Below are 144,179 nucleotides of genomic sequence, written 5' to 3' on the forward strand. Positions count from 1 at the left end.
ACGGTTTTTGATCAATGTCATCCATTGATATCATCTGGCAAGGGTCTTTAAGACCCCGTGGCACTTAGTCCCAAGGATCTCTACCCCAATGCAAGGAAATCAACTTTTAACTAGCCAAGATTAGGGTACGTGAATAGGGCCTCGTCCATGCACAATTTTCGACTGAAAGCTCTTCTTTTTAGACCAAAATTTCAATTGTGACAAACTATCTCGGAGGGTTTCTGATCTAGTCCATTTACCAGGCAAACAGTGTCCATTTGCCACAAGATCAGATTTGTAGTTTGTATGATGTTTTAACAATATTGTAACCTCACTCACTTTTTCTCTCTCCGCATGCTATTTTTAGCTAAACATGAAAATCAGATGAAACAAGACACCAAGATTAGTTAAAATTTAAACATGTTTGTTTAGAACCAAATTTGACACAGGACTAGCTGGTAACACTATACAAAAGTCAATTTCTTGATTGGCAAATCTGACAAAAGGAGATATTAGCAATCATGGAAACTTGATCTTATGGACTATTTCTGAGTCCGATCTGCTTGTATGCTTCAAGACTCCATTTCAGGTTTTGATTTGACACTAGGGTAACACCACACAAAATTTCACAAGAAACTAATGAATCTATTGGTCTCTAGGTTTGGGTGTAGAAGGCTTCTAAAAGAGGATTAAATTTTAGTTCTTAAGCTTTGAAAAAACCTAGGTTTTTGACTCAAGTACAACAAACTCAAATCAATGGATAGACTATGTTGGAAATGCGGAACATGCATGCAAGTAACTACAAGATTTTCCCAAAAGTCTAACTCAAAGTACATCTACTATACTAGGCCAAGAAGAAACCCAAGAAGCAAAACAAGAAAGTGATTTTCTTAAGAAAAACCACAAAGCTTAACAAGATTTGAACAAGATACTAATACTTAAAAGCTCAAAAGTGACCAGCCACCATCAAGACTAACATACATGAAATTTCTACTTGCAAATCCAAACAATCATGCTCTAGCAGTGATAGGGTTAACAAATAACATATCCATGCACAAACACCTAGGTACTACAAGCAAATAAAGCGAGTTTAAGCTTCCAACAAAGAGTGTTTCGCTCTCTGTCTACGCTATTCACATACAGAGTGATTTTTAAAAAAATTAGTCCTAACTTAAACAAGTTGAATCTTAATCCTAAGTTAAATGTGTAAAATCAAAGCTTATGTAGGCTAGATTACAATGCTTAATATCCTTAATCTTAATTAGAGATTAAACATAAAAAATCTTTTTACATTCCATATATGGTCAATTTGAAGTTATCGGATTGTAGAGCTCAATCTCTTGATTCCAAGGTGGTCTCAAAATTTCAATCCGAGTTAGAACCGGAGTTATGAGCAAAACAAGTTTCCATTGTAAACTGACTAGATAATGACGATTTTAATTAGTACTAAATTAATCAACCTTAATATTAAGGCACACGAACACACTCTCTCTCACTCTCTCACGCACACAAGAAAGGATAAGGCAAGAGATACCGTAGCACACACGAGCTCTAATCTCACACAAGAGAAGTGTCCATTCTCATTAAATAAGTTATCTTTTATACAAGTTACTAATAAGTGCCCCGAGCACCTAGACTCGAGCGATTCTTAGTCTAAAGTATGTACTTGTGTTTCCTATGCTAACTATTGAACATCCATGTGATCCTAAAATTACACTTAGCTTGGTCATCCCTTGTTTACATTGTTTGAGGCTCATTAGAGCGAAAAAATTATAAGATTTACATGAAGTGACAAAAAACCACTCAGGTAGACAAAATTATACTTATCTCACAAGTAAATGCTTTGACTACTCTAAAAAATTATTGGTGGGACTCGTCAAAGTTTTCCACCTAGTTAATGCCATAAATTAATACAACCTTAATATTAAGGCAAACGCACACACACACACACACACACTCTCTCTCTCTCTCTCACTCTCTCACTCACACAAGAAAGGATAAGGCAAGAGATACTGTAGCACACAAGAGGTCTAATCTCACACAAGAGAAGCGTCCATTCTCATTAAAGAAGTTATCTTTTATACAAGTTACTAATAAGTGTCCCGCACACCTAGACTTGGACGATCCTCAGTCTAAAGTATGTACTTGTGTTTCCTATGCTAACTATTGTACATCCATGTCATCCTAAAATTACACGTAGCTTGGTCACCCCTTGTTTACATCGTTTGTGGCTCATTAGAGTAGAAAAATTACAAGACTTACATGAAGTGATAAAAAACCACTCACGTAGACAAAATTACAAAGTGACCCAATTAAATAAACTTATCACAAGTAAATGCTCTGACTACTCTAAAAATTTATTGGTGGGGCTCGTCAAAGTTTTCAACCTAGTTAACACCATAAATGGGATTAACAATCACTCAAGGGGGAGTGTTAGAAAATAAGTGATGAAGGGTACGTAGAAATAAGAGGGAGTATGCACCTTAGAGATAGAAGTTTTACTAAGGTTATGAAAATCACAAAATAAAATTTTAAGAAGCATTGTAAACCTAAAAAAGTATTCACCAAGCATGGTACATTCCCAAGAAGAAGGTGCCTACTACTGTAATGTGCACAAAAGTCTCTAATCAACATTGAATGGACCTCCGGAGGTGGGCCTAGAGTCAAGGGAAATACTTCATGTTTAGGTAAGGCTTAAGCTAAGCCATCGACTAATCATGATGTATTTCAACCTATTTAAAGGCTTCCCATCTAATGAAAATTATGTGTTGGATCAACTCTCTAGCATTGTCATTATCTTGTCACATCAGTGCTTTTCCTCTACTTGGATTATGCAAATATGTTTAACCTAATCCATTACTATCCACCCTAATCACTCCCAACTTGCTAATTTCAAGTACCTCTACTCTAAGGTTTGGAAAGTAAATGAGGGATCTCATAGGAGAAGAAGATGAAACTCAAGTTGCCTACTGAAGTTGCATTAAAAAAAAAGGCTTTCCAAAGGAAATGAAGTTGCATCCAAGATGGGTGCCGGAAGGTACTCAGGAAGGACTCATGAAAAAACTATAGCATTGAAGATGGGTATCCTTTCTATAAAGGAAAATGTGCATACCAAGGAATCATAACCTTAGGCACCAACTTCTTTATGAGGGTCATGATAATCCTAGCATTGGCGGACACCTCGAAATAGAGAAGACTTATACTCTTCTCTGTGCTTTTTCTGGCCAAGTATGAATACATCCAAGACTATGTTTTAAAGTGCTAAAATGTCAAAGTGATGAAGGTATAACGTCTCAATATAGGTGGTCTACTAAATCCTTTGAAAATGCCTAGTGGCAAATGGGAGAGCATTAAGAAATCTCAAGATAGAGTTAAAAATTATGTAAACCTCGATGAAGAAGGATAGAGTTTCCTAAAGATGATAGATACTTGTGAACATGCTCCCAAGATGGCCATATGCCATATGGAACTGCAGTTCACGGCCCAAGAAGGTGACTAGTAGTAGCAACAACACGTAATTGAGGATTTTGCGACGAGAGCAAGCAACCAAAGACAATGCACAACAGTGAGAGAAGCATCATCAGGTCCTCTCCGCACTCGACCGCAAGACGACACCAACTTCTTCAAGTTCAAGGAACCCTTTTCCAAAGAGGGTGACCTTTAGTATGACATTAAACTTATCCTTTTGCCTTGCATTCTTGGTTACATCAATTTGAGGCTTATTTTTATGTTGTTAGTATAATGGATAGGAAAGATGTAGTTTTGGCAATGTCATCTAATAGGCAATGCCATTGTTTGTTGGTGGCATGATTGATCCAAGGCCCACAACAATAACGATGTTGCGGACTACAAATGGGACCAAATCATCACAGATTTGAAACGGCATCTCTCCCACTGCCCTATCTTGACTAACTCGATGATGAGTTCAAGGGTTTGCGTCAGAGTTTGCAATGAGTCCTCAAGTTTACCAACAAGGTCACTCACATGGCCTTACAGTTAGGAAAATTTGGCGGTGACATGTATGGGCTAGACACACAAATCCAGTGGGATGAGCAAATGTTTCAGCTCATGGACTTCAAGGTGATGCTCTCACTTGCATAGAGTGCTGGAGTACAATGCTGGAAAGCAAAAGACTATTAAGCCCCAAGTACCCAAGGCATGGAATGCGGGTGCATAGGCCCAAACCCAGACCCATACCCACATGGTGGAAACCCCAACTGGGCCAAGCTTCCGGAGCCTTGAGCTCTAAGCCAAGGCAAACACACGCAAACTCACCCCAAACCAGAAGCTCCAAGCGAGCACACAATGGAGCATACCATGTGGACTTGCCGCAATTTTAATTTGGCCAAGTGCATTAGGGGTTTGAGAGAAGACGGGGTTTAGGTTGTGCATATGATGGGATTCTCATCATTCCCTTGCATATTGGTTGCATTGCCTCGAGCCTCTACTTTCTCTTTTTATTATTCCCCCACATTTTTCTAATCAGTTTTACTCCACATCGTGACCCAGGTAGTGGTTGCCGAGCCCAAACCAGTAGAGCCTGCCCCACCCGACTCCATGGTTAGTACCATTAGGGTGAGGAGGCAGAACTGCAGGAGGCAATCCCTTAGGAGTTGGAAGCTCAGTAAGAGGGAGTTGGAAGCTCAGTAAGAGGGAACTCCTCAAGTTCTAGAGCCTCCGTAAGAGGGAACCTCCCATTTTTTTCGATCAGATGGAGGGGACTCCAAGTATGGAAAGAAGGGCTAACAAGGGGCACGGTGTCTAGTTACACATGACTTGCACTTTTCCTGTACAATCATGTCCACACCATCCAACTGTAAGATGCACATGACATCCCCTCCTGCTTAGCTTGGTGACAAAGTGGTCGACAATGGTTTACACGTCCTTGGACAAGGGCTCACAAGGGGCAAGGTGTCCAATCACATGACTTGCACTTTTCTTGTACGATCGTGTCCATGCCATCCAAGTGCAAGATGCACGTAACATCCCCTCCTGCTTAGCTTGGTGACAAGGTGGTCGACAATGGTTGACACGTCCTTGGATGGACAAGGGCTCACAAGGTGCGACATGTCCAATCACATGACTTGCACTTTACTTGTACGATTGTGTTCACGCCATCCAAGTGCAAGATGCACGTGACATCCCCTCATGCTTATTAGCTTGGTGACAAGGTTGGCAATGTCGGCGGAGAATCCTTCAACAATGCGGGGTCTTTATGAGAGAATCTTACGTCGGTTTCTTAGGGGTCTTTTGCATTGAATAGCAATGCTGTCATATGGTACCCATCTGGAATGTCGGGAGGTACTGAGGTCTAGGTCTTTGGTATCTACCGGATTGTGGTCTTTGTTTGCTCAAGTGGAAAACGAAATTGCTTGGGGCCATTTGATGTCCTGACATCCCCCAAGGCGCTTCTATTTCTTGGTCGTCTAGCTTTGCGTTTCTCATGTGGTATAGCCTATGCATGATCCCGAAAAAACTCACATCACTAGACCCAACAAAATCAACAACAGTAAAAACCTCCCTGTATAGATAAGAACCTGTACACTAGATACAATAGACTTTAGAGCATTGTCCGGTTTCGTCGTGGACCTTGGTAGCATTTTGTGATCCATAAATAATTATCATTCCATTCAATATGTGGTTTAAATTGTCAAAATCACCTTACTCCAGTGTTGCACTCTAGGCAACTTGATTTGTAGACATTTCGTCACTAAATCCGGTTACTGTCTTGTTTGCTGGTGTGTCAAATCTAAGTGAGCATGTTGAGCAAGCCCCTTAGAAATGAAGTCTTTAGTACTACCGCAATCAAACAAGAATACAACTGGGAGGCCGCTCAAAGTGCCACAACATGTCAACCAGTGTGCCACCAAAGGAGTGTGAAGTTCATGAGTGCATGTCCTGCACATGTTAGTCTTGTTTGTCCCACACATCGATGCAACCCACTTGAATGACGTATTGATGTTCTGAGAACTTATTAGGTTAGCAGCCCAATGAATAAGCATCTGTCAGTGTGATTAGTCTAGGTAGAGGAGCCTGTATGTGTAAACCTATCGGTAGCATGGAAACTAGCAACATTTTATGGTCGCTATTTGGGGGCATGGGCTGTGGACAGCCCATTGGCAAGGGCAAAGGGTGGGCAGAAAGCCATATCGGGCACCCAGCTCTACAGGCACACGTGTGGAAAACATTAATATGATTTTGTGTCCTCTTATGCATGTCGGACAGCATACAGCCCTAGTCGGCCAGGTCCTTCAGCCCAAAGTCCCTATTTAAAGGTGCTCCAGCCATGAATCTCATTGCAAGTCTGCCCACGTTGTGAGCAAGCCACGAGCAGCCCACAAGCACGAACACAAGGGAGGAAGGTCTGAAAACAGGGCAACCAGCAGCGTTTGCAGAAACGCAGCACATAAGAGGAAAAACACAAGCTCCAGGTGCTGCATGGCAGTACAGCAGGAAGGACAGCCCTCTTCCCGGTGCTCTGCACGCGTCTGCGTTAGTGCTTTTGGTGCTGATTTGCAGCCACAGTCAGTCCAATGCACATTCAGTAATTCAAGAAAATACACCTTCATGGTGGGCCCTTCAGAGGGACCCAGGACAGTCTACTCTCTCCTGTGTCTCCTTTTCATTTGTTTGTATGCAAATTGTTACGTTTTGAATGCTCAATTCTGCTCTAATCAAGTTAATGATTGTACTCCAAGCTTCCTCTATAGCGCTTTAACTTAGCAGTGACCAGTACCATCCGGTAGCGACTGAGATTAAACAAGCAGTCCTACAGAAGAAGGCTCACAAATGCAGACAGGATACTCTTTGAAGGGAGGAGCACCCCTCAGATCCGTGGAGTCATGAGAGGCTGACTCTTGCACGCCAGGAGTAACAGCATCTTCTTGATCAGAGATCAGAGCACCATTATCATGCTAGAGAGGCTTTTTGGACTCAGATTGATGGAAGATGCAATAAACACCTTCTCCATCTTGGGAGACTTAGCAGGGAGAGCAGTAAACATCTCCAGGATTCTCACGATGTTCTCTAGTCAGTCCCAACTAGTTAGGTAGATTGCCACTGACTTCTACTCCCAACTAGTTATTTAGTTGCCACTGACTTCTCCTCCTCTCTCTACACAGTTAACCCCTCCTTTTCAACTAGATGTAGAGCTCAGCACAAAGTCTGGAAGTATATGCCTAGCACAGAGATGACGACACACTTGGATGCCCCCTTCACAAAGGAGTTAGGATGATACTTCCTTGCTTTACCACCAAAAGGAAAGTACCCAGGTGCTGATGGCATTTTTTCATTACTCACTAGGATTCCATTTGGGCTACCATCACTTCAACCTTTTTAGGAGATTTGGGACAGCAGTGTCACGCTTCCCTTCCTCTCAGAGGGACTCAGTCATCTCATCCACAAAGAGGGGTACAGGACCCTCTTTACCCAATGGAGGCATATTACCCTTCTTGGCATTGTCTATAAAATAATGGCCACAACAGTAAGATTGAGACTCCAACCCCTTTGAGGTGAGGAACTCAGTCATAAAGAAGGGTACAGATACTCATTACCCAATGGAGGCATATTACCCTTCTTGGCATTGCCTATAAAATAATGGCCACAACAGTAAGATTGAGACTCGAACCCCTTCTCCCTCACCTCATACATGACTCTTGGACAGGATTTGTACAGTGCAAAAGCATATTTGATAACAGCTTCTCATTTTGGCAAGCATTTGAATGTGGCCATTCAGTCATTCTCCTGCTTAACTTTGATAAGGCCTATGACAGGATTGTGGAGAGAAATCCATAGCATATAGGCTTCTCTGAGTAGTGGATCCAAGATGTCCCTTCACTACACCACTCACGCCCAGAACTAGGTTCTCGCTCAGGGTGGTCAAGGGGACAGATTTAAGATTTCCAGATCCATCCACCTAGGCTGCACACTTGCCCTTTTTCCTTCTTTGCAGCTGAGGCGATGAGTCATTTACTTCCCTCGTAGACAATAACCTTGGTGATTTCCCACCTTCGGTAACAATGCTGGAGGCCAAGCCAATCCTCCTAGTCCAGCCAATCCTCCTGGCATGGAACCCCTTTCCATGCTGCTGGGCTGAGTCAATGTCAAGCTTCCAACGTTCAAAGGATCATCCACTGAAGACGTAGATGACCACATTCGGCGGTTCATCTCTACATACAAGAGCCAAGGCCTTGAGCAAGAAGACACCGTCTTGGTACTCTCTGTCCACTCTACAAGGCTCTGCAGACAAGTGGTTTAGACAATTTCCAACCGACCACTTTGCGGACTGGGCCACCTTGAAGAACACCTTCTTCTGCACTTACAGGACATCATCTTTCCATCGGATTTGATGGGAGGAACTTCTTGAGTACGGTTTACAATGCTTCAGAAAAGCTTTGGAAGACTGTTGCCTTGCAGCAGGTACACTCACCAATTGGCACAATTCCATTGGATTTTGGGCTAGTGATGTAGATATGCCATGAGGGTGGCTTCAAATGGATTAAGAGGGGTAAAAAGACAAGTTAGACTGACAGAGCATGAGCCGATCAAGGATGATCTACACCATACGATCAAAGTGGTTGGCTTCAGTGAAAGCCATTGGCACATAGATCCTCTCCCCTCGTCATTGGCAAATCCATGGTGTCTTTGGCTTTATGGTGGATGTCCTCTCGAACACCTACCCTAGGATCCACTAGAATGGTGATAAATTGATGTAGTATCTCCCAACAAAACAATCCCTTCCTGATGTGGATACCCACTTAGACAGCACTTTGGTAGACCTTCTGCATCAAATTACCCACGCACGCTGGAGATGATTGTGGAGTACCAGCTCTTCCAACACAGTGGACTCTCAATCAACAGTTGAGACAGACCTTAGGTGCAGATCCAAGGTGCTTGCAATGCTTCAGAGCTTTAGAGCCAACTCATCATTGCATAAGGGGTTACAGAGAGCCTAGAGGATCTAGCAAAACATCACACACTTGATTGGCAAAATAAGAAGAGGGACTTGCTACATCACTTGAGGATCTATGGCCTAGCTTACAAAATTAGGTCCTCAGCTTCTGTACAAAGGAGCAAAGTCGAATAGGGCCATTTGATCCCCCAACTTCCAAGTCCCTCAACCTTTCACCCTAAATGTAGGACTGGTATCAATTCATAGACCTCATTACCAGTCTTACTGCATGGCAGATCTTGAGATCCAGATGAAGATGTGACTTGGACTTATGCCTCAGTCACACTCATTAATCTGGTACGATACCTTATGGCTAAATGGGGCCGGATTCAGGGCTCCTCAATCACCATAGTGGTCAGGAAGCCATCCTTCATGAGAAAGTAAGATCATGGCCTTTCTGATGAGGCCGAAATGGCATTTCCGCTCTCTGAATTGGTTACAACTGCCTCACTTCTTTTCTGCATGATTTTGTACCAGGCTTTTACAGGACTTTATCCTGGAATGTTTTGTGATTTGGTCATCTTAATGTAAGTCCATTTTCTTGGTCCCCCCCCAAGAAAAAGGTGATTCGTGCAGTCTTATGTCATGCTGCCGAGTGATTGTGCAATCAGAAAGCTTGGTTCCATTGATGCAATATCCATATGAACAACTCCTTCCACCATAAATCTTTCATAAAGAAGCGCTGATTCAAAATAACAAACTAGATCACACAAAAGAAGTGCCCATTGGCCATCTGATTCAAAAATGTACGCTCTTTAACTACATACATGACTACAAAGATAGGTGTGGACTCCATTGAAATTGTCAGGGGGGTGCAAGCTCAGCTCCTGTAAGCCAAATATCCCTCGGGCAGGTGGTGTAGAGAACAACTGAAGCATCTCTGAATCAAGTATGAGAAGGCCTCCAAATTTCACATCAGTCTGTGCCTAGCTTCAGACTGTCATTGCCTCTACACTTCGGCATTGTTTACAGCTCTGCTTGGACTCAGCATACTAATGGGGTCTTCCAAGATTCCAGTATCATAGCTTGATTGTTATGTGTTGAATAGCTTCCTAAATGTTCCCTCCTTCTTTGAAGCCCCTTCCTTCGCAGACTCTGCCAAAGCAAAGATCCTTTTCAAACCTGTACTAGACACAGCTGCTGCAGCAGCAGCAGATTGTGCCATAGCTCCCCTCCCCAGTGCAGCTGCTCGTGCCATCATTGCATCTCTACTTGCAATATTGACAGCAGTGGGGGTGACAGGGGTGGGCGGTGTGGACGAAGTCATGGCAACAATGGGGGCTACAGAAGGTAATGGGCTACTTGGAGCAGCTCCACTTGTGCCACGCCGATTGAAATAATCAAGAAGCGGTTGTTGTTCAGACTTCTTCAAGCCCTGCAGAGAAAAGAAAGATTAATGCTCACCAGTCTTTCTCCCTGTAGTACTCTTCAGGGATACACCTTTGAGACCAAGACTAAAAGAACAGAATTATCCTTTTGAGGCAAGAACCTTCAAGTCAAGTAACCGTTGGAAGTCAGCTGCAGTCCCTTCCAGCAGCAAGGCACGGTACGTGTCTGCAATCGATTCTACTGGTGACAAAATCACCTGCTCAAGACAGCAGCTATATCAGTATAAGTATTACTCCAGTGGGAGAAAAACATGGCTGATTCTAATTATGTCCTTATTAAAATGATAAAATCATGTAGACACTCTAAGACACTGTCAAACAACACTTGCTGCCGTTTAGAACTGCTCTTATATAAGGCCTGAGGTGTTTAGAACTGCTCTTTTATAAGGCCTGAGGTGTATGATCTGTCCCTGGGCATCTTTTCTTTGCCATCCTCTGAGCTGTCCCAGTCTTGACTGATGCTGACAATGAGTAGTCTAAAAATGCAAAAACGTGTGTATATACCTGAGTTATGGATGTCGTGCTAGCAAAATCTCTAGTCTTCCACTTAGTCTTGGTGCTAAGAACCCCAGCCTCTGTGTCATCCTGTTTTCAACCATTTTCGCTCCATTGTGCCAATACTCATGGGTAGGAAAGAAAAGGATGCAGAGACACAATGCAGTCGACCCCTCGTTCTTTACTTCTACATATCATTCATAAACCAAACTCCCGTATAGGTTTCCACTCATACATATCAGCCTCTCAGTCAATAGTAACAAAAGTACTCAAATAGCTGATTATCTCCACATGCTACAAGCTTGGAATACATGTGTTTTTACATAAGGAGAAGAATTCTCACAAGCTTTTTCAAGCATCACTGAACTGTCTCCTTGTATGTAAAAGGGTGTTATTTTGTGATGCGGAGAATATTGTGTTTGGAAAAGCCTGCCACCTTCTCAAACTCCACAAAAATGCGGTGAGGAACTTTGCATCGAAAGCATTGGATCGGTAGCCTACACACCATATTGTTGAGATCTCTTGCTCTTTGTTGCACCATGGCTTCAAACAAAGAGGCATAGTGGCAACGCCTGTTCACGATGCCCATAGGGGTCATACGGTTGCTACTCATATGGTTTTGATCATAAAACTCGCAACTCTCCTATTCCTGGTTCTCTCTCTCTACAGGCAAGGTCACCGAGTATTGTTGTACCGGTGGTGGATATGGAAACTGAGGCCGTCTATACATACCTCGTGGTAAAGGGTTCTGATAGGTGGGCACTAGGTCTTGTGCCTGGAGGAACAGGTTGAGGTGGTAGTACCAGTGGTGGATATGGAAACTGAGGCAGTCTATGCATACCTTGTTTTGATAGGTGGGAAGTCCCGTCTTTAAGGGCAGATCCTATTATACTCCAAGTTTATTCTCGTCACTTGCTTTAATAAGTTCTGCTCTCGAGAATTCTGTTCAAACTTAAAGTAAAGATGAAAATTCTCCTTGTACAAACAGCTCATCTTACCCCTTTTCCGGGGGGTTTTGTTTTGTTGGGAATACTAAGGAAGAGGTATGTGTGAATGGTCCCTAACGGAAATGAGGTAACAATCATGTCAACATCACATGGGATCACATGGGATGACGAAGACGATCAACGGAGATTCTAGAACTGGAGAGAAGTTAGGGAATCACTTTATGAAATACTCTTGTAATTCTTTGACTATTTAAGGCCCCAAGTAATGCAAAAATTTCTTCGTGCTGCTGAGTTAATTCCTCTTGTTTATTTCAGTATTTTCAAGATGTAGCCCCTTACTTCTCTCTTTTGTTGTGTAGATTAGGTCTCCTCTCTACATTTAGACTAGTCCTCCTACCTCTCTTTTGTTCACAGTATCCACAATACAAGCAAAGATGGTGCACTCATCAACCCAGAAGAAGAGGACTATTTTGAGAGAGATCTGGCCGCTTTTAAGACTCAATACGTGTGATGACACAAGGGCCAGTACTCATGATGATGTGTGCATGTAAAAATGAGTGCACATACATGCATGCATCCTCACTCACATGTTCATTTTGCATACAAAAGACACAAACCTTCAAAAGAGCCTCTGCCTTGCCCATCTCACGGCCAACAAATTTGTTGTAGCTTGCAGAGGCAGCATTCTGCATTTACCAAGAAGGCACATAAGAATAATTTAGCAACACGTCCAATAGAGGAAGCCTGGCCTAAAAAACCATACGAGGAAATTGATATGCATACAGACCTGACCACCAAGAGAGGGGACTTCGAGCAACAGTGTTTTCACAGCATGTGTATCCAGCAACATCTAAACAAAAAAAAGCACATAGAAAGAGGTGCCTCTATCAATCAGTTACCTGCAAGTACAAAAACAAACAACATGCACACTCATGAACTAACAGCCACAACTGGTCAACTCTACGAGGGGTTTCTTATTCAAACCTGTTGTGCTCCTGTCTCAGAAATTCGTTTACATTTGTAGATATTGACATGAAAACGTGGGGCAAAAGATGCTGCTAGCTGCACCAAAACCACATGTAAGGAGTATGGGCTGATTATTGTCTCCACACACTTTAGCATATATGATTAGAATGAGTGGCAGCATGTATATCTGCTTATAGGTAAAGCTCCTTCCTTGAAAATAAGCAACAAGTAACAAATTGATTATCACTGCCCAGAAGGGACAAGCTCCTACCTTGTCTAAGAAAAACTGATAGTACAAAGGGGACAGAAGGGCACCAATAGCAGGAACACTGCTTGAAAGTACAGAACTGATACCATTTACGTATCTGTAGATAACCAGGAACAACATTTAGTCAAGTTCCAACTAGTCAAAAATATAATATAATCTTGGCATAACCATTGGAAGAAAAGAGGGGGACCCAACAAGTAATTATCACCTTGCCTTGCACCTTCTGACTCAAAGCAGCAATGAAGAAGCTTGCAACACTTCATAAAGAATGCATACAATACGCAATAAATTGCTGCCTACTAAAATTATTAAGCATATGTTTTCTTCACCACCTCATCGATTGTGAAAATGGATGGCATAGTGACAGCAAGAAAATCATGCAGGCATGGAAAGTGGATACCTTTAGAACAACTTAAGCACCTTCAAAACATGTCCAAAAGCATCCCACGATGATATCTATAGGAATCTTGCAAGATTCGTTCTATGTTCCCAGCAAGTGGCAATCTAGAATTCTATATTCAAAGTAAAAATGAAATATCTTGCCACACTAAATAAATATTGCATAAAAAATGCAATAGATTTGTCACCAGTTCATAGGTTTTGATTTAACTCATACATTTTATAATGGAGTTTCTGCGAGACACAGTTCGGACTCATACTTCTGTCTAACCCAATACAACAGTGCATGATGCATTACACATGTTTGTTTGACATGTGACATGCAAGCGTGAACTTCTTTTCTAGCGTACATGTCCTCCAATCTGACCCTCCGCTAGTGTGCACATGTCTTGGACGTAGCATACTTCCCCCCAATAATGACCATTTATGCCCTCAGCAATGAAGCCAGGGAATCAGGCTTTGAGATTCCTCACAGATTCCTACCTAGCCTCCCTCTCATGTCCTTCCCTCCACTTAATAAAGTACTCATCATAAGCAGAATGTCTTGAATGCTTAGAACATTGATCCCAAACCACTTCGGGGTTCTCGGGGAATATACTCAGTTCACTCTTCCTGAACTAATTCCTGATAGGAACAACCGTGTCGGAATCGCCTAATCGTGCTTTCAATATATTGGCATGAAAGGTAGGATGAACCGAGGAAAAGTTCTGCGCAACATCACTAATCTTCCTTTCGATCCTCAACGGACCTCAAAACTTGGAAGATAGCTTGTAATGTTTCCCCATACGCATAGTACTAGAATCCTTAGGTATTCTCAAGTATACCCAAGTACCTACATCGAAGACCCTGGGAGATCTTTTTCGGTTAGCATAAGTCTCAGCTTGATCCTGAGCCGTCATTACACTCTACCTGGCAAGGTTAAGCATCTCTTGCATATCCAACAAGAAATCTCTTGCCTGCTAATTTTGGATCTTACCCAATGTTGACCAAGGTTGAAAACCGTACATAAGCATAAAAGGACTCAAGCCTATTGCCAAAGCTTATTACTATTGTACACGAATTCAATTTTTGAAAGGTACCTTTCCTGCTCCAACTGCCTTTTTGAAACAAAGGCCCCTTGCATGTCCTCCAAAGTCTAATTAGTACGCTTAGTTTGACCGTCACTCTCCAGATGATCAAAGGAAGACATGCTTAACCTAGTTTCCAATTTAGCGAATACTGCCCACCAAAATCCTGCAGTGAACTCAGGATCGCGATCATTGACTATCTCTTCAAGCAAGCCATAAAGCCTGTATAACTGCTCTGCAAAATAAGCAACCAGTTCATGACTCTTAATCGTAGATCATCTTGGTCAATCTATCCATGCCTACCCAGATAGCATCATGCCTCCTATTCGTTCGTGGTAAACCAACGATAAAATCTATCGAGATACTTTGCCATTGGGCTCTGAAATTTCTAGAGGATAAAGTAAACCGCCCTGCTAAGGCGATCAGCCTTGTTCACTTGGCACTAGTTTTAGTTCTTCATATAATCCTCCACACTTCTTCACATAATCCTCCACATACGACCCCATCTGTGGCCAATAGAAATATCTCCTAACTAACGCAAGAGTTATCTGAATGCATGAATGCCCTACACTTGAAACATCATGACACTCCAAGAGAATCGTGTCATCGACGTCTGGCACACAGATTTTATCTTTTTGCATTAACAATCCATTGTGAATGGAATAGTGTTGAATTACCTTCTCTTCGGCAACGGCTCATCTAGGCATCCCGACTTCCTAGATCTCTTGAGCTGCTGCCGGTTTGAACGAGCTGCCAGATCCTTCGGAAGAAACGATCTCCCTTGAAGAGAAAGATCGAGGTCAGTCCATATCTCAGCTACCAAGAAGGTATTCACCCAAGGAATCCGACTAAGTCTTAGCTTTTAGGGTTAGGGTTGCTCAAGGCTAAGCTAAGGAGGTTGAAAGCTGTCCATGGATGTGATGTAGATATACAGAGGGGGTAGAGAAAGAGAACAAAGCATAAGAGAGATTGTATTGCATGTACAATGTAGTGCTTGGATTAGTTTGTAGAACTTACAAAGCACAATGCTTTTTGTAGGCCAGAAAGTAGCCTTATCTTTTGACACATACATAGGACACATGTCAAACACACACACACACATGTGGACACTTATGTTATCCAAATGTAAGGGGGTGTTTACACCTAAGCACGTGTTTACACCTAAGCACATACACATGAATAAGATTACACACACACAACCCTTTTAGGGGTTGTTCACATAGTCACAAGTGGGTACACAAAGAGGGGAACACAAACACGATGGATACACACGTGAAGCTCCAAATACCCAACAAACCCCCCTTCGGAGCAAAGGTGGAAATGATCTGAGAAGACATTTACCATGTTCTATGATGGCCTCAAGACTATACCAAATCTCCAACCAAAGATGTTCCCTACGCCAACTTAGTGGCTTAAGTCCGAGTATGGGTCAAAGGCTCAACCAAGTATACAACCTTGCGAATAAGCATGGCTCAGACGCTCCAAGTTGGAGCATGGTCGCATAGAGACTCGGAGGTCTAGGAGACTATGGCACCCACATCCTAGAACTCACTTGCCAGGCTTGATTCATGGGAGCTCCATCGATAGCAACAACATACATAAGCCCTCAAATAAACCTCCCTCACTCCAAACGAGGTTAATAGAGAACATGGGGCCTTTCATAAATCAATGCCATACAAACATATAAGGGAAAAAATACACAGGGGGATTATGTACTCACATTTCGGGGGACTCACTGGGCCGAGAACCCATGACTCACACATAAACAGAAAAAGTAAAATTTGGAAGTTTTAATGTCTTCTTGAGTGTTTGTCGATAAAGACCGGTCTCTTCCGGCAGTTCCAGGCTACCGCACCTTCCATGGCACTATGGGGGCTTCAATTCAATGTAGAAAGCTTTAATTTGTAAAAGCCCCAAATTTGTTTTATGCATAGGCTTCACTTTTGATGCAAAGGGCAAAATTCAGGAAAGCCCCAAATTTCTACTGATGGAAGGGCATCAATTTGGCCAATCTGCCCTAGTTTTTTGAAAACCCCCAAATTTTCAAGTGTGCAGATATTCTAATTTGTGATTTTCACCTGATTTCTGGAGAATACTTGATGCTAAGGTCCTTGTACAGTTGGGTTAGTGAGGCACAGAGTAGTGAAGACGACCAGCAAGACGGGAACTTGGGCCACGATAGGCAATAGAGATGTTGTACCTGATGCTCCTGGAGATCACATATGGACTGGAGAGGCCACTCTGGAAGAACACCACAGAAAGAGAAAAGCTTGAAAGCACCTACACAAGAGGCAGGTCAAGCCAACAATCGGAGCAGAGCCAAGGGAGATGCTCGATGGAAGATGGTAAGCTGGACCTGCGAACAGAAGCAGAAAATTGGCACAGAGGGACTCGGGTGGTGGTCTAAGGGCAGTGGTGCTTCAGACTGGGTGAGAAGGCGGTGGTTGCTCTCTCGGCCCTTGAGCCACTATGAGTGGCGGGGCCGGACAGGTGAAGTTGGCGCCAACGCAGCTGAGCAGGCAGAAGATGGCGATTGAAAGAGCTCTCAACACTAGTGCTGCCACATACAGCAAAGCAAGTAAGGGAGAACGACGGTGGAGGCGAGCCGGCTCCAATGGCAGCAGGTGGCGACAAGAAGGCCACACTAGGTGATCAGAGTGAAATGCACTGAGCAAAAGAAAATGGAAGGTGTTGAGAACAGAGGAAGAAAAAAAACGCAGTTATTGAATTTGGCTCTAATACCATTTCTTAGTTTTTAGGATTAGGGTTGTCAAGCCTAAGCTAAGGAGGATGAAAGATGGTTGTGGTGTAGATAGAGAGAGGGGTTGAGAGAGAAGGAGAACAAAGAACAAGAGTGACTATATTGCACATACAATGTATGCTTGGATCAATTTGCATAGATGCCAGTGTCTATGTTTGTTCATGCTTAATTGTTGCAAGGGGCTTAAGCAGCCAAGACGCCAAAAAATATTCACACGAGATGGTGGCCCAGGAGGCCAAATGGTTTAGAGACCACTTAGTTTAGATTTGACACACTACCAAATAGGCTACATGCTAAATTGGACTGTTATCCCATAACTGTCCACACACATGGAGCAGGTAGACTTTAACCTTGGAGACCCTGTCCTCACATTGCAGATCCTAACCAATACCCAAGATGAGCCTAGATGCCGTTGGATGTGGAAAAACGACATAGCAATGTGTAGCAGTTTCTACGTATGGAATCTACACCGTGAATGGTGGTAGCACCAACTATGACTACCGATCTACATGGCCATGTCATGGCCGCCCCGCGTATACAAGCCTATCTAGATACACGGCTAGCCCCCTTCTCTACACAAACCATTAGGCATCATTGAGAGTTTACTCCCTACGAGGTGGGGCTAATGCTATTTATTGTATCACATCAGTAAAATAGTATTGTTCTCTATTTCTATTATTGTGCAATTTTGAGTTTTAAAGTTTTGTGCTGAGAAAGATCCTACTTCTTGTGGCCTTACTTAAGAGACTCAAGGTCATTGCCCATGAGAGGGCTATTAGAAGTAGGTTATCCGTTAGAAGGAGCCAGATCTCTCATTTCTTTTGGTTATTCTTACATGGTGGTCTCCCCACCAATCAGTGGAGATCAGTTTTCGGTGTAGCACCTTCCTGTCCTAGATGTGCGGCAGATTCTGAGTCCGTACAACATTGTCTATGGGGGTGCAGCATTGCACAGCAGATTTGGGGTCCTGTAGCCCAACTTATGGGCAAATTGAGTGGCCGAGCCATGCATGTGACTTGGGGGGCAATTGCTTGGCTCTCCCAGTCCGGTCCGCAACTTTTTTATGAGGGCAGTGGTACAGATTCTGTTTTTTTCATTCGTAGAGGTATTGCCCAGCATGGTTTATTGCAAGATGTTCCTCACTCTGATTATACACCCCCTAGACAGAGGATTGACACCAGTTGGGAGATTATTGCCAGTATTACAGCATGGCAGATCTGGAGAGCTAGATGCACGGAGGCTATTGACCATCCAGATCTGCGCAAGCAAAGCGCACTGTTTTCATGAGAGGGAGTGGGATCAAGGGATCTTTTTCCCATCGACCCCCACAAGACTCTCTCGAGATCACCCTACAGTCTTGGATGAGGATTTTTTGTTCTGGCTTCTAGCTGTGATTTTGTATGGCTTATTCATACTTAATAGAAGTCTCCTTTCTGCACTCAAAAAAAGAAAAAGAAAAAGAAAAACTCCCCAACTGACACACATCAAATCACGTTCCAACTTCTATGCACAACTCAAACCACTCCTTTACCTTGGTCAACATCTACTTAACTCCCACTTCCAACTTACATGCACAACACAAACCACTTGTTTCCCCTAGTCAACACCTAGTTAGCAATGTGTGAAATTTAGGTGCATCCCCTTATGTGCATAGCTCTGCCAACAAGCATGGAAGGAGCCGTGCCAACAAGCATGGCAGTAGCCAGGATGTTGTGTGTTAAAGTTACCTGTGTAAACTGTTAGAACAAAGGAGATCAAAGAATAAGAGATCAATGGAGACAAAAAGCAGGAAAAAAAGAAAAGAAAAAGGAAATCTTTTTGTCATTGGTAGAGAAGCATAATCAGGCTATTCCTCTAAGCAGAAGCGCTTCTGAAAAGAAGTCCCTCAGAAACGAGACCAAGTGTCTTCAGCATAATCAGGATATTCCTCTAAGCAGCTGGACTGCAAGTAGCAAGAACTTTTCACTTTTACAATAATATAGAAACCTCTTCTGCAAGCTCTATGCTTAGCATGTCAGGCATGAGAAAGCTAGCATTTTCCACAAATAAAACTGGTTTGTGCTGCTGAAAGGTGATGAGCAACTCGTACATACCCAGACTTGGCAAAACAATGCAATTATGGAAAAGTGTGTAGAATTGAGAGACTCTGATCAACTTACTCAGATTGATCTCCAACACTTTCCACAGTGGCCCATGCCATGCGTGACATGGCAGCTAGCTCAGCCTCAAGTTTGGTCTCCAAACCTTGAACTAAAGTCGCTAGTGCCCTTGTTATGACAACTGAAAACTCATCCTGCCAGAATGAAAGGTCAAACAAGTCAACAACACAGTTTTTGAAACAAAACTGCAAAGTAGAGCATTGGGATAAATGTTCCCAGATGCTAATGATTACCTGCATCTCTGACATGTCAACCTTTTCTGCAAATTGTATATCAATAATCTTTGATATGTTCTCGGCCAATTGCCCTGCCTTCAAATCACACATAGAAACATCTTGTCACTCAAGTAGTACAAACAAGGTGGCTTGACTTGCACTGCTCCTTATGAACAACTGAAAATGTAAGGTTGATGTACCATGCTTTGTCGAAGCATGCTAATTATGTGCTGCAATTAACACTAAGTAAACACTAATTAAAATGCACGAACTGAAAACATACAGAAAGAAGGAAAGAGATTTTCCTAATTCATAGTAGGTTACTACACGAATGAATATTTACAATGATTGGTCAAAGCTAGACTGCATCTGGACTACAAAATGCTCTGTTAAACTATTGGTGCCTACAACTTGATTGTACTTGCTGCTCCAAAGATGTACAGAGCTGAAACTTGTTGTGCTGGGGCTGGTAACTCCTGATGCTGAGGCTTGCATATCAAATTTTGAATGTTGAGATCTGACCCACTATTTATAGGCTCATAATTACTCCCATCAACCAGCCTTTTGCAAGACCAGAAATTATGTCATCAAATCCATTCGATGTGTTCATATGGGGCTAAAAAATCTCAACACATGCTTAGGCAGCCCAAAAGTAGTCCAAAACTTCCCCTAAATGTAAAAGGAAGGGCAGCTGTACACGGAAAATCTTATCAATCATGAAAACTGAAAATACATATAAGGATGCTAGACAAAAAGAGATGGCACATCTACACAGTACACCACACTAGGGGCTAGAGGATGGGCTGACCCCCCCCTCCCTCTTTATGGTTAGATTAGCAAAAAGGAGTCTGCTTCCAAATACAACTTCACGGGTGCCCAGGGATTATCCACTAGCTAGCACCTGTCTCTTCCAATACAATATGAAACCAAAACAAAAACAAGCAAAATTTGTTGATGATCCTCAGCACAAGAGAGCATTCCCGGCATAAAGCATATGTAGGACAACCATGGACAGCCCATAGCACTCCCACATCATCCCGGGACAGCTCTACATCTTCATCTTCCTCCTATCTAGCTCATCGAACAAGTCGACCAGCCTTATAGGGCTGTTAGCAACAGTTGACCAGCTCTCAGAAGCCACAGAAAGGGTCGACTGGCAGCAGCACACATTCCAGGAAGACTCCGATCAGCAAAAGACGACTCTCCCTCAAGTCGGCCAGCTTTCTCCCCTCTTGTGTGCCCTGACCAGCAGCTTTTTAAGAGCTGTAAACAGGCGGCCAGCAGCCCAGGAGTAGTCGACCAACTTCTACCATACACCTGGATGGTTTCCGTCACAATGGATGGTGAAAAAAGGCTACCCACAGCTGCAAAAACTGGTCGACCAGTTCCCATGCACCCAGAAAAGCAGGCGCATGCTCCAAATCTGAGTTTTCTGCTAGTAATAAAGGCTCCCCACTGGAAATAGCTCAAACGTGTGCTTTTTGGATCCAAAAAGGGGGCGCCTACTAGAAGTGGATATAAATAAAGTCCAGTGCCCACCTTATGGCTGCCACATGTATTAAATAAGTCCCATCCAGTGTGTACATTTTACAAGTTGTCCGGCCACTTATTAAGTGTGTGTGAACCTGCACCCATATTTATTAGTATGTGAAAACGTAAAGCTGTAAATTGGGTTTTGAGTACACTTACCACTGCAAAACACATGTACACCACCTGTCAGTCCCAAATGGGTGTGCACATACATGTCCACAGGGTGCCCAAGCATCCCCGGCCCCATGGACAACGCAAGCAAAAATATCAAGCATTGTCCAGGCAAACAATACAAGTCATCCAAAGATAAAATCAAAGTCATGCACTCACATGACTGTAGCTAGACTGGAAGAAACACCCATCTGCTCAGTTGTATCCAATAAAATGTCCAAGGCTCACAATCCTTCTAGAACCTTCCCTGAACATAAATACAAAAGATCTCTAAGATAGCTAGTCCCAGAGAATTACATCATGTCAAGCTCCATGAGCCATACATGTACACCATGTTAGGCCCCACCAAAGTTGTCACAGTACGAAAATATGATACCGTACGGGAATTTTTGGTACGATATGAAATTTTCGGATTCCATACGATAAAATACAATTTTTTTTTCTTTTTTTGCACTTACAACCTATGGAGCTTCAAGCTTGAATGTGAGGGAAGGTTAGAGGGGGGGGGGGGGGGGGGGGGGGGGGGGGGGAGGAGTCTACAGTGCTTGAGGAACCAAAACATGGATATGGATCTCCCGATTGTCTCCAAAAAAGAATCTGGATGGGTAATGCAATACCAAAGGTCTTCCAGTGTAGCGTTTATGACTTGGGGACTATCCTTGCACAAATACGAGCAGTGCATCTAGGGTGATAGGTTTAGGGACTCCTTTCTAGATCAAAATGGCCATGTCCAAATCTTCTCCCTCGTACATAACTTGAGAATCTGACTGTCTAGCCTACCTATACCAAGGATCTCCAAGTGATGTAGCAAGATTCTCTCATCCTACCAATCAAGTATACACTACCAGTCTACCTTGCCAAATTTTTTAGGTCTCTCAACAACCCCATATGGAATATTGAGTGGACACGAAAGTTACGAAGTATTGCGGGCATTTGGGCTCTTCGTTAAGTAGAGTTTCTATATTTTTTTTAAAGCATTTGGAATTTTTTTTTCAAAGTTGGGGAGGGAAGGAAAGAGAAAAAAAAAAAAGCTCGTATCGTACGATATCATACGGTACCGTACTGTACGAACCGTACCGTACGAATGGGTTCGTACTGGTACGAGAAACAACTATGGACCCCACAAGCCACACATGTACTATCATGTCAGGCTATAGCGGCCATACATGTACTGTCATGTCAGGCTCCATATGCCACACAGATACACCATGTCAGGCTACGCCAGCCATACATGTATGTCATGTCCGGCTCCACATGCCACACATGAACAATAGGAAAATAGAAGCTGTAAAGAATTTTGTGACATTCCCCCCAGCTTCTAAACAGTGGACTGCAACTGAAAAGCTTCCAAGTAGGCCTTCAGAAGCTCCAGATAATCCGCAAAATAATCCTCGTCCATCCATTTTGCATCCATAGCCGAATAGTTTTTAAACTTCACAAGATACCTGCACACTAGCTTGCCACCTGCATGCTTGCGCTCTTTATGAAAAACTATCTGCTCAGGTTGCAATACCTCCTCAAGTTCATCCACTTCTGGTGGATCTTCCAAAATTGGTTCCATACGAGGTGGTCCCCCATAACGCCTCAGCAAACTGACATGAAAGGCATTGTGTATTTTCCAGTGATCGGGCAATACCAATTTATATGCCACTTCAGTTATTTTGTGCAATGGCCCGTAATACCTGTTTGAAAGTTTAGGAAATCGGCCTTCTTTACCTGGCCGCTTCCGAAGACGTGCTTTCTCAAACTTAAGTAATACCCAATCACCTTCCTTGAAAACCACTTCTCGCCTGTGTTTGTCAGCTGCCTTTTTCTGCTTAGCCACACCTAAGGGATGCACCACAGGAATTGCATACACTTTAAGTAAGTGGTGATGTGCGTGAGGAGAGGCGTGTGAAGTTGCAGGTTGTCATAGATGCAAATACACATATTTTAAGTGTTCTTGGTGTTGCGGAGGATGGCACATCAAACCTGGATGCAATTGTAGCTCTTGAGGTTAACACCACAACTTTATCTCATACTTCACCTCAAATTCTCAACATGTTAAGTGATTATGTGGTTAATGGGAACAAAAGCATCTAAGGTGGGCAAACTTCTTGTCCATGTTCCATTTTCAGATTTTGCATACCCCGGGCAAGAAGAACTTGGTGGCGGATGCTTTGTCATGCAGACCTCAAGTGCATGCCGTAACTACCGTCTATCATCAGGACTTATTAGGAATGCGAGATATGTATGCCTTGGACACAGATTTTCAACTTATTTGGGCTGATTTGAATGATGGTACTGATGTCCCATCTTATTCGATTAGAGATGGGTTTTCTGATGATGCAGAATCATATTTGTGTAGTGCGTGAATTACGCCAAAAGGTTATGGAAGAGTGTCATGCTCCGCCATACGCTGGTCATCGTGGTATTCTGGCTACTACACAGGCTTTGGAAAGATATTTCTTTTGGCCAGCTGCTGCAGGGATATTGAAGCTTATGTGCGGGAGTGCATAGTGTGTCAGAAAGTCAAGTTTGATAGACACAAGACACCTGGTTTGCTTCAGCCCTTACCCATTCCACAAGAACCATGGGAAAGCATTGCTATGGATTTCATTATGGATTTGCCGAAATCGACACATGGAAATGATACTATATGGACTATGGCTAACAACTCTTTCTCATAAACCTGCAAATACAATTCCCCATGTTGCAGGCGGCGACTTTCGAAAGCCACTGCATGTCCTTCTTGGTTCAAAACAGCCCCTAACCTATCTCCACATGCATCACACTCGACCACAAAATGTCTATGCAAATCTGGAATAATAAGAACTGGCCTTGATATAATGGCATCCTTCAACTTCTGAAAAGCTGTCTTTTCGGGATCCGAACAATGGAATGCTACTTTCTTCTTCGTTAGATCATATAACGGCGAAGCTAAGAAAGCAAAGTGTCGAATAAATCGACAATAATAAGAGCATAAACCAATAAGCTCCTAACTTGATGCACATTCTGTAGTTCTAACCAATCCTTGATGGCTTGAATTTTTGCGAGATCCATGCGTACTCCATCTTTGGAGACAATATGCCCTAAATAGTGAATTTCTGACAAGAAGAATTCACTCTTCTTCCCATTGATGAAAAGTTTATATTTCCTTAGCTCTTCAAAAACAATGGCAAGATGCTCTTTATGTTCAGCCTCACTCTTTGAAAAAATGATAATATCATCAAAGAAAGTTCTTGTGAAGTTACGGTGAGGTCTAAAAATTCTGTCCATCATTCTATTGAAAGTGGCGGGAGCATTTGTTAGTCCAAACGGCACAACCAAATACTCATATAGTCCAAATGATGTTCGAAAAGCCGTTTTGTGCACATCTTGAGGTACCACTCGAATTTGATGGTAACCACTCTTAAGATCAATGCGACTGAAACAAGCAGCTCCCTGAAGTTTATCAAGAATATCATCTATTCGAGAAATCGGAAACCTATTCTTGATAGTAATCTTGTTAAGGATTCTATAATCAACACACATTCTATATGTCCCATCCTTTTTCTGCACAAGTAAAATTGGAGAACAATAAGGCGAAGAACTTGGCCTTATCAACCCCTTCTCAAGTACATCATTTACTTGAGTCATGATTTCCTCTTGTTGGCGGGAGCATTTGTTAGTCCAAACGGTACAACCAAATACTCATATAGTCCAAATGATGTTCGAAAAGCCGTTTTGTGCACATCTTGAGGTACCACTCGAATTTGATGGTAACCACTCTTAAGATTAATGCGACTGAAACAAGCAGCTCCCTGAAGTTTATCAAGAATATCATCTATTCGAGAAATCGGAAACCTATTCTTGATAGTAATCTTGTTAAGGATCCTATAATCAACACACATTCTGTATGTCCCATCCTTTTTCTGCAAAAGTAAAACTGGAGAACAATAAGGCGAAGAACTTGGCCTTATCAACCCCTTCTCAAGTAAATCATTTACTTGAGTCATGATTTCCTCCTGTTGGGCAGCACTCACCCTATAAGGAGATCGGTTAAGAGGAGAGCTCCCAGGGATTATGTCAATACAATGATCCTCTAGCCTCTCTGGGGGTAACTGTCTTGGTAGTGAATCGGCAAAACAATCAACATATTCACTTAAGAAATTAATCTTATCTTGATCTACGGGAGTTATAGCATTATGCTCAACATTATCACGTACAAAGACCAAGTAAGAACAAGCTGATTTCTTTATTGCCTTTGAAATAGATATATGGCATACAACGGGTAAGGTACTCCCAGTAGTACCCGCATCAATACAGACTTCCATTCCCCTATGAGTAAACATAACTTTCTTTTCTTTGTGCAAAATCTTGGGATCCAAACGATAATGCCAAGGCAACATCTGCATAAAAGTCCATGCCCACTTCCTTGGGCTTTAATCCAAGAGCAGCAGCCATCTGTATGGATATGCAGTTATCTGTTGAGGCATTATAAAAAAGGAATAAAGCTGTTTGGTCCTTTAACTTGCCCTAAGCTTTACATAAGATTCTGCTCTTTGGTTCATGTGCTGTGTTACCCTGAATATCGGGTATAACATTCACACTCGGTTTGGCATCCTGCACATTATTCTTTTTTTGATTCTGGGGGCATTGAGCTTTCATGTGATCTTTGCTCCCACATGTGAAGCACTTCTCCTCTCTCATGCAATAAAAAATATGATGTCTGGACAGCTTAGGATTATCCTTTTTACCCCCCGGCTTCTTTTTTGAGCCCCCTTTTGCATCCTTGGACTCCTTAGGCATAAACTTAGGTGGCTGTCTATCCTTTTTCTGCTCATTTCCAACTCTGAATTTTCCCTTGTATGAGCTGAATTCTTGTCTTTTTGACGCTCCCTTACCATGCAACTCCTCAGAAATAGTGGCGAGTATATGAGCTCCTGTAAGGTGTTGTGGAGATACACTACAAGGCTCTTTTGAATGATTTGTTGCACCCTGACTCAAACTTTCTTTTCTTCTTGTCCTCACTAATTGTCATGAAAGGTGTGACTTTGAGAAGAATCCGCCAAAACATTAAAACATAAGAGGAAACGAATTCGCCTTCATCCTGTGTTAGCCAATCCCATTCCTTTCGTACATCCTTCTTGAAGCGAGGAGGAAGGCACTGATCATAAAATTGCTCTTTGAAAGCACTCCATGTACGGGCAACTGTCCTATCCAAAAGCTTTGCCATCCACCAATCACTTGCAATCTCTTTAAGATGCATACCCACATGCCTGAGCATAGATTTCTTGGTAAATTCCTCAGTGCAAAAGGCTATTTCAAATCGCCTTATGAAAGCAAGAGCCTTGGTAGTATCCAACTTTCCATTATAGCTCTCGAATTTGATGTCCTTGTCCCCTGACTTGAACTCTTTGGCCTTCTTGCTATGACGGGCATCCCGACGCTCTAATACATCCTCCTCCTCGTGATGCCTACGATGGCGACGATGCCTAGATCTAGGGCTGATTTCCCGTGTAACACCTTCCACTCTGGATGGAACTTTAGGAGCAGGAACATACCTAGAAGGTGGAGACACCACTGACAATGCATGAAGATCTTCTGCATCTCTCAAATGGGCTGAAAACCCCTCATCATCCCTGTTGGGTGTTGGACTCACACACTCACACACACAAACCTGCACATTAGGGTTAGGTGCAGGGTAGAGAAGCTCACACACAGAAATGAGAGAGAGGAGAGAGAGAGAGAGAGAGAGAGAGAGAGAGAGAGCCAAAAGTGTGGTATCCACAAAATGCAAGTCAACCCTTGCATGTGTGCCACATCCATATAATATAGAAGTACAAAATATTATATGTTAGAGTGTCCTTTCACACTTGATGTCCAAGGGGAAAAACCATATGGGAAAAAGTGCCCTTGGTTAAGCCCTGTTCACACATAGCACTACCATAAGTGAGCATATGTCTACAATCCCCTCGAGCAGCATGTCGATGTACATCATCTCCTTGGGCTGCATGCCCCCTCATATCTGTTGCATGGGCTGCAAGCCCCCTCAAAACAATTGCTCGGGCTGCATGTCCACTTACATCACTTGCTCGGGCTGCATACCCTCTTACATCACTGGTGCGGGTTGCATACCCTCTCACATCACTGGTGCGGGCTGCATGACCTCTCACATCATCATCGGAGTTCCCTTCACGAGATAGCCTGTGAGGCTGCCGTGTGAAGACCCACTTCCCCTCATCATCGAAAACAACATCACCACATCTTTTTAAATAAGCAACAGCCAGCTCTCGAGGTTTGTCGATTCCCATCTGTTGGGCAATTGCATCAAAAGTGACCACATCAGCCTTGACATGAAACTTTGATTCAATGACCCTCTGTACATCAAGATCTCTTTGCAAAGCACGGAGCTCTTCAAGCTCATTCATCAAGGCATCAATATCCTGTTGATCCTCAGTCCTGGCAGAAAACGGTGGATCGTTATCCACCAAAGCCCCAACATGATCCCTGTCTCTATCTTCTTCCCGCATGTGGGAAGTACGGGTGATAGAGTCCTACATAGAATGATCTGACTGATTGGCCATAATGTATCTTCCAGCTTTTGAGAAAGAAAACAATTTTCCGTGCCCCGAAATCGCTCTCTACCAGTTCCCCAAGTATGATACCAAATAGACTGCAAGGGTGCAACAGTGCCCCTACATAGACAGGAGGGCCACGAAGTCTTTCCACACGCTCACTGCCGCTTAAACCAAAAGTAACCTCTTTCGAGGCGCAACAATAAGACGAGGGCTACCTCAGAATCCCAACCTTCTCTCACGGATAATGACTCCTTACAGCCATATCCAGCCTCATATTAGGCACAACTGTGTAGAAACAAGGCTTTGATACCAATGTAAACGGAAGGGCAACTGTACACGGAAAATCTTATCAATCATGAAAACTGAAAATACATATAAGCATGCCAAACAAAAAGAGATGGCAAATCTGCACAGTACACCACACCAGGGGCCAGAAGATGGGCTGACCTTCCCCCCCCCCGCCCCCCCCCTTGATGGTTAGATTACCAAAAAGGAGTCTGCTTCCAAATACAACTTCACGGGTGCCCATGGATTCTCCATTGGCTAGCACCTGTCTCTTCCAATACAATATGAAACCAAAACAAAAACACAAGCAGAATTTGTTCATGATCCTCAGCACAAGAGAGCATTCCCGACATAAAGCATATGTAGGACAACCATGGACAGCCCATAGCACTCCCACATCAGTCCGGGACAGCTCTGCATCTTCATCTTCCTCCTGTCTGGCTCATAGAACAAGTCGACCAGCCTTATAGGGCTGTTAGCAACAGTTGACCACTCTCAGAAGCCACAGAATGGGTCGACTGGCAGTAGTACACATTCCAGGTAGACTCCGATCAGCAAAAGATGACTCTCCCTCAAGTCGGCTAGCTTTCTCCCCTCTTTTGTGCCCTGACCAGCAGCTTTTTAAGAGCTGTAAACAGGCGACCAGCAGCAAGAAAGGCTCCCAAGAGTAGTCGACCAACTTCTACCATACATCTGAATGGTTTCCGTAGCGATGGATGGTGAGAAAAGGCTGCCCACAGCTGCAAAAACTGGTCGACCAATTCCCATACACCCAAAAAAGCAGGCGCATGCTCCAAATCTGAGTTTTTTGCTAGTAATAAGGGCTCCCCGGCGGAAATAGCTCAAACGTGTGCTTTTTGGGTCCAAAAAGGGGGCGCCTACTAGAAGTGGGTATAAATAAAGTCACGTGCCCACCTTATGGCTGCCACATGTATTAAATAAGTCCCGTCCAGTGTGTACAACTTATAAGTTGTCCGGTCACTTATTAAGTGTGTGTGAACCTGCACCCATATTTATTAGTATGTGAAAACATAAAGCTGTAAATTGGGTTTTTGAGTACACTTACCACCTGCAAAACACATGAACACCACCTGTCGGTCCCAAACGGATGTGCACATATACACGTCCACAGGGTGCCCAAGCGTCCCCGGCCCCATGGACAACGCAAGTAGAAATCTCAAGCATTGTCCAAGCAAACAATACAAGTCATCCAAAGATAAAATCAAAGTCATGCACACACATGAGTGCAGCTAGACTGGAAGAAACACCCATCTGCTCAGTTGTATCCGACAAAATTTCCAAGGCTCACAATCCTTCTGGAACCTTCCCAGAACATAAATACAAAAGATCTCCAAGATAGAATTACATCATGTCAGGCTCCATGAGCCATACACGTACACCATGTCAGGCCCCACAAGCCACACATGTACTATCATGTCAGGCTACACCAACCATACATGTACTATCATGTCAGGCTCCATATGCCACACAGACACACCATGTCAGGCTACACCAGCCATACATGTATGTCATGTCAAGCTCCACATGCCACACATGAACATTAGAAAAATAGAAGCTGTAAGGAATTCTGTGACATTAACTATGCGATTGTCCATGTGTCACCAATTGGTATCCCCTCTTGCCTACTAAACTTGGAGCACTGAGAAACGTAATTTACCTTGCACAGCCAAACTGCCTCTACTGGTTCTGCTTTGAATGTGAAATATATCTATTCATTCCCACCCAAGAGTTTACCTCCAGCTTGTGAAAGGTCTCTAGTGCACCCAATTTCATTTGAAGACATTCCAAAGATGAGGAAATCGGCACATTCATCTACATATAGTAGAAAAGCAATAAAAATATGTCCCAAAACAGAACCAGCCCCTCCTGACCTTTTGATTGATTCAGCAACCATCATCAACATAAAGCTTCTAGTCTGCTCAGATATCCTCCTTGGAGTTTTGGTACCCTATTCAGATAGAGTCATTGCAGCTCATCTTGAAAGTCCAGTCCCCCATGCCAACGGAGAGCTTTTTGCCTGGAACAGTATCATAACCTGATCAAATAGAGTATTGCAGCTCATCTTGAAAGACCAGTCCCCCAAGCCAACAGAATGCTTTTTCCCTGGAACAGTATCAAAGGCCTTCAAAAAAAACAGCCATAGCTTTTCTAGGGCCTAGAATGGCATGGATTCTTCAAAGAGCTAGATGCCCTCAAGCCCCGAGATCCAGACCCTCCTCCTGCCACCTCCAGATCAGGGATATACTCCAGTGCCATAGAGCGGCACCACCCCAAGAGGTCAACATTGATGCTACTTACTCGGTCCTCAATGTGGATGCTAGATGATGGGATGAGTAACTTTCATTGCTCACTGAACATGCAGGGCTCACGTAGTATGTGGGCCCTGTTTTTGGAATACGTGGCTTTTTTACTTTCGTGTGTTGTTGACATTCAGTATATTCATGGATTACATGTACCACCTTTTGATCTCATAGACCCTTTGGGTCTTTAGTGGATGATAATGAATATTTCTTTCTTTCTCTGCAACAGAAAAGCTGAGGCATATAATGTGATCATAGTATGGGTCACTATGATGATTATGTAGTTGCCTGTTTTCATGGAATCCCCAACCTTGTAGATAGGGAATTACGCTCTTTAGAGAGGAAGTCACAGAAAAAACCTTGCAAACAGCCTCATCATAAAACTAAGTTACTTTTCCAGGAGTATTGTGCCAAACTATTACTGTGGGTGTGGAATGTGTCTGTGTTTAAAGAGTTGGTCCAATAGAAGGTGGATCATGCCTAATATTTTGAAAATCACGCAGATTAGCACAATTAGTGTGTTCTTCATTCATATTAATGAAACAAAAAGCAAGCCAAACATGTTTATCAAAACATCAGATGATGTATTACTTCACATAAATAAATTTAAGACCAGTCCAGGAGAATTTCTATGAATAGTCAGCCCTACTTACCGTTTCATGACAGTATTCTGCAGTGTTGACAATATAACAAATGACCCTTTCATCTTTATCGGAAGTCTTCCTTGCACAAAAGATAAGAGGGTGATTCAAAGATTCTATACAATGTCAAAATTTTATAAAGGTAAACAAACAAGAATCCACTCTACCATTTACCCACTTTAATTTGTCCATCCGTTCCAGTTGCTGCAGCAACAATGCCAGTCCCTCCCCTAGGGAGCCTTGCTAGCAGCTTTGCAGCATATGCCTTCAAGATCCTTTGAAACACCTATTAAATTTAACATCACCCCAAGGGCACATCATTAGTAATCAATCTTGCCTGCTCAATCCTAAAAGCATGATTCCACTTACTTAAAACTAGAATCATTTTATTCTCATTTGACAGATTAAGACAAATTGGCAAAAGGTTCGTCGCAGAAACGACATTGAATCATACCAAGAATAGATTGTAGAGAGTTTGATTCCTAGTAAGAGCAGAACAGCGCTTCAAGCTCTTCTTAATGATTAAAAAGACCTACATACAAAAGAATTTCTAATCAGAATTTAAACAAATCAATTGAACCTTTACAAGCTCATCAGTAACAAATTAAGACTTGTAAATTGAAGTAGGCCCAAATCTCTTGATAAGAAGTTAGCTCATTTTACAAAAAAAAAAGGCTGCAAATCATTATTGTTTAAGAACATTGGAAGCAGGGCATATGTCACAGCATGCAAGACCCCATGAACAGAAACATGGTGCATGATGGAACAATGACAACATGACATGCCCTCACCATACGCCCATCTGCCATCAGAAGGCTTATAGAGTCATATTTCAGTTTTCAGTTTTGATGTTCCTTTAGTTTTTTCCATGGCACTGTATACCCATGGTATCATTGTACTATTCATGGTCTCATACTCCTCATCAGCACCATCACCATCATTATCCTCACCAGCATGGTACTCCGAGGTAGTTGTGGTTTGATGCACACGGCCTCCAAATGGATCATTTCCCCGCTTTTTTAGTTCAGACTCTCCATTCTTGGACCTCTCACAATAGGAGATCAACCGATTATCCAGTTGGATTAACTAAGACTTTTCACATACATTGGACACGTGTCCCCCCTTCCTTGAAGCTTGGCACTATAAGGAATTCACATACCACACCCAAGGATCATCTGACCTAGAGCCGAAACCCTAACGAGGTTTCATAGACCTAACATAGTATGCATCACATGACGGCGAGAGATTGTAGCTACTAGCAACTCACTGCCCAACCATAGAGTCCTCTCACGACTCACACCGAGCCTAAGGTCTGATTGCCACGAGCCTGCTTGGTACCAATGGCCCCAACCTACCGTCCCATACCACTAGCAGCTCCATGGCCATGAGATCTTGCAAGCCCTTGGTAGCTCTCATGTCGACCGCGTGAATACCTCAATAACTCATAAGTGCCCCCCAGGTCACTTATATAGTGATAAGGTCTGATTGCCGCGAGCCTGCTTGGTACCGATGGCCCCAACCTACCGTCCCATACCACTAGCAGCTCCATGGCCATGAGATCTTGCAAGCCCTTGGTGGCCCTCATATCGACCACGTGGATACCTCAATAACTCATAAGTTCCCCTATATAGCGATAACCTGGCTATTATTGGCCCTTGCTTTATTTATAAGCTTTTAGCCATTATTACCCGTAGGGTATTAATTATAGGCTCTTAGCCAATCTAGATCTACTAGCACCCTTGGCCCACGTGTGAACCCTCTAGGTCCCCACGCCCCAACTAAGCCCTAACCATAACCTGGGTTAGTCCACGTCCCTAGCCCTAACCCTAGGCCTGTCGAGACATAGCATTCTTACCTCCTCTTGTTCAATAATATTTTGGATTCCATCTCCCAACTTATTCATCTTGCACAGAACCCGTCTCGAACACCGCCCATACAAGTATAAAGAATGCTCACCAAGGTGTCCACCCGTCCATGAGACTTCATCAGCATGCCAGGAACTCTCACTAGGGTATCTACCCTTCCATGAAGCCCTTCCACATGTACTAAGCCATGCCAAGAACTCACACCAGGATATAAATCCTTCAATGGAGTCCTTCCACATGTAACAAATCATGCCTGGAACACACACCAGAGTCTATACCTACCCTTCCATGGTGTTCCTCCACATGTGTATAATCAGAAATATGACATTCTCCCTGACGTCTAATCAGTTGTCCGCAACTGAAAAGCGGCCAAATAAACATGTAGAAGATCCGGGTATTCCTTGAAGTAGTCTTCATCTGCCCATTTCACATCTAGAGCAAGGTAGTTCTTAAACGTCACAAGGAACCTGCAGATAAGCTTGCCACCAACAGCTCTCTATTCCTTATGAAACACAATCTGTTCCGGTTGAAGAACTTCTTCAAGCTCATCAATTTCCGATTGGTCCTCAATAACCAGCTCAAGCGGCTCAGGACCCACATATTTCTTGAGGAGGCTAACATGAAAAGCATTATGTATGCACCAGTGCTCAGGCCAAGCAAGTCTGAAAGCCACCTCATTAATCCATTCCAACAGTTGGAATGGCCCATAGTACCTGGGAGACAATTTTGGGCACTTGCCTTCCTTGCCAGGTTGCTTCCGAAGGCGTGCCTTCTCAAACTTGAGAAGCACCCAATCACCCTCTTTGAAATCTACATGTCTGCGATGTTTATCTGCAGCTTTCTTATGCTTTTCCTGAGTTCTTTGTATGGCTGTCCGATGTCCGCACCTGTGAGAAAGCTATATCCAGATCTCTAACATACTCATCTACAACAGCAAAGATTTCATCCTTCGTGCGAAGGATAGGTGGAAGCACCACCCTGCCATAAACAATCTCAAAGGGTGCTTTCCCATTGGAGGTGTGCACCGTATTGTTATAAGCAAACTCCACAAGAGACAAGTACTTCTCCCAATCTGATTTCCATTCAACCACATAGCATTTGAGCAAATCAAGTTCAGCTGAATTTGCAATTTCACTCTGCCCATCCGTCTGAGAATGATAAGCTAATGAAAAATTCAGCTTTGTGCCCATATTATCAATAAAGCCTACCAAAACAAACTTGGGGTTCTTGGATTCCGATCTCCCACAATAGTCTTAGGCATACCATGATGCTTGAAAATAAAATATGTAAAAATAACACTAAATGCATAGAATACATGGAAACATCAATTTGAAGCCTACAGTCTTTGAATCACAATAACAAAAACCATATAATCATCCATCATCAATGTCAAATGATCATGATTCAAAGACCATGGTCCACTATCCACTATCCATGATCCAATCATCCATCATTTCATGCCAAAAAAAAAACCCATACATGACACTACTTAGGTTAAAACTTATAAGTTTGAAGTGTTCATGTCACGTGAATCATGATGAATCAACAGTCATGGCCCAATGCCCATAAACAATACAAAATAAATCAGCCTTGATGAGGGAAAGTGGCACATGGAAACCAGAAAAAACTTTATCAAAAGAGTGGCACAAATTTCAACGTTAGATTTGGGGCAAAAAAAAAAAGTTCAAAAAATTTGCTTGAAAAAAACGCATTTCCTACAAGGATACGTTTCCACGTTTCCTTTCCTTTCTTGTAGGAAACGCGTTTTCTAACTACTATGTGTGGGCTCCAGGACGTCTAAATATTTGGAAAGTACAAGCTTTGGGAATGGGGGATTATCTTGGAATACAAAGAATCACACTCCTAAAAATCTAGGAGGGTTACTATTTTTGGCTCGACTCCGATGGAAATTCCGTTCGCGTCGTTACGTCTAGAATTAAGCAAATAGGGAGACATGCCAAAGCACATTTGGCAGAAGGTCTACCAGTTGGGATATTTTTAAAGGTAAAGATTATGGAAGAACCCATCTCTTAGATTGGGACATGTGGCAAGAAAGTGGATCAAAGTGAGACAAGTGGCCTCACACTTGTTAGTTCAGCTATTGTGTGGCTCTCCACTTGTCATCATAGCCTTCTCTTGCCATTTTAGCTTATGTGAGGCTCAAATCTATCAATTGGAGCCCTCTCTCTTCATTAAGAGAGGCTCTCTTGCTCAGGGTAACCGCGAAATGAGTTTCGTTGCTGCAGAAACGTGAAACGCGTTTTGCTATTGAAACGTTTCTGTCATGGACGTTTCATCCAACATTTCACGGCAGCTGAAAAGTCGAGAATGAAGAAATAAAAACGTTTAATATTGAACATTATTGCAATTTGTGCTTGCAGCTCCATCAATTATGAGGCATGTTAATTTTTGTTTATGTAACATCTATAAAGTATGACTCAAAATGAGGAAATCACTTAGAATTGTCCATGCATGCAATCAACAATACATTGTAGTTTTAAATTTTGTTTGGTTATTCGCTATTGGATTTTGGTACTTTTGTTTTCTTGATCCTAAGTATTAAAGTAACATTGTAAATAAGTGAGGCTTCAGATTTAGGCCCCTAAATTGGAGAGGGAAATTGAACTTTCGCTCTCTAATTGAGGGCCCAAATTTGAAACTTGAGCTTTGGGCCCCCAAATTGGAGGGAAAAATTACACTTTCCTAGTTGAAGGCCCAAATCTGAAATTTCACATTTAGGCCCCTAAAAAGAAGAAAAAAATTGCACTTTTCCTCTCCAATTGAAGGCCCAAATGTGAAATTTCAGATTTGGGCTGTAAGCCTAGAGAGACATGCCACGATAGACTCGACCACGTATCCAAAAGATAGAGAGAGAGAGAGAGGGAGAGAGAGAGAGAGAGAGAGAGAAGGGGTTAGGGAACTTTGCACAATACACCACACTAAGCGAGGAACAAGCCTTGCCCCCTTTCGAGAATTTATTCAGGAACAATCCACGAGCACGCTGGCCAGGATCAATACAACAATGAATACAAAAGTAAACAAATATTCCGAAGTAGAATCCAAGTCAATGTTGATGTCGAGATACGAGATCTCTGATGCCGAGCACACCACAAGGATGACCCACAAGAATCTCTCACTGGGCTAGTACCAGATCCAATAACCAAATCCAATGGATTCAAGTCCAGTGAATCCAAGTCCAAAATCCAAGTTCAAGTCCAAGTCCAAGTCCAAGTTACAAGTCCAAATCCAAGTCCAAGTCTAAATCGAGATCCAAGTCCAAGTGTCTAAATCCAGATCCAAGTCCAAGTCCAAGTTACATCAACCTTCTTTCCATGATAGATCTCTCCGAAGTAGCCTGTATGTTTGAAAAGGAACTCAAGACCACAAAATTAGTCCTACTTTTTGCGATAGAACTCTCTGAAATAGCTTGAATGGTTGAAAAGCAACCTTGAGCCATAAAAGCAATCTATTTTTCGCGATAGAACTCTCCGAAGTAACATGTGGCGATGCCTTGGTCCACAAAAGCAACCTGCTTTCCACGACCAAACTGTCCAAAACATCTCTGAATCCACTTGTCCAATAGCAGGCAACCCCTATATAAGTTATGGGATGAAAGCGCCATAGAAGAACGCGGTAAACCTCGTTGCTTTTCTTATATACCTGCTGTCCAGCCCTGTATTCCCTGTTTTCAGCACCTGGGCAACCCATAGAATCAACGATGATGTCTGGAAACTTGTACAAACATGCAATCAACCTATGTAGGCGTGCACGCTGCCATAGGCGGCTGTTTTCAGCTCTGTCCAGCCCTGTGGGTCAGTGCTTCGGTCAAAAACAGCATGTAAGAAGGATGCTTTTCAACCCGGGAGCCTCAGATATCAACGATTAGCACGTGTGCTTTCCTTGCACGCGATCAGCCTTGAAAACCCACTAGGAGAAGGCGGAAATTCTGGCGGAGGCAGGCAGTGCACGCAGGTGCAGGCAGCACAAAAAGAGGGCGCTTTTCAAAAGCTTGATGATGGTGATGATAACGATGAAGATGGTCTTCACACACTCCATGATCTCCTTCATGATCCTACAAGAGAGGTTCAAGCCATTTTATACTTGCCAAAAGCTTAACCAAGCTTTTGCTTTTGCCTTTTTCCCTTTGCTTTCCACTTTATAATAAAATATTACTCACTTTTGTCAAAGTTCTTTAACTTTGCTTTTCTAACTTCAGGGCCTTGCTTTTCGGCCTTGGAACTGCTTTTTGAAAAAACGGCTTTTAGCTTTATGGTCCGGCTCAGTCTCCTCTTTGCTAGTGGTGCCCCTAGCTCGCGGTCAACCCAGTTTGACTTTTTGCTTTTTCCTGCTTTTTGACCAAGATTGGTGCTTTTTCTTGAGCAAACCTTATGGTTCCTGACCCCATGCGTTGTTCAACTTGTCGAGTGTCCGGGCATGTGTTCCATCATGTGAAAAAGAGCTAGGAGGGCCAAATAGTTAAGGAAGACCATCAAGGCAGACCACATGACAAGGGTTTTTCTGGCACAGGTGTTCAAACATCAAGTTTGGGAATGATGGTATTTGGACCATTATAGACAGGTTCAATAAGCAAGCTCATTTCATTCCACTAAGGAAGACCATCAAGGCAGACCACATCACAAGGGTTTTTCTAGCACAGGTGTTCAAACATCATGGAATGCCCAACGTGATCAAGATCCCAGGACCACCAGTTTGTTTTGGAGGGCATTGTTTGATAATATGGGGATGAAATTGGGTTTTTCTTTCTCGTATCATCCGCAAACGGATGGCTAGAGTGAGATAGCAAATTCAGCCGTATTGGATTTGTTAAAGTGCTATGTAGCAGAACAGAAAACGGAGTGGGAGAGTATCTTTCACTAGTAGAGTTTGCTTACAACAATACAATGCATAGTTCCACAAGAAAGGCACCATTTGAGGTTGTTTATGGCAAAGTTGTACTACCACCACTTCTAATGACTAAGGATGAGATCTTTGCAGCAAATGAGTATGTCAAAGATTTGGATATGGCTTTTGCACAGGTGCGGACCACCATAGAGAGATCAAGGGCTAAGCAGAAAAAGGTTGCAGATAAGCATAGAAGGGCGGTGGAGTACAAGGAAGGTGATTGGGTATCGTTGAAGCTTGAGAAAGCAAGGCTTCGCAAGAAGAAGGGAAAAGAGAAAGTTTATCTTAAGTTGACTATGGACCTTTCCAAATATTGGAAAAGATCAACGATGTGGCTTTCAGACTAGCATTACCTGATCATTGGAGGATTCACAATGCTTTTCATGTGAGTCTCCTAAGAGCTTATAAGGGTCCCGATCCTTTGGAACCAATGAACAAGGATCCACCAAAAGTTGAAGAGCTACAGGAAGTTCTTCAACCAAAGCAGATTGTCTTTCATAAGGAAAGAAGGGGATCGCATGGCAAGGTTACTAGAAAATACCTTGTCAAGTTCAAGAATTGTTCGGTAATGGATGCCAAGTGGGTGGATGAGAACTTATTTGCAAAGTATTCATAGGTTTTATATGCATATCAAGAAGCTTTTTAGTTGACGACAACTCATTAGAAGCCGAGGGGGATGTCATTGGCCTTTGTATTTTGACATCCAATGAACCAGGAACAAAGAAGAATGCTCAAAGTTTATATTCCGCTGCAAGGAACTGAGTATTCTAGAACTTGAGGGTTGTTGTCCAAGTTGTGTCCAAAAGGAGAAACTTCGAGATTGAACAACACAACCTTTTGTACAAGAGTCATGGGACTAGCCATCTCATGGAGGCACTGTTTATCAGTGAAGGAAATCAAAACTGAGTACATGGATATGAATACTATTAGTCTAACATACTCAAACACTGACATGGGTAGTTGGACTACAATATGAACTAGTGTAAGAACCAAGAAATTGGTGTTAAAACCAAGGAACTGTTTGTGCATTCATTTGTTTATTTGATTTATGCTTCTGAGCATCTTTGTGTATGTGTGCCAAGGGTCAGGGATGCCCAGTTAAACTCAAGGATGAGCATGTGTGCACGTGTTTGTGTCTTCTGACATATAACAGGTGCGTATTGATCTTGACAAGAAAAGAATCGTGCTAGAAAACTCCTCCCTGAGGGGGACTCTAGAGGTGCAAGGGGTGGGAGTATCTGCCGGAGAGGTCAAACCCAAGGTCACTCTATGTAAAGGGGTGAAAACCGCGAGGGCAAGATGCTTCCCAAAGCCAAGCACAAGAGATTCCGCATGAAGAACCATGTCTCAAGAGCCAAAGAGGGAGAGGAGCTAAGCCCACCAAAAAACAAAAAAAAAGCAAAGAGGACAACTGTTTAATAAGTTAGGGCATGTCATCGAGGCATCAAAATATAGGTTGCTGATATGCAAAAACGCAACACGTGTGTAATATGCGGAAGCTTCGGAGAAGAATCTGTAACTTTAATACTCAGAATTCAGCACTCTTTTCGCGACGGAAATTAACGCACAAATTGAAAGGAGAAATGCAGAAAAGAGAGAGAGAGAGGGAGAGGTGGAGAGGACACAGTATTGGGTCCCAATTACCCTCTGTAGGGCCCCACCACGGATGGTGTATTTGCTTTATTAGAATGATGAGAAATCTGAAAGAAAATACAGCAATCTTGGACCTTTTCCTGGTTGGAAAATCCCTGCCCTTGACCTTCAGTTCTCCACCCCTTTGCTTAGCAATTCCCTTGGCTTGTCTAGCCCTTGGTTTGCTTGAGCTCTTGGTGAATAATGAGATAAGTGAACTGAATTATACCTTGGGTATTTATACCCCTTCAGTATGCTAGTCGGCTGGTTGAATTTCCCTCCACGACCTGTTTAAAAGCATTTAATGCTGAAAATTCCCACGTGTTCAAACTGGACTGCTGGACTGTCCTGGCTGCCTCTATGGGCTGCTGTCCAGGCCAGCGCAGGCTGCTGGGCAGCACCTAGGCACTGGCCGCGTGCAGTCCAGGCTGCCCTATGGGCTAGCCAACTGGCTGGGCTGGCCCAAAAGCAAGTCAGCTGCTTGGCCAAGCCCTCTTGGGCTGGCCGACAGCCTGCCCAGCCCCTCCTTGGGCTGGTGGGTAAGTCCTGGGACTGCCTGGCCCCCTTGGGGTGGCCCATAGCCTTCCTCGTGTCCAAACCTGATGCATACCTACATCTACACAGCTGTCTGACATCTGGTGGCAGACCAAACATACAGAACAACTGACATCATTCCAGAGGGAGACTCACAGCGCAGACTGGCACTGTTTCATGTGCAGGACAGTGCACACCTGACCTTGGACGTCTACGTGGCATCCAAGTGCGGGATGCACGTGACATCCCCTTCTGCTTAACTTGACGGAAGCTGCATAGCCTCCAAATAGTCCGTCAATAACGCCGGATAGTCTTCGAAGAACTCTTCGTCAAGCCATACCGCTTCATGAGTTCCTCGGTCCTGAAACTTCGTGAGAGGAACTGTCGTAGTCTTCGGCCGGAGCCATGCTTGAAACGGTGCAGAAGGATCTGTTCTGGAACCATTACTTCTGCTTCATCAACAATGTCTGGTTCCGCTTCGTCTTTGACCTCTCACAAGGGGGTGGACCTGCATATGGCTTTAACCAACTGACATGAAATACATCGTGCATAGTCCAACTCGGAGGTAGCTTTAACTGCATAGACACCTCATTAATCTTTTTCCGGATGGGAAAAGGTCCCAAGCTCATGAAAGACAACCTTGGGCATCGCTTGCCCACCTGCTTCAATCTTTGCTTCATTATCTGAAGATAAACCCAATCTCCTTCCGAAAACTTCATATCCCTTCGGTCTTTATTGGCCTGTCGAGTGTAGGCCTCTTGCGCTTTAGCCAACCTGTCTTTTACTGACTCTAAGATCTCTTGGTAAGACTCCGTCACTCTCTTCGCCTCCGGTAGTGAAGACGAAGTCCTGGTTAACAACAATTGGAAAGGTCTTCCAAACGTTGCCTCATATGGAGTCCTGCCAATAGCTGAAGAAAAAGAGTCATTCAAAACAGCTTGAACTAAAGGCAAATACGATTCCCACTTACCTTGCTCATCGTGGACATAACACTTCAGCACATCAAAGGCCAACTGGTTGTATATCTCTGTCTGGCCGTCTGTCTGTGGACGGAATGCACTGGAAAAATTCAACTTAGTACCAAAATTATCAAACAATGCCCTCCAAAAATGACTGGTAAACTTGGCATCTTGGCCTGACACTATGGTTCTAGGAATCCCGCCAATCGGATACCAATGCCGAATGAACAACTGGGCAACATCCTCGACGGTCACATTGGCCCTGCAAGGAATAAGCATAACAAATTTGCTAAATCTATCAACAATAGTTAAGCACTGAGTATTAGGCTTACTCGGACTGGGAGGCAGATTTGTGACAAAGTCCATCGAAATGTCCTGGAAAGGACCCTCAGGAACTGGCAAGGGCTGTAACAACCCTATCTTCTTTCCACGAGGAGCTTTCACCTTTTGACAAATGTCACAGCGTTGTACATATGTAAACACATCACGCCTCATCTTTGGCCAATAGTATTGCCGTTCCAATTTCTCCAGAGTCGAATTCATGCCCCTATGACCACCTGTAATGGCGTCGTGTGCATCATGGAGAAGAGCTGCCCTGAACGACTTCATGACACACAGTCGACCTTTGTAGAAAAGCCAACCATCGCGTATCAGAAAATGGCATGGTCCTGTGGCATCCAATGCCTGTTCCCACTGTGTACCGAATTCCTCGGAATCCACGTACGTGTGCTTCATGTCCTCTAGTCCTATACCAACAAGATCAAATCTAGTGGTTTGAATCATACACTTGTCCCTTCCTGCTCAAAGCATCGGCCACTAGATTGGCCTTTCCTGGAAGATACTCAATCATACCACCGAATTGCTGGAATATCTGACTCCAACGGTGTTGTCGATCACTCCACTGTGCACTTGGCATCGTCTGAATCCAGCGCAATGCCTGATGGTCAGTACGAACCTCAAAGTCACGGCCATACAGGAAATGTTTCCAATGTTTCAAGGCCTGTATAACTGCTAGGAGTTCACGATCATAAACTGAGTAGTTCTTCTCGGCGGGCAGTAACTTACGAGACATGTAAGCTACTGGATGACCATTCTGTTGCAATACACCTCCAATTGCGATGTTACTCGCATCAGTGATCACCTGAAATGGGTCGTCCCACGAGGCAAGTGCTAAACAAGGTGCTTCTGATAAAGCCACCTTGAGGTTTTGGAATGCCTCCTACGCTCGTGGAGTCATTCGAATCTTTTGCCTTCTTGTTTTCACCCCCTTTAGCAGATCGGTGAGATCTGCCGAGAGATCAGAAAACTTGTCGATGTGGGTGGAATATGCCTAACATATACCCACAAATGATCTAATGTCATAGACTGTCTAAGATACTTCCCAGTTGACAATCTCGGCCACTTAAGCCGGATCAAGTCAAATGCCTTCAGCACTAATTATATATCCCAAGTAATCCACCTGGAACAAATAAAATTCCGACTTCTTTTCATTGACGTAGAGCTCGTTGCTTTCTAGCAACGTAAGGACTTTCTCCACATCAACGTCATGTTGCTCAACCGTAGCTGAAAATATGAGTATGTCGTCCAAAAATATGAACACACACTTTCCAATCAAATCCCGGAAAACACACATCATCATGCGGTTAAATGTGGCTGGGGTGTTCGTCAAGCCAAATGGCATGACCACAAATTCATAGTGGGCCCGTTCCGTACGGAAGGCTGTCTTGGGGATATCCCCCTCCACAATCCGCACCTAGTGGTACCCACTCTTTAAATCCAGTTTCGAGAACACCTTTGCTCCATTCAGCCTCTCGAGAATATAGTCAATTCGAGGCATCGGGAATCTGCTCTTGATAGTCAGCTTGTTGAGTGCATGATAATCGACACACAAACGGGAAGACCCATCCTTTTTCTTGACAAATAAGATTGGTGCTGCAAATGGCGACACACTGGGGCGGATGAAGCCAGATTGCAACAATTCTTGGAGTTGGCGGTCCAACTCCGATTCCATTGCCTTGGAAAGGCGATACGGAAACTTGCTCGGGGGTTCCAAGCCTGGGAGGAGGTCAATCATGTGATCCTCCAGTCTGGATGGGGGGAGCTGGGGAGGGAGGCTGTCCCGAAGAAAAATCTTCTGGAACTTTTCATGGAGAACCGAGTACTTCTCGGAAGCACTGACCACCGTCTGTGTAAATCATCGCACACTCTGCGCCTTTCCTGACTGCTCGCTTAGCCTGCAAGTGGCTTATGAGCAGAAAGTTCGGAATTCCTCGCTCACACTTAATGGTCACCGGGGTGTTTGACACATTCCGATTGATCTGGAACGTGTGCTTGTCCCACTTGACATCCGGGAGAAACTTGTGAAACCACTGAATACCCAAAATTATGGCTGCTCCTACAAGAGGGGCAACCATAAAGTCACACACAAACTCTATGCCCTGAATCACTAACTTAGCACCTAGAGCTTCATACTTGACGCTCGTTGTCATACCTGTGCTAAAACCCTCAACCTATTTGTCCACCGGAGTCAGCTTGAAACGGGCACGCCTAGCGGCCTGTTCCGTGACAACATCCTCCGTGCTGCCGCCGCTGTCAAACAAGACGACGACTCTCTGGCCACCTATGTAGCCAAAGGACTTCAGCAATTCGTTGCGCTCATACTCCTGGTCATGGGCGCCCTTCTGCTTATCTTCGAGCTCCCGGCTATTAATTGCTCCAATTGAAGCATCGGGGTTTGAAGAAGTAGGATTAGCCGCTGGGGTCTGTGTGAGAGCTGAGCTCACCACGGAAGCTATGGAGGCGGCGGCGGCCTTTGGAGGCTTCTTCGAACAATCCCGAGAAGTATGTCCTTTTGTATGACAAAAGAAACATCTACCCTCCTCCTTGTACTGAGAAAGCTCCTCAGCACTCAACTTGCCACCTGTCTTGCCTGCCTCTGCTTTCTGGTCTGGAGTAAGCTTAGACGCATTGTTCGAGTTCTTGGAGCCACAGGCTCCCGGGCTCTGTCTTGAGGAAGACCCCGTCTGGTTCTGGCTTTTGCCCCCCGAGGCATTAGCCCTGGGAGACGCTGGCTGGGAAGTCTTGGGCTTGCCACCATTGTGTTTCATTTCTGCACTCTGCACAAGCGAGAGTGCGTCCTCAAAGGTGGCTGGCCTAAAAATACGCACCTCCCATTGGATTTGCGTGTCCAGGCCATACAAAAATTGCCCTTTCTTGTCCGTATCAGATAAGCCTAATTGTAGACATAAGGTCAGCACACCTAGGTCCGGCCACAAGCTCTGCTTCGTACCACTTGAAGATCCCATGTTGGTACCCATGTGAGCTTCCAACGGTGACACCACTAGTTCCAAGCTCACGGGTCATTAAAAATCAAATTGGGGTTTTGTTGATTTTGGCAAAAATTGATTAAATTGAAACCTTTGCAACATTCACAAATTGGGGGTTTTCAAAATTAGGGCAAATTTTGCCTCATTAAAACCTCTACTCTCCACAAAATTTGGGGCTTTCCCAATTTTGGGAAAAATTCACCATATTACAGCTTCTACACCGACGTGACTTTGGGGATTTTTCCCAAATCAGCCAAAAGTGGCAAGATCATAGCTGGAGTTGGCACATTGAAGTCTCCATAAGGCTATGGATGGGGCAGTAGCATGGAAGAGACGCCGGAAAAGGCGACATCACTGGCATCGAGAGGGGAGTTTAATCTCCTTTCCTATGTTTATGTGTGTTAAGAGTTTGGGTTCTCTGCCCGAGATCTCCCCCAGAATTTGAAAAAATAATCGTGTGTGTTATGTTTTTTCGCCTTAATGTTTGTAATGCCTTGTGTTATAGAAGGCTTTGTAATTCCTCGTTAACCCAGTCAAAAGATAAGGCCTTATGCCTACAAAAGCATGTACGAGGCAATGGTTCTATCATCAATCTAATCATTATCTTTTACATGTAATTCTCTCTCTCTCTCCCCCCCCCCGTTTCCGCCGCCCACCAGCTGTTCAGTCTTCCCCTTGCTCAGGCCTGCCATCTGTTCTACTGTGCACCGTCCCGCCGTCTGCTCTGTCCACCGCCTCCTCTCCCGTTTCCGCCCCCCACCAGCTGTTCAGTCTACTCCTTGCTCAAGCCCACCATCTGTTCCCCTGTGCGCCGACCCGCCATCTGCTCTGTCTGCCGCCCTCTCTCCCGTTTCCGCCGCCCGCCAGCTGTTCAATTTGCCCCCTGCTCAGCCCCCAATAATGTAGAATGTCCATAACCCCGCCAGCTATTCAGTCTGCCCCGCACCCCCCCCCAATCATTATCTTTTACATGTAATTCTCTTTCCTTGAGCTGTATCTCACCTCTCTCTGCCGCCCGACCCTCCCCCCCTAATCATTATCTTTTACATGTAATTTACTCTCTCTCTCTCTCTCTCTCTCTCTCTCTCTCTCTCTCTCTCTCTCTCTCTCTCTCTCTCTCTCTCCCCCCCTAATCATTATCTTTTACATGTAATTTACTCTCTCTCTCTCTCTCTCTCTCTCTCTCTCTCTCTCTCTCTCTCTCTCTCTCTCTCTCTCTGCCGCCCGCCAGCTGTTCTGTCGAGTGTATGCCTCTTGCGCTTTAGCCAATCTGTCTTTTACTGACTCTAGGATCTCCTGGTAAGACTCCGTCACTCTGTTCGCCTCCGGTACTGAAGACGAAGTCCTGGTTAACGACTAGAAAGGTCTTCCAAACGTTGCCTCATATGGAGTCCTGCCAATAGCTAAAGAAAAAGAGTCATTCCAAACAGCTTGAACTAAAGGCGAATCTGATTCCCACTTACCTTGCTGATCCTCGTGGACATAACACTTCAGCACATCAAAGGCCAACTGGTTGTATATCTCTGTTTGGTCATCTGTCTGTGGGTGAAATGCACTGGAAAAATTCAACTTAGTATCAAAATTATCAAACAATGCCCTCCAAAAATGACTGGTAAACTTGGCATCTCGGTCTGACACTATGGTTCTAGGAATCCCCCCAATCGGGTACCAATGCTGATGAACAACTGGGCAACATCCTCGGCGGTCACATTGGCCTTGCAAGGAATAAGCATAACAAATTTGCTAAACCTATCAACAATAGTTAAGCACTGCGTATTACGCTTACTCGGACTGGGAGGCAGATTTGTGACAAAGTCCATCGAATGTCCTGGAAAGGACCCTCAGTTATTGGCAAGGGCTGTAACAACCCTATCTTCTTTCCACGAGGAGCTTTCACCTTTTAACAAATGTCACAGCATTGTACATATGTAAACACATCACGCCTCATCTTTGGCCAATAGTATTGCCGTTCTAATTTCTCCAGAGTCGAATTCATGCCCCTGTGACCACCTGTAATGGCGTCATGGGCGTCATGGAGAAGAGCTGCCCGGAATGACTTCATGGCACATAGTCGACCTTTGTAGAAAAGCCAACCATCGCGTATCAGAAAATGGCATGGTCCTGTGGCATCCAATGCTTGTTCCCACTGAGTACCGAATTCCTCGGAATCCGCGTATGTGTGCTTCATGTCCTCTAGTCCTGTACCAAACAAGGTCAAGTCTAGTGGTCTGAATCGTAGACACTTGTCCCATCCTGCTCAAAGCATTGGCCACTGGATTGGCCTTTCCTGGAAGGTACTCAATCATACCACCGAACTGCTGGAATATCTAACTCCAGCGGTGTTGTCGATCACTCCACTGTGCACTCGGCATCGTCTGAATCCAGCGCAATGCCTGATGGTCAGTGCGAACCTCGAAGCCACGGCCACACAGGAAATGTTTCCAATGTTTCAAGGCCTGTATTACTGCTAGGAGTTCTCGATCATAGACTGAGTAGTTCTTCTCGGTGGGCAGTAACTTACGAGACATGTAAGCTACTGGATGACCATTCTGTTGCAATACACCTCCAATTGCGATGTTACTCGCATCGGTGATCACCTGAAATGGTTCGTCCCACGAGGCAAGTGCTAAACAAGGTGCTTCTGATAAAGCCACCTTGAGGTTCTGCAATGCCTCCAATGCTCGTGGAGTCATTCGAATCTTTTGCCTTCTTGTTTTCACTCCCTTTAGCAGATTGGTGAGATCTGCCGAGAGGTCAAAAAACTTGTCGATGTGGGTGGAATATGCCTGGCATATACCCACAAATGATCTAATGTCATAGGCTGTCTGAGGTACTTCCCAATTAACAATCTCAGCCACTTTAGCCGGATCAAGTCGAATGCCTTTAGCACTAATTATATATCCCAAGTAATGCACCTGGAACAGATAAAATTCCGACTTCTTTTCATTGACGTAGAGCTCGTTGCTTTCTAGCAACGTAAGGACTTTCTCCACATCAACGTCATGTTGCTCAACCGTAGCTGAAAATATGAGTATGTCGTCCAGAAATATGAACACACACTTTCCAATCAAATCCCGGAAAACACACATCATCATGCGGTTAAATGTGGCTGGGGCGTTCGTCAAGCCAAATGGCATGACCACAAATTCATAGTGGGCCCGTTCCATACGGAAGGCTGTCTTGGGGATGTCCCCCTCCACAATCCGCACCTGGTGGTACCCACTCTTTAAATCCAGTTTCGAGAACAACTTTGCTCCATTCAGCCTCTCGGGAATATAGTCAATTCGAGGCATCGAGAATCTGCTCTTGATAGTCAGCTTGTTGAGTGCATGATAATTGACACACAAACGGGAAGAGCCATCCTTTTTCTTGACAAATAAGATTGGTGCTGCAAATGGCGACACGCTGGGGCGGATGAAGCCAGATTGCAACAATTCTTGGAGTTGGCGGTCCAACTCCGATTCCATTGCCTTGGAAAGGCGATACGGAAACTTGCTCGGGGGTTCCGAGCCTGGGAGGAGGTCAATCATGTGATCCTCCAGTCTGGACGGGGGGAGCTGGGGAGGGAGGCTGTCCCGAAGAAAAATCTTCTGGAACTTTTCGTGGAGAACCGAGTACTTCTCGGAGGCACTGACCACCGTCTGTGTAAATCATCGCACACTCTACGCCTTTCCTGACTGCTCGCTTAGCCTGCAAGTGGCATATGAGCAAAAAGTTCGGAATTCCTCGCTCACACTTAATGGTCACCAGGGTGTTTGGCACATTCCGATTGATCTGGAACGTGTGCTTGTCCCACTTGACATCAGGAAGAAACTTGTGAAACCACTGAATACCCAAAATTATGTTTGCTTCTACCAGAGGGGAAACCATAAAGTCACGCACAAACTCTATGCCCTGAATCACTAACTTAGCACCTAGAGCTTCATACTTGACGCTCGTTGTCATACCTGTGCTAAAACCCTCAACCTGTTTGTCCACCGAAGTCAGCTCGAAACGGGCACGCCTAGCGGCCAATTCCGTGACCACATCCTCCGTGCTGTCGCTGTCAAACAAGACGACGACTCTCTGGCCACCTATGTAGCCAAAGGACTTGAGCAATTCGTTGCGCTCATACTCCTGGTCATGGGTGCCCTTCTACTTATCTTCGAGCTCCCGGCTAATAATTGCTCCAACTGAAGCACCGGGGTTTGAAGAACTAGGGGTAGCCGCCGCTGGGGTCTGTGTGGGAGCTGAGCTCACCACGAAAGCTGTGGAGGCGGCGGCGGCCTTTGGAGGCTTCTTCGGACAATCCCCAGAAGTATGTCCTTTTGTATGATAAAAGAAACATCTACCCTCCTTCTTGTACTGAGAAAGCTCCTCAGCACTCAACTTGCCACCTGTCTTGCCTGCCTCCGCTTTCTGGTCTGGAGTAAGCTTAGACGCATTGTTCGAGTTCTTGGAGCCAGAGGCTCCCCGGCTCTGTCCTGGGGAAGACCCCGTCTGGTTCTGGCTTTTGCCCCCCGAGGCGGTAGCCCTGGGAGAAGCCGGCTGGGAAGTCTTGGGCTTGCCACCATTGTGTTTCATTTCTGCACTCTGCACAAGCGAGAGTGTGTCCTCAAAGGTGGCTGGCCTAAACATACGCACCTCCCAGTGGATTTGCGTGTCCAGGACATACAAAAACTGCCCTTTCTTGTCCGTATCAGATAAGCCTAATTGCAGACATAAAGTCCAAATTCTATTGGCAAACTGAAGGACTGGTTGCACGTTCTGACGTGCTCCCCTGAACTCGTCTTCGAGTCGCTCAAGGTAGTGGGGCGGTAGAAACCGCTGCTTAAGGTCGCGAACAAACTCGTCCCACACATAAGCTGCCATACTTGCTCTGGTGTGGGCATGAGCCCACTGAGTCCACCAAGGAATGGCCTCACCTTCCAAGTACCAACTAGCTAAGATCACTCTGTCAGTATCTGTTTTCCTAACTGCGGCAAAGTAAGCTTCAAATTGATGTAACCATGAATAAAGAGTTGTGGGATCGAGTTTACCATAATACTTACTGAAATTCATTTTCTCGGGAAAATGATTGGAGAGCGCCGCCGGTGTCAATCTGGCGTCCAAAGCTCTGAGGTAACGCTCGTGTTCCACGCGTCGCATGGCGTCATCTTCTCGTTGTCGGATCTCCAATGCACGCATCTGCAACTCAAGCAAGGAGCTTGGCTGCGGCTGTGACCCCGCGAGAGGGTCCCTGTGTCGAGGATCTGGTATCTGGGGTACGGAAGGAGAGGGAGGAGGAGATGGAAAAAGCGACGCTGGAGAGCGGGTACGCTCCTCCAGAGCGGGGATGCCCTTTTTACGAGCGTAAAGTGTCGAGCGTGGCGAGCGAAGGAAAAAAAAAAGGGCCATCATCATTGCAATATCCAAACTATGAACCTCAAGGAAGCTTGTATTTCCCTATGAATAAAGATAAAAAGTGCACATCAAAGAAAAAATTGAAATTTAAATCCATTACAAACATGACTTTAAAGAAGATCCCAAAAAGAAATACATTATAAGTTTCATTGCAGTATGAATAAAGACAAAGGAAGCTTATATTTCCCTATGAATACAAGTAAAAAGTGCACATCAAAGAAAAATTGAAATTTAAATCTCTTAAGGTAAAAATTACATCGTCAAGCCACTAGCAGCAATGCTTGCTACAACTCATTGCAATTTGCGAACAACACCAAAAATTAAATACATTGAAGGAGTTCCAACATGGACTATGCGCAATACCAAAAAGTAAAAATTACATCATCAAGCAACTAGTCGCAAAGCTTGCTGCAACTCTCTTTTAGTGAGGGCTGCTTGGTGAATAAACTTTTGGTGATCCACATTCAAGTCCAGCTCATGCATATAAATAAAGTAAAGGTGTTTGCAAGGCATGTATCTTTTGCCTTTGCGATCCTGATTTTGAAAGTCATCGCATGTGCAAGAAGGAAAAGCTGAAACAGTAACCAAGTAGTTTTGTCCTTTCTTGATGCTTCCTTCAGTCAATAAAGTGTATTCAACATGCTCCTTTGGCACAACAACCCTACACCCATGAACAGTGCAAATAAGCTCTGCAGCCCTTTTGATTCTATCCCGCATTTCTTTGTTCACCACCCTGGCAACAATCACTAGCTTTCCATTGCGATTCATGGGTCGCACATCAGCATCATCATGACTTGCAAGAGGAGTCCCTACTTGTTGATGTGCCTCTGCACTAATGTTCTTCAAATCAAAGCTTGCCTTTGACAATGCAGATATTTCTGTAGAATCCAATGAAGTTCCAATTGCAACGGGCCACACAGCAGGTCTAGTACTTGGTTTCTCGATTACATTGTGAGAGGGCTCCCAGATATGGTCAACATTACTTCCACAAAACCATACAAATTGTTTCCTGGTTCCAGAGGGGATTTCAATGAGTCCCTCAAAACATGGTGCTGGCACTCCTAGTAATCCTGCCCTACCTTTTTTATCAATAAGTTCATTACATTTTCGTTTCTCATTTCTCAAGTATCCTTGGCACCGCACCTTACTCCCTGGTGTTGTCCTTCTGATTGCCCACCTTGTTGAATGTATTTCCACCTCTCCCTCATTATGTACTTCCTGCAAAACATTGGGTGCACCGTGATGTTGTGTGTTGTAAGTGACATACTCATACTCTGGTCGGTGTGAATCTCCCTCTTTGATAGGATTCTTTAATACACCTCGTCTTTTTCGCCGAACAGACCTTCACAAAGTCAAAGAACACCCAACAGCCACCTAACTCACCTTTAGGCCTCATTTTATTAACCAACTCTACTCCATTACCTGGTCCTTGGGTTGACATTTTAAAGACATGACACCTTTCGAAGCTTGACAACTCTATCTGCCCAGGGAATGCAATACTCTGAAAGTAATCAAACATCAATTTTGATTTGAGCTTTAGCAGAGCCTCAAAGTCACCACATGGATGTCCAAAGTCAACTTGTGTGTCTCTCCTCCAACGTGATAACCTTCTGTTGTCGAGAGCAGGTGCTAGTTTTGCCAGCAAGACACTTAAGTCTCTGTCAGACACTTTAACATCTCCTTCATGTTGTTGAAAAAGACAAGATTCCATGACAATCTCCTTTGCTAGTTTTAGTTGAAAAGATCTGGGTTTACCACCAATGTCTCTAGAAACCATTCTACTAACTCTTTCATGGACATTATCCAGAATTTGTTTAGAAACACCCTCTGCAACTGGATGCATGTGGTGGCCAATATGTATGACACCTCTAGACACCTTTCTACCTGCAATCTCATTGGGAAAACAAAGCACCAGCTTGCATGTACATTGAGCGATGCAAGTTGGATATGACCTGCAATAAAAGCACTTAAGGCTTCCGAATCCTTCTGTTGTTGAGCCCTCTGGACAAACTCTTGTTAACCGACCAGTCCAATGCTTCTCATTTTTTACTTTAGATCGTTGCAAGCCAGTGCATAAGTTGTTAAGGCATTGTAAATGGCCACCACACTTTCTGTATCTCACTACTCCCTCAAATCCAGATATGTTGCTTGTCATCTCATTTGTCCAAGTATGCCCATCCAACTTGCTTTCCATGCCAATGGTTCTTGTTGAGGGATTTGCATAGGGCAACTCGAACATTATATTCCCATCATATCTATTAGGTAGCTCTGACACTTGTTTTATTTCATTAGCTTGCATAAAAGTGTTTCTCAATGAGTTCCTCAATGGAAGATTTCTGAGTAATTGCACTATACTGACTGTAGCATCATCGTCTTCTTGAAATGTGTCACCTGTAATCCTCTTTTCAACTTCAAGATCTGTAAAATCTTCATCTTGAGAAGGGATGCATGGCACCTTATCTCCACGAACAATAAATACCTTTCCAAACTGAAAATCCAGGTGAAACATTACTTCTTGTTCTCTAAGGTAAGATGCAAGATCAAAATACAGGCCATCATCCGGATCACCAGATACTTGGTGAAGGTGGATGGATTCCTCTGTCAGGCCAAAATGTAAAGACAATTCTCTTTTGGACACCTCAACAAATCCAGCCATTGTTACGAACTCCATCTGATTGAGACCATTCTCATCCTGAACAATTGCTTTCTCCATTGTCAAGAACTCGTCGACCTGTTAGAGGCGACACTTCTTTTATAAAGAGTGTCCTTTTTATTTTTTGTTATGAGGCAAGATCTTTAATCAAATAATTATTATAAAAGGTTAAAAATAGCTATTATTTATAATATGTAGCATAAAGAGAATATATAACCGTATAAAACCAGGCAATCATGAATATAAGTTGTGCGTTAAACCCAACAAGTGTGTGTGTGTCATTCAAGCTGCCGCCTCCTTTTTAAAGAGAGTTAAAGAGAGATTCTCTAGATCCGCTTACCAGAGGGGGGTTGGGTGAGTGGTTAAAGTGAATGGGTGGGTGAGTAAAGGACCTAGGTGCAACCTAGGTATCGAGGTATCGTCTGCCCTCTGTTGGGGTGGGTCAAGCTCTTGATGATTTGAGCGTTTAATTCGGGTAAATGACAGAACGCTCTAGATGACAGAACGCTCTAGAGAGAGTATGCTTGGGAGAGATGTACAGAGAGAACGAGTGCTCAATAGGGAGCCTACAAAGTATTAAGGCTAAATAATATCTCCGGAGAGACAGAGAGAGAGAGAGCCCATAGAAAGGAATTAAGGCTAGAGATTGATGGACGCGAGTGTGGGAGACCCTGGAAAGTGAACTCGGATTAGAGAGAGAGAGAGTTAGAGAGAGTTAGAGAGCCTTTTATTTGGGTAGGTGTGTGTGAGTTAGAGCGCCTTTTACTCGGGTGAGACCCTGGAAAGTGAACTCGGATTAGAGAGTTAGAGAGAGTTAGAGAGAGTTAGAGAGCCTTTAATTTGGGTAGGTATGTGTGAGTCAGAGAGCCTTTAATTTGGGTGTGTGTGAGTTTGTTGACTCTAGTTCGTTGCATCTCCCCCTGAGCAATCTCTTCAGCAAGTTCGTTCATCTGCGCCCGAGCAAGTTCGCTCTCCCGAACATTGCCTTCAGCCTCTGCGCCCGAGCACTGTCTTCCGCCTCTGCGCCCGAGCATTCTCCCGAGCATTGCCTTCAGCCTCTGCGTGGGACGAGGAGATCAGTGGGCAGCACACATGAAGCGTGGGACAAGGAGATCAGTGGGCAGCAGCAAGGTATTTCGAGTCCATTTCGCCAGCGAAATAGTGTGTGTGTGTTTGTGAGCAAGGCGAAGAATATTAGTGTGTGTGTGTGTTTGTGCGCTCGCCTCCTTCTATCATGCCCTACCACTCATCTATGGCGTAGACAACTCATGTATGGTGGATGTAACTTAGGCGTAGAGATATGGTGGGACAACAATGCGTATAGATATGGTGATCAACCAAAAACACACACCCACACTATTTCGCCAGCGAAATAGTGTGGGTGTGTGTCTGGCGAAATAGTGTGGGTGTGTGTTTTTGGTTGATCACCATATCTATACGCATTGTTGTCCCACCATATCTCTACGCCTAAGTTACATCCACCATACATGAGTTGTCTACGCCATAGATGAGCGGTAGGGCATGATAGAAGGAGGCGAGCGCACAAACACACACCCGAAATAGTGTTTGTGTGTGTTTTTGTGGTAACCAAAACTCACACACACACTATTTCGCCAGCGAAATAGTGTGTGTGAGTGTGTTTGTGTAGACAACATGCACTTTTGATGCGAGTCTAAACCTTGTGAGCCTAAACTTTGGTCACTTTCCTCTCATCTGATCAAGAATAAGAAAAGAACCTATGAGATAAATCTTGATTCCACCACTCAAGTCACAACAGCCATAAACTAGGTTAATAAAACTTCATGAGAGGGAAATGTGAGCCATAAGACCATTCGATTGGGCAAGGCATTTGTCAGCAGTTTGTTGGGTGATGAATCGCAGAGCACATGAATTGAGTTTTTATAGACTTATTGGACATGTAGTTACATGGTGTATTTAAGACTCACTAGCATGGAAAGCTAGTCCATGCCTTGGGAATTCAAATACACGTGTAGCCTGTGTAGGGGCTCATTGAATCTATGATACTAGAGACAGACAAGCTAAGGATAGAGTTAACTCTAATCTTCACCTTGTTGGATGATGATGAATGACCATATGAAAGATGGCTCAAGAGGGGTAAAATTGGCAAAGAGAAATCAGAGTGTGCTCAGGCGTGCATGACACAATAAGGACCATACATGTGCTAAAATTAGGCAACCCTACCAAAGGGGGCTTGGCCGAGTGGTTAAAGTGAATGGGTGGGTGAGTAAAGGACCCAGGTTCAACCCCCGGGAGGTATCGTCTGCCCTCTGTTGGGGAGGGTATTGCCAAAAAAAAATTAGGCAAGCTTTCCAAGGTGTTGGGACACATGACCGCCGGCATCAGAAGAACTGCCATTATGCCAGCACTGCAGCACCAATAGAAACATGCATGAGCATTGGAGGGATAGCTGATAGCTCATGAGGGCAAGTAGGGGCAAGATATGGCACAAGAGCAGTAAGTAACTGGCTACTGGGGAGGCGACTGCCTTCCCTATATTATGAGGGAAGGACTGCCTTATCTACAGACACTCACCAGAGCTATAGGAGTACAACTGTCAGAAAAGTTTGGACAATCAGAACTACACACACACACACACACACACACACACATGCCTTTCCTCCCCTACGTCTACCCTAGCGTGTCCGCCGACTGTGATGATGGGTTCTGCTAAGAACAGAAACTGGAGGATATACACTACAGGAAACCAAAAACACACACCCACACTATTTCGCCAGCGAAATAATGTTTGTGTGTGTTTTTGTGGTAACGAAAACTCACACCCACACTATTTCGCCAGCGAAATAGTGTGTGTGAGTGTGTTTGTGCGCTCGCATTTTCGTCCCGAGGCGTAGACAGCCTGCACTTTTGATGCAATAGAGGTGTGGCGGATCCAAATTACAGACAATCAAAAACACACACCCACACTATTTCGCCAGCGAAATAGTGTTTGTGTGTGTTTTTGTGGTAGCCAAAACTCACACACCCACACTATTTCGCCAGCGAAATAGTGTGTGTGAGTGTGTTTGTGCGCTCGCATTTTCGTCCCGAGGCGTAGACAGCCTGCACTTTTGATGCAATAGAGGTGTGGCGGATCCAAATTACAGACAATCAAAAACACACACCCACACTATTTCGCCAGCGAAATAGTGTTTGTGTGTGTTTTTGTGGTAGCCAAAACTCATACACACTATTTCGCCTTTTCATAGTTGCAGGATTATGTCGTGATGGCCAAGCTCAGAAGATTATCAAAAACACACACACACACTCATTGCAGATTATCAAAAACACACACACACACTATTTCGCCAGCGAAATAGTGTTTGTGTGTGTTTTTGTGGTAACTAAAACACACACATACACTATTTCGCCAGCGAAATAGTGTATGTGTGTGTTCTTGTGAGCATACCTATCTATCCTCCACTCAATGCAATGTGGAAACCTTCCCAACTTGGAGTACACATCCATCCTCCACTCAATGCAATGTGGAAAGGTATTTGTGATGATGACTTTTTCGATTTGAATTGAAGGGCATGTGTAGAGCGGTGATGATGAAGACGAGAGAGGCAAAATATTTGCCTTAGGTAAACACTATTTCGCCAGCGAAATAGTATGTGTGTGTGTGTGTGTGTTTGTGAACAGGGCGAAGACTATTTCGCATGTATGTGTTATGAAATTTTTCTTATGCCTTGAAATTTCCTCGTTTTGGTTAATTGAGGTGCATGAATGCCTTGAAATTTGTGAATTTGTCTTATGCAACTCTGAATGCATGTAATGTCAAGTGTTTTTCCATCCTTATGTATTTCGCTGGCGAAATAGTGTTGCAAAGAACAATGTCTTGTATAATCACTTGCTCTTAATGTCTTTTGTAGTCACCTGCTCTTGGAAAAAGGAAGACATCAACGGCCAAGAATGTGGGAAGAAAGCGAAAATCTCCACCTAGTGATGGCAGTGAAAAGACCATTGAAATGGCAGAGAGTGGTCAAGGGAGTCACATTCAAAAGGAAGTTAGCAAAGAAGCTGGAGACAAAGTTCTAACTGAGCCTTTCATACCGATTCAACAACAGGTTGATGCTTCTAGTGACAAGGATGAGAAAGATGTGGATGATCTTATTCCACAATCCATCATCAAGCCACATGGGTCTGAGTTCATAGACAGCTTGGCACTTAATCAGGGTTCCATGCCTCCATTGATCCCTCTGTGTAGATGCTTGGTCAACGAGAGGGTGCGAGAGCTTCGAAAAGATCTCTCATTGTTAAAGAAGGTTTTTGAAGAGGAAGGATATTTGATGATGACAGGTATGTTTGTTCTCTCCATAAATCTACCAGATGGCAGCACAAAGGATGTGGATGAAGATATCATGAAGACATGGGACAAAAACTGGCAGCTTATCAATGAAGAGTTTGAGGAGGAGATTGCATCTAAAGATGAGTGGTCTATGTTAAGTGGAAAGATGTTTTATGTTTGGGAGGGAAATCACGGGACCGCTTCTTGGCTTGAGAGCATCAAGGAGATGTATCGTAATGATAAGAAGAAACATGTTCGAGTTATGGCGCAATTCATTGTGCCTAATCAACAAGATGAGATGAGGCTTATCGCTGCACTTCAAAGAATAAACATGTGAGTATTACACATTTTGTAAATTCAACATTGTATTTATGGTTGTTTTGATTAGTTCTTATGGTTGTTTCTATTTATTTCATGAAGAATGAATGAAGAGGCTATTGTAAAGACAAACCTCAAAGATTACTTATTCCATACAAGCACGGTTTGCTCTCTTGATCCATCTAATTTCACTGACTCCTTCACGGAAGAAGATAAGAGGTCGATGGAGAAGGCCAGGTCTAGGGAGGCACAATCTGGAAGGCGAGTTTGGTATCCTCTCACTCAAGCTATTCTTGGACCCATTGTATATGGGGTAAGTACTTAATAAAGGTGGTTAAGAATGTTACTTTGCTATCTTTGTCATTAAGTGTTTTTTTAATGGCTGTTATTTTTTGAAGAATAAATGGAAATCAGATTTAGAATTGGCAATTAAGAAGATTCCCTCAAGCTTGGCAAAGGATGAGCGTATTAAGGCTGAGACACTAGCTAGGAGGAGTGTCGTTAAATCCTATAATAGAAGGATGACACGGGTTTGTATCTTCTGCTTTTGGTTCTTTGGCATCACAAGCATTTCTTCTTCTAATTCTTTTCTGTTGGTGGCACAGAATCTTTCGGTGGTAAATCCATCTAATTCAGAGGAGTGGTTCAATGTATTATGGAAGCTGCCCTTTGAGGATGAGAAGTTTAAGATCTCAATTGAGAAACTTTATGCCATTTCTAGTGCTGCTTGTTCCCAAAATCTCAAGCTGAAAATGTTAAAGATGTTAGGTGCAGATGAGAATTTTCGGCAGAGCTATGGTATGCCACTTGGAGATCACCACTACATTCCTTGGCTTGCAAAGGAGGTTTGGATGGATCAGGTATTGGAGGATGCCACACGGCTTCTACACCAAGTGGTAGATTCTACTCAGGGGGTGAATAAGGTGGAGCTACCTGCCGATGTGCACATAGAGACTTATTTTGCAGATATTGTAAACCGTTATAGAGGAGTGCTGTTTTATGAACTCCAGAAAGAGATGAGTGTGGCAACTCCGCCGGCCAAGCATGTGGATCTGAAAAACTCCTCAAGACGGTTGGTTTATAGGTAATTCTCTTTTTGCATTGTTTCTTGAAATCTTATGAACCGTGTTTATTTTTTAGTTGATTTATTATATCTCTTTTGTAGGTTTTTAATGCATGTAATAGCCAAGAAAACAATCAATGGTCTGCCTGACATATGCAAGGCTTGGGTTGTGATTTCTCCTCCAACCTATAGTATGTATACCTCTTCCATCTTTCGTGAAGGTAAAGATCCTAATGGAGTCTTTATCTTGACGGATTGGGAGAGAAAGCATTGCCCTTGGTGGATTGACATGAAGAAAGGAGAGTGCCTAGAGGAGGAGAAGGAGAGATACCTTCAACATTTAAAAGGAGAATGCAAATCTGATTCTGGGTCATCAGGCGAGATGTCAGAGGAGCAAAGGAAGAAAATGGAGGCAGAGTTGAAATCTATCAAAGAGAGAGAAGAGCTAGAGATGCATGCTTTGGGAAAAAACAAGGGGCGTCCCTCTCAAAAAAAGGGAGATGTAATAAAAGGTAACATTGGGTTCTTCTGGATTGTATTTAAATATTTGTTTTTAATAGTTTTCTGGATTTTATTAATTTGTTTTTTTGTCGGACATACTATCTATAGACACCCGTAATTTGGAGAGTCCTATAGCACACAAGACAAGTACCAAGGGAGCTATGGTGTATGCTCCACTTTCTAGCTTTTTGTTCGTGGAGAAGCATGGAGTCAAAAATCATTCCAAGGTTTGGATTTACGATTACATAGTGCTTGGAAAAGAGTTTGCATCCGGAAACTTCAATGAGGGGTTTGCTTTTATGAGGGAGTTTTATGTGCGTTTGGGTGGAGGTCCAAAGATGAGAAATTCCAAGCCAAGTAGTTGGAGTGTTGACCTTACTTTCATTGATCTTCCTACTGGTAAAACTTTTTTAATGTATACTCCTTTTTTGTGATGGTGTTTGTGTAAAAGGAACTTGCTGACATACATGATTAATATGCAGGTTTGCCTATTCATGGGTTTCAAGGTATTCCACAATGGAATGTCCTTACAGATGACCACATGAAGTTCTCTCTATTGGCGGCATCATGTGTTATGGATGATATGGGATGGGTCTTAGTGTTTTGCTTGAGTTCTTCTCTTGTTTCTGTGGAGCGCTTTGCAAAGCGTACAGGCTTGGAGCTAGGTTTCAGATGGATTATGGAGAGCTCTGAGTCATTATCTCTGCTACAAAAGCATGGACATATGCAAAAGGTTTAAGACTATTCACTTGAATGTTAATTCTTGCTATTTGTCATCTAATATTGTGTTGTTTTTTCTTTGTTGCCTGTATAGGTGAATGTATTTTATGCTTTGGCATTCCACAAGAGGGGAAAGGATCCTCCTTTCAATAGTGAGAGTGCATTAAAGGTTGAATGACACTTTCAGTACTTATTAGGAGTGCATTGAATTTAAATGATTGGAGGTTACTTTTGAATGTGATCACTTAATACTATGTGTATTTCAATTTGTAGGTGGGAAATATTTTGCAGCAGGACCTCTCTTGTGAGATTATTGGTCATTACTTACCTTCAAGCAATAGAGCACGACGTGGTGGAAAAAGTGGTAGTTGGCGAGGGATTCTAGAGAGGAGTCCCTCTCATATGCTTATGTTTACTAAGGCTCTTTGCCCACGAACAGGTACAATATTGGAGTTGGGGGCTGGGACAGGGCCTATATTAAAGGCATCTATGCACACCGGTCGTGGTTGCTTGGTCATTGATAATGATGAGGAGATATGCAAGGATTACCTTTCACCATATATAGAGGAGATCTATGGCACAAAAAAGGTGGCAGACCTTGGAGAAAGTGACACATCCTCTGGTGATTATGAAGTGTATGATGCACCATCCGACTAGTAAGTAAAACATGCATGTCTTTCTATTACATTTTTCTTTTCTCTTTTTCTTTGATGTTGTCATGGAAGTTTAAAGTGAGTTACCATGTTATGCAGAGGCAATGGCAATACACATGACAAGCACCATATCGTATGATCGATCATTGGGACGGGAGCAACGTAGGAGAAGGTGTATTTTTCTTGATGATGAAGCAAATGAGAAGTAGTCTTTTGCATAGCGCTATTTTTGGATTATGTGGATTCATGCTTTCCTGTCCCCCCACACAGACTCATAGCTTCATTTTTTGAGCTTGATAGATGATGTATTACTTGACTCTTGTATTAGGTGGATTGCAGGTCTATGTCATAAAGGATTCACAAGCCATTCTCTTGTTTTGTTTGTAGCTTGATGATTAATGTTTTTCTGTAGCTTCATAAGATACATGAGTATGTTTGAGGCTAGAGATGTTAGAACCCTGAAATCATGCACATCGCATGAATTTGGTTCTCACTTGAACTAAAGAACAATGAACCTTCTTGTTGGCAACTTAGATGATTTAATATCACATTCATGGACCTTTACTAAAATTGCACATAGTCCTAGACATGATGAAATTTGCCCAATATATCTCTTAAATCCATCTATAATACTTTTGTTGATGATGCGTTTTTCAAAATTTTTCTCTGTATTGACTACAAACATGTAACAAGGACCTAATTGTTTGCCTATTTATTTCCTTTGAAGCATCTTCCATGTGCACCTTGGTTGAGGGTGTCACACTTTGCACTAGCTCCATCTTTTCATGCATTGGATCATGTTGCTCTCTTGGACAATCCTATAGCCCCCTCTTCCCCCTTGGACTAGTCCATCACGTAGACTCACAAATTGGACTACCCTCTTTTTGAAGCTTCTTGTTTGTGCCACCTTACACTTTCTTATTGTCTTAAATACATATGACCTTAAATTATTGATAGATGATGTCTTCTTCTTAAATTCAAACCCTCCTTATCATTCATAGTAAAACTCAGCTTTCATCTTCTCACAAAGGAGCACTTCTTGAGTTTGGATATATGCAAGCTTTATGCATAAGTCTACCTATATGTGTGAGTAAGGTGTATATGTGAGATCCCATGTATCTAAGAATATTTAAAATGATGCTTTGGACAATCTTTAACAAACTAACCTTGTTGCATTCCAGTTCTATGTCATGACATGCCAGTTTGCATTCTTCTTTATTGTTATTAAACAACTCCAAGCAGCCAACCAGTTAAAGCATATTCTTGTGGCTCCTCTTTCAGGAGGTATTGTATTTCATAGGGAAATAAGGTTTTATTATTATCTCGGAATTGTTGCTCATAAAATACCCTTGCTCGCAACGCTCATTGGTTTACGCTCATTGTATTGACGCACCCCTCCAGAGCCAAGATCTGCGCCTTCTGCTCATCCAACTTGGCTGTCTGTTCTGCGATTGCTCGCATCATCTGCTGGAACATGTCTGTGACACTCAAGCTTGGTGCCCTAGCTGGGCTGCCTGGTGCACTCTGGTCCCATGGTTCTTGGTCTCTCTCGTCGTCGAAGGTCGCCATAGCAGGAAAATGTAATTCCTTTCCGGAACGCAATCTGACCATCCACTATCTGTGTGGGAGACGTCCGGAGGCTTCCGGAGGCTATCCTTCGAGGGACAGAAAGGGGTAGTCCACCAACGTCTAAAAACCAACCGCACGAGCGAGAAAAAATTCTGGTTTCTTTGCTGAATCTTTGTACTTGAAGTAAGCTCTAATACCACTATAATATGCGGAAGCTTCGGAGAAGAATCGGTAACTTCAATACTCAGAATTCAGCACTCTTTTCGCGACAGAAATTAACGCACAAACTGAAAGGAGAAATGCAGAAAAAAGAGAGAGAGAGGGAGAGGTGGAGAGGACACAGTATTGGGTCCCAATTACCCTCTGTAGGGCCCCCACCATGGATGGTGTATTTGCTTTATTAGAATGATGAGAAATCTGAAAGAAAATACAGCAATCTTGGACCTTTTCTTGGCTGGAAAATCCTTGCCCTTGACCTTCAGTTCTCCACCCCTTTGCTTAGCAATTCCCTTGGCTTGTCTAGCCCTTGGTTTGCTTGAGCTCTTGGTGAATAATGAGATAAGTGAACTGAATTATACCTTGGGTATTTATACCCCTTCAGTATGCTGGTCGGCTGGTTAAATTTCCCTCCACGACCTGTTTAAAAGCATTTAATGCTGAAAATTCCCACATGTTCACACTGGACTGCTGGACTGTCCTGGCTGCCTCTGTGGCTGCTGTCCAAGCCAGCACAGGCTGCTGGGCAGCCCCTGGGCACTGGCCGCGTGCAGTCCAGGCTGCCCTATGGGCTAGCCAACTGGCTGGGCTGGCCCAAAAGCAAGTCGGCTGCTTGGCCAAGCCCTCTTGGGCTGGCCGACAGCCTGCCCAGCCCCTCCTTGGGCTGGTGGGTAAGTCCTGGGGCTGCCTCGCCCCCTTGGGGTGGCCCATAGCCTTCCCCGTGTCCAAACCTGATGCATACCTACATCTACACAGCTGTCTGACATCTAGTGGCAGACCAAACATACAGAACAACTGACATCATTCCAGAGGGAGACTCACAGTGCAGACTGGCACTGTTTCATGTGCAGGACAGTGCACACCTGACCTTGTACATAAATGTGTCTACGTGGCATCCAAGTGCGGGATGCACGTGACAGCGTGCCCCAAAAAAAAAAGGTGGCATAGCATTGATGACATGGCGATGGCGACATGACATTGACACATGGTAGAAAGCAACGCAAGGTCACCTTACAGGCTTGGAATGATGCGACTAGCTTTTGGGAAGCAAAAGATTAAAAGCTTTTTAAAAACTAAAAAGAGGAGCTTTTACTATTAAAAAAGATGTTTTTTGGACTATAAGTGAGCGTTTTTCTCAAGTGCTCTTGGGCAAGAACTATAATTCAACTATTCTCTCATTGTTGAGACATGTAAAAAGACAAGAGAGCTCTCTAGCTCTAAGAACTTGTACTCAAGACAACTCCAAGGAGTTTTATCTAATATAACTCGGAAAGGGGGGGGGGGGTCGGCCCAAGGCTATTTCGTTGTGTGGTGTCTCCTCCTCCTTGTCTGTCCTCTGGGTCCTCTAACATGTTGAAGTCCACTACTATGCACGAGAAATTTGCCTGGGAAAGTTCTTGCCGCACCTCTATCTAGATCTCTCTCCGCCCCGCGACCGTGTTGGGGGTATAAATATTGAGGAGACCCACCCGATCCTCCCCACTGGGCTCTCCCCTGTACAATCGTGCTAGAGTCTAGCACTGATGAGAGAAACTACTCACTAACTAAGATGCATACACCCCCTTGGTTTCTCTCAGGACAAGAGGCAGGCGAAACTACGTCCTGGCAAGTATTTCCCACTTCTACAAGTGCGTCTTGTTGAGAGGAGGTGTTCCTTAAGGAATACAATATCCATATAGCCTCCTACTACGGCATTATACAGCTCCTCGCAAAGAAGCTGAAATAGGCCTTCGTAAGGGCTGTGGCACGGGTACTTAGCTTATCTTCAAGAAAACAACAATTTCACGGGTAAAACCTTGAGAAAATCTGAGAATAAACACGAGAGAGAGGAGAGAAAGAACTGGACACTATCTCGGGGGTTGAATACTCCGCCTGGGAGGAATTGATACCATGGGAGGATAGGACCCCTGGCACCTACTGCAAGTTTGGGCGCATCCACAGGAGCCTCAATTTTTCTCGGTCTAATATGAGGATGCATGGACCGAACCTCTCCTGCATTGACAGATTCATAAGTGGGCTTGCAGCCCGAGAGGCATGATTGGCATCGTTTCAGACACCACGCTATCGGACCCTGCCTCTGTCCTCCATCTGAAAGACCCCTAGAGACTAGAGAGGCAACAGAGTGTCTGCATCCTAGAGAGCCCGGTCCAAGACACCAAGATTGGCATGAAGATAGAAGAGATTTGGGGAGCTCTCACCTTCAGACAGGGATCAGCTGCAATGGATCTAGACTTGGGTTTTGAAGAGGTTGACTCACTCTTACAGAGGCAGCCCATGACACACTCATCCCAATGCATGTAGAACAACACCTGTGTCTATGTGCAAGAAAAAAAAAAAGCAAGAAAGAAAAGATATATTAACGTCTACGTAAGGAGAGATTGGCCTTCCGTAGACGTTAACCAATGATGGTTGGCTTGTACCTAGGGTAGGTATTATAGCATGTTTATTCTTCAGAATAGACGTGGTTGTACCTTGACATGCATCATTACATTTTGTATATTTATAGCATTATGTTTGATGCATCGTGTGTGTGAATATCACAGCTCAAGAAATGATGATGTACCTTGCCAGGAGTTCTCCATGGTTGATATGTTTTTGAACCCAATGTAGGAACCTTGGTAATGATACCTAGGGATAGCAAACTCTGACAATGGTTGCCTCAGAAGACTGGGTGTAGTAGTTCATCACTTTCGGAATTTGTCATTACAAAGGCTATTTTTGGGGTTTCTTCTGATGTAATAAGGTTTTGGTGATGGCCGAGATTGGGTAGCATTAAGGTATGATCAATATTTTTATTGGACAATGGTGGTGAAGGTAGTTTTTTATATCAAGTATGTAAAGGTATTGAACAAAAGCTTCTAAGGGATTTAACTAAGGTGTTTAACACCTTAGTGGCCACCATTGAGGAAAATGGGCACCAAAGGTGATAAAAGCCAGACAAAATCAGCAGGAGAAGAATCACCAGAACCGTCTCGATCATAGGGAAGAAGCAAACAAGGCAAGATAGTAGGTGCATGGGAGCAGCATGGAAAGCAGTCGGCCACCGTCTAAGGACTGTATTACGGCAATATGGCAAGCACGTGGAGATGGCCGGCGCATATGGCACCGAAGATGGCAGGAGAAATACCCAGTCCTTTCAGAAGAATCTCAAGCCTGAGTCATTATAAATAGACACGGTGGGACAACAGTCAAGAGCTTCTGCCGTAAATGTTGAGGAGACGTTGCTGGTTTTGTTCGAGAGAGTCGAGTATGCTCTATCGTGGAGACCATCATAGATTTAGTTATGTTCTTCATGCTACTCATACTGAAGGTTTCACTCAAGCGAAAGTAAAGAAGCTGCCGTGCTAAAGGTGGTGATTTTTTTCAAGCTACTGTCATTGAGGATCAGAATGGGAAGATCATGATGCTGCTAATTGAGAACAACCACTCACGGTGAGGTCCTTCTCGTGAAGTTATCCAAGGCGATAAAGGTCATGAAGGCCTAGGGTGCTTGTAGAACTTCGATCAACTTCAGTTCATCAATGAGTTTCTTAAACCCTTGACATCAACTTGCTTGTTTGCTGATGTACTTGTGAGTTGAGTGCAGTCATCCTCCTGCTCACTAGTATGACTGTCGACATTAGCAAAAATTAGGTGTTTTTTTGGCTTGCTCATTTCATAGCCGGTGGGTTTGTGTTTGTGGAAAGCTTGTCTCCTAAGCCTGGAGATAGTTGGTTGTCGGGATGTGTTGGGTATTGTGTGAGTGTATTCTCTTTATGTATCCACGTATGGGCATCATGTTGAGCTTTGTTTTGAATTAGTAAGACAAGGTCAATCTCAAGGAGAGAAGGATTTAACAAAAGTTGGAGTTTACGTTGAGGATGAAAGTGTGGACTCTTTAAGAGGTTGTGTTGTAATGTGTTCCTAGTGTATAAGGTCAAGTTTGCATCTAAGCTGGAGTCACATCCTAATGAATTTCCCAACTTGTAACTACTAAAGTCTTATATGCTGTATTAGGTGTGTGAGGGTAGTAAAAAAATTAACATCATGACTCTGTCTCTTGTAGTGAAACCCTGGATACAACACATCTCAACTGTGGGTTTTCGACTAAACATCATAAGATCTTTCCGTAATGACTATGAATGGTTTATCTTACTCCAAATACCAGCAGGATTGGATAATGTACGTATTGCTTGGGATTTACCAGAATGAGTCATTGATACAGAAATAGTGCAACAAGAAGATGTGGATAGTAACTGATTTTATGCGGGCATTTTGTATCTTTTGGTAAAGCAAAGTCATGTATCCATCTCATGGACATATCCAACAATGGTCTTTTGTATCAAGTCAAGCTTTTTTGCTATATATCAACAGTGTTTATCTTCCTTGGGATGGCTATGGTAATGGACTAGTTATTTATTACTCTCATGGGATTTTATGTTTGAGGCTTAGAGCTGTGGGTTTTATTCCATTCAAGTGTGTCAATGGCTCGCTTGTCAGTTGGGTGCATATTTACCCAATATCTAGCAATATACCATATCAACTTTTTTGGAATAATAAGTCATTGTGAAATCTTCTTGGGAAGTTTGGATATCTATGTACAGTACTTCACAAAATTGAGGGATAGGTGGTGTGTTGGTTTAGGGAATGAAACCCCTCCATCTATGTTAAAAAAAGATAGATTTGTTGCTGATTTAAGAGGAAATTTAAGGTTGAAAGTGGAGTTAAAAAATATTCAAACTTTTGAAGAAGCTGCGGAGTTAGCTAGGAGAAAGAATGGAAGATGATTAGGTTAGGTCAACTTGGAAAGGAAGTAAATCATAGTGTGGAGATTATAGAGGAGGGAGTCAAAGGAGAGGTCAAGAATTTAGTGCAAACCTCACCTCAACTGTTAGTGAAAAGTCAAAATGATGATGAATTTAAAAAGGAGATGCATGAAGTAGTCAACCTCTTCAAGAACCTTAGTTTGAATTTGTTAGGGAGTGGAAGAGAAAGGGGTAGAAGATATAGGCCACCTGGTCCAAGACATGAAGCATATGGTGAAGTGCTTAGAAGAATGTTTGAACCTTATAATTGTTTTAATTGTGGTGAATGGGACCATACAAGCCCTAACTCTGATAAACCTTCTCAAAGAGAGGAAGATATGTATCCTTTACTATCAACCTTGCCTAATCGGAGTAATGATTTTGCAGTGGAAATCAAGGACCAGCCAAAGCTCTAGTGGTTTGACACCTGAGGGGAAAGGCAAAGCAGTTGTGTAAGTTCAATACAAGTGAAAGAAGCGACCACAGATCAAGAACTTGATGTTATGCCCGTGAAAAGAACTTGAGAGAGAGAATCCGAAGGTGACCAAGCAAAGGCCAAGAAGAGGAAACGACAAGAAGAAGCATCAACAAGCAAAAAGAAAGCTAAGCCAAGAAGACACTATCAAGTAGCAGATTTGCCTCTTGGAGATGGTCAAACAAATTATGTGTTAAAGAAGGATCTTCTCAATAAGAAGGTGAACATATCATATGGCCAACTCATGGAGCTTTGTCCAAGACTAAGAAGAGAGTGGAAAAGGTTGGTGAATCCAAAAGGTAAGAAACCAAGGAAAGGCACTATCAAGGTGTACTCACTAGAAGAGCTTCCTAATATATGCCCAGTTATTGATGCTTGGCACAAAGGACAAGGTATGGGAGAAGCCTACATTGATGGGGATGCACAAAATATGTGATTACACAATCTTGTGTAGAGAGGCTTGGATTAGAGACAAGTGGGATTTCTAGGTCCAACTTGCAAATCATGCTAAAGTAAGGTGTTTAGATATCCTCAAGGATCTTGATGTAAAGGTTTTTAGTGTAAATGTTAAAGTGAATTGTCACATTATGCCTACAGGGATGGGTGCTTTTCCTTTGATCCTAGGTAGGCCGTGGCTTAGGTTAGTGGGTGCAATTCAAGACTGAAAAAAGGGTACCATGAAAATAACCTTGCATAAAGTGTTTTTGGAGGGTTATGTTTGGCCTAGCATCCAAAAAGATGTATCACATTGGTGTAGGTCTTGCAAACAATGTCAACAATTGGGCAAGAGAGTGTTAAAGTATGAGCTCAGGCATACATTTTTGTCTTTTAATGTTTTTGAAAGATGGGGTATTGATGCAGTGCGACCTTTGCCCATGGCATCCAAAGGGAAGTGCTACATTCTTACTGCTGTGGATTATCTTTCAAAATGGGCGGACGCTCAAGCTGTGAAGAAGGTTGAAGCTAAAGACGTAGTGTTACATGCGGAAGCCCTGAGAGTCTTCTTTCAGCCTAAACACCACTTAGAACATGCTAATGCAAAAACGCAGACAGAACGAAGAGTAGAGAGAGAGAGATGGCTGGAAATTCAGTATTTTCATATGGTACAAAAAGGTACATAATCCCTTGCAGCCATGGGCTGCCTTCTGGAAAAGGTAGAAAACCCTAACTCCAGTCCTATATCTAGACCCACACCCAAGAGGGAGTGAATGACTGAAACAATGAGGAAACATGCCTTTTATAGGCCTTGGACAAACTAGAGATCTAGCCAACTGCTGGTCGACCAGCTCCTGGACACTAATTTCATCATTGAAGTTACTCGACCTGTTTTATTGCAGCCGACAGCCTCTTCATGCATTCCACTCAGCCGACAGGTCTTCTTGTCCACTCCAGTCCATCCTTTGCCATAACTTGCACATCAATGCTCCAAAATCCTGGTTCTATCTGGTTCTTAATCCTTCTTTATCTGGTTGCACTCTAGGATTAGTCTTGAGATTAGCATGTACATGTGTGTGCACATGACATCCCCCTCTGCTAAACTTGATGACGGGATTCCAAAACTGCTGCTTGGATGATTGTCATCATCCCATTCTACTCCCAGAGTCCCTCTGTCATCCTTCCTACTCTGGCAACCTTTTCACTAAATACCCGACCCGGTCTCCAAATCCACTCTAACTCTGAAGAAGATCTATGCATATGTTCCATCCAGTGCCCATTCCGTTACTGCCCTGTCTCTGAACACTGTCTTGGTCTTCATTCCTGAGAAATGAGTCTGGCACTCTCACTCCACCCCTTGGAGGATCATCCTCCCTTGGAACCATTGCCCGAAAGCATTTCCTGGCTCATAGGACTGCCATCCCCTTTGGGCTTTGTGAAACACCACCAACCAATCTCCTGGGAGTTCTTCCTGGTCTTGTGTTCCTTGCCTTGGTCCTCGTACCTGTGCACTTTCCTATACCTTGGACCTGTACACCTTTATCTGGGACTGAATCAGTGTTTAGCCTCCTGATGCTCTGATACCAATGTTACATGCGGAAGCTCTAAGAGTCTTCTTTCAGCCCTAAACACCACTTAGAACATGCTGATGCAAAAACGCAGACAGAAGAGAGAGAGAGAGAGAGAGAGAGAGAGAGAGAGAGAGAGATGGCTGGAAATTCAGTATTTTCATATGGTACAAAAAGGTACATAATCCCTTGCAGCCTTGCCTTTTGGAAAAGGTAGAAAACCCTAACTCTAGTCCTATATCTAGACCCACACCCAAGAGGGAGTGAATGACTGAAACAATGAGCAAACTTGCCTTTTATAGGCCTTGGACAAACTAGAGATCTAGCCGACTGCTGGTCGGCCAGCCGCCTGGACACTAATTTCATTATTGAAGTTACCCGACCTGTTTTACTGCAGCCGACAGTCTCTTCATGCATTCCACTCAGCCGACAGGTCTTCTTGTCCACTCCAATCCATCCTTTGCCATAACTTGCACATCAATGCTCCAAAATCCTGGTTCTATCTGGTTCTTAATTGTCACCATTGAGCTATCTAATGGTCCTCTTATCTTCTTGTGTGAGCTTTGGGCTCTGGATGAGCATACTCCGTAGTGGTGCTCCATCGCTAGGACTGGCACGGCGTGATTCGTAGTGCCAGGGACGGGTGGATTGCACACGGTGTATGTTTCTGGATTACCACCGCTAGGACTGGCACGGCGTGATTCGTAGTGCCAGGGACGGGTGGATTGTACACTGTGTGTGTACCTGGAATTGACTTTCCGGTGGGCCTGTTTGTGCCCGGAAATGTCAAGTATTGTGCAAGTACATGAACGGAGATTATCCTTTAACAATGTTGCATTGTGCACTCATGTTTGCCTGCCTTTGAAATGTTTTCGCGTGAACTGGTTTCGTTTGCATGCTTGACATGTGTGTCTAGCTCAGGGGTCGGGGACGCCCTCCCGTGAGCCGTGGAATGCCTTGTCTTCTGACAGGTTTTGTGGCGTGTGAACAGGTGGGAAATCCTTATTTTAATAAGAGTTTTAAGTTATAAGTCTTATAACTTACAGGTTTCATACTTCATTAAAAGTAGGTGGACACTTTATAAGTGTGGGCACCTTCTTTTGGCCTGGGCACCCTTTTATAGCATGTGGGGTGGGGGTTGGCCACCTACCCCACCTACCACACCCAATCCTTTGCATGGGAGGAAGGCGCCTCACTTCCAGCCCTCTCCCTTGCATTTTGGAGGAAGAAAACACAATTGCTGGCTGGGATTTAGAGAAAACAGGCTGGAGCACTCATTATTTGCTGATTCTGGTCGTACAGCAGGTACAGCAGGTACAGCAGCAGGTACAGCAGGTACAGCAGGTACAGTACCATCATTACTTGCTGATTCTGGTCGTACAGCAGGTACAGCAGGTACAGCAGGTACAGTACCATCATTACTTGCTGATTCTGGTCGTACAGCAGGTACAGTACCATCATTACTTGCTGATTCTGGTCGTACAGCAGGTACAGCAAGTACAGTACCATCATTATTTGCTGATTCTGGTCGTACAGCAGGTACAGCAGGTACAGTACCATCATTACTTGCTGATTCTGGTCGTACAGCATGTACAGCAGGTACAGTACCATCATTATTTGCTGATTCTGGTCGTACAGCAGGTACAGCAGGTACAACAGGTCAAACCAGTGGGGTTATCCGCGTGGATTTAGGACTTACGCATTTCCTACAAGTGGCCCAGGTTGTTTCACTCTTCCTACTGGCTGTACGGTGGCTCCAGAAGATTTTCATCGCGAAGAATGAGGAATTCTCCTGCTCTCCTATGTCTGGACTCCTCTTCCATTCACCGAGTCAACTCCGTGAGGGTGCCCCATTGCTAGGACTGGCACGGCGTGATCCGTAGTGCCAGGGACGGGTGGATTGCACGCAGAGTGTGACTCTGGAAGGTGCTATGGACGGGGCAGCCCTTGGTGACTGCAGACTCGGCATCAACAAACATGTTTGGGTTTGATACTTTGTTTTTCATCGTGCATTGCTTATTGGAAATCTGGCCTTGGGCCCGTGTACTTGTAACAAATTCTCCCAAGTAATAATATCAATCCTTGGGGGGGGGCCGGCCGTTCCGGCCTCAGTGTGGTGTCATCTATCTATGCTCAAAGTTGTTAATTACTTTTTATTGCTACTTTGTCTTGTGCTATTGTCTTTTAAGAGTGTATATTAAAGTGCTAGTTGGAGAAGTGAGTCCAGGAAGGGGTGACCCCTGCTTGGGTCTCGTTTCAGTGGTATCAGAGCACGGATCTTCCTTTTTCTACATTGGGAGACGATCCAAAGGCTTCCTGACCACTCTCCATTAGTGACTTTACTCTTATTATGGCTAGCCAAGCAAGTAGCAAGGAAGTGCCAAATTCAAAGGGGCACTCCAGTGGAACTCAAGCAAGTGGACACATGCCTTATGCCCGTGATCATGTATGGTTGGGACAGCCGTCCCGTGGCAAGGAGAAAATGCAGGAGCAAGAGCAAGAGCCAAGTGCCATCAATGCTGAAATTCAGCGTATGCGAGAGCTTCTCCATGCTAGGGAGATGGAATTGGCCAGCCTACGTGAGGACCCACACATTCAACAAGTGCTAGATGCAAAGAAAAAGGAGGCAACCGTCTTTCAAGACTTTGAAGCTTTGGCTCGTGGATCAGGGCTGAAACCTCGTGAGCTAGCTCTTTCATTCTTAGTGGAAAAGGGTGATGTATTGCAGGGCCAGGATGGGGAGCTTGTTATAAAGAGATCTCCATTGGTGGACATGCCTGGGATAGCCTCTCCAAAGCTGAAATCTGCTGTCCACAAAGAGGAGCCTTCCATTACATCCCGACGTGATTCTACCTTATATGGGAGGCATAGCCATGCCTATGAAGGTAACATTACTTCTAGAGATGATCGTTACAAGCCTCATTCTTCATCATTGCAGGTTTCTCATGGGCTTAGAGAGCACCGACATCCCCGTACTACTACTTTACCTGTTGAACTCTCCCATGAAGAGCCATTTCTTCATGCTCCCATCTCCACATCCTCTCCGGATCATGCTTATGCTGCAAGAGAAAGTGGTGGGGCTACACACATGCATGCAGGTACAGCACATGGTTCACGTCCACGTATGCCACCTAAGTATGCAGGAGCATCTATGGATGCCAGGGCTGATCCACATGAACGTGGAATCAAGAGGACGCATGGGGATTATGAGCACCATGTTCATAAGCAAAAGGAATTCAAAGCCGGGGACAAATCCGTCAAGTTCGAGACATATCATGAAAAGTCCAAGGTGAGGCATGCCAGCATGTTCTTGAAGGGCACGGCCGCTCATTGGTGGCTTGCCGAAAAGCTCTCAGGCACTCCCGTGGACACTTGGGCTGAATTCAAAACTAGATTCTATGTCCAATTCTTACCCCCTAATGCCAAGAAGAACATCCGCAAGAAGTGGGATTGGGTTAAGCAGAATGAAGGTGAGTCAGTTCATGCTTATGTATCCAAGTTTTGGAAAACACTCTTGGAAGTTTCCCCTATTATGCAGGTAAATGATGAGGAACGCAAGAGAAAGTTTGAATCGGGACTCCAACCGGTTTATCAATCGGGCTTGGAGTTGTACCCAAACCACACTCTACAACAGCTCATTTCAGCTGCTTTGGCCACCGAACAATTGGAGCAAAAGCTGAAGCAAAATTATAGAGATGGACATGCTCAAAAGGGGAAGGACAAGGCTGTCCCAAATCTGCATAAGGGTGGACAGCCACCTAAAAGGGACTCCAATGAAGTTAAGGGAGCTCCAAAAGCTGAAAGTACCTCAGAGAAGAAGCGTCCCAACAAAAGGCCTAACTATGGACTTACTCCGGAACAAAGGGTGCAATATATACGTGACGGTAAGTGCTTTTCTTGTGGTAGTAAAGATCACATGGTCCGGCAATGCCCAAAGAAAGCAGGCAAAGAGGATGCAAAGGAAACCAAGGTTAATGTGCATATGGTGCCCGATGTACAAGGGGGGACAGCCCATGATGCTTTGGATAGGATGGTATGCAAGGCATGGGGACAGCTCAAAGATCAACCCGCATTATTTATGTTTGATGATTGTGCCACGGACAACTTCATATCTTTGGAAATGGCTACAGCATTGGGCATTAGTGTGGATGACATGGGACCGGAGATTGAGGCCGGAAGTGCATTTGTTGGCAAGAAAGTCAAGGTCACACCCCTTATTGGCAAGCTTCGCATGCATATTCAGGGATATTTGGACCATGAGAACTTCCTCATTGCACCATTAAATGGGTGTGATGTATTGCTTGGAAAGCCTTGGCACTCCCGTCTTGATCCTCGCAAGGCTTACAAGACCAACCGGATCACATTTATGCATAGGGGCAAAGAGCATGTTATTGATGCCGGTGTGGAAGGGAATTCTATCCCTATTGTATCCCACATTCAAATAAATAAAGCCATGAGAAAGGGTCTTTGCTCGTACATGATTTTTGTTCGTGATAGAATAGACCATGTTGATCATTCTCTTGATTCTCTCACATGTGATAGGCTGGAATTTTTTAAACAATATGCAGATTGCTTTACAGATTCACTTCCAGGGGAGCTACCACCACCACGGCCGGAGGATCATCGTATAGACCTTGTGCCTGGCAGTTCTCCACCAAATAGACCAGCATACCGTGTGAGTGCATCACAGCAGGAGGAGATCATGAAGCAAGTCAATGAGCTCATGCAAAAAGGTTTGATCCGCCCTAGCTCTTCACCGTATTGCTCTCCCGTACTTCTAGTGCAGAAGAAGGATCTCTCTTATCGTATGTGTGTGGATTATCGGGCTCTAAATAAGCTAACCATCAAGAATAGGTTTCCTATTCCTCGCATTGATGATATTTTGGATAGATTGGATGGCTCAGCATATTTCAGCCGAATTGATTTGAAGAGTGGATATCATCAAGTACGGGTAGTACCAGAGGATGTGCATAAGACCGCTTTCAGGACAGCATTTGGTTTGTACGAGTATCTTGTTATGCCTTTCGGTCTTACAAATGCTCCTGCCACTTTTAACCGTATGATGGACAGGATTTTTAGAGATCATCGATCGTTCACTGGAGTTTTCTTCGATGACATCTTGGTTTATTCCAAGAGTGAAGAAGAGCACAGAAAGCATTTGGCCATAGTCTTTGAAGAACTCCGAAAGCATAGACTTCACATCAATGCTAAGAAGAGTGAGTTCTTCCTCTCCGAAATTCATTATCTTGGGCATATTGTTTCTCAAGATGGCATACGAATGGATCCCGCCAAGATTGAGGCTATCAAGAATTGGCCTGAACTCAAGTCAGTGCATGAGGTTCGTAGTTTTCTTGGGTTATGCTCATACTATAGACGGTTCATATGGCATTTTGCTTTGATTGCTGCCCCTCTTCATCAGTTGACAAAGAAGAAAGTCCCCTTTCAGTGGACTTCATTGGAAAGCAAAGCTTTCTATTCACTAAAGGATGCAATCATATCTGGGCCCGTGTTGATCATTCCTGACTTGCACAAGCCATTCTTTGTGGAATGTGATGCATGTGGAGATTGTTTAGGTGCTGTCCTAAACCAGGAAGGACACCCCGTGGCATTTGAGAGCCGCCGTTTGCGTGATACAGAGCTTTCTTTGGGAATCTATGAGAAGGAGCTATTGGCAGTGATTCATGCATTGACCATATGGAAGCACTATCTTCTGGGTGCAGAGTTTATGGTGAAGACCGACAACCAAAGCTTACGGTATTTTCTCACACAAACTAAGCTCTCAGAGAAGCATATGCGGATGGCAAATTTCCTCTCTATGTTTCATTTTCAGGTTGTGCATACACCGGGAAAGAAGAATGTGGTGGCCGATGCATTGTCTCGAAGGCCGTATGTAGCTTCTATCTCAATTGCCTCTCATGGAGACTTGTCGTCTATGCAAAATAAGTACCATATAGATGCTGATTTTTCAGATTTATGGGCTGATTTGGTGGCTGGTCATACTCATGCATCATATGTGATCAAAGATGGGTCAGATTTATGGGCTGATTTGGTGGCTGGTCATACTCATGCATCATATCTCCTTAAAGATAATTGCCTTTGTGTGCTCACAGATTTGAGGCAAAAAGTGTTGGAAGAATGCCATGCTCCACCGTATGCAGGACATAGAGGTATTCTACCTACTACTCATATGGTTGAACGCTACTTCTTTTGGCCAGGGATGAGGAAGGACATTGAGGCTTATGTACGTGCTTGCCTCATTTGCCAAAAGGTCAAGTTTGATCGTCAGAAGTCTCCTGGATTGCTTCTACCATTGCCTATTCCCTCGCAACCATGGGAGAGTATAGCTATGGATTTCATCATGGATTTGCCTCGCACTCAGCAAGGTAATGATGCTATATGGACTATCGTTGACCGGTTTAGCAAGCAAGCTCATTTCTTGCCGGTCAAGAAAACGATCAAGGCAGATCATATGGCAAAAGTTTTCTTATCTCACAGGTATTCAAGCATCATGGTATGCCTAAATCTATTGTGGGTGACCGTGATCCTCGAACTACCAGTCTCTTCTGGAGAGCACTTTTTGACAATATGGGCACAAAGCTGAATTTTTCATCCGCTTTTCATCCTCAAACCGATGGTCAAAGTGAAGCAGCAAATTCAGCCGTATTGGACCTTCTCAAATGCTATGTGGCTGATCAAAAGACTTTGTGGGAAAAGTATTTGCCACTTGTGGAGTTTGCATACAATAACACGGTGCATGCTTCTACTGGGAAGGCTCCCTTTGAGATAGTTTATGGCAAAGTGGTATTGCCTCCCATCCTACGTACTAAGGATGAGATTTTTGCTGCTGATGACTTTGTCAGGGACTTGGATGTTGCCTTTGCACAGGTACGGACAGCCATAGCCCGTTCTCAAGAGAAGCATAAGAAGGCTGCAGACAAGCATAGAAAGCATTTGGATGTCAAGGTAAATGATTGGGTATTGCTGAAATTCGAAAAAGCTAGACTCCGTAAGAGATCTGGTAAGGAGGGGATGTTTCCCAAGCTCTCATCCAGGTATTATGGGCCTTTCAAGGTCATTGAGCAGATCAATGAAGTTGCTTTTCGTTTAGCATTGCCATCCCATTGGAAGATACATAATGCTTTCCATGTTAGCCTCTTACGAAAGTATGTGGGTCCGAAACCAAGTCTTCCTATCATTGAGGATCCACCAGAAGTGGATGAGTTGGAAGAGATTTTGCAACCAGAGCAGATTGTGTTTCATAAAGAGCGTAAGCTATCTGCAGGCAAGCTTGTAAGACGCTATTTGGTGAAGTTCAAGAACTATCTCCCCATTGATGCTAAGTGGGTTGATGAGGACTACTTCAAAGATTATCCGCAGCTTCTCCATGACTATTTGGAAGCTTTTCAGTTGCGGACAACTGTTTAGAAGACGGGGAGATGTCACCATTGAGCTATCTAATGGTCCTCTTATCTTCTTGTGTGAGCTTTGGGCTCTGGATGAGCATACTCCGTAGTGGTGCTCCATCGCTAGGACTGGCACGGCGTGATTCGTAGTGCCAGGGACGGGTGGATTGCACACGGTGTATGTTTCTGGATTACCACCGCTAGGACTGGCACGGCGTGATTCGTAGTGCCAGGGACGGGTGGATTGTACACTGTGTGTGTACCTGGAATTGACTTTCCGGTGGGCCTGTTTGTGCCCGGAAATGTCAAGTATTGTGCAAGTACATGAACGGAGATTATCCTTTAACAATGTTGCATTGTGCACTCATGTTTGCCTGCCTTTGAAATGTTTTCGCGTGAACTGGTTTCGTTTGCATGCTTGACATGTGTGTCTAGCTCAGGGGTCGGGGACGCCCTCCCGTGAGCCGTGGAATGCCTTGTCTTCTGACAGGTTTTGTGGCGTGTGAACAGGTGGGAAATCCTTATTTTAATAAGAGTTTTAAGTTATAAGTCTTATAACTTACAGGTTTCATACTTCATTAAAAGTAGGTGGACACTTTATAAGTGTGGGCACCTTCTTTTGGCCTGGGCACCCTTTTATAGCATGTGGGGTGGGGGTTGGCCACCTACCCCACCTACCACACCCAATCCTTTGCATGGGAGGAAGGCGCCTCACTTCCAGCCCTCTCCCTTGCATTTTGGAGGAAGAAAACACAATTGCTGGCTGGGATTTAGAGAAAACAGGCTGGAGCACTCATTATTTGCTGATTCTGGTCGTACAGCAGGTACAGCAGGTACAGCAGCAGGTACAGCAGGTACAGCAGGTACAGTACCATCATTACTTGCTGATTCTGGTCGTACAGCAAGTACAGCAGGTACAGCAGGTACAGTACCATCATTACTTGCTGATTCTGGTCGTACAACAGGTACAGCAAGTACAGTACCATCATTATTTGCTGATTCTGGTCGTACAGCAGGTACAGCAGGTACAGTACCATCATTACTTGCTGATTCTGGTCGTACAGCAGGTACAGCAGGTACAGTACCATCATTATTTGCTGATTCTGGTCGTACAGCAGGTACAGCAGGTACAGCAGGTCAAACCAGTGGGGTTATCCGCGTGGATTTAGGACTTACGCATTTCCTACAAGTGGCCCAGGTTGTTTCACTCTTCCTACTGGCTGTACGGTGGCTCCAGAAGATTTTCATCGCGAAGAATGAGGAATTCTCCTGCTCTCCTATGTCTGGACTCCTCTTCCATTCACCGAGTCAACTCCGTGAGGGTGCCCCATTGCTAGGACTGGCACGGCGTGATCCGTAGTGCCAGGGACGGGTGGATTGCACGCAGAGTGTGACTCTGGAAGGTGCTATGGACGGGGCAGCCCTTGGTGACTGCAGACTCGGCATCAACAAACATGTTTGGGTTTGATACTTTGTTTTTCATCGTGCATTGCTTATTGGAAATCTGGCCTTGGGCCCGTGTACTTGTAACAAATTCTCCCAAGTAATAATATCAATCCTTGGGGGGGGGCCGGCCGTTCCGGCCTCAGTGTGGTGTCATCTATCTATGCTCAAAGTTGTTAATTACTTTTTATTGCTACTTTGTCTTGTGCTATTGTCTTTTAAGAGTGTATATTAAAGTGCTAATTGGAGAAGTGAGTCCAGGAAGGGGTGACCCCTGCTTGGGTCTCGTTTCATTAATCCTTCTTTATCCGGCTGCACTCTAGGATTAGTCCTAAGATTAGCATGTACATGTGTGTGCACATGACACGTAGCTAAATTTGTGTATGAAGACATATGCTACAAGTTTGGTGTGCCTTTGGAGCTCCTGTCAGATAATGGACCAAGATTTAGAGAAGATCTCATGACTCACTTGTGTGCTAAGTTGAAAATTCAACATAAGTACACTACTCCTTATTATCCTCAATGTAATGGAATGAATGAAAGACTCAATGGTGAACCCACGAAGATCTTGGCCAAAATGATAGAAGGATACGATAAAACTTGGGATTTAGAGTTGCCTGGTGCTCTATGGGCTTACAGGGTTGCAATCAAAGAAGGGACCAAATTTTTTTCTTTTTTTATTTTTTTCAGAAAGAGACTTCTATTAAGTATGAGAAAAACATACAACAATCACAGCTATAAGCCGGAAAAGAATAGAATCACCCCAATATGTAAGGTGATTTCAACCACTGAGGAGCATCATGATGCCATGTAAGACCTGTGGTACTAGAGGAAAAGAAGATGCCATGGTCCCATTCCCGCATAAATATCACACGCTTCGCCTACGCAAAACGAGAGGGCCCCTGAATGCGAGCCCAAGTAGCCATAAGAGTGTGGATGATATCACCCCATATAGTACTACTGTACTAAGACCCAAAAATCTAGACACCGTCAATAGCCTCCGTGCATCTAGCTCTCCAGATCTCCAGATCTGCCATGCAGATCTGCCATGCTATAATACTGGCAATAATCTCCCAACTGGTGTCAATCCTCTGTCTAGGGGGTGTATAATCAGAGTGAGGAACATCCTGCAATAAACCATGCTGGGCAATACCTCTATGAATGAAAAAAGCAGAATCTGTACCACTGCCCTCGTAAAAAAGCTGCGGACCGGACTGCGAGAGCCAAGCAACTGCCCCCCAAGTCACATGCATGGCTCGACCACTCAGTTTGCCCATAAGTTGGGCTACAGGACCCCAAATCTGCTGTGCAATGCTGCATCCCCATACACAATGTTGTACGGACTCAGAATCTGCCGCACATCTAGGACAGGAAGGTGCTACACCGAAACCTGATCTCCACTGATTGGTGGGGAGACCACCATGTAAGAATAACCAAAAGAAATGAGAGATCTGGCTCCTTCTGTATGAGTGCCAAAGTGTATGCCAATATCTGTGCTGTATCACTGGAGAAATATCATAGCTCTCCCAATGAGGCCTGAGAGTAGGGATCCTATACATTTGTCGAGTGAGGAAAAGCCCAGCATTCCGAACAGTGAAACTGAAAAAAGGAAGGCTTTTCAAAGGATCGAAGGCATCAATCCACTCCCACTCTCCTGGATCCCACTGAAGATATCTGATAGGACTGCCACCATATAGCCACAAACACCAAGAGCCACGAGTCACTATCTGAGGAGAAGGGTCAATATACCAGTGCTTCCCCGAGCGACCAACAATCCTCACTGGACTAAGCCTAGTATTTGGGATGATCTCCTCCATACTCCATCTCCTCAATCTCCCACCAAGCATCATAGAATAAATGAGGCAATCTGTATCCTCCTGGCCCGGGAGAGCAATGACCTACAGAGGTATGCCTATCCTCGAAAAAACTCCCAGCCAACTCGGATGATAGTCTCCATGAAAGGTCCCAAAAAGCCACTCATGCGGAATAGCTGCATCAATCTGATCAATACGAATGCGAGAGCCCCTAAGATGCTGAGTGGATGCAACTCTGCGATCCTCCGGATGACTCTTAAAGGTCTTCCAAGCAAGAACTGTGTATGCGCATCTCTCCCATCCTGACCATTGCATATAACGAGATGCACCAAGTGGCCGACCAGCCTCATCCCTAATGAACTCGTTCCACATAATAGATTGTCGGTCAACCTCGTCCAAAGACCTAGGAAGCCTTTGTCGCAAAAAATATATCATGCTTCTCCATGCTCTGACAATGGCTGCAATAAGAGGGGAAGATGGTGCCCTAATATCAGCCTCTGTGAACAAAAAACGTGTGCTGGGCATCCACTCTCTCCCGACCCTAGGTGTACATCTGGAAATCTGAGACAAGAAAAAATCCTTCCAAGGCTCAGTGCCTGGTAGGAAACCTCTGACCACAAGTTTGCAAAGCAACGCCCTGCACTGAACATCCGGATCGATAATATTCAAGCCCCCCTCTCTTTTGGGCTGAATAACTGTGAGCCAAGCTACCCTGGCATGGAGATACCACCTGTAAAGGTGCTAATGAAGCATGAAGAAGTAGGTAGCAATGCCATACAACAAAGATTTTTGTATTTGCAAGAATTACAACTTGACAGGACACAAGGCTTTGAGCATTATGCTCTGGTTTTACTGAAGAATCAAGAGAGGTTCAATCAGGAAGTCAAAGACAAAGGCATTGGGAGAGGGGATCTTGTACTCAAATATAACATGATGCTTGATAGTACCTTTCAAACAAAATTTCAGATTAAACGGGAAGGACCATTTTGTGTGATAGAAAAATTCAAAAATGGAACCTATCAACTTGCAGATCTAGATAGGAAATGGCACAAGAAGAGAGTAAATGGGTTTAGATTGAAGAAGTACATAGCCCGTCTCATGACCATAATGAAAGATGAGTTGTTTCGAGCCCAGGTTATAGATGAAGACCTTTCCCAACAAGAAGAAGAAGGAAAATTTTACATATGTAATTTATTCTCTGCTGCTCAGCGTGAATGCTCTAGCAATTTGGGGGGAGAGCAAAATATGTGAGGATGGAAAAACAAACTAAAAAAACATGTATATATGTATAGAATCATGGTATTTTGTGTTAAGTAATGATGGTTGGCTTGTACTTAGGGTAGGTGTTATAGCATGTTTGTTCTTCAAAGTAGAGGAGTTTGTACCTTGACATGCATCATTAGATTTTGTATATTTATAGCATTGTGTTTGATGCATCGTGTGTGTGAATATCACAACTCAAGAAATGATGATGTACCTTGCCAGGAGCTCTCCAAGGTTGATATGTTTTTGAACCCAATGGTAGTAACCTTGGTAATGATACCTACGAATAGCAAACTCTGTCAATGGTTGCAAGAGAAGACTAGGTGTATTGGTTCATCACTTTAGGAATTTATCATTACAAAGGCTATTTTTGGGGTTTCATATGATGTCATAAGGTTTTGGTGATGGCCGAGGTTGGGTAGCATTAAGGTATGATCGATATTTTTATTGGACAATGGTGGTAGCGAGGTAGTTTTTTATATCAAGTATGTAAAGGTATTGAACAAAAGTTTTTAAGGGGTTTAACTAAGGTGTTTAACACCTTAGTGGCCACATTGAGGAAAATGGGCACCAAAGGTGATAAAAGCCAGACAAAGTCAGCAGGAGGAGAATCGCCAAAACCGTCTTGATCACGAGAAAGAAGCAAAGAAGACAAGATTAGTAGGCCCATGGAAGCAGCATGGGAAGAAGTCGGCCACCATCTGAGGACTGTATTAGGATAGTATGGCAAGCACGTGGAGATGGTCGGTGCATATGGCACCGAGGATGGCACGCAAAGACCCAGTCCTTTCAGAAGAATCTTGAGCCTGAGTCATTATAAATAGACACGGTGGGACAACAGTCGAGAGCTTTTGCCATAAGTGTTGACGAGACGCTACTGGTTTTGTTGGAGAGAGTCGAGTATGCTCTGCGCTGGAGACCAGCGTAGATTTAGTTATGTTCTTCATGCTACTCATATTGAAGGTTTCACTCAAGTGAACGTAAAGAAGCTGCCATGCTGAAGGTGATGATTTTTTTCAAGCTACTGTCATTGAGGATCAGAATGGGAAGATCGTGATGCTGCTGATTGAGAACAACCGCTCACAGTGAGGTCCTTCTTGTGAAGATATTGAAGGCGATGAAGGTCATGAAGGCCTAGGGTGCTTGTGGAACGTCGATCAACTTCACTTCATCAATGAGTTTCTTAAATCCTTGCCACTAACTTCCTTGTTGCTGATGTACTTGTGAGTTGAGTGCAATCATCCTCATGCTCACTAGTATGACTGTCAACATTAGCAAAAATTAGGTATTCGGGATTTACCAGAATGGGTCATTGATGCAAAAATAGTGCAAGAAGAAGATGTGGATAGTAACTGATTTTATGTGGGCATCTTGTATCTTTTGATAAAGCAAAGTCATGTATCCATCTCATGGACATATTCAACAGTGGGCTTTTGTATAAAGTCAAGTTTTTTTGCTATATATATCAGAATGCCAAACATCTTATCTTGGGACACATTCAGAGTGTCCCTACTCTTAGACCCCGTTGGGAATCTTACGGCATTTCGACTGACATTCAGAGGGTTTTTTGGCGGAGATTGTGGCATTCTTATAGGAAGCCACAGATTTCCTCCTTTATTTGGGTTTCTCTTCATGGTGGTCTGGCCACCAATCAGTGGAGGTCTGTTACTGGTGCTTGCCCAGCATGCCCTAGATGTGCAAGAGTTTCGGAGTCAATTTACCATTGTTTATGGGAATGCAGGGAAGCACAGAGGGTTTGGTCTGCGATTGCACACCTCTTTGGTAGGATTAAGAGGGATGCTATCATTTCTTTTGGTTATATCATTTGGTTGACACACTCTGGGCCTCAGCTGAGATTCGAGGGAACTGACAGGAGCTTGGCCATTATGGTTAGGCAAGGAGTTGCTCGGCAGTGTTGTCTTCAGGATTTGCCACTTTCACACTTTGTCCCTCCGGCACAGAGGTTAGACAGCTCTTGGGAGATTATTGCTAGCATCTCAACCTGGAATATCTAGAAGGCTAGATGCACCGAGGCCATTGAGGGTACTCCCGTTCTTGTTTCTCAATGTCTTTGCAGGATTTGGAGTGATATTATTCACACCATCATGGCTACCTGGGCCAAAATCCAGAGATCTTCGAGGGCTACGGAGAGGAAGCACGGCCAGTTTATGAGAGAGTGGGACATTGGTATCTTTTTCACGTCCTCTCATTTGAGGCCCTATTGGCAGCACAGGGCTCCTGATTGGTTGAGATCTCCACCTTACTTGGTGTGAAATCTCCATTTTGTAAAATTTTTTCATACTTTATAGAAGTCTCCTTTCTGGGGGGGAAAAAAAAAAACCTGGGTACTGCTTGAGAGAATGTTTGTTTGACTGCCTTCTTCAGCTTCCCATGATTCCGCCTGTAAAGAAAGTGGAAATACTGAATAATAATAAGAGCTCACAATAGACAAATTTTTAAATAACAATTTAAAATGAACCCTTCCAAAACATCATGGATACCTGTACTAGTTTTTCTACGCTCTCCATCAACGTCCTCTCCTCTAGTTCAACATAAGCTGACATATGTGGCTCAAAGCAAGAGGAAATGATGCCATAAAAGCTCAGCTGCATCTTCACCAAAAACAAAAATATCCACTCATGACTCCAGTCTGCACGGTAGAGAACAACTGCTAATACAATCTTGCTTCATGTTGTCTTGATAAATGAGCGAGAAAGCTTGAAAAACTCACAGGACTCACAGCTGCATTTTTACTGCTCTTATCTTCAGTTCCCTGCAATAAGCTTCCAAAAAACCAATATAAACATATCCAACATAATCACATTTGTTTTATGAACTAATACGAGTTATAAATCTATCCACAAAGACTGTTGATCAAGGTTTTGTAGTGATAGCATAATTATTTACACTGGTGGGTTGTGCATTTCCACCGGCTTTCTCCGCTAGTTGCTTCTCGTATTTCTTCCGTATTGCTGAAGCAGAGTGTTCGTCCTCTCCACCTAGTTGGGCATCATCGGATTCGTCCGCACTATCCGGATCTTTGCTGACAGCAGGATCATTTCCTTCCCCAAACGCATTAGCAAGATCTTTCTCAAAGTCTATGGTACTCTTCAGCGTCTACAACCACCTTGCCAATATTAATCGTCTTTGAACACCCTTCATTTCTTTTATTGCTAAGCATAATGACCAACACAAATTTCATAAACTGTGCTACCTGCAAGAGAGTAGCCACATCAGGTTTCTCTTTAAGATCATCCAAAATCTCCGTGAGCTGCCCCCTGAAAACATGTTAAGATGGCAATACACGTCCATTTGAATGTATGGATATGGTAATTCTAAAATATCTTAATTAGGAATTAAATGCATGTCATCAATAGGCATTTATTTGCCATGTCATCATGCCACATCATCAATAGAGTGGGGGAGGCTGTTAGCAAGGACAAAAAAATGTGCATGTCAAAACTGCACGTAAATGCCATACTAGTGGTGTTTCTCCTTGTTAAGCTAATTTCATACACATTAAACAGCATGCATCTCTCATACTAGTGGTGTTTCTCCTTGTTAAGCTAATTTCATACGTGTTAAACAGCATGCATCTCTCATCCTTAGTGCAACTTATGAGCATTATGTTGCTGATAAACTAGAATTTATGGTGCCTAAAGGCCTCACCTTGTAGCTTTGCAAAGCTGAATGCATAGTAAATAGAGTACACGCCATGCAGGAGGAAATATCTTCCAAATCTCCTCATTCGTACGCATCTGCCGCTTTATCCACGCATAACGGCGTTCTACCTTGTCCAGCCTTGCAAGTTCTGCTCTTTAGCTCAAACGACACAAAAAACAGTGACAAGACACCAAAATTTAGCATCTTGAGATATATCTTAAACTAATCCACACAATCGCTAGCTTGATTTAAGGTGAGATATCTTGGTCAAGGTATTATACATGAATGATGATTGTGGATACATGCAAAGAAAAAAGGACCTGTTCCCTCAAAAATTTGTCGGTACGCAGTCAGTTCTTTGTTGCATACAGTAGCAATCAGCTCTTCCCTTACAGATGCATCGAGTGCATCAACCACCAGGCAAGCATCGGCCAGCTGCTGCATTAAATTTCCATCCTCTTTCAAGCGTGCCGTCCCCAAGCTGCATTCAGAGAAAATAGCACAAAGATGAATACATATGACATTCCAATATCACTATCATTAGGACAGATAATTAATGCATTCCAAAACTGCAAGTTTGGCTCCTACAAATTTCATCCTTGAGACAAGAAATAAAATAAGTCTGTTTGTACACTAATACTAGCAAAAGCAGAGACACAAATGGGTTAGAGTAGTAATATTACATATTCCCCGCCTATATGTCCAAATGGGCCCATGTAGTTGTGACTCAAATTCCAGTTCTTTGTACATAGTAGTTTTGGATGCATAGTCTTGGGTACAGTAGGAAGAATGAATGCCTAGAAACAGTTGCAATCAATAAGATAGAATGATCGAAGACCATTTTTGAACTGGGTGAAAGGCTTTGTAAAATTTTCAACTCGTGCTTAGTCTGCACACTTTGAGATACTACTGTGAAGGAGCTTTTATTTGACACTCGTCCCTGACTCAGGTCCCGTTTTGTCAAGAAAAGGGAAACCTAAAAATAGATTAAAAGTTTCGAACAAGCTAAGTAATGAGTACTTGGTTCATCTTGGGGCGGGGGGGCGGGGGGGGGGGGGGAAGGGAAAGATGTGGGTATGTCTATGTATATATATGTGCAAAGGTACAGAAAGCAACAACTAACAAAAAACCTCAGCTGACAGCCCCAGTTGGAGAGAGTTACCACCCATCCTAAAAGTGTGGGTGGACACTAGCACTTCTCTTTTCTCTTATGAGAGAGTGTATCCTAGAAACAGAAAAAATATACTTGAATATTGAAAAGGCACCTTGAGAAAACAGAAAATTACGTTTAAAAAGATACTTGCATTAAAGGTTAAAAACGTACCTTGAGAAATCAGAAAACACATGAGATTTCAGCATCTGCTTTATACTCTTGAACTTTTCCCTCAGCTCGTTGATTTTTGGTATGTCTCTATAAGCTTCAAAGTGTCCGCATAATTGATTTACCGCCTAAAATGGACATTGAATTGTTATGTTCACCCACAACCATGCATATATACACACACATTCTCAGTTACTATTGTGTGTAATGTGAAACAAAACAACACTTAGAGAAGTCTTCAAAGTTGATTGGAGAAAATAAACAAAAGCCAGACAATACATTTCACAGAAAACACTTGCCCAAAAAATTATAGACGTGAGCCTTTGCTAGAAAGTATAGAGCCTTGAAAATGAGAACAATGTGCATTGAATAGAGAAACAAGCAGGCATGTCCACAACTTCCACTAGATGCCCTCTATAGATGAAGATATATTTGCATATACTCACCCTTGAAGTCCATAATTATGTGCATGAATCCATTCATTTATGATAAGTCATTTGATCAGACTACCAATCAGCACTTCACACCTAAGGAGAGCTGGATAACGTGTGTACAATGCTTGAAAGGTGGGGGGATTATCCGAACTATAATTGATAATGCATTAGCATGTTGCTTGGCATATGCTTTGCACGGAGAACTTGCTTTCCAGATACCCAACCATAGAGTGCTCCAGACTCAACCCCCAGACCTGAGGTCTAATTGTTGCAAGTCTGCTTGTTACCAATGGCCCCAACCTAGTGTCTCATATCACTAGGCCGAACCACCCACTTGCAGTTCCATGGCCATGAGGTCTAGCCCTCCTCTCTACCGCATGGATACGTCAATAACTCAACTCATAAGTGCCCCCAAGGTCACTTATATAGCAATAACCTGGCTATTATTGGCCCTTGCTTTATTTATAAGCTTTCTTGCTTTATTTATAAGCTTTTAGCCATTATTAGCCCTAGGCTATTAATTATAAGTTTTTTGCAAATCTAGACCTCCCGCTAGCGCCCTTAGCCCACATGTGAGACCTCCAGATCCCTAGTCCTAGCTAAGCCCTAACCCTAACCAAGGTTAGTCCAAGTCCCTAGCCCTAACCCTGTGCTAGTTGCATCTCCAACTCAGCTTCCAACACCTTGGAAAGACGATACCAAAACTTACTAGGTGGCTCAGCTCCAGGTACCAAATTGATACGATGGTCTTCAGGGCGAGAGGGTGGGGGTCTGTGTGGTAGATCATCCCGCAACATGTTGTCCTGAAACTGCTGGAGGGGTTCTGTCATTTGTGGCTCTAATGGAGTCGCGGTGGATGTCGATATCTGTTGTGGGCAGACATAGAGCATCGCACACTCAGCTCCCTTTCTAATAGCTCTACTGGCTTGGAGGTGGGAAATGAGCAAAAAACCTAAATGCTCCAATCCCCACGAATGATAGCAGGCTCAGGCAAACCTTTGACGATTTTGAAGGTGTCCTCCAATCAAGAATGGGCGCATACTGGCGGAACCACTAAATCCCAAGGATCATGTCGCACCCAAGGAAGAGCGAGACAATGAAATCCCTCTGAAACTGAGCCTTCTGGACTGTGAAGGCAAACTGTTCAAATTTCTGGGTAATATGGGTACGAAGGCCAGGAGTGAACCCGTCGACATCCAAATGATAAGGCACTAGGGCATTTCATCTTGGTCGCCAACTACGGAGAGATGGCATCTTCTGAACTGCCCATGTCAAAGAGAACAACAAATTGTTGCCCCTTCGTTGTGCTCTAATAAAACCTTTTTGAAGCTCCTCAACTCCGCCCTACTTCTTATCATTGAATACCACTGTGAATACCGCATTCAAAGCGGGCAAGAGCTGATCAGCATTGGTGGTTGAGGGCGAGGGTGGGGGTGGGGGGATTGGTACAAGTGCAGCAGTAGCCATTGTAGAGGCTGGTTGTTTGCCTTTTTTCGTTTGCCATTTGGTACAATCCTTCTTTGCATGTCCCATGTGGTGGCAGAAAAAACAACGGTTCTCTTTGAAGTACCGCTCCTTCTCATCTGACTGTAAGAATCCTCCAATAAGGCCCTCTTGATCTTTTCTTCAGGGGCCTTCTGAGGTCCATCTTGTCGCTCCTTCCTAGTAGAAGAGCTATTATGGCCCTTCTTCTAGTCTTTGTTGTTGGGAGCCCCCTTACCTAACTATTGGTTAGACACCTGGTTCTATTGGGTGGTCTACGTCTGCTGAGGCTTGGGGGTGACTGGAGCGGTCTTGGGCTTGTCTCCATTGAGCATCATCTCATGGTTCTACGCAAGAGTCAAAGCCCTATCAATACGTCTGGGATTCAAAGTTTCGAACGGGGAACCGAATGTTTGGATCCAACCCCGAATGAACTGCTTCAACTTCTCCTCCTCCGACTTTCCCAACTCCTTTGGACTTCAGATACTTTGTTTTAGAACATTAAATTCCACAATATTGTTGAGACACCTAATGTCAAGAAACAACGACCATCAAGAAAATGAGTTCACAGCAAAACAAAGCATAAAAAGCTAGAAATACTCATGAACTTTCTCATGAAGAATGCCAAAAAAAAAACCATTAGGGGTGCTTTCATCCTTCTCACTTGCACAAAATGAATGAGCTGCTTGCAAGGTTGCTCAACACACTCAAATTTAAAAAAAATATGTTTTTCCACAAACCTCTAGCTGGCCTGATGCTTCTTTGTATTGCCGTTTGGATGCCATTGTTTGGAGTTGATCCACAGCTGATACTGCATTTGAGTTCGATTTATATTCACAATCAGCTTCTTGCTAATTTATAGAAAGCTATCTTACATTTTTTATTTTTCTTAGGAACAGTATGTTGTAAGAAGGCAGGATAACAAATCTTGGCACATTGTTCACTCTAATTGATTAATAGCAAGAATGCATATCAAGCTGGCTGTTAGAGAGTCATAATGCAAAGTTCACACTTACAACCATGCCTGTTGTTCCCGTGACCCTAAATCCATGCTGCCTGTAACCCTAAATCCCTTTTTCCCTGTAGTACAAGATGATCACCTGAATCCCTGGTCTTGTACCCTACAGACTGATTTCCCTGCTGCCCATTGGTTTCCTCTCTCTCCAAATCTGGAAACGCCCACTCTTCTAGATCATTTTTCTAACATCCTGATTTGCCTCTTTTTTTTTTATTTCAAAAGAAAGGAAAGAAGCAATGGCAAGCAAGAGCTGCAAGACAAAGGTGGGCAGCTCCAAAAGAGGGTAATGGTGTTACATGCACCATGTTTTGGAGCACTAATGATGATTAAGGAGAGTGTTTAAACTTGATTGGAAGAGAGTAATTGAAGAGAAGGGAGACGAGAGATGCAATCCCCAATAGGGTGCTTATATATTGCTGACTTATGCATAAGACAAAGATATTGCCACAATGCACATAAAGCCATTTCCCAATCAAACTTAACATGGTGGCGCCAGCCTGCCTGCCGCCTGGGGGGCACGGGAGGGGCACGGGAGGAGGGGGGGGGGCCTAATCGGCTGGTTGACTAGGCTTACAGCTCACGATTTGCAAAAACATTCACAAAAGTACATATAAAATGCTTTAAAGGCTGTGTTTTCCCACTTCGTGCTAGGCAGCACCAGCATTTTGCCTCCCTTGGACACCTGCATGTCCACATTCGACTATCCCAAAGCTGTCCAGACTTGCTACTTGGTTCAGCCCTGTTCGGGGCCTCAAACTCCTTTACCCTTTGACCATATAGCTGCCTAGATATTGCAGAGTATTCAGTCCTACACTGTTTTGACTGCTCCTCACACAAACCTGGCTACGTCTAGCGCCCCAAGAGAATGAATAATTCAAGTGGGTTGCATAAATATACAGGACAACGCATGACCTAGCACCTCCTATGACCTGAACCTGTATAGCAATTTGTCCCTGGACAAGGGCTCACAACATGCTAATTAGCTGACATTAAAATCACACTAGTAGAACTAATCTATTGTGATTGCAGTGGAGGACAAGCTTAGTGAAGGAATGCACAGCGGAAGATGGGAAACTGGAAACACAGGAGAGAGTGAGAGAGAGAGAGAGAGATGGAGAGAAACACAGGTGGATACCTGCACTCAATATCAACCAAACAAGAAGCACATGCTGGTACAAGTCCCGAGCAGGAGGGGGAAGATCATCTCGTATGTGAGGGACTGCAGCAAGCCAAAAACGCAGAGGCCCTAAGGCATACAAGGCAAATACTAAAGTGAGTGTGAGGGGGGGATGGCCCGGCTATATATATGCGCAAACAGGGGCAGCCGACCAGCACCCTCACGACTGGGAAAAAAAACCATGACTCCATAAAATGGCGGAAAAGGTAGGAAAAAGATGTGAGGGGTGACCAGCCCCTCTAGCTAACATGGTCAGCCCTAAAGGCTAAAATAGGACACCACAAAGGAAGCCACCAGAGCAAGGGGATGAAGATGTCTAACACCCCCTCTCAGAACCGGATGCTGAGTGAACTCCAAGAAGCCAGAGACGTCGTCCTTGATCAAAGATGAAAGACTGCAACAACAAGTACCAGGAAAGCTCCACAAGCAATCTCCTCAGCAACTCAGCTACAAAAGCAACAGAACAAGCTACCAGGTACACCGCTCCTCTGGAAGAAAACAACCATGTAGGCTACTTCATGTTACTCCAAATAATGGTTCCACTCCCAAGTGTAAGAACACTCCCTGAAGTCGAATGTCGTGTTTCCAACCTGGAGAAGGTCTGAAAAACCTCAAAACCAACCAAGATCAGATTCCTTTAGATAATCAATCCTGGGACTCCTCACTGGAATCCTCAGAGTCCATCTGCTCAAACTCTATAACAAGAGTTGCCAAACGCTGAAAAGAACCATCCTCTATAAGAGTCGGTATCGCAAGATGTAAAGACTCTCTAGAAAAGATTGAGTCCATCTGCTCAAACTCCGTACCATCAGTTGCCCAATGCTGTAGACAAGCACACTCCACTGAGGTTGGCCTCGCAAGATGAAAGGACTCCACATCCCCCTGTGAAAAATGATGTCGTCGGACTGATACAAGCCCAACCTGATTCCGATCCAAATCCAAAAATCTCTGGAAGTACCATTGTGCCCCAGGCACGGCTAGCAACCACAGATCCAAAGCATCCCACCGAGTCCAAAAGTCCATCCTCCAAAACAACCCTGCATGCTGCATCGAACCTGAAAGAATGTGCACAAGCGGCTTTGCCTTTGTCCTTGGACTGACAATCCTTTGACAAGTGGCCTTTCTTCCCACACTTGTAACACCGGCTCCGAACTTTCTTCTGCACCGTCGAGAGTGCCTGATCAGGTCCAATAGACGATGAAACTTTCAATTTTCCCTGTGAAACTAGGATGGATTCCTCTTCCAAGAGGAGAGTACACAGATCATCAAACTCGAGAGAACGTGTTGTGATCTGAACCCGCAAAGCTCGGGAAACCATGTCATAATCTGCAGAAAGCCTAATGAGGAGGAGAGCAGCTAACTGACAAGAGGTCAGGGCAGTACCCATTGCCACTAATTGGTCATGAATTACCATAACCTTCATCACAAATGACTGCATGGAAGTCCCTGCAGAAAACTCCAGAGAAAAAAGCTGACCCAATAGGTTGATAGACCGCATTGTATCTCGTGCATATAGATCTGTCAGCTTTCTCCAAACACAGACAGCACAATCCAATGTTTGCACGGCGGGAGAGACCTCTGGTGAGATGGCTCATACAAGTGCAGAGTGAGCTTTTGAGTATTGATTCTCCCAAGCTGAAAGTTCTACGAGAAAGGCATCCTCCTAATCCTGAGTCCACTTCCTAGAGCTGGTAGGGCGTTCGGGCTTTCGTTCGTGGCCCTGAACAATCTCCCACAGTCCCTAGTGTGAACCAGACCTTCATCTGTAGCTTCCAGTGATCATAGTTTGAACCATTGACCTTGTCCTTTTTGTTCGTGCAGGGGGGACCCATGTCTACCTCAAAGAAGCTATGTCTCAAACAACCTCTGTAGCTAAGCAATCCACGTGCTTCTCTCAAGCACCTTTCCACAGGATCCAACTAGGGACTAGTAGCCCCCTCTGAAGATGCAGGCTGGACAACAGCAAAAGAAACCCAAAAAACACACCACCAGGAACCTCCTACCGGAAGAGGGAGGGGGTCTTGGAGGGAGAAGAGCTGATGTGCCACTTGTCTGATGCACTTACTGAATCTGCAGCTAGACCTCCTCCACTTGCCTCTATACAAGAAAACGCAGCCTGGAGGCTGGCCGACAGCAGTTGGAGAGCTTGTAGAGCAAAAACCGTAGCTAAGAAAGAAGAAACGCAGCCACTGTTTGAAGGATCTACAGCCTGGAGAATCTAGGGAAGTAGAAAACGGAGAGAAGCAGATTGTGCAGCAGCCAAAGCCTAGACGTATGATACCATGAAAGAATGTGCACAAGCGGAAGCAAATAAACATGAGAGAGAAAGATTGCAAGCAAGAACTAGAGCTTTATTAGCTTGAGGTTACAGAGTACAAAAGCCAGCAAATAGGGCAATGAATGATGAATGAATGATGAATGAATGAATAAAAGAGAGCAACTCTTATATACTTGTGCATGAAGCAGTCGGCTGTAGGAAACAGGCCGACAGGACTGTCATAGAAGAAAGTCTCCAAAGATACAAAACAGCTCCCGAAACTTATCCTCAAGTGAAGTAGCTGGAGATGTGTCACATGCACTCTGCACTGTAGTGCATGGTGACAAATTGGCTCATCATCAGCAGTGCAACATTTGTACAGTATTAGTTTCATTCAACATGATATTTGTCGTACGCCGTGACCCCATTGTATATCCTCAGTCCAGGATAAGTCAGGCACGAGCTACGTAGGTCATTCTCAGCCATAGTCACTCAGTCAGTCAATATAAGTCCCTTAACCCACTTAAAGAGACGCATTCATGCATATACAGTCAGTAGAAACCTTAGGGTTTGCATCAGAAAGCATCCTGCATATTGCACATCATTCATGCATAACATCTAGACCATTGTAGGAACCTCAGATAGCATCCAAGATTTATCTAGTATTTTTTTGGTAATTTTCCCATCATTTTCAACATTTTTCACATCATTTATGCATTATTTATGGACATGAGCAGTCGGCCAGCTCTGTAGCCAGCCGACTGGCTCATGCAATCCATATAAATAGAGCCCTTGCATAATCATTTAGTCATTCATCATATTCAGCAAGAGAGCCATCAAGCGCTTACCATCCTCAGCCCCAGGAGCATAGGCGATTGCAGTTTCAGCCATCCAATCACCTTACGTTGCAGTGGCCTAGGCACCAAAATCCAAGTGCCATTCCATTCAATAGCATCCAACTCTGCCTGCATAGCACGACGCCAAGGCTCATGTGAAAGAGCCTCGTCCACAGAAGTGGGATCAGAAGGACCATTAATGATAGAGAACATAAGAGCATAATTAACAAGAATATCGTTTCTGGTGAACACGCCTAGCCACATCCCGCGGGGAGGGGGGGGGGTCGGGTCTCGAATAGGAGTCAGCCACTCCGGAGGAATAGTTGAGTCAATGTCGATGCTAAGCCTATCTCTTGCTCCTCCTGAGGTAAATGCCTGTGTGCAACCCAATCTCCAAGAGACCTGGCTGGTCCCATGCTCAAGGTGCCCCAGGATATGTGCAATTGGTCCCCTAGCATGTGGCCACTGGGTAAACGGATTAGGGGGTTCCAGATCAAAGGCTGCCGAAGCTGCTCCTTTGAGGCCACTTGAACAATCTGTCTTAGAGTTGGCCTGAGATGATCCCAAGCACGAAGTAGACTGGCTGCGAATCTTTCCTCAAAGGCAAGACTAAAACCACGGGGCTCGCATCTCTGTGCAGATCCATCTAGTACTCCGCGGCCACGGGCCTCCAAGGCTCGGAGTGCGGACTGAAATCCGAGCCAAGAGGAAATCCTTCCAAGGCTCACCACCGGGTTGGAGTCCTCTGACAATCAACTTGCCCAACAGGGCACGGCTCTGTATAGCTCAATCAATGAGACCTAGCCCCCCTCTGCTACGTGGCTGAATGATCACTCTCCATGCCACCTTGGCCTTGGCTGGCCTCCCATCACTTCTGGCACACAAGAAGTTCCGGATCAAACGCTGTACCTGGCCAATACAAGCCCGTGAAAAGGCCCAACACGAGGTGATGTACCACATGGTGGCAAGCAGTACCTGGTTCACCACCACCACTCTGCCTGCTAGGGGTAGCCTCGCCGAGCTCAAGTAGAGAAGCTTCTTCTGAATACTCAGAAGAAGTGGAGCGAGCTGCTGCTCGGGAGAGAGATTAATGCCAACTTGGCAGCCGAGGTATCGAACTGGAGTGCCCCTCGAGATCCATTGGAAAGTCTTAACTGGTCGCCAAGTCGAGGTGGGTGATGAGCCTACCCAAAAACCACACGACTTGTGCCAGTTGATCTGTGCTCCTGATGCACGGCAGAAAATCTCTATCGCCTCCGCAAATCTTGGGGCTGTGAGATGCTGAATAAAGTCCTAAGACTCCGCGAAACCACTCCATGGATAATCCCATCCGCCTCATAGTGCCCTCTAGAAAGCTCCAATCCACCCTATCATAAGCTTTCTCAAAGTCAAGGAGTAGCACAATGAGGTCCTGCTATCACATCCTGGCCAAAGCTGTCGCCTCCCAAAAGGTGAAGATGTTGTCCAGAATACTCCGATCCTGAACAAAACCAGTCTGTGTCATGGATCAAGTCTAGGAGGGAAGGCTGAAGTCGCCTGCTGATGGCCTTGGCCAAAATCTTGTAGGCCGTCCCTAGAAGAGTGATGGGTCTCCACTGCCGGATCTCCAATCTATCACCACCCTCCTTGGGAATCAAATGTATCAAGCCCTCTATGAGCCTATGTCCGGGCATTTTCCCCTGGGTAATGCCTTCACTGCCTCCGCTAGCTCCTCTGCAGTGAAAGGAGTCAATAAGAAAGACCCAAGGGAGGGGGGAACCACCTCTCTCATGTGTCTCCAGACTCTCTCGCGCGCATCCATCACCTGGGGGGATAATGGGGCACCAGTGAGAAGAGACCGCAATAAATCTGTGGCGATGGCTCTCACCTGTGTGGGGGATTGGAAACAATAACTCCATCCTGGCCACGTAGCCTGCGAATACTGTCTCTCCTCCTATGAGGGCCGGCTATCTCAAAAAAGTCTCCAGTAACTCTGTCACCGGCCTGAGTCCAAAATGAGGCCCTGGCATGGTATCTATACTCCACCCTCCTCTCCTCAATGGACCGAATCTCCATGCGGGCAGCAGCGATCTGACTCTCAATCCACGGGCTATCTGGGGAACTCTCCTAAAGACGCTGTAAAGTGGCTAGGCCCCTCCTCAGACTCCTCTCCTGCTCTCGAAATCCCTCCAATCTACTCTGGGCTGCCTCCTGCAAGAAAATACTGACCCCCCCAAGGCCCTCATCCAAAGTGCACGCTGCAGATCCTGAGGAAAAGTCCAGACCCGCCCATATCTCCTCAATCCGGCTACAAATCTCGGGGTCCTGAACGAGGCTGTCTGGAATCCTGGAGCTCGCATGTCTGTCATGCCTCCATGGGTCCTCAAGAGACAGAATAACTGGGGCATGATCTGAAAATGTAGTGCCTACCAAAATACCAACCATGCCTCCATGGCTGCAAGCCCACTCATCAACATAAAACCTGTCCAGCCGAGAGAGGTTGGGGCCAATGCTCCGCCTATCCAATCGAGAAAAGCTAAGACTCCCAGGGCTGCGCCCAAACACTGGAATATGCCAAGGGTCCTGTCCCCTAAGAATCAGTATCATCTCCTCCCATGCAGAGTACTCCACCCCAGAGACAGTGGCCGTGCCACCTCCAAGTCTGTCCTCTGCTGCCTCTATCATGTTGAAGTCACCACCCATGCACCAAAAATCAGCCTGGGGAAGGGCCTGTCGGACAGTGCTCCAAAAGATAGCTCTACCTGCAGCCGCATTCAAGGCATAAATGTTGAGGAAGCCAACGCTATCCTCTCCAATCAAAATGGTAACCCACTGAGCACGTCCTGGAACTATGACTCCTAATCCTGTCACAGACGGCAGAAGCTGCTCATTAACAGAGAGACACACTCCTCCCTGCGTCCCTAAAGGGCCGAAGGATGGAGACCAAAAAGTATGACTCCTACCTGGTAGAATCTTCCCGCAGCGGCGGGTACGCCCCTCAGTATATGTGAAGTGTGCTTGGTGGTATGGGACGCTAGAGTGTATTCCCATGTAGGATCTCCTGAAGTTTCTCGATTTCTCGTCTGGGACACTATGCTTAGGCATACGTAGCCTATGGTAGCTGTGAGGCGTAGTGCTAGTTTGTGAATGACAACATGATAACAAATCTTCTTGGTTGTCTAAGGATGGCAAACCACCAGAAGGGTGACAAGTTCTATGACTCATCACACACTCTCTCATGATGGCCAAATGATTGTATTGTATTTTACTATTTTGATACAAGAGGCCACCTCAAATGTACACGAGAGAGTGATGAGGAGTTTGAAACTTCTCAATCTAGAACTTAGTGCCTAAGACCAATTGGCGGATACATGGTTATATGATCTGAACTTTGAGACACATATAAAACTCTGGCTTGCTCCTGATTTGTGCAATAAATGCAGTCTGCCTTCTTGGCTGGCCATGATGACAACTACCCCCTGATACTAAATCTGATCCTTTGATTTTTGCACTCTGGAGTGTAATCATAGTACAAGGATGAAGTGATACCCAACATTGCAAGGCGATGAAGCGCAGTGATTGTTGTGGTAATGTGCTTCTTGGCAAAGTCCAACTTCTTGATATCACGACAAATCTCCTGCACCATTACTTCACTTTGCTCAGCTTTTCCTTTTATTTCTTTTATCCTCTGTGTGAGTTCCTGCAGACAATAAGCCCTACCATAGTCAGCCACTTAACCTTATAAAAAAAGCTTCCTACAAAATCAAGCTGGCCATCACCTTACCTGAATGGCTTGCATTGCAGCTGCCAAGTCTTCCTTCGCTTTTGTTCCTGAAGAGCTCTAAACAGCCAAAAAAATGACAAAACTAACGCCTTGTAGAAGGGATGAGGTTTTCAACTGCAAGTTTAGTGGCATAGAAGCAGAATGTTACTTGTTGACGAACAGCAGCCAGTATCTCCGCATCAACTTGTCGAATCTTGTTCCGTAATTTCTGTATAATTGGCTCTACTGCCACCAGAGATGATTCTGTCCAAAGTAGAAAGAAAAATTCCCCAGTCTTTCAGAGGGTGGATCCACTGCCACCAGATAGAATTAAAAATTCCCATAGGGGATCAAAGGGCCCAGTGAGGGTGCACTGCACACACTTCCTCAGCCCTAAGCTCTATGTGCTTGATGAGCTCATTTTTCTCTTACTACCAGGAATTGATGGCCAAGCAAACAGCTAGTACTTGAGATGGATGCAGCATCTGCGCATTGTCCCATCCACAAAAGATAGACACGGAGGGCAACCAGATCTTCCGATTGGAAGACCATGTCCACAAATTATTAGTCATTGTGTACCTAGAAACATGGTTCCAGTATACAGATATGCATGGGAGGTAGAACAATTGCTGAAGGTTTCTATTTGGCATTATTTTTCTCTGATTCATGCTCTAGTTTGTGTCACTTCAGCTCTAAATCCCATAGAGCAGACAGAAATATTAGTTTCATTTGTAATTATCCTGATATGCCGTAAGTACATTGTGTGCCCAATACAGGAGTATACGTGGGCACATGCAGTGTGCATGTGAGGTGTAGAAACATGTCTTGGGATCTAACTCTTTAACCTCGTGCTGTTGAAATTGATTAAAAGTTACAAAAGCATCAAATCAAGCATCTTCTAATCATACAGATACTAACCATTCGGGAAAGTCTGGTTGATAAAATCCAAAGTCGTGCTCTCCATTGAAGTCGATTTTCTCAAGATCGGCGTGTGTATCAGGATCTGTAGCCAAGACAACCCCACACACACACACACACACACACTCACACACACAAGTGATGGTGTTGAGTTTATTGCATAGCTTCGATACACCTATACATATACGCTGACATGATCAAAGCTTCATTGAGACCCCATCAAAACATGCTGCAATGCTTTCAGACGGATTGATCTGTTGTTTCATGTGCCATCGTGTTTAAAAGCCTTTTCTCTCTGCTGTTTTCTTTTCGGAGACTTACGAGAACTGCTTAATTACGTATAAAAATCATGCGGTAAACACAGACATTACCTGCAGCTGGTTCTGTTTGAGCTCTCGAGCTGCAAAGCTTGTATCCGGACTTGCATGCAGACCTCCCGATTTGATCTGAGAAGAGAGGCGTTTTAACTTTCTTGATTTTTATTTTTTTCGAATAAACTTCAACTCGAATTTTACGAATGCCCGGATTTTTATATTACTCCATAAAATTCTTATTCCCAACTACTAAATTATCATGTTTTTTTTATTTAACGAGTAGCCTCATCCGTTTTTGGACTAGACGGTACAATTTCACTCAAATGCTCAAACAGAGCTCCTAATGTGAATTTTTTCCACATCATCTTCATGGCCCTTTTTATATTGCCCTACATATCTCCCTACCGTCTTCTCATCATTCTCAAGCAACCTTACCATCCAATGCCAATATCTCACCAAAGCTTACACTTTGGGACACTAATGATGGATATCATAACATCAATGATCGCAACTTGACTTACATCACCAAGTTGCAAACAAATTATGCAACGTGTTCACTCTAGTGTAGCAAAACTACTAGCTAGTTGGGTTCATCCCAAGATGATAGGTTGAACATAGGCACAAATCCACTCCAATTTAACAGGTAATCCACTCTCTTTCGTAGATTTCATCGTCTCCTATAATCTCTTTTTTTTCGTAATAGAAGATCTATTACCAAAAATTACTTTATAAATGGCCACATGGCCGCCATGTGATGTACTAGCTTTGCCTCACTAATTACTCCGAACCACAGGTGTAGCTCGGAGTACCCTCATCCAATATATAGTCGTGTCATTCTCCACCAAATGAGCTGACCACAAGGAAGAGACTAGCCACAATAGTAGCACTTATATACAACCTATGTGAGCTGTAATACCCACTTTTGCATCAAATATGAAGGCATTCCTAGTTAACTAGATATGCCACAAACTTGTCCAGGTAAAAAAATGAAAGAAAACTGAATGTTCTGGGTTATCTGGACCATTCAAAATCTTGCCAAAAATCCAATCTTTAACCTTAACGAGCCTATCTTTCAATGCAATTCATACGCGAGAAAAGAAATCCCATACCTTCTTTGCCCCACTGAACATGAAATGAAAAGATGCGGGCATGTTTCCAAGCATGTAATACAAAACACACAATTACCAAAAGCAATCCGTCACTTTCACAATTGGTCCCCCAATGGTAAGCCTCCACCTAGCATGCGCCATAGGAACACCTTCCCTTGATATGGAATCTTAGACTACCAGCCCTGTAAGATTACTTCCTTCCACCATGCCCTACCTTTCCTGATGTTCCATACCCTATTAACCTTCTCAATGATCAAGCACTTATCTTCCACCATCATATGGTACACTTGATTGTTGTACGCTAGACAATGTCCTGAAGCTTTCTAAATGCCCAATCTAACCAAGGTTGCTGATCCTCCAACTGAGGAATATCACCAAACGGTGTAAGGCTTGCCCTCACCTTCTCCCATAATTGTACATATCCATGTGGAACCCGAAAATATTGATAGATTTTTTGAAAAGACAATAAGAGACCTTTACGTGGCAAGAAAGCATCCATAATTCTCACTAGTACCAACCGAGCCATTCTATTGAATTTTGGCCGCTCAACAAGTTTGTCACGCCACTCTATAAGTCATGAAGTAGCCCTAACACCTCACCTGCCATAGTATTCAACTGCAACCACTGATCTGAAGGCTTCCATGAGATCATCAAATGAGAAAGGAGAGGTGAAGCCACCACTTGAACTTGTTGGGAACCATTCACTACATCCCACCAATGTATCATCAATTCTGGTATTACCATGCACAAGTGCGACCTCCTCTATGAGGGCCTTAGCCCATTACCACCCATGGCTCTTGAGATACACACATATCTTGCAATAAAGGCCATCTCCTAACGACAATATGTAATCTGACATGTAATAGGGCTGCCCCTCCACTCCTCTTCGGAGTAGTAACATGTTCCCAAGAAATCCACGTCTGCCCTGGCTTATTTCTTGCTCTTTTCCATAGCATAAATCTAATTGGCTGTTGTATCTAATGCAAAGCTTTGCCCATTCATGGCAATAAAGGCAAGAAAAAAGATACCATACTAATCATAATGGATTATGCCACTTTGAGCCGAACATGCATAGGCCAACCCTGAGATTTCCAATACATAAACTTATCATTTATCCTTGTATAAATCCATGCCAACAAAGCCTGTGAATCAACATTGACTCCAATCGGATAACTCAAGTGGCGTGTGATGCATCCCCTTTGTATGACCTGCCCATTCCATCCCAAACTAAGCAAATCGCTCTCGGTACAGCTTATCAGAGCAGATTTCTACATATTAATGTATAACCCTAAAGCAAGACCAAAAGTATCCCAAACAGCAATAGCCTTCTGAACATTATCTCTTTGACCTTAAAGAATCATATGCCAATGCCTGGCCGACCATCTGCTCTCCACTTGGAAGAATAAGCCCTACAACTTTATCAGAGCATATTTCTACATATTAATGTATAACCACCATGAAGCAAGACCAAAAGTATCCCAAACAGCCATAGCCTTCTGAACATTATCTCTTTGAGCCTTAAGGAACATGAAAGAATCATCTGCCACCAATGCCTGGCCGACCATTTGCTCTTCACTTGGAAGAGTAAGCCCTACAACTTCATCGTCCTCCACCACTAGCTTATCCAGTCGAGATAAGATTGGATGTGTAACAATTGCAAACAAGAGAGAGCTAAGTGGGTATCCTTGCCTGACCGATCTCATCAAATGAACGGTCTCAGTCACACCACCATTAATCATAAGACTAGCCACTGTGAATGTTGGCTAATAGTATAAATCAAAGAAGACATGCGAGGGCCAAATCCCATAGCCTGCATATGCTGTGAACGAAAAGACCAACTAACGTGATCATAAGCCTTTTCAATATCTAGTTAAATCATAACTACCTCTTGCCTTGAAGCCCTTGCATAATCAATTCCAATTTGTACATTCAGTATATTATGCAAAATATTCCAATCTTTAATAAATCCATATTACCTTGGATGAATCAAAGTAGGAAGAAATCGTTGCAACCTGTTGGCCAAAACCTTTGCAAATATCTTATACATGGCCCTCATCAATGTGATTGGTCTCCATTGATGTAGATTAACTGGGGATGGAACTTTAGGCAATAAAACGTAAAAGCCCAATCTTCCAACTCGCAGGCATGATACCCTGTATTCCACACCTCTTGAAAAATAGAAGCGAGAGGAACCTTCAACTCATCAGCATACTTTGTGAAAAGCTCATTACGAAGCCCGTCCCATCCTAGACTTTTCCCTTTAGGCAAATGGTTCAACACATCTTCCACCTCATCCACATAAATATCTCTTTCCAATTCATTTATAGAAATGTTTGATACTTGGTGACGAACCAAGTGAAACAAAGACTCTCTAGCTGCAATGACATCAGGATATGACCTCTTGTGGACCCAACAAATGGCAATAAAAGTCCATACACACATCTAGAACACAAGTAGGATCAGTAATCAATACTCCTCTCTCTCTCTCTCTCTCTCTCTCTCTCTCTCTCTCTCTCTCAAAACTTGAAATTTTTAAATGACCAAAACAATAATTAGAATCATAAATAAACATTATACATAAAAAACAATACCTTTAAAAACTATGCGAAAATGTTGTGCCTGGAACAAAAGTCCCCATAAGCCATATTGGGGTCACCAAAAAATCTTATGAATATAATAGACTATATTGATAAGGACCACCAAAAAACCTTATACACATCTAAGTAGAATCAGATGGTGCCACAGAATCTTGGTGTGCTATAGACGTAGAGCATGCTTCATAAAAAAGGCACCGTCTACATGATGTCCTACGTATGCTATGATGATTCCTATACTCAAAACTGCAAGCTCTATTCTCATATTAACTTGTACCTAGGTAATACATAAAAACATTAAAAACTTTGGATTTTTAACACAAAAGAACTTTTCAATATTACAATCATAATATTTAACATACCCTGGTCAATAGACGATGTACTTTCATAGACAGGCATATACTATATATATAGTCATCATTATGACCATGCCCAATAGCTTGCCAATCAATAGGCCTACGTAAGACAATGATGCAATTTGGACTGCAAGAGCTTGAAACCCTATGAAGATCTACTTTATAAAACCCAAGCAACATGTATTCTCCATCGAAGAACCAATCATGTATAGAGAGTTTCAATATAAACATAACCAATCATGTATAGAGAGTTTCAATATAAACATAACCACATTAGGAATGAACTATCCCTTAAGGAAACTCACATCATGCATGAACCAAACAACGCTCTCTTCTTCACAAAGAATAATTAGTAATAAAGATTAGAATATGTACCCTCACAAAGACTTACCATCTCAAGGAGGTCAACCAACAATTGAGCACATACAAGAGCTCTCCATAGAAAGGGATTTGCATATTTCTTAGGTAAATAAATTTAGTATTATTATTATTAAAAACACATAAGCTAAATGCTTGTAGCACTTGCACATTTGTGTACCTTCAACTTGAGCAGCAGAGTTGGTGACAAATGTAAAAAGATCATATCATCCTAATCATATTTAAAGTACATACATGTCAATGTGTATGCAAAGGGTAAAATAGAAAGCTTTGTAAGCACACAAAAATTCTCAAACTTAATCTACATCACACAAATAGCCAACAAAAATAGACTACCTATACTCTAGACTTGACATGTACCTAGTTAATACATACAACCCATACAAACTTTGGATTTTCAAAGACAAAGAGCTTTACAATCATACAATCACGATATTCAACCAACCTTGGTCAATAGATGCCGCATCTTCTTCAGGAATATAGGTTAACCTCAAAAAAAGCTATACAAATGGTTCTCAGTATAATCATGCCCCATAGGGTCCCAATTAACAGGTTTTTGGTATCCAAAAAGAACATATCAATACAAAATGGTCTCTTAGAGCCTACAATCTTATCAAACTAAAACAAAACACTCACTCAAAACTAGTAAGGATCATGTCCAAAAAGTCAAACTAAACAAAGATACATCAAGAATGTACTTGTTATAATAACATTATCCCTTATACTCATGCATGTACCAGAGAACATTGTCTCCTTTACAAAGAATAATAAAAAAAGGTTTGGAATATTAACCCGCAAATTTTGCCTTATATTATCCCTTATACTCATGCATGTGCCAGAGATACAATATCCCTTATACTCTGAATGCATGTACCAGAGAACACTATCTCCTTCACAAAGAATAATTAGTAAAAAATGATTAAAATATTAACTCGCAAATTTTGCCATGTCCAAGAACTCAACCAGTAATAACTGAGTAGGGATAGGAGCTCTTCATAGAAAGGAATTTACATAATTTCTTAGGCAAAGAACTTTAGTGTTGTTATTGAAGACACATAAGCAACACCCTTAGTACATATAAACCTAGAACTGATAGTGTTTGTCCTTGTGATTTATTGATGGTCATGGCAAATGCAAGCTTCACGAGAAATTACCTTCGTCAAAAGGAATCTGCAAAGTACTTTGTATGAGAGTTATTCTAGGGATGAAAACCATATACACCCATTCAATGAGTTGTTGCATAGACCCTATCTAAAGACCCATTACCAATGTCTAGGGTCCACGTGCAAATTCTCGCATTCCATCAAGTTACTTTCATTCTGAAGAACACACATGTTCTACATAAGCTTTAACACTTTGGTCTCTCTCTAGAATTTTGAATGACACAATATTGAATTAACAATGTCCTCTCTTCTTCCCTTCAAAAAAAATAAATTTTTAAATCTAAAATACCCACCAAAAAGCATGACCTTTCCACCAAAGATCTTGTCATTAGATATTATGTCTTGTAGTGTTCTATCTAACACTTCAAAGGCATATCGATGTGTCATTAGTGCCACGTCCAAAATTATCAATCTAGCCAATCTCAACACCTCTGCAAGTTGACTCTATGATCTAGGCCCTTGGTCGACCCCAAAGGGGTGACCTCTGGCCCTTTTCTACATGCTAGATACTGAATTCTACTTCTTCAACTGATGAATGATTGAATGTGTATGATGTAACTGCGAGAAATGCAAGCTCACAAAAGACCAAAATTGTTGTAAATAATTATTTAAATTGTCCGACACTTTGATGAAATATGGCCACTTGCATACATGTAAACCACTCTTCATCACTTTCCAATAGACCTCTAGCGATGCAAGTAGCCGTGAAAGTCGGATAAAGTTGACCATTAATAGTACGCAAGTCATCAAAAGACTTACAACATCTACAAATAGTAAGACAGATACGTAAAAAATAGTATTGCTCTCGCTAGTAGATGGAGAAACATTGTACATGCGGCCAATTGTATTACCCGCCTTTCTTATAGTCAACTTCTTTGTGCATTTGTTCTAAACCCAATTGCAAGGGAGTCACTATATGTCAAATTGTTTGCATCGACATGATGCTTCATTAGTTACAAACCATTCTGTAAATAAGAGTAGTTTTCTTATTGTTGTCCTCCTCAACTACATCTCGTAAGTCATCAATGTCTCAAAACATCATGTTATTTTACAACGATAGATAAACTTGCAATCTCTATATATCCGACTTCTCCTCATGTAAATCATATTCATAGATTCTCCATCATGCCTCTGATGTTGATACATAGCGTGCATCCAAGTATGCACATCCACTACACCACTATGATCATCCATCCTTATCGTTGCTCTATCAACTTCCTTATACACTCTAAAATGACATCATAGGAGCTATCATCATCATGTAATACACACACTTGGCAATTCGAGCATGGAGCAGGTGGTTCAGTGCTATGATCGTTTGGAAGATGTAGAGACACTTAAAGAGGTAATAAATGAGCCTTGTGCCAATGAAAACCTATTCAATTTGTTAAGGAGAGCTGGGCACGATGAACGTCTTCCAAATGTTGAGCCTATATTCAATGTGCCCTTTAATTTACAACAAATTGTTAAGGACATGGCAAGCTCTATGTTAGGGGAGGAGTGGGAGGCATATAGTAAATTGGTTAGTATAAGAATTATAAATGAGGGATCATCACAATATGTTCACATGTCTAGCTTTGCCCTATCCTCATCTGAAAAGAAGAGCATGTCAGGAAGGTGGGATGCCTATTCAGAATATAAGAGGATAAAGATTTCTCTTGAACAATGCCCTATGCAAAAGGAAAAGTGCAAAGTTCTTGAGTACTACTTTGGATTTATTACTTATCTATTTCTTCATGCAGACAAAGAGGACTACACAAAGGATGAACTAGAAGTTCAGAAGGGTCAAAAGGTTTCACAAGCTTCATTTGTCACACAGAGATTGAATCTAATGGTGATGAGGTTATGGACCTAGTTTCTAGTGATGAGGAGTGCCTTCTAAGCATAGGGTTTGATGTGGCAAAGTTTAAGGCATCCAGTGTTATTGATAATGAGGGATCATCTATGCATGGAGAACACTTGAAATCAAACTTCGTCATCCCTGGGATGCCCTCCTTTCTTATAAATGGCAAGAATTTTATTCTTCTCTCCCACATTCAAAAGCTTTATAATTTAAGGGAGGATTATTGCCTTGCAATTATAGCAGATGGTTATGAAGCTGCCAGGGGTATACTCCATGTGGAAAATGAACATAAAGAGGAGTTTCTGAAGTTGGACACTGAGGTGACAGAGAACTTCATTGAAGCCCCTAGAGCCATGTCATTGTGCTTTGAAAAAGCCAAGGAGACTGAATCTTCTCTTCCCACAGAGCTAGAATTTCAAAGTCTTGAGAGGAGTTAGGAATTACTGAAATGGGAAGAGAGCCCTTGCCCACCCTTGATCAAGGAAATGAAGAAGGCTCCATCAACCTTTGGGATGCATCCAAGTTGGAAGAGGATGAGAACTAGAAGGTAATTTATTTGTTATTGAGTGAGTGAATTTATGTGATTTATGGTATTGACTGAATTTATGTGAAAGCCAAATTTTTTGCTTAATACAGATTAAGCTTGATGATGCTGATGGTTTCCTTGGACGTGGAGGTGGTGCCTGTGCAAGAGTTGGCCAAGATGCTTCTCTTGCATACTACATCCCGTCTATTGACAAAGAAATATTTATTGTCTACCACAGCAAATATTCTAGTGATGCTGAAATTCCACTTCTCACACTCAAGGCATTATCTAGATATACGGGCTATTCTTTTATCCCTTATAATACACATAAGGTCATGCTGATAGAGAAGCATGCTACTATTCGTATCTTTGGATACGGTACAAGATTTTGGTCTTCCAGAACCGGATACTTCCTCAATTATGCTAGCTATGCTCTAGGTGCTGGACTAGAAGATGTAAATGCACTCAAGGGTTATAGTTGCAAGAAGTTTTTGCGTTATAGAGGAAAAATGCCTAGTGAGAGAGGAAGAGCAAGTATAGAAGAGACTCAAGAGTAATTAATTATCTTGTCATTGTAAATATTTTATTATATCTTTTATGTAATGAAATGATATGATTAAGTTTTAATTACAAGTCTGTAGTATTAAGCAAAAATGTTTACAACACTTCAAAATGCTATAAATTTTGCATACAAAATTTCGTTACACTAAATCCAAATTCTTCGTTCTTGTCTTCTTGATAATCTCCATGCCGCATGATGTGTTGGTCCTGTGCCAACTTTCCACTTCAGTGATCTTCTCATTTTGCCTTTATTTTGTGTTGCCTTTGCTAAATCACTCATACGAGCCTTTTCCATTAGATAGTTTTTGCCCAAACGTATATCAGTAGAACCAATTGAACATTTCTTTGAGGTAATTTGTATGATTCTTTCCTCCTCCATGTCGGGTGTTTTTGTATGATTCTTTCGTCCTCCGGGTATTTTTGAAATATACTCCTCTAGCTCGGTAGTGAGATTTTTCCATTCCTTGGGTACTCCACATGTCAAGAGAACCATATTCATTCATAAAGTATGCACCATATGCATACAAAATGCGCTGTAGAAGAAAACATGACCAATTCAGAAGCTATACTTCATAATCATTTCAAATTGATGATGAGTAGAAAGAAACTCATGTTTACCATGTAATGCGTAATGTTGGTATCACCCCATGTATCGACTATGGTTTTTATAAAATTTTGAAGCTCTTCGTGAAATTTTTGGCGCTCCTCTACAGTCGTCCTGTTTTTGCTCATTAATTTAACCATCTTATTGAAGTTTGACTAAACCTTCTCATGTAGAACTACAAGGCTTGGATTGGTGCAGTCAAACATTGTACATTTACACAAATCCTTCCACAAGTCCCAGGACTTTGAGTTCTTTACTTTTTCTGGCCTCTCTAGAAAATGTCTTGTCTTATATCCACTCATTGACACCTGTTGGGCCACTTCATGATTTATGCTAGAGGTTTTCTTGTTAACAGTAATCTGCACATTGCCGCCATGGCACCCAATTGAGTTGAGTAGTTCCTCTACTTTTTGAAGAGCTTCATGTTGTCTTTCCTTGCCTTGCATAGTAAATGCATAATCAACGTGACACTTGAGCAGACGATCAAACACACACATGAATGCATGCAAAGTATAAAAGTGGACATTCTTGAGTTCGAATGGAATTACATGATTCCATTCGGGGTCTCTCAAATGCATGTTTGGCTCAGCTAGCGTGTTACCAGACAAGACACCACCAACCCAATTGCCAGCATTATCATCCACTGTGTCATTCTCATCATCTTGATTATCTAGCTTCCTCTTCCTTCTTGCCTTCTTCTATTTCTTTTCTCTCACCATTCTTATGCACCATGGACAAGGATTTGTGTTAGCACCTTGTGGACACCCAAGAAGGCACTTTATTGTCTTCAAGTCACCTCCTAAATGCCAATCTATTGTATAAGTGCCCGTACCCTCCACTTCTAATTTTCCCCCCTGAATTTATGCTTTAATGACATTGGTAATCCATGGTATCCTATCAAAAATCCAAGCCAGCACTCCTTCGGTACTTCAAATGCCCCAAGCCACCATATCTCTCTCTCAGATTGGATACTAAAAGAGGGAAAACTTAACTTGCAAACCCTCTCCCTATTGCTCGTTTGTTGTCTGGGTTTTCATTAGAACATTCCAAAGGTAACTCAGTCTCCTCAGTCATGTTGATCTCACTCTTTGCATATACCATTGCCTCATTCATAATGTGATACTCATTCGTTTCTAACCTCTTTCCTTTCATAATCTGCTACTCATCCACTTTTAATACAAAACTTACCTTGTCACCTTGCATGACAAACAAAAGTAGATAAGTTTTAGTACTTAAAATATTTTTCTATTATCTCGCAAAGAATGTAAAAATTTACTTACATTGTTTAGGCAGTCCATAGAATAAGATCATAGCTCTGTGAAGACATTGTAGATCAACAAATATATTGTTGAACTCATTATAGGGATACATAATCTTACCATTTGTGCCTTGCTTTTTCCCCCAAGCTCCAATGGTTAATGTATCATTGATGCAATAGTATTCTCCAATTTTGCGTTGCACATCATCATTGCATGTCCTCTTTGCTAATCTTATCTTTCTAGGGACAGGAAAAATATTCCTTGTGATTCCTTGTTTGCAGAGTGTATCTTTTAGCAATTGATGGAGGGCTTGATATCCTTTTGTGCTAATGCCCACCTCATCGCTTGCATTCTGAACCTCCTCAATGCTTAGAAGATTAGTAATGTCATCCATTATCTCATTTGCGAGTACCTGACGTATCTTCTTGTGGCGTGGGTCTCGAATGATGGAAAGAATGTCACGTCTCCTCACACAACTACGTAATATTTCTCCAAAATCTTGAGGACCATTATCACCACATGTTTCTCTCAAAAATTTCTTGTCACAAACCAATAAAGATTACTAAAAACACCTTAATCTATTGCTTATAACAACCACAACAACCAAAAATACCTTAATCAAAATTATTTGCAATAATAATAGCCAAAGAACAAAAAATAAACCTTGCTGCATGGATTCTTCACTTGCAAGCACCACCACCAACTATGAGTTTTTGAATGTTATTGATTGTCCTCTTTCGCTCTCTTGCTCCCACAGGGGTGCTCTTCATGCGAGAGATTGTATCTTGTAGCTTCATAATGCGAGCCTCTTTCTCTTTGTCTCTTTTCTCTAGCTCTACAATATTATTTTGTGCATATTGTAGTGCATGTATCAAAGTCCTTTGTAAGCTTTGTGTTTGTGACTGGAGGAATTGGACTCTCCGTGCATCGTTCATGCTTAACCTTCTACGATACCCAAGCAGCCCAACCTCACCCTCTCCAACAAACTGAATAAATGAAGGAAGATTAGTGAAGGGTGGTGGAGGACAATGCGAAGAAGGATCATTAGGATATAAATATCTATCAACCTAAAGATCCAAATTAGTCCAACCCTATTGTCTTCTTGCATGCTTCTCATGTGCATTCAGACCTTCTTTCTTGATTGGTGCATATTCATTCAATATGCGAATATGCAAGTCCACCTTCTGCACTCTTATTGAATTTGAAATTTTTGCCATTCAAAAGATGGAAGAGACTATTCTGAAGTGACTTAGGACTGTCCTATTGTATTCACAATAGGGCTATTCTATTGTGAAGAGGGAGATAGATAAATAGATAGATAGAGAGAGAGAGAGAGAGAGAGAGAGAGAGAGAGAGAGAGAGAGAGAGAGAGAGAGAGAGAGAGAGACTCAGGGCTGTCCTATTGTATTCGCAATAGGAGAAGAGAGCTTGGGAAAAAGGGAGAGAGAGAGAGAGAGAGAGAGAGAGAGAGAGAGAGAGAGAGAGAGAGAGAGAGAGAGAGAGAGAGAGAGAGAGAGAGAGAATCTTATTATAGAGGTTGGTAGGAAACGTGATGAATAATAGTAATGATTGAAAGAAACAGAATGTGGGGGGAATTCCAAATATGACTATTAAAGTGGGGTAAATAAGATTGAAAGCGTAGATATCAGTGATCCTAGTAGGGGTAGGCATCATTATGATCTTTGTCTCCTTAAGTCTCAATAAAATTAGTCTTAATTCCTTAAAATTAGGGATCCTTCACCTAGTTGTATCTATTGAAGCCATCTAAAAAGGAGTACATCTCCTTTCCAGCTACCTCATCATTCAACAAGGAGTCCATGAATGGAAGTGGAAAGGGATTTGAGTTACTTGTGACATTCAGCTTGTAGTAGTCCACACAAATTCTGATTTTCATATTCTTTTTAGGGACTACCATGATGGGGGATATCCAGGCAGTTTTTCCACTGCACTATGAAACCCACTCTCAGTAATTTGTCAATTTCTTCTTTAACTTGTTTTTCATAGTTTGGGATCATTATTATGTACCTTTATTGTCTAATAGGAATAGCTCCCTCTTTCAAGTTGATGCTGTGGTGGAAGAATTTAGGGTCAATGCCCTCCATGTCTTTGTATGACCAAGCAAAGACATCTTGGTATTCCTTTGGCAAAGGATCCCAACTCTTGTTTGAATTCATCTTCCAATTCAAGGCTAATCTTTACATGCTTTTCTTCTTTTCCATCCCCTAGATTTATCTCTTGTAGTTTATCCGGGCTTACTTTTGTGGCATTGTTTTCCTGGTTCTCCTTTTTCTTTTACACCCAGTCTCGGATCTCCTAGATCTCTTCTTCTTGCTCCAGATTTTGGGCCCATTTGATTTCTTTTGAGGCTTTTTCCTGCAAGGTTTTGCTCAATTTTGAGCCCTCTATCTTTTCAAAATCTACTTCTTTCTTCATTTAATTGTCTAGTGCCTCCTTATTTTCACCCTTTGCTTTTGCATAATGCCATATTACTTCATCCACATTCAACATGTACAAGGGAGCCATGTCTGGGTGTTCATGGAGTATTATGTTCTCTGACTGCACTCTCCTGTGGTAATCCCCAATACTCCGAAAAATCCTGAGCCATTTCCAAAATTTTCTTCACACAAACCCTTGTTCTCTTTCACAAACCAGAGAAAATTTTCTTCCTCTGTGGAGGCACCAAAAAGTGATGGCACAGAAGCGGTAAAGCTGTTTACGCCCTTATAGGGTGCCACACTTCCACACACGCATATAAACACACCAGAACACAGACCCAAGTTGCATGAACAAGATTTATATTTTAGGACAGATCCTTAACTTTACAGAATTGTATATTTCAAACACCAGCCCCACTGCTAATCAACAGAAAGCAACACCCCTGACCTGAAACTCCAGGAGATAGAAATCCACAAAAAACCACACACACACCCTCTCTCTCTGGCTCTCTGTGCTGATCCTCTGTCACCTGCAGCTCCTCTGCAGTGCTACCGACCCCACCAGCCTCTGCACATCCCTTGTCTACGGCCACACGTGCCCTCTCTTTTCTTCACAGCAGCGAACCTCCACTTGTCGAAAGCCCTCCTGGGCATCCAGCCTCTCTCTGTTCACCAGCCACCTGTCTCTTCACTTAAGTGGCTCCCTAGCCCATTCTCTCTACCCACCTGTGTTCAGCAGCAGTCATCCAGGTGCTGTCACCTCAAGGGCGGCCTCTGCTCTCCACGCGTCTGCTAGCTTCAGCTGCAGCCACCAAAGGCGGCCTTTCTACAAGTCGCCAGCCCGTCAATAAGACCAATAGAGTCTCACCAGCCTCTCTTCCTCTAGCGGACCTTTTGCTCTCACCTGCAGCTTCCACACTCGCCGATGACCATCACTTCCTCTGTCCTCTTCGCCAAAACCTTTTGTCGCCAGTGGGTCTTCACGGCTCCTCTTCACTAGCTCTCCCACACACGGCCACACCACCTTGCTCTAGTCAACTGCAGCGCCAGAGAGCCCCCCACCTTCGTACAAGGTGGCCACCCAGCCACTCTCACCTCTACGCAGCCATAATACCCGCCAGGCCTCTCAGTCGTTGGTGGCCACCTCCTTTTCCAGCACTGCACCTTCAAGCGTCTCTTCGCATCCCTTTGCCGCGCCTCAGCAAGCCCTCCCTTCTACTCGGCGGCCACACCTTCACTCTGTACCTTGCCTCAGCACCCGGTGCTTCACACACACAGCTTTGCCAGCTTCGCCAAGAAAAAAAACGGCCACCTCCTGTGCTTGCTCTGTCCTGCTTCCGTCTGCACACGCTCGGTAGCCCCCTCCTAAACACAAGGCGAACCTTCACCTTTTCAGTCCTCGCCAGCTTCCAGAACTCGCACGCTGGCATCTACGCTGGTTGCAAAGCAAACAGCCAAGTGGCGATTCTCAAATTGGCCACGTTAATATCATTTTACTCTTTCCTTTTCCCTAAGGCCTCAAGGATGGTTATATCACTCTTCATTTCACACCATGCTCTTGCATACATTGGCCCTTTCTTTCCTAATTGCCCATGCCTCCACACACACTTCACATACAACTTCGAGTGCCCATGGATACTTGGGACGCCCACACATTCAGAGCAGCCAAACAGCTAACATCATCCCCAACCGACCACATTCCGGACAAGCCTGTACATGCTCACATCAAAACCATCTACTCTGTACACCTGGCAATGCTCTCAAAAGCAAAACCTTCACACACGCCATGCACACGTATGTACACATTACCAACTCCTATTTTGTCCACACATATTTAGCAACCCCCCACTTCTGCTGAGACATTCATGTCCAGCAGCTGTACAAACAGGGATGAAATATTCAGATTTTCCTTTGTATCTTTCACAACCTCCTGACATGTATCACAAGCTTCCTGATCTTCTTCTTTTACGGCTAACATCAATCGAGCAAAATATTTTTTCAGTCGTAAACCGTTCACTCTCCTTTTATGCTTCTTTCCATTCAAATCAGCATGCTGATAACTCCCATTATCAAATTTTCTCTCAATTTTATACGGACCTTCCCACTTTGTCTGGAATGCAGTATGAAAAGTACTATCTAGCTTGCTATTATACCTGAGAACCAGATCACCCTCTTCAATTTCTTTTTGCTCCATCTTCTCATTCTCTCTCTCTTGTCTTTTCAATTGCATAGCCACATAATGATCAAATGCTAGCTCTCTGTCCAACTGGACTATTTACAAGGCCAATAATCTTTCTCTGTAACAATTAATAGGCTCATGCCCTTCTTCAACCAGGAACTTCAAAGCTGGAATTTCCACATCAATAGGCATGAGTGCTTCTTTCCCATAAACTAAATGAAAGGGTGAGAATTGTGTACTAGATTTTACTGCAACCCTGTATACCCATAATACACGATTCATCTCTATATCCCAATTCTTGATATGTCCTTCTGTCATTTTGGTTATCATCAGCTTAAATTCACCATTGAATCTTTCATTCAAGCCATTGCATTGAGGGTGATAAGGAGTGGAGTACTTGTGGTTGATATTCAATCTTCTACATAAATGGTCAACTACCTCTCCTCGAAATTCAGGACCATTATCTGATAATATCTCCAGAGGAATACCAAATCTGCAGCATATATGTTCATACACAAAATCAGCCACCTCTTTACTATCCACTCTCTTCACTGCCTTCACTTCTGCCCATTTTGATAGGTAATCCACCGCAGTAAGCACATAACACTTTCCTCTGGCCGTCCTGGGAAGTGGTCCAACTGCATCCACTCCCCATCTTTCAAAAATGTCATATACCAGCATGATATTTCTCGGCTCCATTTTTAAGATTCTCTTCCCCATTCTCTGGCACTCATGGGTGGCAAGACCTGCACCAGTGCTGAATATCCTTCTGGATGGAAGGCCATACATAACCCTCCAGTAATACCTTCTGCAAGGTGATCTTAAATGCATAATGACCCCCACATGCTCCCTCATGATTTGAAGATAGAATATAATAAATTTCTTCCCTCTAGGGAATTCTTTTTAATACCTGATCAGCTCCTTGCATGTATAATTCATCTCCAATCATGACATAATGCTTACTTTTCTTGATAAAATGATACTTTTGGCCTTTTTTGAGCTCTTCAGGCAAGCGACCTGAGAGTAAGTAATCCACCACTCTGGGACAGGTATTCCCTCCCTTTGTATAATGGCTCTTCGATTTTTGCAATTACTGGATCCTGATTAATTGCCTCCTGAGCCAACTCATGTGCCATATGATTTTCCTCCCGCCGCACATGTTGAATACTCCATGCTGTAAATTGATGTAGTAGCCTTCTAACATCAGCCAGACATTCTTTTAATCTCGGATTCTTTGCTCGCCAGCTACCCAAGACCTGCTTTACTACTAATAGAGAATCTCCCTTTATGATTAGCTTTTGAATTTTCTGTTTTAAAGCAGCCTGCAGCCCTTGAAACAATGTTGTGTATTCAGCCTCATTGTTACTTTCAGCTTCCAGATGTATTCCATTCTTTAGAATTAGCCCGCCTTCTGAATTCTGGATTATATAACCCCCGGTGGCTTGATGTATACTCCTCTTATATGAATCGTCAAAGAATAAAACATGAGCTCCAGGAATGATAATTTGTTCCTCTTTTTCTATCTTTGAATCTACTTCCTTCACCAAGATCGGGCCGTCTTTATATGTTAGAAGATCTGCCAGAGTTGCCTTGCAAGTATCTTCAATCAAAAATGAGAAATCATACTCTTGAAGCTCCACTAACCATCGCATCATACCTTTTGAGAGTGAAGTACCATTCACCAGCTGAGGGAGTAGAGTATAATTTGTCAGCACCACAAATGGTCTCATCAGGAGATATGACCTGAATTTCCTGCAAGCATACACCAGACTTGACAAAACCAATTCAGCATACACCAGACTTGACAAAACCAATTCAGCCTCAGTATATTTCCTCTCTACTTCCGTTTTCACTCTGCTTGCATAATACACAGGTTTCATATATCTGGATTTATCTCCTCTCTGCATTAAGATTGCTACATCCGGACCAAAAGATGGATTCACATAAAAGACCTGAGAGAAATCCGGAGTTTTTACACTGGAAATACTTCCCAATACTTCTTTCACTTTCTCAAACAGTTCCTCGCATTCTTCATTCCATTGCAATGGTTCTTTCTTCATAGCCTGCTGAAGAGGGTAAAGCAATTGAGATATTAAAGGAACAAATCTTGCCATATATTTTACCTTCTGGACAAAAGTCTGCAGCTGCCTAGATGTTGATGGTGCAGATAATAAGACAAGAGCTTTTATCTTCTCTGGATCAGGTTCAATTCCATTCTGAGATATCATATGCCCCAACAGCTTCACCTTTGAATATCCTAAATGACACTTCTTTGGATTCAGCTGTCCACCTGCATCATCCATTTTAGAAAATACTTGCTCCAATTTGTTACCATGCTCCTTTTGAGAACTATATATACATATATCATCTAAAAAAGCTCTCACAAAATGATTTGTAAGAGGTGCAAGTACTCTATCAGTGTTTCTCTGATACCACGAGGGTGCATTTTTCAAACCAAATGGTACTACTCGGTAACAGAAGCAACCCCACGGTGTAATGATAGTGGTTTTAGCCTGGTCTTCCTCAGCAATTGAGATCTGAAAATACCCAGAGAAGCCATCGCATACACTATACCTCTCATATCCAGCTACCCTGTCCAAAATATCATCAATGAACAGCAGAGGATAGTGATTGCTTTTTGTTGCAGCATTCAGAGGCTTGTAATCAATATAGACTCTCCACCCACCTGTATGCTTTGGAGTAAAGACCACTGGATTTGCCCAATCTGAGTGATCTACTGGATAAAGTAACCCTGCTTTTAACAACTTACTCAACTCCTCTCTTAATATAGGCAATAGCTCTCTATTTATCCTCCTTAGTTTCTGAAACACTGGCCTCACACCCTCTTTCAATACTATAGGCATTGGTTCACATTTGAATCCTCGGATCTCTTCATATGAAGTAATGAACAAATGAGGGAATTTATGTATTACCTTCATATACTCTTCTTTCTCCACTGGCTGCAATCTAGGATTCAGCATGCCCTGTAACAGCTTCTCTTTCTCTGTACTGGGTGATGGAGGCTGCATCAGACTATCCATATCTTCAAGTCTGCTCTCTTCTTCCTCTCTTAACTCCTCTTTAGCTTGCATCACCACATGCTCATTTTCTTCCTTCATTATAAATGATACCCTGGCTCTCATCATCAGAAGTAGAACTCTCTTCTTCAGTTTCACTATCTGTATACTCATCAGCACTTGTTTCTTCAGGCTCACTCTACATTTCCCGCTTACTACTCATATTGAACTTCCTGGCTCTTCCTCTCTTATTATGTACTGTTATAGTTCCCCTTTATGGCACCCACCTGTCTGAGCCAAGGTCTGCCCAAAATTAGTGGATAAGCTCCCAAACCAGCTTGCATAATATGGCAATTTATGTTGCAAATCACACCAAAAGCAGTCACTGGCACTTCTGTACATATACCCAGACACTTCACTTTTGCATGATTTGCCAAACGGAGTCTAAAATCTGAACTAGCATTCAGCTTTAACCCCAATCTCTCCATACAGGACTGAGTCATTACACTGATTTGTGCACCGCCATCAACATATGCTTCTCCAACACTCACACTTCCACACCAAGCATCAACCGATGGACAAATATCAGGAAGGTCTTCCACAGACATCAGCTCCATTTCGCCTTGTGTGGGCTCCTGCTCATTTACTTTCCTCGGATTTGCCAACTTCTTCCACTCTCTCTTAAGCTTCGGACACAATCCAAGCAATTGGGCAAAAGTTATATTGGCTACCCTTCCCTTTAAATCTCCCATCAATGTATACTCCTCCTGACCTCGACCAATATGCAAATCTGAAGTTTTATAATGTCTCCTCAACACTCAACTTGCCACCTGTCTTGCCTGCCTCCGCTTTCTGGTCTGGAGTAAGCTTAGAGGCATTGTTCGAGTTCTTGGAGCCAGAGGCTCCCCGGCTCTGTCTTGGGGAAGACCCCGTCTGGTTCTGGCTTTTGCCCCCTGAGCCTCTTGTTCAGGAACAACAGCAGCTTCCCTTTCAGGATGTATGCTCTCAATTTCTGGCATCTTCACAAACTTCCTCGGCTCTTCCTGTATTCCCATCTGCCTCAGACGCTTCACTTTCCACTCCTTCTCTCGAGCTACTCTGACAGCCTCCTCAAAGCTATCCAGGTTCTTCAGCTCCACCTTTAGACGGAGGGTTGGCTCCAGACCAGCCACAAACCGGTCTCTCTTTATCATGTGCGGGGGTACTTTAGGAATCAAAGCTTCACACCATAGACTCCACAGTCTACCAAACTCTATCAGATACTGATCCACATCCTGAGCGTCCTTCTGCTGAATGTTACACAACTCCTTCCATACTTCATTTGGACTCCTCACTCGAGCAAACTGTGCCAAAAATGCAGCTCTGACTACACGGTACTCAGGATCCTGTTGATGAATGTTCCTGTGTGTAGTCACAAACATCTGTAGCCATGTTTTTGCATCGCCCTGCAAGCAATAAGTCAAAATTTGAGAAAGGATCTCCGGGGTTGCCCTGTCTTTCATCAAGGCTGTAAACTCCATCTTCTCCAGAAACCTGACTGCACTCTCCTGTGGTAATCCCCAATACTCCGAAAAATCCTGAGCCATTTCCAAAATTTTCTTCACACAAACCCTTGTTCTCTTTCACAAACCAGAGAAAATTTTCTTCCTCTGTGGAGGCACCAAAAAGTGATGGCACAGAAGCGGTAAAGCTGTTTACGCCCTTATAGGGTGCCACACTTCCACATACGCATATAAACACACCAGAACACAGACCCAAGTTGCATGAACAAGATTTATATTTTAGGACAGATCCTTAACTTTACAGAATTGTATATTTCAAACACCAGCCCCATTGCTAATCAACAGAAAGCAACACCCCTGACCTGAAACTCCAGGAGATAGAAATCCACAAAACACCACACACACACCCTCTCTCTCTGGCTCTCTGTGCTGATCCTCTGTCACCTGCAGCTTCTCTGCAGTGCTACCGGCCCCACCAGCCTCTGCACATCCCTTGTCTACGGCCACACGTGCCCTCTCTTTTCTTCACAGCGAACCTCCACTTGTCGAAAGCCCTCCTGGGCATCCAGCCTCTCTCTGTTCACCAGCCACCTGTCTCTTCACTTAAGTGGCTCCCTAGCCCATTTTCTCTGCCCACCTGTGTTCAGCAGCAGCAGTCATCCAGGCACTGTCACCTCAAGGGGGCCTCTGCTCTCCCGTCTGCTAGCTTCAGCTGTGCTGCAGCCACCAAAGGCGGCCTTTCTGCAAGTCGCCAGCCCGTCAATAAGGCCAATAGAGTCTCACCAGCCTCTCTTCCTCTAGCGGACCTTTTGCTCTCACCTGCAGCTTCCACACTCGCCGCCGATGACCATCACTTCCTCTGTCCTCTTCGCCAAAACCTTTTGTTGCCAGTGGGTCTTCACGGCTCCTCTTCACTAGCTCTCCCACACACGGCCACACCACCTTGCTCTAGTCAACTGTGTTGGATATTACACCCAAATCCATTCAAAGGTTGAAAGGGGCTATGTAACCTTGATTTCTTCACTCAAGACACCTCCACAAAAGGGCGCCTACATCAAATATAGCCTAGAGGGAATATTTCTCATTTAAGGCATACCCACATGGGGGAGATGGCATACCCACATGGGGGAGATGGCCTTTTATGCTTGTAAGACATCATAGATGATGTCATGTGGACATGTACTACTTGCCTATATAAGAGGCCTTTGCTAATGAAGAAGTACTCGTGTATTTTCATGATAATGCCCAAGCTATGTCTCATTAGTGTCTCTTAATCCACTCTTAATCATGGTTCTAATCATGACCTAATCATGACTATAACCATGTTTGATCCTCCTTAGCTCTTGCTAATCCACTCTCAAAACCAAGATTTGGTATCAGAGCAGGTTTTACATCATCCAAAGCTCACTTATTAGGGATTAATTAGCAATTTATTAACTTAATCATATCTTATCCTCTCCTATTATCTAGGCTGAAAGACAGGCAGTCCATGGAGCTTCAATATCTCACTACCCACTTCAAGATTCACCACAAGCTTTCAGCTGCCCATTCTCAACTCAAACACGAAGGTGCTGACGGGCGGAATTAGCCAGAAGTTGCCTGGAGCCATCGGCATTGCAGCAGAAACCGGCGCCTTTTTATTTGGGGGAAAACGCTGCCCCATCGCCATCGCGTCACCAAGCTCTAATTCCTCAGAGCCTCAAGGGTTTTCGTAGGCTGCGAACACGCTGATCTGGTCAGAATCACGAATGGCTGCGTGGTTTGGTGGCTGTAGGACTGACAGAGCTTCTGAAGCTTCAGTTCTTAACAGTAAATTAATGGGTGATTATTCAACTTAATCACCAATGTTTTGTGCTTAAAATAGTCTCAAATCTCTGATATTTAAAGCACTTAAAGCATTAGATGCTTTGACCTAGGCTTCTACCTCCTTCAAGTACTCCAAGTGACCCAATTTTTGGAAGTTGTTTTGAAAGCATTTATCACATTGGTCACCATATACTTGATGATATTAATATATTGTGATGATGATATTGTTTACATCATTTTTTGAATCACAATGGCTGAACCATCTGATGCTGAATCATCGAACATTCAACATTTGAGGCCTAAGAAGAAAAGCAGAAAGCCGAGGAGACGGGTAAGAAACAATGTCTACAACTCAAGAGCAAACAATGTTTTAGGAGGGCATGATTGGTCTGAATTTTTCATAAATAACCTTCATCTATTTGGTGAAGGTATCTAATCTTGTAAAAGCATTAGACACTGCCCTTGAGGGATACTCAAGTGGTAAGACCTTGCTTTATCATCATGTCTACATCCTCATTCCATGTTGATAAGTTTAATGGGGTAGGCTTTCATACCTGGCAAGTTAGAGTAAGATTTATTCTCATGAAGAAAGGTCTGTGGGGAGTTGCTAGTGGAAAGGAGAAAAAACCTACCACTAGAGATGGTGAACAAGGATGGTTACCTAGAGATGAGAAAGCTTTTGCCATAATTGCATTAGGTCTAAGTGACAACTACATACATCATATCTCTAATGCAAACAACTCAGCTGAAGCATGGGAAATCTTAGAGAAATTATTTGGGGCAAAAGGGAAGCATTCCAAGATAGGGCTGAAAATCCAATTCTTTAAACTTGAAAAGAAAGCTTCTGAGTCTTTACCTACTCATCTTAATTATATGAAAAGCCTAATGTCACAACTTGCAACAATAGGAGCACCAATAGATGAAGAAGATGCCATTGCAGTTTTATTGAAAAGCATGCCTTATGATGAATATGGGCACTTAGTGTCAACTCTCATGAATCTTCCGGATCCTACTTTAGAAGCCATTGAAGCTGCACTCCTTGAGGAGTACAAGAAGAAGCAAGAGAATATAGGGATAATGGAAGGGGCATACTTCTCCAACAACAAGTCACACTTCAAGAAGAAGAACTTCATCGACACAAAAGGAAAGAAGAAGACTTGTGGATTCTGCGGCAAGGACAATCATATTGAAGAAAATTGTTTCTTCAAACAAAAGGCACAAAAGGCATTTCTCGCAAGTCAAGACAAAGAAGAGCTGCAAGAAGAGGCCTCCGAAGAGGCCAATTTTATCGAAGAAGATTGGGCCTTTTGAGTAAAATCAAGGGATAGCCCATACCATGTTTAAAAACCTCTCCATCCTAAACATAACTATCTCATTGTAAGCTTTACTATGGTATTCTAGCATCATCCATCATTGCTAGCATTGTAAACCTAACTGGAATAAGACCTACGGGCACCAGCATGGTCATCATAACTAGTTTTTGTATGTTGTAACTAGAACCTAGAATTGCCATCATAAAGGTAGCATTGTCATGGATTTGGTTGAAGGAGGGTTTGTTGGATATTACACCCAAATCCATTCAAAGGTTGAAAGGGGCTATGTAACCTTGATTTCTTCACTCAAGACACCTCCACAAAAGGGCGCCTACATCAAATATAGCCTAGAGGGAATATTTCTCATTTAAGGCATACCCACATGGGGGAGATGGCATACCCACATGGGGGAGATGGCCTTTTATGCTTGTAAGACATCATAGATGATGTCATGTGGACATGTACTACTTGCCTATATAAGAGGCCTTTGCTAATGAAGAAGTACTCGTGTATTTTCATGATAATGCCCAAGCTATGTCTCATTAGTGTCTCTTAATCCACTCTTAATCATGGTTCTAATCATGACCTAATCATGACTATAACCATGTTTGATCCTCCTTAGCTCTTGCTAATCCACTCTCAAAACCAAGAAACTGCAGCGCCAGAGAGCCCCCCACCTTCGTACAAGGTGGCCACCCAGCCACTCTCACCTCTACGCAGCCATAATACCCGCCAGGCCTCTCAGTCGTTGGCGGCCACCTCCTTTTCCAGCACTGCGTCTTCAAGCGTCTCTTCGCATCCCTTTGCCACGCCTCAGCAAGCCCTCCCTTCTACTCGGCGGCCACACCTTCACTCTGTACCTTGCCTCAGCACCCGGTGCTTCACACACACAGCTTTGCCAGCTTCGCCAAGAAAAAAAATGGCCACCTCCTGTGCTTGCTCTGTCCTGCTTCCGTCTGCACACGCTCAGTAGCCCCCTCCTAAACACAAGGCGAACCTTCACCTTTTCAGTCCTCGCCACCTTCCAGAACTCGCACGCTGGCATCTACGCTGGTTGCAAAGCAAACAGCCAAGTGGCGATTCTCAAATTGGCCACGTTAATATCATTTTACTCTTTCCTTTTCCCTAAGGCCTCAAGGATGGTTATATCACTCTTCATTTCACACCATGCTCTTGCATACATTGGCCCTTTCTTTCCTAATTGCCCATGCCTCCACACACACTTCACATACAACTTCGAGTGCCCATGGATACTTGGGACGTCCACACATTCAGAGCAGCCAAACAGCTAACATCATCCCCAGCCGACCACATTCCGGACAAGCCTGTACATGCTCACATCAAAACCATCTACTCTGTACACCTGGCAATGCTCTCAAAAGCAAAACCTTCACACACACCATGCACATGTATGTACACATTACCAACTCCTATTTTGTCCACACATTGTCATCATCAAAGCCTTCTTACATGTTGAATGTTTCTCCATGGACTGGTCTCTGAGTAGGCTTCACCTCCTTGCATCAGAGAGATCATCCTGCACTTTCCGCTTTCCTTTTCTGATGGTGATTTTATTCTTGCCCTAGTCCTGCAGCACCTTGCCATGTCTCAACCAGGGCGTTCTCAATAACACCTAGTAAGACCCGATGTGGTTTTCTGGTAATAACCACCACGTTGACCTTGAAGTCAATCTATCTGATTTTCATTGGGACATTCTTGATGATTCCTTTAGGTACTACTAGCTCTGTTATCTACCGTTCTTATGTTGAATGATGGAATGGGCTCCCACTTGAGACCCAATCCCAATGCAGTTTCCTCGGTGATGACATTCACACCAGATCCTTCATCTAGCACTGCATCATTGATGAGTACATTGTTCAATTGAATTGTGACTTTGGCCACTTCATCATCTTTGGATACTAGCGGTTCTTCGACTTGCATATTGCTACATTCCGGAGTTTCTTCTTCTATTGAGTTCTTCAATTCCTTGCTCAATCCTTTAATGCATGCCATTAGGATTTTGGCCTTGAATCTTGGACATAAATCCAACACTTGTCTCAGTTGAACCTATCTATCTAGCAACATTGATATTACATTGGTTTGTAACCAGTCAGCATTCTTCTGGATTTCTTCCAAGCATTCCTTATTGAAGTTCTCTACATGCTTGCTTCCACTTGTTTCCAGGAGATCCACTTGGTTCCAGGAGAGATCCACTTGTTTCCAGGAGATCCACAATGATTTTGTGTAAGCCATCCTCCTTTTTGCTTTCCTTGCCTTCTCTCGATTTCCTTAGTAGTTTGAATTCTCACCTTTTCCTGACGATCCGAGTCCCATAGATGCCTTCTTGCGGGCTTGGGTTGTTGATAATAATAGCGTGTGAATGTTGTAGAACCACCTGCTCGTCCTTGGTTTCTCCTTCCTGAATAATTTTTATGGCTTCTATTTCCATACCTTTCCATTCCTGGAGGTCTTCTTTCCACTCCTTCCATGTTGTTCACCATGGGAGCTCTATTTTTCATGTTGTACCTGCAGTTCCATGTGCTATGATTGTACATATTACAAATGGTGCAAGTTGGTGGGATAGTGCATTCTTCCTTGAGGTGACCTTCCTGCTTGCATTAGCAACAGAATACATTCTTACGGAAATCTGATCCCTTGCTCTTCTTCATTTCTTACATCAGCTGCTTTACCTGTAGCATCAATTCTTCGGAGCTTGTTTGTGCCTTCCCGATTTTCTTCTTTTTATCTTTCTTCTTTTTCACTGTCTCACTGGAGAGTCCTGCGAGAAGTCGCTTGAATCATCCTCTTCAGTGGGGGTGACACTCTTCCTGGGCTTCTTCTTTTGTCTCCTTTCTCGACTTCTTTTTTTAGCCATTTTGGCCAGCTCCACTAGTTCCTCGAACTCCTCTTCAGTTTCTGCTTGTTTTGTGCTGGCTGTTGTGTGGATATCCGGCTTAAGCCCTTGGACAAACCAATCAGCAACAATTTTCATAGAGGGTCAGGTTTGTTCCGCCACTCTCTGCCCCTCAAGCTTAGCAGTTTTTTTGCATAAGCTTCCACATCCATATCCTCTTGTCGTCGGAGCTCTCTCATTTGATCACAGAGTTGAGTTGCAGACTTTATTTTGCGAAATCTTCCCAGAAAACCAATCATGACCTCCTCATAGGTTTGGAAATGGTTGTCTTGATATCTTGACACCACCCACTCCATGGCTCTGTCTTTAAATGTATTTATGAAAGTATCTCTGCAAATTTTACTCAGCTTTGGCTCTTCCACATCCCGAGGTCTAGCCACTTTCTAGTATTGCTCAAACCTCCTCACATGCAAATCTGCATCTTTTCCTTTTTCTCCTAAGAACACAAGAAAATTTTTGGCTAATGATGCCATGGATCCCTTGAACCTTTTCCCCAGGGGTTTTGTTGTGGTTGTTCTTTCTGGTTTTGCTGCTTCACCCTTCTTGGGCCTTTCGGACCTAGACTATGCCGGGCTTCTCTCACTTGCCACTCCTTTTCTTGGTCCAAGTTGTGCCTGAATTCTGACACTTCTTCTTGCTCATGTAGGGTTACAGAAGTTTCAGCACTGCCTTCTTGATTGTAACGATGCGAGGCACTCCCAGCTGCGAGCTTCCTAGAGGGTCTCTTGGAAGGCATTACTTTCCACCATCCTTAGATCCAAGAACATGCATGAAGCATGCCTGAAGCTAGCTGAGTTGTGTGTGGTGTGAAGCTCTCTGTATTGTCTTCTCTAGAAAGTTCCTTCCATGCTATGGTTTCTCCTTAGACTTGTTCTAAGCGGTCCTACACTTTCCTTTGGCTGTTGGTGCAGAATGCTACTCCACGGATGTTTACCTTAGCAACATGCTTGTTGTTTCCCCAGCATGATCGCCAGGTGTTTCTTGTTGATTTCCCTCTCAGCGGAATGTCAAGACAGTAGTCTGTGGTGATAGACCAGTCAGGCAATGCCGTGGGAGACGTACAATCACCCACCAGAGGTTTTGGGTACGAACAGTGACTCTCATATGGTCATGGGGACACACAGAACTCCACTCTACTAAGCAAACCTTCACTCTCACTCAGTTCTCAGTCTACATATATCCACTCACTCTCACGTCGCACTCAGTTCTCAGTCTACATCTATCCACTAACTATCTCACTCACTCTCTCATACAAAGAGCATATTTAGTAGAATAGAGATACTGCAGACTCAATCCACACAATGTAAAGAACAACAATGAGATGGCAAGCTTGTTCTTAGTTATATTCCAGAAGCATTATAGACTAGTACAGAGAAATTACCCATTACAGACTAACATTCCCTGAGTATTATCATTATAACAAGCTTCATGACACAACTATCAACTATCTGTTGAGAGCATACAACTACTGCACCCTTCATACATTTCTTCTATTTGAGCATACATCTCTACTCCTGCCTAACACAGCATTAACCCTCGTCACCATCTGTAGAGACCATTTATCCTTTTATGCTGAGTCTTCTTGTTCTTGACAATGGCTCTCTGGTGGTGGTTATAGTTTGCCACCTCCAGACGTGTGATATTGAGGTGGTGCTCACGACGTGGGGAGTGGGTTACCAACGCCTTCTGCCACTACTGAGTTGTTGGGTGCAATAGGGATGGAATGGGCAGGTCATACAAAGGGAATGCATCACACGCCACTTGGGGTATCCAATTAGAGTTGATGTTGATTCATAGGCTTTTATTGGCATGGATTTTTGCAAGGATAAATAATAAGATTATGTATTGTAAATCTCAGGGTTGGCCTATTCATATTTGGCTCATAGTGACACAATCCAAGCATGATATCTTTTTTCTTGCCTTTATTGCCATAGACGGGCAAAGCTTTGCATCAGATACAACAACCAATTAGATTTATGCTATGGAAAAGAGCAGGAAATGAGCTAGGGCAAACGTGGATTTCTTGGGAACATGTTACTACTTCGAAGAGGAGTGGAGGGGCAGCACTATTAGATGTCAGATTACATATGGTCACTAGGAGATGGCCTTTATTTTGCAAGATATGTGTGTATCTCAAGAGCCATGGGTGGTAATGGCTAAGGCCCTCATAGAGGAGGTCGCACTTGTGCATGGTAATACCATGATTGATGATGGTACATGGTGGGATGTAGTGAATGGTTCCCAACAGGTTCGAGTGGTGGCTTCACCTCTCCTTTCTCATTTGATGATCTCATGGAAGGAGGTGTTGGCACACACTAAATGGAAGCCTTTAGATAATCAGCAGTTGTAGTTGAATTCTATGACAAGTGAGGTGTTGGCTACTTCATGACTTCTAGAGTGGCCTGACAAACTTGTTGAGTGACCAAAATTCAATAGAATGGCCGGATTGGGACTAGTGAGAATTATGGATGCTTTGTTGCCATGTAAAGGTTGCTTACTTTCTTTTCAAAAATTTCGTCAATATTTTCGGGTTCCATGTGGATATGTATAGTTATGGGAGAAGGTGAGGGCAAGCCTTATACCGTTTGGTGATATTCCTCAGTAGGAGGATCGACAACCTTGGTTAGATTGGGCATTTAGAAAGCCTCGGGACATTGTCCCCCCAACGTACAACAAATCATGTGTACCATATGATGGTGGAAGATAAGCGTTGGTTCACTGAGAAGGCTAACAGGGTATGGAACATCAGGAAAAGTAGGGCCTAGTGGAAGGAAGTAATCTTACAGGGCTGGTGGTCTAAGATTCCATATTAAGGGAAGGTGTTCCTATGACGCATGCTAGTTGGAGGCCTACCATTGGGGAACCAGTTGGTGAAAGCAGTGGATTGCTTCTGGTAATTGTGTGTTTTATACTACATGCTTGGAAACATGCCCGCATCTTTTCATTTCATGTCTAGTGGCAAAGAAGGTGTGGGATTTCCTTTCTCACACGTATGGATTCCGTTGACAAATAGGCCTGTAAAGGTTAAAGATTGGATCTTTGGCACTATTCTGAATGGGCCAGATAACCCAAAACATTCAGTTTTCTTTTATTTTTTCAGGTGGAAAGGTATGTGGCATATCTGGTTAACTAGGAATGCCTTCATATTTGATGCAAACGTTGGTATTATAGCTCACATAGGTTGTACAAAAGGGCTACTATTGTGGCAAGTCTCTTCCTTGTGGTCAACTCATTTGGTGGAGAATGACACGGCTATATATTGGTGGATGAGGGTACTCCGAGCTACACCTGTGGTTCAGAGTAATTAGTGAGGGCAAGCTAGTACAAAACATGGCGGCCATGTGGCCATTTGTAAAGTAATTTTTGGTATTAAATCTTCTATTACGAGAGAGAGAGAGAGAGAGAGAGAGAGAGAGAGAGAGAGAGAGAGAGAGAGGAAACCTATGGATTTTATATCTCCACAAAAATTATTTGCGAGAAAAATAAATATTCAAAGAACTTGAAGCTCAAACTTGAAAATAATGTAGAAAACATGTTATGAAATTGTGGCAAGTGCTATTTCCATTATCAAAAACCACAGTTGCAAATGTTTGTCTTGATATCCATAACTAAGGCAATTGGTAGCCCAAATAACCATAAACATCCAAAACTAGCCTTATAGTATCACACATAGTGGGCCAAACTTGGGTAGGAGCCAAAGTACTTCACACTCATCTATACAAATGAAGGAAAATATGTATGCATGAAGTCTTGCTTCATCACCTCTACTGACCATATAGAAGTATATGTGTATAGTTGCCTTTAAAAACATCATAAAGAGTGCTTAACACTCATGATCTACTTCCTCTTACTATCATTGGCATAGGTAGTATCTGCAATCTCCAAACTTTCTTGGCCTTTGAGATGATTGTTTTTGGAATCTTTATCTTATCTAGCTTTTGTCCCTTCCTTTTGGTATCTAACTCTAGATAATGCTAGTAACATGTTTCCAACGTTGAGGATCATTTTCATTGCACTTCCAATGTTTTTTCCAATAATCTTCATATGATTCTACATCAGTCACGTTCTTTTTTCTTGTGCTAGGGGCCTGATGTTGAATCTTAACTCTCATATAGTTTATCGATGGTGTTTCTCCATATCAACATCTGAAACTAGAACCACTAGCCATACTAGATATATATTGTCACTTGGCCTCACAACAAGAACAAAGTTGCCTTTTGTGACATTAACTTTTGGTTTGAACTCCTCCCTCATCTTATGACGTGCTGGCCCACAATAGTGCCCTTGATTCTCCCCTAGTCCAATTGTATCATCATCGTAGTGGGGCTTATTAAAGTTGAGTTTGAGGCAAATAATCTCATTATGTATTCTTGTGATCCCATACCCAAGCCATATTTTGGGATTGTGCATAAGCTTGAGGCAAATAATCTAACTTTGTCTTCTTGTGATCCCATAGTTGAGCGATTGTGCACAAGCTTGAGACCCAAGAATGACATTGAGCCTCAAACTTGAGATTGAGCCTGAGTTTTCGGCTCCAACTTGAGATCAAGCCTCAAACCTAAGATTGAGCCTAAGGAAGACACTAAAACTTGAGATCAAGCCTCAAACCTGAGATTGAGCCAAAGCTTAGGGCCCAAGCATGAAGCAGAGGCTTAAAACTAATGTTTGGCATAGAAAAATAAAACACATAACAAGAAGATATGTTATTGAGAGAAGCATCAGTAGAGTGAGTCGTCTCTAGAATCGGTTGGATCAATATCTGTTTGAATAGTCCCCCAATCGGATTGTCCGTTAGTGGTTCTATTGTTGAAGGGTCTATTAATTGGAGGACCTGACTACATGAACGCCTGTCTGTCCATCACCCAAACTCTAGATGTGCACGTGCCCTTTATACTGGAGTCCACTTTTTGGTAGCCTCAAACCTGAGATTAAGCCTAAGGGAGAGGCTAAAACTTGAGATGAAGTCTCAAACCTGATATTGAACCTAAGATTGAGTCTAAAACTTGAGATCAAGCCTCAAACCTCAGATTGAGCCGCCCAAGCTTAAGGCCTAAACATGAAATAAATGCTTGAAACTAAGGTTTAGTGTAGAAAAAAACACGCAACAAGAAGCTATGTTTTTGAGAATCTACTTTTTTGTACACATTATGATGTTGGATATGAAAAGCAAGTTTAGAGCAAGTAGATGTGGACTTTTAGCTTCTTTGGATTTCTTTTATGATGAATACACTTAGAGTTTGAGCATGGCTATTGTACAAAGTTTGAGATCAGCATCCCTCATCCTCTGGAATCAAAAGTGGTCAAGAATTTGTAAAGGGCAAGGGCTTGGGGGGCCTTAGGCCCCCTAGGGGCAGGGTGTTTGGGGGGCCGACAAGTCCCCCAAAGGTGGGGGGGTTCGGGTGCCTTATCTTCTGAGGGCATCAATATCAAACTGCTCACTGAGTTCCCTCGTGGCCAAGTCTATCTCCTCTGAAACCTCGTGAACCTCATCATCTTCTGCTCTTAAAGGTTCCTCTAACCTTTCCTTATCTCCTTTTGTTAAACCTTTCTCATCCTCAAGCAGCAGATGCAAATAGTAAATAAACTCGTAGTGGTAGTCAACAAGACGACATTTGCACTTGTGTACTGGGCACTTATGTGTCTTTAAAAGAACTCCAACATATCGTGTTATATTGCATTCACAATCAAAGGAACTCCAACACGTACAATAGGCTTAAAGGACCACTAAGGAAAAAAATTTAACAAAACTCACTACAACGTAACAAGAGGACTTCAAACACAACAAATCCCCCATATCGCGTTGTACTGCATTAACAATGAAAGGACCTCCAACACGCAAAATAGGCTTAAAGGACCACGAAGCATAAATTTTTTAACAAAACTCACTACAATGTGATAAGAGGAATTCAAACACACTGAATCCCCCATATCACGTTGTATTGCATCATAAACACTTAAAGGAACTCCAACATGCAAAATAGGCTTAAAGGACCACTAAGGATAAATTTTTAACAAAACTCACTACAACGTAATAAGAGGACTTCAAACACATTGAATCCCTCGTATTGCGTTGTACTGCATTCACAATCAAAGAAACTCCGACACGCAAAAAAGGGTCAAGTGACAAACAATGCAAATATATTCGATAAAATTCACTACAACGTAGTAAGAGGACATCCAACACGTAGAATGTTCCATATCGTGTTGTATTAAATCAACAATGAAGCAAACTCAAACACGAAAAATTGGCCTAAATACAATGCGATATGCAAACAAACAACATATTCAAACCAGTAAATCGCGTTGTGTTGCATTCAAAATCAAAGAAACGTAACAACATATTTGGATTCAATGCACTACAATGCGATGGGAAGAGTTCCAACAAATTGAAACCCCTATATCACGTTGTATTGACTTCATAATGAAGGAAACTCGCCTGAGAGTCCACATAGAAAAGGAAGACGAAGACATGGTGCAAGTCAATAAACATTGTATTGAGAAATGGACACTTACTCCTAACAGGATGTCGTCCATGAAGGGATGAAATGGTGTAGATGACGGAGAGCAGATCACAGTGACGAAGATTGATCAAAAGACGCTGCTGTTTACGCAGAGCTTGAGGCTTAATTCGATGATTTAGAGTTTAACAGAAGGGGTCCCACCTTAAGTAGATGTGACATTACATGATGACATTGGCATTAAGTGCACCTGACAGGTAATGATGACGATTGAACGCATGAGTGACACGTGTCTATCACTCGTGTGAATGAATATGGATAACTACCAATGAAATCTTGCCACGTGTAAAGACCGTCGGGCGGTCGGGTAACACACGCACTCCCACATGCATTATTTATAGTGTGAGTTTCAAGCACACTTGGATTTTTTTTTGTGCAACTATTTTCTCACTCTTGCTTGCTCCTCTCTAATGGTACGATCAGTGTTGGCAATTCTCCTGACCTTCCCACAGCACTGATCCGTGACATCTCCAAGCCTATGGCAATTTTAAGGTCAATTGAGTTCTCAAGTCTTATCAATCTTAATTTTTTTTTTCGTATGATTGTGAGCGCCATTCCTTCTTTTCCTATGTAAATCATGTATAATTGAGATAAATAATTTTGAGTTTCATTATAATGCGATGTAGGGCTTCACTCAAGAACATCCACCCAAAATTGCGCTGCACTGACTTGTGTTATACAAGTTCAGTGTAGCTCGAATTCGGGAAAATATGGGTGATCTCTAGCCCATACTCTCATTTTTCATAGAAATTACTTTGAGCTTCAGTACAATGCAATGTAGGGATTTACTCAAGAACATCCACCCTAAATCGCGCTATACTGATTTATGTTATACAAGGTTAGTATAACATGAATTCGAAACCATATGGGAGATCGCCAGCCCATACTCTCATTCTTAGAAGCTACTTTTTAGTATTCTCTACATATTTGCTCAGTATAGACCTTGTATATTATAACTCAGAACAATGCGATAGAAGGCTTCACTCGCTAACATCCACCCTATATCACGTTGTACTAACTTGCAATATACGCTCTCATTATAGGGCGAATATGGAAGCCTACTTCTGATCGGCTACATTGCATACTTGTGCAACATGAAATTATACGGTCCTTGTATACAACGGAAAACTGAGTATCATGAACTTTAGAGGTCCATTTGTTAAATATTAGTGTAATATAGACCTTGTATAGTGCAAGTCAGTACAATGCGATATAAGGCCACTCCTCATTAGCATCCAATGTAAATTGCATTGTAGGTGACTTGCAATATACAAGGTCTTTTTAGCTCGAATATGGAACCCTTTTCCATATCTCTGTCTCATAGTGGTGTTTGCTGATATTTTAGCAATGCAAACTTAATATAACTAAAATTCGAAACCCCCATAGTTTGTGTTGTAATGAAAAGTTGTTGTAGTATCGCTAGCATTTGATGCATATAGGTGCAACCTAGACCGTGTATATTTCAGTTTAGCACAATGCGATATCATGCTGCTTCACTCGCCAACATCCACTGTGAATCGCCTTGTAATGACGTTTGTTACATATTAGTGTAATATATATAGACCTTGTATAGTGAAAGTCAATACAACGTGATATAAGGCCTCCCCTTGTCAACGTCCAATGTTAATCTCGTTGTAGTAGTGACTTGCAATATAGAAGGTCTTTTTAGCTCAAATATGGAATCATTTTCCATATCTCTATCTCATAGGGGTGTTTGCTGAAATTTTAGCAATGCAAACTTAGTATGGCTAGAATTTGAAAACCTCATAGTTTGTGTTGTAATGAATTGTAGTATCACTAGCTTTTGATGCATATATGTACAACGTAGACCGTGTGTATTTTGGTTCAGCACAACGCGATATCAAGCTTCACTCGCCAACATCCACCATGAATCATGTTATAATGATGTTTACACTATAACTGCAGATCTCCATTATTCTCTCATTGCTGTGTAGTCATTTTGCCAATCTTTTTTTGCTTGTAGATGCATTCTTTTAAGATCAGGTCGAACCCGATATTGGGTTTGAAGAAACCCCTAATGAGAAATTGTTTGATTTTCTTCACAAAGTCAGCCAGCACCATCTCTAACCTTAGATTTCACGTATGTTTTCTTGAAAAATCTCCATCAAGAGTATGATCTTGTCTAGACGCACATATCTCCAAGAGAAAGAGGAACAATGCCAGGGGACAACTTCGAATGATGCAGTCATTCTGGACAATATTTAGTACGTGCATGTGGAGGATCTTATTTCTGCCACTCACATCCTCAAGAGATAAAGTGAACAGGGATATTTCAAAGGTGATGGGCAGTATAACGCGATATGTTGGAGTTCCTTTGATTGTGAATGCAGTTTAACGCGATATGGGGTATTCAGTGTGTCGGAAGTTCCCTTATCGCGTTGTAGTGAGTTTTGTTCAAAATCTGTCCTTATTGTACCTTTGAGCTAATTTTATGTGTGCTACAACGCCATGTTGCTGCTACATGCAATGTTGGCACTGCCCTTAGAAAATGTAAGCATGCACTTCTTCTTCTAATGATACCTCAGTTTCTTTGTACATTCACTGATAGCACATGTAAATTTTTGTATGTGTAGAATCTACGACTATCGGATTATATAGACTTGGATGTATGACTATATAGAACCACAACAATTGAGACTCTAATTAACAATATTATGAGAGCTTGATATGCCATATGTAATTTGTGCCTCCTCCACAATGGCCAAAGCCAATGCCGCCACCGCGCGACAGTATCCATAAACGCCAACTGACAGGGAGTGGAGATAATATTATGCATCAACCCATTCACTTTTTTGACACAATGTGTAAATTTATATTGACAATGTGTAAATTCTTTGTATTAACTACTCTCGACATGTTTAAAATTTTGGCATGCCAAATTTTAACAAGGCATTTTTGTATCTCCATGTTGCAATGATGATCTCTAAGAGAACTCGCTTTACGGTAATGTCTCTACATTAAATGTAACTTTCGTTCTCCACGGTTCTGAATTCAAGCTATACTAAGTTTGCGTTGTTAAAATTTAAGCAAACACAAATATGAGACAAAGATATGGAATAGGGTTCCATATTCGAGCTAAAAAAGACTTTGTATATTGCAAGTCACTACAACGTGATTTACATTGGACACTGACGCGAGGAGAGGCCTTATATCGCGTTGTACTAACTTACACTATACAAGGTTTATATTGCACTAATATGGGCTTATATTATGTGGAATTCAAAGTAACATATGTAAATAATAGCCTATTATGGCTTAATGTTGAAATCTAGACATTTTCAAGGTAGAGGAGCAGGGATGCCCAAGATGTGTGGTTGCCATAGAAAGAAAAAAATGCAAAAAGAAGTAACATTTATACAACATCATGTAGACTAAAGATAACTCTTGAAATTTTATTATAGATGGAAAGTTTACAATCTCAAGGTTTCCACAACCTCTAGGATATGTGGTTCGATACAAAAACAGTGCAGGTTTTGGAAGCTTCATTCGTGCTTTTGATTTTCCTACCATCTAACTTAAAATAGAAATCCCTTAGGACATCACTACACATCAATTGGATCTTTTGTCGAAGAAAGGCCAATGGCCAATGGCTTTCTAGATTGACCACTAACGGGTCTCGACCTTGTAATTGGATGACAACATCGAGCATGGAAGATTGTGTTCCATCACGCATGTCTTGATCCAAGATTTTCCAGACGCCTCTCATAGTTGCCATCTTCTGTAACAAAATCGCATGCATAATGTTTGCCTCTCAATGAAATACGTGGTCATAAAAACAATCAATGCTTAAAAGTAACGGATGTCAGTTTAACAAAATTTGCTACAAACACAAACAAACTTTTATGTTTTGATTTCACCTGAATGTAACATCTGGTATTGTTACTTTACATTTAATGGCATCTTCTACAGAGGTCCTCTTTAAATCCCATCCCTCTCCCAAAAATTGGTTCATCCAATAATTATCAGGGAACCTCACTTGATATGTTAACTTTGCTTTCTTGACACCCTCACATGATGCAAACATTTGTGCAAAAGCGTTAAATGGTATAAACCAACTCAAATGGACGTCCTTAGAACCTGTTGATGGTTTCATTGCTGCATGCATATTTGTTCTTATCTTATTCTTTTATGCTACAAGGATGTCTGTACAGAACAAACCCATTCTTGGCTAGACAGTGGTGGTAGTGGGATAGACTCCAGTCTACCAACATTATCATTTGCATTAGCCAAAACATAGAAGAAGAAGAAGAAGAGAGGAAGCAGATATAGTGGAAATAAGTGACACTGTAAGAGAGGCAGGAAACGAAGAGAATTAAGTTAAAATTGTGGAGAAAGACTTCAATTAGACTAGCTTTCAATCAGTCTGGCCTCTTGACATACATTTTGGTAGGTGGTATTCAGGCCCGATATTCTTCTATTTTTGAGTTTTATGCCAATATATTTTATTCCTCTTTTTTGATCTCAAAATTTTTGGGACCACTCTGACAAAAAAGATCCATGTTACATGGATCTAGAATCCAAGCACTCTCATTGGCTAGCTTTATATTATTTTAATGGGCTCTAAAAGGGCCCATTTGGAGCCCGAATTTCCCCTAGTGTATGCTTGACAAGACGAATGACCATGCATATTTGTTCTTTACAAATTACTGCTCTTAATGATGCGCTTGTTGTGATGATGGCCTCGAGATGTGCACTCACGGCTGCTGTAACTTTACTAGGATTTGCCAGACGGAGGAGTAGGCAATGGGTAAAGCATGGGTAGTGAGTTATACAGCACAACCATGGTGGGCCAACTGGGCTAGATGGCGATATCGTGGCAACAATGAGGGGCCTATAGTGGAGGCGGGCTGGTGGTGGTCGTCAAAGATGATGGCACTGGGGTCCCCTTCTAGGATGGTTGGTGGTGAGGGACAATGTCTGGAATGGTCACACACTCTATTTTGTAGGTGGCCACAAAGACAACAACCACAAGTGGCCACAAATTAAAGGGTCTTTTTGGGACCTTGGGTGGCCACAAATTAAAGGGTCTTTTTGGGACCTTGGGTGGTTTAGGGTTGTGCCAAGCTTTGGAATGTTAGCACAGGTCGCAATTGTGAGCAAACGGATGAGTTGAGAAGCTTCTAAAAAGAGGAGGTAGCTTGAAGATGGAATTTGGCGAATTGCTAATCACCCTAAACACTACATCATGAACAAGAGAGAGTGAAGAAACCCAAAACCATGAGATTTTCCATTTCAATTCAAAATAGGGGTCATATATATATATATTAGGACTCTCCTTCACCCACAATCCCACTTACATATGGGATAAACTCCAACAATACTTATAAATCCCCTTAACCCATCTACATAGGCACAAACTGAAGTTTGAGCCTCATGATATTTGACCTTTCTCTCAACGATTTGAGGAGAGGCTCAAACTTAAGTTTGAACCTCAAGACAGGCTCTCTTAACCATTGAGGCTCAAATTTTAGTTTGAACCCTACATAACACACAAATACACTTATATAGGTTGAAACACAAAAATACACTAATACATCCTCAAACTTAAGTTTGAGGCTCATAAACAAATACACTAATATAGGCTCAAACTCAAGTTTGAGCCTCATGAAACTTGTCCACTCTCGGCCATTGAGGAATCAAACTTGAGTTTAAGCTCTACACACACAAATACACTAAAAAGGCTCAAACTTGTCCACTCTCAACCATTTTAAGAGAGTCTCAAACTTTTTAAAAGAGGCTCAAACTCTGGACACTTGTCTATCCTCTCAACTGTTGAGGCTCAAACAAGAAGTGTTTCAATCCTACACACTATACATTAATATAGACTCAAACTCAAGTTTGAGTCTCATGAAACTTGAGACAGAGCCTCAAGAAAGATAACACTAATACATTATTAAGCTCAGCCTCAAGACACTTTTCCATTCTCTCAACCAATTCAAGAGAGGGGCAAATGTTTTAGGAGAGGCTAAATCTCAAGTTTGAGCCTCAGAACACTTGTCTGTTTGCTCAACCATTGAGGCTCAAAGTTAATTTTGAGCCCTACACACAAAATACACTAATACAAGCTCAACCTCAAGTGTGAGCTTCAAGACACTTGTCCATTCTCTTAATCACTTTAGAAGAGGAATATCTAGGGTCAAGAGACATGGCCTTAAAAACATAAATAGCCTTATAGTGGCTCAAACTTGATTTTGAGCCTCTATAAACATTTACTCCATGTTTCTATATAGTAAGAAAGTCTCAAAAATCATTTTGAGCTTCAAGACACTTAGTCATTGGCTCAAACTTGAGTTTGAACCAATGATATTCATACATAAATAGCTTCAAGTATATACATTTGTTATTTTCATAATGATACTCTAAATATTTACTATTCATGGAGTCCTCATGTTGTTATTTATCTTTTGAAATTGTTTTGAAGTGTAGACATGGAGTCACAACATAAGACCTTTTGCTTAGAGAGTGCTCAAGACTCTTGAAAACAAACCCAAATACAATCCTCCACCCCTCAATATTGGAAAGAAGTATGACATGGTGGGAAATAAAGAAGGTCTCAAGTGGTTCTTTGACACTTACAACCATAAAACTGAGTACAAAGGTGACGTTCATCTATACTTACTTAACAAAAGGTGATGAAGACTATGAAGATATGGTGATCGTGCAAGTGTAGTGTGGAAGATTACAGTGAAGAAGGTACTCCTTGCATCACTTTTAGTGTGATTCAAAATGCCGGAGAGAAGACAGATAACATCATATTGCTTTTGGTCTTGCAGTATTGGATGTCCACCTTCAGAATAAGGCCTCACCATTTTGGATTGCAGACTTTTTCAAAGTTCTTATTGAAGGGTTGAATGACCTTAATGCAAACCTATAATATGTGCTTGTTGTATCTATAGACTTTGTGCACATTGTAACCCTTCTAGAAGCTTTGAGAAAAGTGGTCTCAAAGTTCCATTTTGAGAGGTATGAAGCTATGACTCAAGCAACCCCAACTCTTGGACAAGTGGGACTCTTGGAGTTTTAGTTATGGCACTTTTCATAAGCAAGGTAGACACCTTTGAAAGCATTGGAAAGGTTTGCAACCAAGCTTAGAAAGTGCACATTTCATGGAGTCCATCCTCAAGCCAACAAGAGGAGAAGAAGGTCGAATTTAGTTGTGATATCAAAATCAAGAGTTCATCAGATCTCTCATCATGGTATTTTGCATAGGGCACAAATATTTCATTGACGTATTGATTGGAGGAGTTGTGATTGTGGTATTCCTCCTTACAAAAAGAAAATGTATTGCCATCAATATGTACAATGCTAAGACAAGATCATTGGAGATGACATGCTCCAATTTGGTGGAGCAAGATGCCTCTCTAACTGAGTGGTGTGTAAAAGTTAGGAAAATTGAAGAGAAAATAGAGGCCCTTGACCTTAATGAGGTAGACATTGCAGGTATAGGTACATTAGGGGACGATGATTTAATGTTTGACTATCAAGAAGAAGATGGTAATGAGGATATTGATCAACCCCAAGATGAAGATGAAGGAGAGTCATTGCAAAGAGGAGATGCCAAAACGAAAGTTAGAGGTACTTATATGCATGTTTATCAAGGTTGCGTATTTAAGTTAGTATCCAAGTTAATGTTGCTTATGTTTTTTTATAGGTGTGGCGATGAAGAAATGGTTTATGTAGAGTCAACTTCCCATGCTAAGGAGCAAGTAGATGAAGTCATGATCACCTAGAAGATAAGAAAGTTGATACTATAGCATCAACACCAAAAGGTATTAAATGTGCTTAGCAAACAATGGTCTTCCATAAAGGGAATATCTATGAAGGGGTGTACTAACAATACCTTTTTAGATGAAGACTCAAAAAAGGATCCTAGAAAAATGATATTTGGATCTCATGTATTTCTAGCATGATTGAGCTTAGATCAAAGTCCAATGGGCACATTTTGCAATTAAGCTCATTGTTGACTATCCTCATAGTCAATATCAAAATTGATGAGTTTAAAGCTCAAGCATGCTCCTTTGTGATTTTCCAATATTGAGTATGTTAGCAATTTATTTTCCTTTTGTGAATTTCCAATATTGAGTATGCTAGCAATTTATTTTCCTTTTGTGAATTTCCAATATTGAGTGTGTTGGCAATTTATTTCCTTTGTGAATTTCCAATATTAAGTGTGTTAGCAATTTATTGCAAAGAGGAGATGCCAAAACAAAAGTTAGAGGTACTTATATGCATGTTTATCAAGGTTGTGTATTTAAGTTAGTATCTAAGTTAATGTTGCTTATGTTGTTTTGTAGGTGGCGATGGAGAAATGGTTTATGTAGAGTTAGCTTCCCATGCTAAGGAGGAAGTAGATGAAGGAAGTCATGATCGCCTAGAAGATAAGAAAGTTGATACTATAGCATAACCACCAAAAGGTATTAAATGTGCTTAGCAAACAATGGTCTTCCATAAAGGGAATATCTATGAAGGGGTGTACTAACAATACCTTTTTAGATGAAGACTCAAAAAGGATCCTAGAAAAATGATATTTGGATCTCATGTATTTCTAGCATGATGAGCATATCTCATTCAAACATGTATATCTCTTAAGAGTAGTTACTTATAGATCAAAGTACAATGGGCACATTTTGTAATTAAGCTCATTGTTGACTATCCTCATAGTCAATATCAAAATTGATAAGTCTAAAGCTCAAGCATGCTCCTTTGTGAATTTTCAATATTGAGTGTGTTAGTAGCAATTTATTTCCCTTTTTGTGAATTTCCAATATTGAGTGTGTTAGCAATTTATTTCCTTTGTGAATTTCCAATATTAAGTGTGCTAGCAATTTATTGTAAAGAGGAGATGCCAAGACAAAAGTTAGAGGTACTTATATGCATGTTTATCAAGGTTGTGTATTTAAGTTAGTATCCAAGTTAATTTTGCTTATGTTGTTTTGTAGGTGGCGAGATGAAGAAATGGTTTATGTAGAGTTAGCTTCCCATGCTAAGGAGGAAGTAGATGAAGGAAGTCATGATCACCTAGAAGATAAGAAAGTTGATACTATAGCATCAACACCAAAAGGTATTAAATGTGCTTAGCAAATAATGGTCTTCCATAAAGGGAATATCTATGAAGGGGTGTACTAACAATACCTTTTTAGATGAAGACTCAAAAAGGATCCTAGAAAAATGATATTTGGATCTCATGTATTTCTAGCATGATGAGCATATCTTATTCAAACATGTATATCTCTTAAGAGTAGTTACTTCTAGATCAAAGTACAATGGCCACATTTTGCAATTAAGTTCATTGTTGACTATCCTCGTAGTCAATATTAAAATTGATGAGGTTAAAGCTCAAGCATGCTCCTTTGTGAATTTTCAATATTGAGTGTGTTAGCAATTTATTTCCCTTTTGTGTGACTACCTATTCTAGTTTTAATGAGGATGACTCTTTTTTGTCAACTAGTCAAAATACTTCTAGCATGATCAATATAAAAGTTTTAGTGCCTATTCATTCTATTGCATATTTCTAATGTTGATTTTATATTCTATGGATTAACACCAAGTGGTAGTGCCTTGGTAGATAAACAACTTTCTCTTTTTGTTTTAAAAGTTGGAAATGAATTTGTTAAAATGAAAAACAATCATGTGGGGAGAGAGAAAACAAATGAACTACTAGATGTGCAAGGTGTGTGGATTGTTGTTGTTTCATTAATATTATCAAGACACATTATAAAAGACATTGATGGGATCTATAAAATACATATTTGTAGATGGACCAATTCAAATTTTGGTAGAGACTGAATTAATTTGTAATAATCAAGTGAATGGTGGAGGACAACCATGTAAAGAACAAGGTCTGCATGTGAGGACCTACTTTGTGAAGTTTGACAATCCAGACCATTAGGAAGCTTATATTCTTTTGAGAGAGCTAGAGATAAACTATTGTTTAAATCATATGTGACAAACATGGATATGCAATAGACATTAGGGACTATAGTGATTGATGAGTACGAATGTATAAAATCCAATAATGATGGTTAATCTATGTAGATCATTACATGTAAAAACTAGAGGTTTTAACTTTGAACAATAATTTGTCCTTTTCATGGGAAATCCCAAATTTGAACTAATGTATAGCAAAATCTTTGTGTCTCATCCTTAATGTGTCTATTGATCAAGGGTAGAACAGTCAGTGAGCATTTTGAACTTACAAATGTTCATTGACTCTTCAAACGTTGTTCTATATAGGAAATTTATTAAAGTGAATGTATTATGTTCCTTTTATTCAATATTTACTTGTAAAGTCCTAAACTTTGACCTCCAAACATTCATTTGCTTTCCAGAAAATGGTTTACTTGTAAAGTCCTAAACTTTGACCTCCAAACATTCATTTCCTTTCCAGAAAATGGTTTACAAACAATTTGCAATATCTTGGTATCTTACTATCTAGTTATTCTCTAGAGATGTCATAAACGTTATAATGATTCTTATTTTATAATGATAGGATGAGGCTCAAAGTTAAGTTTGAAAATATCTCTTGGGTTGAATAGTTTAGATTGAGGTCATGCTGGGACACAACCCCAAATGGCTAAAATTTAATTGGAAAGCTTTGCAAAATCATGCAATAGAAACACTCCCTTTGTTTGTGATTTGGAGCCAAGAGGGATGCTATACCTATGGAAGGATGTATATAATTTGATATACTCTAGTCAGTATGGAGAATGGCCTGTGTGTGAGGGTCATGATTTGTACTCTTTGGTCAAAAGATGTGATGTATAAATGGAAGGATAAAAATAAACAATGGTCAAATATGAGGTTCAACACAAGAAGACTTCCTATAGTAGGTCCCCTAAACGAGAATGATAAAGTTGATAATAGAGAGTCATAAGGTGTAAGCTCTAAAACGAGAAATGTCCACACTGGTAGCATTCAACATAGTTCTTCACAAATTAAAAATTTAAGGTCAAAAGCTCCATACATAGTTAAGATGAGGGGTATGGAAGCTATATATGCTACTTGCTCAAAAACTAGGATACAAAGGTAACACGATCAAGCCACATGTCACTAAGGACTTCTTAAAGCACCTCCAAAAAACATATGGTTTCATCTAATTTTTGAAGGTACAAATAAGAAGATTTATTTTTGAACAGTGGCAATTTTTTTATGGAACTTAATTATCATAGTTTCAAGTCTAACAATATCTTTATCCTTTCATGTAGATATGGAGAATTACAAGTCAATTCTTTAAGCGTGCTTGAGTAAATACATGATGGAAGATGATCCTCTTCATACACCAAAGTTCCTTATCCCAATTGATCGATTTTTTAAGATTGGAAATGTGATTTCCCAAGTGAATATCTCAACCATTCCTGGCATTGGCCTAGGACTATTTGGGCATGCTCATATTAACGGCATGCTCATATTCAAAGACATACTACAATCCTACATTACGGAGGTAGCAAGTACTTACACAAAGATTGGAACGAGATGTGTAGATTTTAAAAACTACTCAATTCAAGAGGACCCAAATATCTCTTGTAATAAAGATATGGTGTACATTGTTGGTGATGTATAAGATGGCAATGTGGCAGGATATATTAATAGTTGTAGAAATACAGATATAAGACCAAATGTCTGCTACACTCTTGCCCCATAGTTCTAAAATAGGTACCATTGTAAATAATATCGAATATGGTCACATATGTATTGAAACTATAGAATAGATTTCTAGAGGTGATTAGTTGTTTGCAAACTATGAGTTTGATTAGATGCATTGTAATTATCTATATTGTAGTGTAACATCACTTCATCCCATATTGCTTAATTTTCTATAAGCTATGCTTGTACCTACAAAGTTAATGTTATCACTTTATTACCAATGTCACATGCATGGTGGAATTTTAGCAGACACAATGAATTTGGTTAGATCATTGAAGACATTGAAGATACATGTGTAAGAGATAAGTTTATTTCTGAGTATGACTTTGACTAAACCATGTAGCAATATCAAATGATTTCTTTTCCCCTTCTCAACCTAATAGTATCCTTAGATTTAGACTTATTATTATGGTGTTTATTACCACCACACAATCCATGAGATATGATTGTAATAATTGTTTATTTGAATGATGCAAATTCTCCTAAATCTTTGGAATCCTCTTCACCTATAAAATAACCAACAATAAATTGGTAAACAAATATTTCATAAGTATACAAACCATAACCACACACATGTTTGCTAGGGGTAAGTAACCTAGGAATCACTTTTCCATACAAACCAAATTGTGACAAACATTGGAGGCCCCAACCAAACGTCAATATACACCAAACATATTAATATTTATAATGGCATCACCCATGATATTAACATGATTTGGCTTGACGCAAAGATAATCCAAGCATCCCCGAATTATCTAAGAGAGTAAAATAATATCTTTAAGAGGGCTTAAAATATATTCCCATAATAGTTAATGGCATCGTGAAAGTGTGAAATTTATCATGCGGGACATACCGTCTATGTATCGGGGGTCTATGGTGTACCCCAAACCTAACCATTGAGGGGCCTATCGGTCCCCTAGACCCCTTTTCAACCAAGGGGCTTGCCGGTGTCACGGGACCCTTTTTGTACTTCTTGAAGAAATAATTAAAACTCATAAAATATATCAAAATTAAAACAAAGACTTGAATTGAAATTGATGAATAAATAATTTAGGATAACATAAGGTGAAAGAATTAGAATAACATCACCATCAAAGGTAAAGGATAGAGAATACCACACAGTAAACCAGATTGGGTGCAAATAATCGTACAAAAAATATGTTAAAATATATACCTGTAACAGCGACCCCCCTAGACCTTGTTCCTTCAAGGGGTTTACTAGCCATGTTTTTAATGTCTAAAAGTTTGAAAGTTTGAAAGTATCCTTGGGAGGTGATGAATATAGATAGAGAAGCATAAATTAAAACGAATCAAAATTTTATTCAAGTATTTATAAATTTCAATATCCAAAGCATTAAGCCCTATGAATTCAATGTGTTCTATCCACTTTGGCTTCTTTCTCCTCTATCCTAAATGTAATCCTCCTATACCACCACATGAGTAATTGTCTTAATGACTTCATGGATTCCACCACCACCATGCAAGGCAGCCTTCTGAAATCCATAACGAGCTTGCCAATGTGAGTGATCCATGCCTTGGGTTGACCAGATAGCTAAGCTTCCATGATTTGCAAAGTAGGGGCCATGAGCCTCCAAAATGTGCTGGAATAAAATTGACAATAGCATATGTACATTGCTTATTTTCAATAAGAACCGCCAAAAATTTCAATTTTATGTTCTTCTTAACGATCACAAACCCTAAACCCTAAATCCAAAACCTTATACCCTAAACTCTATAATTTAAACCGTAAACCCTAAAACCAAAACCTAAAACCCTAATTATAAACCCAAAATCCAAAACCCAAAATCCAAAACCCCAAACCATAGACCCGAAATCCTAAGCTCTAAACCCTAAACCTGAAAGCCAAAATTCTAAATCGTAAACCTTCAGCCCTCACTAAACTCTAAACCCTAAACTTGAAATCCAAAATTCTAAAACGTAAACCTTCAACCCTCACTAAACCATAAACCCTAAACCCTAAAGCCAAAATCCTAAACCATAAACCATAAGCCATAAGCCATAAGCCATAAACCTTAAATCATGAATTCCAAACCCTAAATCCTAAACCCTAGACCTTAAAGCCCCACCCTAATCTCTAAAGTCCAAACCATAAATCTTAAAGAATAAATCATAAATCATAGATCCTAGAGCCCAAATTCTAAACCCTGATCCCTGATCCCTAATCCCTTAATCCCAAACTCAAAACCCTAAAGCCCAAGCCCTAAGGCCCAAATCCTAAACCCAAACCCTAATCCCAAACCCAAAAACCAAAAGCCCTACTCATAAACCCAAAACCCAAAACCCAAAATCATAAACCCCAAACCATAGACCCCAAATTCCTAAGCTTTAAACCCTAAACCTTAAAGCCAAAATTCTAAACCATAAACCTTTAACCCTAAATTTGAAAC

At 42.6% G+C, this 144,179-nt stretch overlaps 2 protein-coding genes across 3 annotated transcripts; one reads left to right on the forward strand and one right to left on the reverse strand.

The window, feature by feature from the left end:
- Positions 1–9,571: 9,571 nt before the first annotated feature.
- HIT1 (Membrane trafficking VPS53 family protein) lies at positions 9,572–98,231 on the reverse strand. 2 transcript variants are annotated; one of them, XM_086795341.1, is made up of 25 exons: positions 98,088–98,231; positions 97,717–97,801; positions 96,968–97,062; positions 96,820–96,876; positions 96,585–96,735; positions 88,509–88,579; positions 85,856–85,980; positions 84,852–85,012; positions 84,538–84,679; positions 84,083–84,146; positions 83,776–83,985; positions 83,600–83,641; positions 83,370–83,474; positions 83,210–83,269; positions 31,539–31,616; positions 31,263–31,370; positions 31,097–31,162; positions 19,613–19,690; positions 19,380–19,513; positions 12,997–13,090; positions 12,744–12,821; positions 12,547–12,609; positions 12,377–12,445; positions 10,419–10,514; positions 9,572–10,304 (listed from the first exon to the last, which is right to left on the reverse strand). In XM_086795341.1, the coding sequence occupies exons 2-25, from the start codon at positions 97,760–97,762 to the stop codon at positions 9,963–9,965; spliced, it is 2,535 nt and encodes an 844-aa protein (XP_086651467.1). In that variant the 5' UTR covers positions 97,763–97,801; positions 98,088–98,231; the 3' UTR covers positions 9,572–9,962. The 2 variants fall into 2 exon arrangements, with proteins under 2 accessions (XP_086651467.1, XP_086651466.1); XM_086795340.1 differs by having other exon boundaries at positions 83,370–83,480.
- LOC147604209 (uncharacterized) lies at positions 56,537–59,902 on the forward strand. The gene is made up of 10 exons (XM_086795277.1): positions 56,537–56,976; positions 57,032–57,039; positions 57,174–57,274; positions 57,360–57,491; positions 57,567–57,879; positions 58,279–58,536; positions 58,634–58,924; positions 59,008–59,258; positions 59,340–59,414; positions 59,519–59,902. The coding sequence occupies exons 1-10, from the start codon at positions 56,537–56,539 to the stop codon at positions 59,900–59,902; spliced, it is 2,253 nt and encodes a 750-aa protein (XP_086651403.1).
- Positions 98,232–144,179: the final 45,948 nt, after the last annotated feature.

The sequence above is a fragment of the Cibotium barometz genome, chromosome 62 (genome assembly GCF_041138505.1).
Source record: "Cibotium barometz isolate CiBa-2024 chromosome 62, ASM4113850v1, whole genome shotgun sequence".
In the NCBI taxonomy this organism is placed as follows: Eukaryota; Viridiplantae; Streptophyta; class Polypodiopsida; order Cyatheales; family Cibotiaceae; genus Cibotium; species Cibotium barometz.

Excerpts from the sequence above, each read along its gene's own strand:
- LOC147604209 (XM_086795277.1), top strand. The coding sequence starts at position 56,537 with ATGCCTCCATTGATCCCTCTGTGTAGATGCTTGGTCAACGAGAGGGTG. Across the intron at positions 57,492-57,566 it reads ATAATAGAAGGATGACACGG|AATCTTTCGGTGGTAAATCC; the intron begins GTTTGTATCTTC and ends TTGGTGGCACAG. Across the intron at positions 58,537-58,633 it reads AAAGGGAGATGTAATAAAAG|ACACCCGTAATTTGGAGAGT; the intron begins GTAACATTGGGT and ends TACTATCTATAG.
- HIT1 (XM_086795340.1), bottom strand. The coding sequence starts at position 97,762 with ATGGAGAGCACGACTTTGGATTTTATCAACCAGACTTTCCCGAATG. Across the intron at positions 96,877-96,967 it reads TGGCTGCTGTTCGTCAACAA|AGCTCTTCAGGAACAAAAGC; the intron begins GTAACATTCTGC and ends TTGGCTGTTTAG. Across the intron at positions 10,515-12,376 it reads AGGCAGAGGCTCTTTTGAAG|GTGATTTTGTCACCAGTAGA; the intron begins GTTTGTGTCTTT and ends TGTCTTGAGCAG.